Source organism: Thermobia domestica, chromosome 10, assembly GCF_964235325.1.
Source record: "Thermobia domestica chromosome 10, izTheDome1.hap1.1, whole genome shotgun sequence".
Taxonomy (NCBI): domain Eukaryota; kingdom Metazoa; phylum Arthropoda; class Insecta; order Zygentoma; family Lepismatidae; genus Thermobia; species Thermobia domestica.
This window is the reverse complement of record NC_137463.1, coordinates 226114467-226258645: the sequence shown is the minus strand read 5'-3', so window position 1 is coordinate 226258645 and position 144179 is coordinate 226114467. Positions and strand designations below refer to the sequence as shown.

The following is a 144179-nucleotide window of genomic DNA, read 5'->3' as shown; positions in this document are numbered from 1 at the left end:
GACCCCACACATCAGAGGTAAGAGCTCTACAACTGAATTACCGCGAACACTCCAACCACAAATTTGTCGTAATGAAAATATAATTATAAATAATAATTCACAAATCACATTTTGGTGCCAGTAGTACTTTAATTTAAAATCATTTATGAAACTTAATCACAATGGATCAATGAAGCCAAGTTATTATTTTTTAAATTTTCGTTCACAGGGTTTAGTGTTAAATTAGAAGTGAGTTTTTTGCAAAAACTAAATCAAGTAATCATAAACAGGTTTTAGTTTATATTCTCTCTCTGAATTCTTAGTTACAGCTTACTTAGAAAATTCAGATACATAAATTAAAACACTGAATCACTATATATAAAGGACTAGCATTCACAAGTTTATGAATGTTACTAAATTAAACATTTAAACGCGAAGATAAATAGGTTATATGAAATTTAAAGCGACGTATCATTTAGAATATATTTGTTCTTTTATTACTCTTGAGTGAGGAAAGGTAATAAAAGAGGAAAAGATTTACACGTCATTGGCTCATAGATACCAAAAAAGTGACTTTTCGACATGTGCCAGTCTATTCATCCCTTAGCCCTGATGCACACACACCAAAGGCCATACCGTTCAACGTATTTAACCAAATTTTAAACTTGAGAATTATATGTGAGGTTTTTCGAATTTTCTTCTTACCTTACAAATAAGGGTAGTTTACTTAAGGTAAAAATTAAAAAGATAATTTTCTCAAAAAGGGTTTCTAATAATTTTGCTTATATTTCATAAATCGATTTTTCAGAAACAAGCTTATCATCTAGTATAAGTCATTTCTCTGGAAAAAATCGAGAAGTAGTAGTTTATTCTCTTCATACATAATAAATAAATGTTTCATTAATAACCTGATAATAAAGTATAACTCATTAATCTTACAATGTACGAGATGTAGTTTATTCTTGAGGGTGAGTTGTTTCTTATGATTTTCTCAAAAACTAGTAAAGCCATTTTCTTAATATTTCACTACTAACTCAATAATATTGTGTAAATTATCCCTTATGAAAAAAAATCACAAGGGTTCGTTCACCCTAGGGTATGAGTTTCTTTTCAAACTACTTTCTCAAAAACGACTAAGACTATTTTGGTCATATTTCGTAAATAAATATTTTACTATTATTACTACAATGTTGCGTAAATCCTTCAATGAGAATATCCACAAAGAATAGTTTACTGTTGTGGGAGTTTTATGTTTTAAAATTTTGTCAAATAACACTAATGCGATTGTATTATTATTTTACAAACAAATATTTCATTAATAACCCTAACATATGAAATAAGTTTTTTCTTACCGAAATATTTGCAAAGGGTAATTAATTTTTGAGGATGAGTTTTCTTTCGTGAAGTTTTCCAAAAATGGCTTATAATTTTGTTCGTGTCAGTAGAAAATGTTTCATTAATAATTGGAACACAATATAATTTAGTTTAAGAAATTAGAGGGAGAATGTTTAGAGCGGTGCTCCATACATTTAATATTATTAGTATTAAATCCAGAGAAAATTTTCGCATTAAGCTCTCATCAGTTATAATTTTTCATTTCGAAATCCTGCGGTGTTCATGTGTTAAATTGTATCAAACCAAAATTTATTTTTGCCTCACAATTGTTATTGCAGATATATACAATCGCAAAAAGCATATGACGCATTACCTCACCAGGCATACGCAAGTAAACAGTTATGTTTGTATGTCATTTGCAAAATTATTTTACATGTTTCAGAGAATTTTTCTAGTAAAAATTTTTGCAATCGTTGGATCTGAAAATTTGTTACTAAGTATCTGCATCTACACATAAAGAGAGTAATTAGTTCACAAGAAAGAAAATAAAAGGACTTGGTGTGTTTAAATTAGGATGTGTATTATTAATTTCACAACTTTATAAAACCATAACTCAATTGAATCTATAATGTTTCTTTATCTTAACAGGAACATGTGGCAATTGCTAACAAGGAATATATTCTATCTTCAATTGATGAGCTGGATGCCAAGAGTTGACCTTATCAAATGCAAAAAGTGTGAAAAATTGCTACCATTTGAAAAAATGAATAAAGTCCAAATTCCTGACCTTCCTTACATAATGTGCACAGTGCTCGTAAATGGATCATTTAATGTATTTGAAGATAGCTGGAAGAAACGAAACGGATCTATGCAAATTGTTTATATAATTACCAACATTTCTGATCACAGTGGAAATGGTGAAAAGTTGCTTATTAATTCTATGAATCAAAACTGTACGACTTTTATATTTTCTACTAGAGATATATGCCATACCATTAATACCTTCTACAAAGCTGCAAAATCAACGATTCAAAAGAAAACAAGAACATTGATTTTTGTGTTACCCAAAAATGAATTGTCTCTGAATAATTATAGGAACTGCCAACGGAGTCGTTTCTTTCCTTTTACATACATATTACTATTACTTGGTAATCAAAACAGTCATATTAATACCAAGCTTAGGTTTGTAACACATACATTGACAAATAATTTAATGGCTCATGACTTTCAACAAGTTAATTTATCAACCTATGAAGATGCAAGAAAGAAAACTTTAAACTTGAGTGGCATGAACATAACATTATCTTTATATCCATATACTCCATGGACAATTGTTAACGAGAACTCGTACGATGGATTAGATTATAAGTTGCTTTTACATTTTGCCAAGAAATATAACTTTACTTGGAAAGTTAATGTCGTTAAAGAATGGGGACAAGCTTTCGACAATGAAACAACAGACACGTATTTAGGAACACTCAAATCCGCCAATTGTCATATAGGAATTCCGTCAGCATTCGTGACATATGATAGAATTAAACACTTTAGATATTCCTTCATATTAGGCGAATCTTCAGTTAGATTTCTAACTCCCATTCCAAAAAGAGTGAAACGTTTATGGTCAATATTTTTTCCGTTTAGAACTGGTCTTTGGATAGTATGCATTGGGCTTGTTATTTTGAATTCTTTGTTACTATATTCATTCTCACTATGTCGATATTGGCTATTCAAAACCCACTCCAGAGATCCATACCTTAAGTATTTTTATTCATTAATGTATTCGTTTGGCATAAGCCTTGGAATTCCTACTGTTAGCAGCGGTCAAACAGGACTAAAACAGTTAATAATTTGTATGTTTATGCTATCGTATCTCTTGATAACAGCTTATACATGTAACTTTGTATCATTTCTGACATCACCACTTTATGAGTCACCAATTGATACTTTAGTACAACTAGACGACTCTGGTCTGGAATGGGGCAGTAAATATTCGTTTTGGTTAAGTTCTTTACAAGAATCAGGAAATCCTGCACTGGGTTCAATTTACAAAAGACACGTTTCTACACAAAATGCTAACATATTGAGCAATAAAATAATAAAAGGAAAACTTGCAATACCCATCGAGTACTTACATTCAGGGTACTCAACTGGTACAGATTTTGTATCTAGCTTGGAGATGGAAAATCTGCATTTAATGCTTGAAAGTGCATTTAGTAATCGTTTTGCCACTATATTTAACATCAATTCACCACTTGTAGATATTTATAATATATACGTATTATCAGTTATAGAATCAGGTTTATACTATCATTGGTCTAGTCAATTTTTAAACAAATTGTTGTTAGGAAATCAGAATATGAGTAAAGATTCACCTCGACCACTAAAGTTAGAAGATATTTCTGGGTCTTTTATTTTACTATTAATAGGAATGTGTGCATCAGGAATAGTTTTTATTTTGGAAGTTATGTTAATAAAGAAATTTTACGTTTTTAGATAAATATAACACACAAACTATATTGTGAATTAAACATGATTACACATATTTAATAAAGTCTCAAGGATGAATCAGTGTGGGCCTTTACTCCTTCCCTGAGATTTCTGTTCTTTCTAAAGCAGTTATTGACATCTTTCAAATAACCATAGAATGGTATGTTACATAGTCAATTTGACCACTACATTAGATCACATTTTCAAATTTTTATGATGACACAATAATATTAGACTAATATGGGTTAGGTAATTTGTTAATTCTAATATGTTGAATGTGTTTTCGCTCCTACAGACAAAAAAGTTTGTAAATTGTGTTGACATTCTCTGTCAAAAGTTTATGCACTGAAAGGAATTACGTATTAGTTTTCTTATTAATCATATAATGTTGATTACAAAATCCGGTGTTCATTCAAAATATAAAGACTTAAATTTACTATCGTTCGGAAGTGTATCGCTTAAAGAATATAAAAAAAACTATACTTACAGAGAATTGGTAATACTAAAAAATCGGGCCTACAGTTATATACATGACATTGAAAATAAGTATTTTATCTTCATTTCAGTTGATATTACAACCATCTCTAGAAATTCTTCAACGTAACGTATTTTTATTCTAATACATACTATGTTAGAGACATTCATCGTTCAATGCGAAAAAAATCAAATCTTCAGGGTACAAATGTCATATATGTCCAATTTTTGTCAGGTATTTCGATAGCTTGATAGCTGCCACGATAGTTTGAAATGCTGGCATGCATAAAAAATCCAATAACAAGTTCAACTTAATTCCCAATGTTCACATATTTCAGTAACGATCCTGATTTTTGGGAATATTTTAAAATTTTGAAGCAGACTCCTGAAAAATTTAGACAACTGGAAATATGACATTTGTGCTCTCAAAACTCGAAACTTTGATTGAAGTAACGGGAACAATTTGTCCTCATGTTTCCTAGATTGCTTTAGAGAAGTCAATATAGCTGCATTGCTCGGGTTGAGTGTAGCATCCTTTTCAGCATTCAGATTGAATGAAACGTGCACCTACAGCTTAAAGCGCAATCGAACTACATGAGCTCTCGCCGGTAAACGAATCCGACTCTTCCGCGCCTAGGGATGCACGCGAGACGAGAGTGAAAATTTTATGCGAGACGCGAGACGAGACTAAACCATGCGAGACGAGACGCTAGACGAGACTCGTTTAAGTCTCGCACGAGAAGTCTCGCGAGACTTCTCGCAGTCTCGCAACATGTATGAATTACATGTAATTGTATATTTAGTGATTTTACATTTATTGAGTTTTCGAAGTTGAGCGTTAATGCCTCCAGGAGCAAAAAAGTGATTGGGGCAATATACATTTTATGAGATTTATTATTATTCAAGGTTGATTTTCAGAATCAAAGCCTTCTTTAGTTTCTAAACATCATTAAAAAAGAAAAGCTTTGTAAATTGGAAATTTATTACAGCATCGATTTAGGACGTTATTTTGTGACACAAACACATACACGCGGGCACGCACGAATACATGAACTTCTGTTTTTGGTCTGAAAAGCGAATAAGACTCCCTATTGCTTCGAAATGTGATGTTCCTGTTGTTTCTGTCTTTTTCACATTACTACTAGCGATTAATGTTGGGGATGGCGGGGAAATCCCCTCTCGTCAAAGTTTATCCCCGGCCCGGCTCGCAGAAATAACATGATATTTTTACATGGAATAAGAATTTTCTTTCTATATATTTGTCAAAAACATCCCTCTCTAGTTCGGAAGTTTAATTCCAACACTGGTTTGGTAGGATGGCCCTATAGGTTTGGTGGGAGATGGTAGGAATGGCCCTATATCTGTCAGTAATTTTATTTTCTAGATCTGGCAACACTATATAAGTTGAAAGCGAAATTTGATAAAATGCGAATTCTGGCAAGACTGCAGTTAGTTCAATTGTATGATCTGGAAATGAATCCAGAAAGCTTTTTTCATATCAAGTTTAGTTTGCTGGATATTTTGATTCTCACAATTGTTAACATATTGCGTTATTCACAAGTCCGTTGGCACAAGTAATGTTATTCCTTGGTGGTTGGTGTAAAGGGAGATAGGCGACAATAGATGGCAGCACTGTTCTCCTACACAAGTAACGTATTTTTATATTTTCTCTGCTGCTTCCACAAATTTAATGCTAGAGAGTTTAAACTTTCTGAAAAGAAAGTTCAAACCTATTCTAAGGAAACAATCCGTGTCAATTTTGGATATTGTGACGTTAGAGCATTCCACGGACTAGAAGCAGGCAAAGACAAGGTTGAAATCCGGTTAAATAAAGACGGAGAAATTTACATATACATTCTGAATCAAGGAGCCTAGCCTCTCTTGTGTCAGTTAATGTGCTAGCTAAGACCAAGTGTTGCAATACGCATTTGTGAGCAAAGCACGTATACAGCACTTAGAGGATTGACGGAAGTTTTCACTTTCGGAGGGCAAACTTGCTTTTTGAACTTCATTTCATCATCTTTTCTTTCACATTCATATTCATTTGGGCTTCGGCCCAAGGTTACCTTCTTACGATGGCGGAATCTGGCGTCACTGACGGGCAATCGATTCTCGGTAGACATATAGGATTACCAGCCTCAGTTCCTACGAACGCAAGCTCTTCGTTTGCTCAAGCTGCATCCGTTGGACCTTCGAGGCGCACTAGACATTTCTCATAGGGAAGTCAACCGGTCGCGAGTTCGTCTAGGGATAGACATCCATCCACTGAATCTACCCAGTCTGCCAAAAGATTCCGCGGTGGACCCCATACTACTAACACTCAACCAATTCACGTCGACAACGCAATGGACACGGGACCACCATGTTCAGAATCATCATCAGCTTTTCTCGGCAGAACTTCAGACCCGGTTTATAATTTTCTACTTACCGATTTTGACGCTAAATATACACATCCAAAGATGATCTTTCTGCAGATCATTAAATACGTCCCACGTGCTAATGTTGAGCAAATAGTTCACACTAGAAATGGCTATATCATAAAATCAAAAGACCCGAACTTTGGAACCTACTTGAGAAACAAGGCATCCTATGAAATCTTTGGGAAAAATGCCAAACTTGCTAAGAAAATGGATTCTAGGATCAAACAACCTCCACCTCCGAAGAAGATACCAATGCTGTCTGTGGTCATTCGTGGCGTCCTACCTGAATTTACCGATGAAGAAGTTCGTGAAGAACTTACTCAAGAGGGCATCAATGTTGACAAATGCATTCGTATCAAGAATAATTCAGGACCTACTTATATGGTTCGGGTATTATCCCAAAACCAACAAGCTATTGATCATTTATTAGCCTACGGTGCACCCATTTACAAAAAGATCCATAAGGTAGAACCGTCAAAGACTCCTGGACCAGTGCCTATTAGATGTGAGAAATGTCAAGTTTATAATTCTCATTTTACGAACTCGTGCCCTAATCAACCTAAATGTGGCTATTGCGGTGAACAACATAACACTAGATTGTGTAAAAACCAACAGCAACCTCCAAAATGTGCCACGTGCGGAGACTCACACCCCACTTACAGCTATCGCTGCAAGGCAAAACCTCAGGCAGAACCTACTCGTCCAGAGTTTACAGCACCCCTCCGAAGTTCTGACAAGCCAACGCCACCAGCGCAATCAATTTTACACCCTGTCAGTGTTGAGGATCTTCTCCGCTGTTTAACTATTGTGCTTCAAAACATACTGCCTTTTCAACGTGATCATATCCTTCGCACTATTAGTGACACAGCTAAATCACTCTTCAATATCAACCTCCATGCTACCTACTCCAGACAATATGCCCATATTCAAATCGCACTACTTGAAACAACCGTATAAAACCATGGTACTCGTATTTCTCATTATGGCAATTATGAATATTCTATTTCTTAATATTCGATCGTTTCTACAACATAAACTTCTACTGGAACAGCTACTGCTAGAGGAACACATTGATCTATTTGCATTAAATGAAACTGCACTCAAACCTACCACCACAGTACGTCTACCAGGTTATCAAATATATCGCCATGACTATTCAGGGCATGGTGCAAGAGCACAGGGTGGGGTCGCAGTTGGGTTTTCCCCTAAGGTATCGTTTCGCCAATATCATCCACAGATTTTCATCAATCATCCGGAGCATCTTCTTTTGTCAATTTATTACCCATCACTTGTTATCAATATCGCTACAATCTATATACGGCTGTGACACCCCATCCCATTTGATTTTCTTCATTACATAGCACATAACTTCCGAAATGTCATCATCATGGCCGATATGAACATTCATAGTCGAGGCGACCGAGAGAAACAACACTTCTTTGACTATGTAACTCAAAATTTGAATTTACATGTACATCGTTTACCTAGTCATTCACGACCAATTAGTCAAACAACACCCGATGTAGTGATAACATCTCTTAATCTAGTCAATGACTGTACTATACAAATTCTTGACACTATAGGCAGCGATCATGCACCAATTAAGCTATCGTTGACTAGGGGCCGTTGCCCACAGTCTAAAACCGAATACCGTACTGTCAAGCGATAAGTTCGAGCAACCTGGAGCACATATAGGCAGAATATTGACAGAGATATTACGGATATTGCTGCACCAAGTAGCGAACACGAATTATATAATACTCTCACTCATCTTACTGACACCTTAACAACAAACGGACGTGTAAGTATTCCTGAAGACAAAATAAGCGCGTACAAACCAAAATTGCCACCTCAATATCTTGCACTTGTAAAACGCTCACGTCAACACATTAGAGAATATCACCGAACTGGTAATGTGGAAGAGCTTCTTTATCACAGGCAATGGCAAAGAGCAGTTAGGAACTACCTTATTGCATACAAACGGAAGCACTGGATTAGTGCTTGCAACAAACTGCGAGACGAAGTACATCCAACCCGATACTGGAAGAAATTTCGCCAACTAACGGGTAAAAGTACAATAAATACGTATCCGCTTCAACTTAATGGTGTACCACTTCACACTGATATCGATAAGGCAAATGCTTTCGCTGACCAATTACAGACAGTCTTTACTCCATCCGAATCGCCTTGTCGTGATGAGCGGATTGATCTCTCCACCATCTGTTCTCTACAGCCTTCTACATCACATCACATTGATCACAATCATCCTCTTACAAGGCCTATTACACCGAATGAATTCCATGCAGCTCTTAGTAGAAAACGAAACACAGCACCAGGCATGGACGGAATTTCTTATAGGATGATAAAAGAATCACCGGTCTCGTTTATCATTTTGTTAATTTCCGTTTATAATTTCATCCTCTCAACTGGTTATTACCCGTTACAGTGGAAGGTTTCCAAAGTATGTATGTTCCATAAACCAAATAAGCCCATTCATGATGTCAGTTCATATCGGCCGATTCAGTTGACTTCCGTATTTAGTAAACTATTCGAAAAGATTCTAGTAAATAGACTTCATGCACATCTTAAGACATATGATCTATTACCAATACATCAAGCAGGTTTTCGACCTAACTTCTCTATCAGTGATCAACTGCTTCGTTTAACTACAGCCATCACAAATCAGTACAATAAAGGACTTCCATCCTGTCTAGTCCTCATGGACTTAGAAAAGGCATTCGATAAAGTGTGGCATTATGGCTTACTACGTAAACTACAGTCACTCCGCTTGCCCACTTGTTACCTTCGACTCATATACTCCTTTATAAGTAACCGTATCGCATATGTTTCAATAGGCAATGTACTATCAAGGCCCATTTTCCCACATACAGGTGTACCACAAGGTTCCGCCCTTAGTCCATTATTGTATATATTATACGCTTCCGACATGCCGAGCCCACCGCCTAATGTGTACATCTTTCAATACGCAGACGATACTGCCTTTTTATCGCTTGGGAAAACAATCCTTCAGGTCAGCAGAAACCTACAAATAACCTTAAACAACTTTCTTAATTGGTGCAGTAAATGGAAATTAACTGTTAACACTGCGAAAACACAAGCTCTTGTTTTCCTCCCTTCAAAACGACGCAGTAAAGTATACAGAAATCCTGGAAATCTTCGTGTGTCAGTAGATGGTCATTTCCTTAGACCAGCAGTTTCTGCAACATACTTAGGAGTGGTCTTTGTTTCGAAACTCTCTTGGAAACCTCACTTCCAAAAACTTGCGTTGCAAGCAAAGCGCAGATTAAATCTCCTCCGTCGTCTCACTGGCACAACTTGGGGGCTAAATGCAAAGTTACTACTCAATACATATAAAGCATTTTTACGGCGTAACATTGCCTGGTGCCATGCCTCACCTACGCTATACGAAAAGCTTGCAATTCTCGAACGCCATGTTATTCGCCTTGCATATCGTATTAAATTACCATATCCAAATTACCTCACGTATGAACACATTGATTTTCCCAACATCATTGATCATCTCTCTACTCTTAGGGCACGATATATACAGTCTCGAATCACTACTTCTCATCCCTTATATCTCGATACATTACGAGTTGATGCCCTTACCGACGCACCGTACAGATTTCTACACTCGCCACTCAACATTCTAACAACGATATATATTCAAACATCGAATCTGGACGCAGCTGAAAGAGATATCTTTGCCATTTACATGATTCACGAACATTTACCTCACATTCTACCATCTTAGCACTTGTTTTTCATTCATAATTAACATTGGGCATTCATCCTGTCTACATCAGTCTCGAGTCGCCCCGAGACAGAAGATATAACCCTCATGTGTTTAAACTAACTTACCCACTGTGATTGTGGCGTGAATGCACTTCATTTCATCTATTCATATCCACATTATATTTATTTACACTTTTAAATGTATTATTTTTCATATCCAGCACCTTAGTACCTTGAATGTATTTCCTGCACTTATGTTTTCTCAGTATTCTTATTCTTATTATTCTTATTATTATTCTTGTTATTATTATTATTATTATTATTATTATTGTTATTATAAACATTTTTTCTCATCAAGATTAATGTATTTATATTTTGTGTTAAATATTAATCTACTCATAGTCGCACTTAGACCAACTACAATAGATTAACTGCAATTAACTTGTCTTAACATCTGTGCCAAAGAGAGGGCGTAACCCTCTAATGGCTGGGAGTGCAACATCTCTTCCTCAAAATGGATGCTCAAAAATGATGAATAAAGATACAAATTTTATACCTCTACTCCCTCACCTTAAAAAAAAAAAATTACATATAGATATGGTAAAAGTATCCAGGTTTGGTTCAATGAGTTCAGAAAAACATATACGGAAACGTTATATTCTTTATATCCTAATTACATTGGCGACTTTTTTTCGGGGCAAAAATGTGCCCGCATGGCATACTGGAAAATATTGCTGGAGACCTCTAAGCTGGAAAACAATGTTGGATCCAATAACAATTTATTCTGGTTTTTCTGTAAATTATGATAATAATTTGACGAAAATTAATGGTCCAGCAATCAAATTCCAGCACAAATTTTCATTTAATTTGGAGCGGAGGGGACACAAGTTCGGATATCATGTTGAACTCCAGGTTCCATCTCCTTAGGATGTTATGAACATTCATCCCAGGAAAAGCGATGGCAAACCACCATGAATTCACCTTGCTAAGGGACTTTTAGGTCAAATACCTGCCTTCGGACAGAATATCACATCATCATTCATTAACAGCCATAGAATAACGCATTGCAAAATTTTGACCCAGAATATATGCGAGACTGCGAGAACATGCGAGAAATCTCGCGCGAGACGCGAGATGAGACTCAAAATTTTATGCGATACGCGAGACGAGACTTCACATTTGTGAGACGAGACCAACATTTGAGGCTGCGAGACGACACGAGACTTTTCCATTTCTCGTCTCGTCTCGCGTGCATCCCTATCCGCGCCAAAGACGTACAGGTTAACCATTTATCCACGAGGGAGCTCATGATGCCTTTATGTTTGTAGATTATTTGTCAAGAGGGAATCAAAAAGCACCTATGAGAGAGAGGCATTTACACTCGTGCAAAACGTAATAAAAGAGTTTGTATTGATAATTTTATAGATACACCTTCCAAAAGTGTTCTTACGCACAAAACTAATTGCAAACGTTTGTTACCACACGGATTGTTTCTATAAAGTTCTGCTCAAGATCAGGTGATTCTGAGTACATCCATTATTAACTAAGGATGTAGTAGATATTTATAAGAAAAATATACACAAGCAAATAACATAATCGAAATATTTTTTAAGTGGTTCATACTGGAAAAAATGTCTTTATAAATTTTCAACATGGTGTTGGTTTTATCCCTATTATTCCCTTGGATTTTACGGATGCCAACTCCAAACAACAGGATTGTTACTGTACGTGGAAGGAAGGCACATACCAAGCTCCATTACGGGTATGTTTTACGAGAGTTATTGTAGAAGAGACGAACAGATGGACAGACACACAAATACCAATTGATTCGATAGTAGAAACTGCGCTGGTGCTCACCTCAATTAAAATTTTCACTGTTTATGAGTTTCACATTTCTCTCTATAACCTTAATTTTTATTATAGAAATACCCTGCATGTAAAGGATTTAATATAGTGTGAAATGCTAAAAACTTCTAAAGTCGTGAAGAAAATACATATAAATAACAACAATGATTTTACTATTTTTTGTTAAAATCTATTACTTTAAATAATAAAATACATACACAGCACGAGTTAATATTTTATTGTAGTCATGTAAATTCGGAGGGCAAAGGGCTATGAAGAGAAAGTTGGTGCACTAATATGCATTAAATACTCATATTTACCTGAAATAGGCCTGAGATTATACAAGAAATTCGTCTGACAAGTAAAAGTTCTTAGTAGAGAGACATTCCCGTGACAAATACGACAATACTGCGTTTAATGGATCAAGTAAATCCTTTTCAATGCAGGTAATTATCAAGACGTCACTTGATATTGATATGAAGACACCCTAAATTTCATATTAGAAATTCAATATAGCCACCGTTCCCAAAACGACCTCTTTTTCAGGTCTCTTTCATACATTTTTATATATAAATTAACTTATATAAGCATTTACTATAATTTTCTTTTAGGTTGGTAGAGAGTTTTTAAAAAATCCAACGAATACAACATATACATATTTTTTAGTAAATATGGCCGCCATTTCTGAATATGGCATTTCCATGTTCTTTCAATTACACCTTTTTGCAACTAATTTAATATACATAAGGATTTGGTTATGTTTTCCTTTGTCATTGGTTAATCATCAATTAAACTTTTTAGCGTATCAAGACACACGGATCTCAGGATAACCAATGCTACCGCAATATCTTAATAAGGCTGCAACGGCAACTTCCTACTGCACTTATCGGTACATTTTGAAGAAGAAGAAGAAGAAGAAGAAAAAGAAGAAGAAGAAGAAAAAGAAGAAGAAAAAGAAGAAGAAAAAGAAGTAGAAGACAATCTGTATCAACTGCTTTTTACGATTTTAATTCTCTTTGATTCCCGTTCAATGTCAAGGTATTCTCGTACTTTTTTTTTTTTTTTTTTTTTTAGATCTTTGCTAAACGAAACTAGTAGTAAAATACCTTAGAAGAGACATATTTACTTATTGATTCAAGGGGGCACGGTGGCTCAGTGGTAGAGCATTTACCTCTGGTGCGTGGAGTCCCTGGTTCGATACCCTGTCAAGTAAGTTTGTTATGGACAACATGCTTTTGTCCGTGAGTTTCTCAGAGCACTCTCATTTCCTCCCACAATATCATTCCACCAATTATGCCATCATCATTCACTTGCCTTAATCATCCGTCTCCTTTACTTTAACAGGCATAATCATAAGACGTTAAACTGATAATTTTGGATTATTTATTTACCCAGCAATTCTTAAGAAAAAATAAATACAGGATGGCTCAAAAGTAGATATATATACTAGCATCGATAAAGTATGACATTTTAATTTATTAATATAATGAATTTATTTGCTTTGGTTTGTTCTTAACTTAAGGTAGGCCTATAAGTGAAAATAAATTAAGAACAAATAAGGAAGAACGTAAATCAATACCTGTATGGGTAACAATAAGTAAATGATATAAAATGTCATGACCGGATCAATACGGAACTGTATACCTACTTTTGGGCCACCCTGTATATCGATTTATTAATACAGAATGGTTCAGTTTACTAAACAAATGTGCATGTAAAGGTGTCTATACCAGATGAACACCAATTTCGCAATTTCAATGATGTATAAACTTCTAAATTACAGTATTTAAATAATAATGAAATTATTTCCTGAAAATAATCTAATTAATTCTCTTTGTTTCCACAGCAATGTTGTACGTTAGTAATGGCAATGTTTGCACTTTAAACATGGCAATTCAAGTCTTTTACAACCGTAAGATTTTGTCCTTTTTTCTTTCTTTTTTCTTTTTTTTTTTTACATTGACATGTAATGAACTCATGTAGCGTGTGCGAGATTTCTGAAAGTTCTGACCATGTGGACGAAAGAGTGGTTCTGAATAAATCCTATTCCAACTTCATTCATTACATCTGAATAAGGACTGTGAGACTGAAGAGAAGTGCTGTTTCGTTTGAAGAAATCGCAACAACGTCCACACACACTGTGGTTGCTTTTGGGTTAGCAACAAAAGAAGAGAAATACGTAAAACGATGAAGATAACTGATATTGTCATTACTGCGCAATTTTTATAGGAAGTTTATTCAGTGAAGGTTATTGATGGTAATTAAACAGGATACCCAATACTCAATCATAACTTCAATAACGCAATAATGAGAGGAACAGTAATCAGTATTTACGGATGTTTGGAAAATTCTATGATACATGACATTGAATCATCCGTACACGTGTATATGTATCATGCTTCGTATCCTGGGTGCGGCACTTGCTAAGAACCAATGAGAAAGCAAAAGGGGAATAGGTTTCCATATTTAGGGAACTGACGCAAAGTATGCTCTGATTATCACAAGATTTGGGTGTTTCCCTCGAGAATACTTAAAAAGGGCCTCAGGGCCCTTTTTAGTTTAATTTCCTGTAAATTTTAGTTTAATTTCCTTTTGTGACAACCGCTAAGAATTAGCGTGAGCAGTTCTCCAAATATGTGGGAAATAAAAGAGCAGGATGAAAATAGAGACCTGCACCATCGTCACAACACTTCAGAAGTAAACCGACAAAAGCACCTATTGTTTGCTAACGAGTATTGCCAAACGTCTAACTAATTTTGGGATACGGTTATATTCTGAAATGATTCGAAGTTTAATATATTTGCATCAGACAGCCTAAAACTCAATTGCAACCGCAACATAATATTTTTATAGTAAAATGCGATGAGAAATATATGATGGTTTGTTAGCACATGGCACAATCATATGAGAAATGTTGCTTTTATTGCAGGTACTAAGGCAGTCCAAATGAAATCTACCAATGATGGTTGCTGACAAAATTTAGTTTATAATAATAATAATAATAATAATAATAATAATAATAATAATAATAATAATAATAATAATAATAATAATAATAATAATAATAATAATAATAATAATAATAATTATTATTATTATTATTATTATTATTTAACCTAAGTTTGTACAATATTTAGGGAGTTGGAAACAGGTATTCATTTATGTGTTTAGCCGCGCAGGTTTTGTCGTAGCAGCCATTTTGTATAGGCACCTGAGTATATTTTGCACTTTCCAGAGGATTCCGTTAAGCACTGCAACTTTTTAAGGTTTTAAAGGGTAATGAGTTCAAACCAAAACCATGTGAAAGATAATAGAATGGACAACATTGTGTATTCTGTAGACATTGAGACGTACTTTAGAACGTCAAGAAAAAAATCTCTGAGCATTGAGATTGGAAACTTAAAAATGGGCATTTTGGAATGTACATTTTGAAACGAAATAAATGAGACTCACCTTCAATTTTTTGTCGACATAGAGACTAGATGATAAACAAAGTCCCAAGCTTGTTCCAGATCCGAGAACCATATATTTGATTTTTTGGAAATTTTTAAACATTGCAAATTTCCGAAAATCGTGTATTTTCACCATCAAATATCTCAGGAGGGACGCAAGTAAAAAATCTCAAATTTGCACAAAATAGACGATAGTTTTGCAGTAACATGTGCGTAAAATTGCATCACTGAGACTTGAGTAGTTTCTGAGTTATAAATTTTTCCTTCACTGGAACTTAATATCACGAAGCGTCATGAGGCGTGTAGCAAAAGTCAAAATAGCACGACAATAATGTTAAATGGGTAAAGTGTGCACAATTGATGAATCATATCTTGTACAAAAAACAAAATGCGTCTGTTATTTCTTTAATGTCTATAGCGCTGCTGTAAAGACATCTGTGAGCTAAACAGTTGAGTAATTTGTGTACAGAATTTGGCACTGATATTGAAAGTACGGCCTGTAGGAATTGTGAACTCTGTGGGTGTGAGTTTTCGGAGAACCTTAGTTATTGGCACCAACACCTTGTCATTCGTTGATAGTTTAAAAGAGGTTCTTGGGCCATGGAAATGAATAAAGTGAACAAAAAATCGTTATTTTTCTGACTGATGTCTTCAATGCTCCCAATCCACCATTTCTCGTCGTAAATACAATACGGTATCATTACGTGCAAACGACATGCTAGTTCTTGAAGTACTGAAGTACTGCAATCAGTTAATTCATCTAGTTGTGAGTATTCATAACATCTGATTTGTGTTTGCGTCAGAAGTACAAATCTATTATGTGATCTAGTATTGATACGCCTTTTACAACTAGCAAATCTCGAATTCATTGCTGTTTGATTGCACTTCTTCTGATGAAACATAAATAAATTGTATGCCTGAGATACTACCTACACAAAACCTGAACATCTGTTCAGCTGTTAAAATGGCGAATTTCACATAATTTCAACAACTTATAACTCAGAATCTACTAAAGACTCATAGATGCAATTTCACCCATGTTTTACTGCACAACCATCGTCTATTTTGTGGTGCAAATTTGGAGTTTTTCGCTTGCGTCCTTCCTGATATATTTGATGGTGAAAATACACGATTTTCGAAAATTCACATTTTTTAAAAATTTTCAAAACGGCCATTCACATTGCAAAACGGCCATTCTTAGGTTTCCAACCTCGTGTTCAGAGCTTTCTTATCGGCGTTCTAAAGTACGTCTCAACGTGCATAGAACACAAAATGTTGTCCATTCTATTATCTTTCATATGGTTTTAGATTGAACTCATTATCTTTGAAAGCTAGAAAGTTACAGCGTTTAACGGAACCCTCTGAAAAGTGCAAAATACGCACATGCGCCTATACAAAATGGCCGCTACAAACAAACCTGCGGGGCTAAAAATAAATTAATACCCGTTTTCAAATCCCTAAATGTGTTACAATCTCAGGTAAAAAATTTAAAAAAATAAATAAATTTTGTTAGGAACCTTTGACCTGGAAATTGGTCGATTTCATTTGGATTGCCCCTACTATGAATGCTCGTATTAAAGATGTGTTACGCTATCATCTATTAAGAAGCTTACTGAAGCGGGTCTATAGGGGTCTTTCATCCCCTACAAGACAATGATCTAAAGCACGTTGCCATAAAACCTAGGGGTAGTTATTGCATAATACTTCACGACAACTTCTAATTCCACCACAATGCCCAAGCGTAAATGTTATAAAGCATTTGTGGGACTATCTGCGCAAAAAGTTAAAGAAACACCGTCCTTCGATCAAGGAAGCTCTACAAAAACTTATTTTGGAAGAGTGGTCCAAAATTTCCAAAAAGGACTAAAACATTGATTTTGTCTTGAGACAATAATTCTTGCTAAAGATCTGCACACATGATATTGGAAAGATTATAATTGCTTTGCTACTTTATTGTAGAACTATTTGTTCTTTGTATTTTTGTATGAATACATTTTAGGTTGAAGAAACATCTCATTTAAGTTCGTAAAATACATTTCTCTCACTCTTACAAAACTTTTCAAGCGAAACGTATTAAATGACGTGTATTTTCAAATGAATGTAACACTGTTTGTTATTTTTCTTTTCTATTTACACCTACGTCAAAAACTATAAGTGTACAAATAATTATTTGAGACACTACATGCATATCTTATTACATTTCACAATGACAATTTTTCTCACAACTAGATTTACAAAAGATTAATCCATAACTTTTAACACTTTTATAGGTGTCTTCCTACTCTGTTCTTTAACGTTTTCGTTTCATGTGCAAATATAATATACATATCAAGATTTTCTTTGAAATATGACATCTCGCTTCAAGCTACAATGTAGAAAAGTTTATGTTACTAAAGTTCTTTCAAACGTATTACTTTGTTCTTTCCTTATTAAGAACACATTAGTGCGACTTATAAGATTACACTGACAGCTTATCTGTATCTTACTCTACACGATAATTTTTGAAAGAAAGCAACTTTTTGAATTCTGTATTTTGCAATAGATAGTTAGTTTATCTCAACCGAGTTCGTTAATAGAAATGTATCTTCAGACGTAAGGGTGACTTTAATAGTAGGTATCCATATCCCCTTTAAAATCTACAACACTTCCTAACTTTTTATGCAACCTGCACAATAGCAAGGAAAGTTGGTTGCATATAATGAAAAGACACAACTTTTCTTACTGCAAAATGTCCCATAAATGTAATCGCGTGATCTTTTTATAGCATTTCTAGCAGAGTTTATTGATCCTTAGTATCTCTGCCTTTGATTATCTCTCAGAATTCTGTGTAGTTCTCTACAGGTAACCGATGTAAGAACATTACTAAAAATTTGGCCACGAGATTAACTAAGGCTTAGCCTTAAAAGTTTCTATTAACCTCAGAGTGACAGTTTAGCCCGTTAAAAAAATCTTATAACACACCCATGATATAACTATGTGCGTATTTCTGCCTTTTACCTCTTTGTTGAAATTTAGTATATATTTTCAACACCAAAACTACATGACATGTGGACCTGTAGTGTAAGGTCGAGTCCTAACACCGTAAAGCTTTTAAACACCAAGATTTGCCATGAATCGATCCTAGGATTGCGTGCTTTAAAGGTGTGCTCGCTAGTCATTAAACCATACGGGAAATATCTTGCCAGTTATTGATTATAAACAAAGGAATCTTTAACTTACAAGGAACTGAGACGAAAATTAATATGTCAGCCAGTGAAGTGCATTTAAAATTTTGGGTAACGTCTTCATTTTACAAAATCATATGTGATATGAAGACGTGTGTACCATGTTTATATACATACACTAAGCAAAGCCCTAGGCATGGGTTTTCTTCCAACTGGAGTGAGGGACGCAAAGGGTGGGTCCTGGGGGTTAGGATCCCTCGAAATCCCGATTTTTCTATCCGGATTCCTCGAAATACCGAAAGTATCCTAGCACTGCTCTCAATAAATGCGGACGAAGCTAAAAAAATGGATGTACGGGAGTTAATAAAGGATTTTGCTGACAGGAAAGCAAGAAGGAAATCATTCAATTAATTCCTGCTTCTTTTTATGAAGACTGACATCATTATATGTATAAGAAAGTGGTTTCCATTTATGAATATTTATGCCTAGTAGTTGCATGCATTCAACCCATTATTCACGGATAGAGGGAAACATGGTTATTTATTATTATCTATCATTCCACATTAAAATGTTGTTAAGGCGGGTTACCCTTATTATTCTCTTGCGGGGGGGGGGGCATAAAACGTAGTTACGCCACGTGCTAAAAGGTTCAGAAATCCTAATATCTTCCTACTAATTCATAATCAATTTCACGGCGATATACTAATGGCATCTGCATTAGATTCGAAAGTCTGTTGTCTCGTATATGTGAATCGCTCCTTTTTAAACTTCTCACAGTATACATTCAATATGCAATGCAGAAAATTATTATAAAAGTTTTAGAGGGTGCCTTTAATTACAAACGTTTTGTTCATGTGTTCTTGTATTGTAGTCTCAAGATATTTCATAATTGTTTATTTTGTATTTCGTTGTTTGTCAGAATACATACATAGGACGTATACAGTTTACAAATGAGATTACTGAAGTGTGTTCAATTCCCATCGGGAATTGAATCTGGATCTTCTGAATCAAAATCATACACTAGTTACTAGAAAAGTCAGTACGGCAAGATATTCCATGAAATCAACCAAAGGACTGAAAACCCAGGATTATCTGAATCTTTGAACTCGTAATGAAGACATACAAAATGTTCAAACACACCAAAAATTTAATGCAATAAATCAAAATGAGCGAACGTAACTTTTCTCCTACAAGTTTATAATGAACCTTAAAAGAAATGATAATACGAACAAGTTGTGATGCATATGGAAATGAGCTTAAGTCGTAAGTGGGAAAGGGGATTCGCTATATATTAAAATCTTCAATCAAGTAATTTAGGAGAATATAAACAAAATAAATGAATTTTGGAATTTTTGCTTTGTATGTATGTTTTGTTACTGGTTAATTTAATTGGACTTCCGAAGAGAAATATCAAAAGAATCTAATGACCATGTCTGTAGCGACAATTCCCAGTCACGACCCCTCTTCAGTTTTATTAGAAGTAGGAAAAGGAAAAGCATGGAAGAAGAAGGTAGGAGAAAAGAAGGAAAAGGAGAAGAAGAAAATAAGAAAGGAAGAAGGAACTAGAGATGGAGGATTACTGAATAATGATGGGAATATGGTAAAGGAACTTGAGTGGTTTTGAAAGGATGAGTTATACCCGAATTTTATATTTGAGAATCAATTCTGAAGTGATCCCAAAGATACACATGTGCCCTCATACTACCCTGACCTGGATCCAGGCAACTGCACAATTGGGAGTTGCCCTGACAAAGCTCAGGTGATGAGAAATTTTAGTTTAGTCGTTTGTCTGTTACTTGCAACTGTTAAATAACCTTTATTCAGTATTTGAATATCCATGGTGGAGATCGCACACACATCTGAATTGGCCAAAGTTAACAAAATTCAAAGTGATTTACATATTTTCTACAAATAGAAATTTTCGAGGTTTCTGAAAAGACTGTCGTTATTAAAGCTCCGACAGTCCTGTTGTTGTTTTGGCTTTCCTTTCAGAGCCGATTTAGAATAATTTAGAGTTGGTTATCTTTCATGACCTCGGCCATGCATCAATACATATAGTATTACACACATATTATAAACACTATCGTCGTAAATCAATATTAAAGACTACCACTTAAAACTAAATTTGTCATTCATTCACACACACACACACAAACACACACACACACATACATACATGACAATGTATTGATATACGTGATTCAGTTTAAAAGAAACTATAATCTAACTAGTTGGTCGACATTTATTACATCTATTAAGAATTTAAAACATAAAGAAAATATTTATAACATGCAATTGAATACACATATAATTGTATCATTCCACATATTATATTGGATTACATCAATGTGAATTTGATCTTAGCAGAAAGATGAGAGAAAGACAAATAATAAAAAAAATTAAATATTGATAAAATAAAATGTACCGTCAAATGGGGTGAAATCGGACGGATTTGAGACATTTTCAATTGTGCTGGAACTACGTTACCTTATTTAGCTAATGTAAATAGTTATATCGTGGGGGATGTCTCTCAGGAATAGAATACAAGAATCAAAAGAATTTTTGATCAACTGTGCACATAGTTAAAAAACATTAAAATGTGTCCGATGTCACCCCACGTGGTGGGGTGATTTCGGACACTATAGTATTTCTGCTTATTAGTCCGAAGCTGTGTCGCTATGGTGTGAAATCGGACAGAAAATAATATTTAACAGCAAAAAGGATGGTTGTCAGACATATATTTGAATACTTTCATACTTTCCATTACACATTTTAAACTTTATTTAACAGTGAAATACCAGTATCCTAGATCAGGAAAAATACATATTGGTTTAAATCAATAGAACAAGTAAAAAGTATTTTACAATCATGTTTCGTTGGTCGATTAGTGCTTCAGATTAATATACACTTTCTTGGAAGTAAAACTTGCCCCTCACTTTACGTGGCTTAGCTAACACTTACGAGGAAGGTCCATAAACCGTGAGAGTTGAATTTTGATGAAAATTTGTGACAAGATTCAGTTTGAGTTGCTACGTAACGTAGTAATAGTCACTCGATGCGCAAATGCTTCGTTGAGCTGCTACACCGACGCCATCTTGAAATCCTGTAGGCAATGTCCAAGAATACCCTTTTAGCACAGAAATGAAAAAAGCTTTTGATATATCTGACTTCAGTATTGTAAACCAAGGTAAATCATCTATATGTGAGAGTACTTCCAGTGCATGACCGCCATCTTGAAAGGCGCCATATTGAATCGTCGTCAAATATGATAAATGGCAAGGGGGTCATGTGGGGTATCAAATAGAGCTGGAATTTCATCTTGAATTCATTTCCGTAACCAAAATTTAGATATCTGTTTTCACTTCAGAGTTGAAAGCTCTCTCGCTCACAGGAACATACAAAAACAGCAAGTAAAATTTGTGATATGAAATGCGGTCGTGCAAACACTTGCATGATTTTAACTAATGCAATAGTAGTTATTTGATCTACAATAGCCACTATACCAATCAGATCTTGAGACTAGTGAGAGATATCGTTAATTGAAATGCCTGTAGTGAAAAATGGAATAGCAGCACTGTAATAAATTATACCTATTTCAAAATCGCTATATATATATATATATATATATATATATATATATATATATATATATGTGTGTGTGTGTGTGTGTGAGAGAGAGAGAGAGAGTCTGTGTGTGTTGCGATTATGCATAGCATTTAAATGCTGTAATATAATTAGGTGGAACGGCACATATGGTTTTAAAGAAGGTATTAGAAAATTAATAGAAAAAATATTGGAAAAATAATATAAACTATTGCACATAAGCAAATATTAACCTACTAACCTTTTGCTCTTCAATTGTGATGATGGAGATCCGAAACGTAGTGATTAGCGCACAGCATCATGGAGCAGTGCAAACACTTAACAAATGCACTTTCGTCCCAATCTTCATGACCACAGACACTATTTTTTACTAGTCTTCAGAACATTTGTAAATGAACCAACTATTGCTCCTGTTACGTAATCACTTTTCTGCCATACATATGCAAGCATGTCCTTTAGGGCTGGCGCACAAAATTGATGATATACAACACAATGCATTTTCTTTATGAAAATTCTGCCATATAACTTGTACACCGAACAAGTGAACACCTGCTACAATCAGTTATTTATCACAGTTTTGATATGAAAACTAGCCTTGCCCTTATTGTAAGCAGGTGTTTTATCGTTAAAGGTGGAAAGATGCAGATATTTAATTATTTTATATTGAAGGGAAAAGGAAGAAAGAGGCTTGTTTTATGGATTTCAACTTGGAATTGAACCTTGTAATAATCTTTACTGCCACATATTCTTAGCAGTTGTGCATGCATTCTCTTATCACTAATAGCAGAACAGACACAAGAAAAGTGAATTCTATGTTTCCAGGTGTATCTTCTAAGAATTGGCTGTCAACTGATAATTTAAATCTCCTTCATTGTTCAATGTGTCAGCAATAAATCGATTGTATTTAGAGAAACTGTCAATAAATACATTAAAGTATTTTAACTTCGTAATATGCATGGTAAATTATAGGTCGTCAAATATGAGTATTGGAAAGGAACGCAATATTCTGCAACAATGATGGTCTTTGCGTAAGATTTCTAGATTGGAGAATAAAACTTAAAACACTATAATGGACCACGTAAAATTGCCTAAAAGATATTTTTGGTTTGATACAATTCAACGTCCCACACGCCTGCTACGCTAAAGGAGACGTGGACCTACTGATTATAGTGGAATCCGAACCATTTTGGTCGTTCAACTAATATGTACCAGTTTATGTAATTTTTCTAATATATATCCGAACAATCCCTTTGATATTCTCTGCTTGTCAGTGCTATTAGGACTGTTTAATCACAGTCTATTCCATCGCACTTTGAAATAGGTATAACTTGTAGCATGCTGATAGTCCATTTTTCACTACACAAATTTCAATTTAATTAACGATTTCTCTTACTAGTCTCAATATCTGATTGGTATAGTTGCTATTGTACTGCATTAACTACTGCATTAGTTAAAATCATGCAAGTGCTCGCACGACCGTCTTTCATGACACAAGTTTAAGTCGCACAGTTTTTATATGTTCCTGTGGGTAAGAGGGCTCTTAACTCTGAAGAGAAAACTGATATCTAAATTCTGGTTACGGAAATGAATTTAGGAGTAAATTCCAGTGCTACCTGATACCCCACATGACCCCCTTGCCATTTATCATATTTGACGGCGATTCAATATGGCGCCTTTCAATATGGCGGTCATGCACTGGAAGTACTCTCACATATAGATGATCTACCTTGGTTTACAACACTGAACTCAGATATATCCAAAGCATTTTCATTTCTGTGCTAAAAGGGTATTCTTGGATATTGCCTACAGGATTTCAAGATGGCGTCGGTGTAGCAGCTCAACGAAGCATTTGCGCATCGATTGACTATTACCACGTTACTTAGCAACTCGAACTGAATCTTGTCACAAATTTTCATCAAAATTCAACTCTCATGGTTTATGGACCTTCCTCGTTAGCTAGAATCTGTTCTTTGCCGACCTTATCTTCAGCGTCAACTGGTGGAAAAACGAATACCGATCGACTATTCAAATATGGACGAAGAAATTTCACCTCCACATCCTTTGCTCCCACATCTGTCACAACTCCAACATACTGTATTGCAAGTTGTTTCCCAGCCCGCGAGTAGTAATAATTCACCACAACAAAAGCTTCTACGTCCAACATGCCTTCCTTCTCTTCTGTAGTCACGTTACACACTTCACTTTCCATTTCTTCGTTTTCTTGGGGATCACTTGGTTCTACTTCCTCTCTCTCACTTGCCCGAATAGCACTTTTAAGTCACACAGGATCATAATTTCGTTTCGTCCGAAGTCACCCCAGGTCACTCCACTCCACTTCAAAACTGGCACTACGTTGCAAAATGAGGTATTACGGTTTGTATTATCAACATATATTTTTCGCAAGTAATTGAGTGTTGTTACTTTTCCCGATAGATCCCATACCGTTTAATAGTTTGGGCTCCATTAACATTGTTTTTCAGGATATATTTTTTCTTTCTTCACCACAATGGCATTCCAACCCATGTGTATAGGGTGGTAAATTACATTATTGCTCCGATATTTATGGCTAATATACGTGGCGTCATATATTGACCACGAACCGGAAACGCGACTTTCTAGCTTTAACAATAGCAGTTTAAACTAGAAAAACAACTAAGTAAGTTGTAATCGTCCGATTTCACCCCAGCGTCCGATTTCACCCCATTTGACGGTACATTTGAAAAAAAAATCTAGTTACATTCTATAACAGAGCTGTCCAAATGGCGGCCCGCGGGCCGCATGCGGCCAGCCAAACCATTTTCTGCAGCTCACAAAGCTCTCACGATTAACGATTGTTATTACTGATAATATTTTCATTTATATTTATTCATTCTTTTAATGTTTCCACTCTTCTTTCGAAACAAGGCATCCATTCAGCGCTGCTGTAGAATAAAAGGGCATCCACAGCAAAACTTGAGTTAGTAATGTAACTACAGGCATTGCTGAAAGGGACGATTACTTCAATAAACTAAACCAAACCAATAACTCTGATCTAGATTTGTAAAGCAGACCCTTTTTTCATCGAACTCTGCCCAGAAGAAAAATAATTTAGAACAGTTTCCAAGTTGCAATCGTCTGATATTAGATTTTGAAAAGGAAGCATTTGATTTTTCTGACTTTTGTAGAGACATCGAGAGTATCATGAATGAATTTAATGTAAGATTCTCAAATTCTGACAAACTGAAAAAACGACATTGCATTATTTACAAATCCAACATCGAAGAACAACCTCCAAACTTACAGCTCGAACTTTGTGACCTTCAGGCTGACCCATTCTTTCAGACAAGGATAGGGAAAGGAGTAGATTTTTCCAGGCTATTTTCTAACGAAAGCTTCCTTAAATTTTGGGAGTTTGGTCGGAAAATAGTGTAACTATTTGGTAGTACTTATTTGTGTGAAAGTGTATTTTCCATCTTGAAAATTTTGAAGAATCGCTTCAGAAGCTGCCTTGGAGATTCTTCTCTTTTATATCTTCTGCGGCTCGTAACAACAGAAATGGATGTAGATATCCCAGCCCTTGTAAACAGTTAATCATCCTCATTTGTCACGTTGGATAGGTATGTGCCTAATATTTCAAATACATTTTTATATTTTTCTTTTATATTATTATTATTATTATTATTATTATTATTATTATTATTATTATTATTATTATTATTATTATTATTATTATTATTATTATTATTATTATTATTAGCTGTGGCCCTCCACCTCACTAGTACAGACGGTTATGGCCCTCAGGCTCAATATAATTGGACACCACTGTTCTATAATATATCGTATGAAAGAAAAAAACAACTTAAGATAATGGTTAAATGAGTCCATAACTCATATGAAAGGAAAAGAAAAAAACTTAAAAGATGATAAAATACGAGTTCTATCTCGTACTTTCAGATGACCTGTTATGTCACACGTGTTCGTAAAGCACCCCTTTGATGTCCATGTACTTAATTTCACTTTATTTAGATGTACACACATGAGGTCATATTTATAAATCGTGAACAATACATATTCAGTGTGTAGACGTATTTGTTTATACATTTTTCCAATTTTCAGGATTAAGGAAACAAAGTTTGTCCACTAATTTCGCAGTGACTACGTCACTCGTCTTGTCATTTTCATTTATTATCTCGTTCATTTACTAGCTTTAAATCACTATCGCCTTATATCACATTAGGTGCACACATTTATAGTTATATTCGCACAATGTATAGAAAAACGAGAATATTCTAGGTTCAAAGAGATTTCTCTTTTGTATCAAGACCAGGATTACTGAGGTGGAACACTGTTCAGGTTTGAGGATTCGTATATGATGGATGAAATTGAAATGTAATTGCACAGGAGGATTTCAGGTTTATGAACTTGAGGGTAAAATTTGATGATAAATTAGGGTTACGATGACCTGCCTTGATTTCATGCTACATGCAATTAGTATAATAACAGACGATGTTGATATTTACATATGTTAATTAATCATATTACGAAGATGAAAGAGAATATCTAACATGCGGCGGTATACTTTATTTTCTCATTTTATATTCGTCAAATTTTTTGAAACTATGGCAACCTACAACCGGTCTGGGCAGGTACCAAGACCTTTACACATATTTAACTACGTAATTCAACATTATAAATTTTATTTCACTATCACATTTACTGTATATTCAACACATATTTATATCTCAACATACATACTCAATTATCATTTAATCTTTCAAATGAATGACCCGATTAATAAAACTCTAAGGTTGCAATACTTCACATAAGAAACATCCGACTATATAATAAAATTCGACCAATTAACCGCGCATAACGATAAACAATTCTTTCAAACAATTTTAAAGAGCAGACACGTAAACACAGAAATTATATATATATATATATATATATATATATATATATATATATATATATATATATATATATATATATATATATATATATATATATATATATATGTGACTCTAAAATGTTAGTAATACTTATGGGAAGAAACATTTACACAGCATTCACCTCTATGGTAATCAATGGAAACAAAAGTAGAAATTACGAATAGTACAACGGAGAATTTCAAATGGATAATGATAAAAGAGACAAAGCAAAAATTGAATCGTATATGAATAGCGTTGTAAAATTTCCGGAAATTTTGAACTGGCTGGTAAAAAAACGGTTTTTCCGGTTTCTTTCCGGAAAAATTGGAAAAATAACAAAAATCTTTGTATTAGGTTTGTTTTACTAGTAATGGAACAGTTTTTTTTCGAACGCGTGAAAAATGTAAATTGAGAAATTTCAATATTGTGAATATTTAAAAAAGAAGCATTCGAAAATAAAACTGTTGTAAATATTCTTGAAAATTAATAGTCTGCACTGATTAACTTTATGTGCATTTTAGTCGTTTAGGCCTACTCCTGGTTGTGCATTAATTACAGACATTTTATAATTGCATACACATCTACCATCATGAAGGGTTTCTGTTGCAATAAATAGGGCTCTTGAATGAAACTGAGTTCTTAAATGTGCTCTTTGATCTAGTGAAGTTTTGTTAATTTTAATCAAATTTCTTCTTAAAAGAAAGAGCAGTAGGCAAATTTCACTAATACTCATGCACTAACAAGAGAAGAGAGGGCGATTATATATCGAAGTGGAAGATGGTTCATATACCAATCGAAAGCACTAATGACATCTATTATGAAACTGTAATAAAAATTTTCCGAATACATATACAGTACGAGTTATATGAATATACAGGGTGTCCAGAAAGTCCGTTGCCACCCGTAGAAATCGCAAACGGTGAGAAAAAATGCAAAAACAGGAAAACACGTTTGTCATCATTTCAGAAGTACAACACAACAAAGTAAGAAGTGTTCTCCCAGGGTCCCCGGCTGGGTCCAACTCAAAAATTTTAAATGGTAAGGGGGTCAAGTAGCATATCGTTGGAAAGCTGTTGGAAAATGAAAGAAGACAGAACAAGTCTCGACTCTCTAAAATTTCCCTGTGCAAAATGGTGGCCATTCAAAATGTACATCCTCATTTCGGTTCTGCGAGCTCATTCGCTTTCCATTTTGCAATCGGCACTTGTCACTGTGAGACACTTGCACGTATTCGCTGTTCCTGGCACAAGAAAGTTTATGTTTGAATTTATACTTGATAATCCAGACAACGAGCATAGTACATTACTATAGTACATTATATATTAACTAGTCAGTTCCACACTTAAAGTTGTCAAAGTTATTTCTTTTCTTTTCTTTATTTCTTAATTTCTTTTATTTTATTATATATTTTTATTTATTTAGACATTAGTGGGCCCATTGAGCAGAATCTCACATTAGGGGCATTTCCTTTCTTTCAGTTGAGTATAATAATTAAAGTGAAAACAAACTAAAACCTGACTACAAACAGAAGAACTACACAGTGTTATCGTAGTGCGTCCAGACTTGTTCCATTTGCTTTCATATAATAACAGCTTTCAAACGATATGCTACATGATCCCCCTTGCCATTTGAAAATTTTTAAGGAGGACCCCGTCTGGGACCCTGTGGAGGATCTTGGACAAATATTTTTACTTTCAATCATTGTACTGTTGAAATGATGACACAGGTGTTCTCCTGTTTTGACATCTGTCTCACTGTTTCAGTTTTTTTAGAGGGGGAGGGGTGTGGACATAGACTTTACAATGACGTTTTTGCAAAAATCTTGACCGGCAGCCGTTTTTGCACAGGGTAATTTTAGAGAGTCGAGACTTAGTGCACGAACATTTATTATTTATATATACATAATAGTATGTATGAGTAAATAATATACCTTCTATAAATATGTGTGCCCAGTTGTAATTTTTGCCAGAAGTATTGTTTGTATATACAATAAATGTTCGTGCATTGACCATTATGTCAGAATTTAGTATGAGGGAGTGTGGTTTGTGAAAATGATGAATTATATTTTCACTTCCTGGCTCGACATTTAATAGTAATCGTACATACTAACTGCTCATCTGGTCTGACGATGCGAATAGTGGTCAGCTAGCAAATGATTCCGGTTAGTTTCCAAGTAATCACAGAACTGAATAGCCGTTTGCAAAATTGGTACAGTTTAAATATATGCGCTCAGCTTACATTTCCAATACTGCTCTGCAACTTTGAATAGTTTTTCACGTCGCCTTACTAAGCCGGGTTTGTTACTGTTCGCAGAGGTAACGAAGTGGATAAGAGTGAATAATATAGTAAATTTATTACAGTAAAATCTGGTTATTCCGAACCAAGGTGTCGATACTTCCCCCCTAAATTTTTCATTTTCCTTAGTTTTTTTTAACCCTTTCACAGAGGAAGTCGACTTTTGTCGACAGAACCAAATTTCCTTAACATGCGAATGTCGACGATAGTCGACGTGTTAAAATTTGTTTGTCCGTATCTTGGCTTTGTCGAGAGTACTCGCCAAAGTAGTACCGTTCATTTTTGTTTGTGTTCTATTGTTTTCGATAAACAATAGAAATCACACAGAAAACCTTTGGCGACTACAATCGACAAACCCAAGATACATACAAATTTTAACACGTCGACTATAATCGACATTCGCAGGTTAGGGATTTTTTTTCCGTCGCCTTACACAGTGAAAGGGTTAAACTAGGTAGTGATTGAAATTAAAAGACACCTCACGATGTACCGAATCTTGCGAATTGGGAATTATTAGTAAGATTTGGCAAATAACTTACTAGTACAAAATTTATTTTATTTATCATTTTTTTAAATTTTTGCAAATCCCTGTTAGATTTCTTTCTATTTGTTGACTTTATCCTAGTTTTTTCATACTTTACTCGTAACTCTTCTCAGTTTCTGAGGGGTCGGGCACTTTTTATTTAGAAATTCTAAATTAGAAACCACACTGACCTTCCGGTAGGGCCGGCGTCTTCAATGGCGTTGACCGGATACGATGGGTACCGGGATTTCCATAAAACCTTTGTCTTTATGAAAATCTCATTGTAGACACGGAATAGTCAAGCACGTGGAGATATTTACCTTAGGTTACATATTTAGTAGGCCACCTGTTTTTGGCATATAAAAGTATATTTGGCTGTGGATTGTCATATGTCTCAATTCGACCACTTATCTTTGTAGTATTTAGTGTACTACTGTATTTTCCTTTGGCGGGCCGCTTTTTATTTTTTCTTCTTTATCTATATCCCTATTCTCTTCTTCAAGAACTTTTAAAAATTTTACCCCCCCATTTTTGAACTTGACAAGTATCATCCATTTAACATATATAATTTGAACTTGAACTTCTGAGATGTTGCGAGACACGATTCGTGGATGTATTTGTTGATGTTGAATATCAAGGGACCATTTTCCATCACAACTGGACCCACCGCAATAGCGAGCGATATTTCAGTATTAGTGTTGTAAAGGCCTGGAGAAAACGGAAATTTTGGGTAAAAAAAACAGTTTTTTACCGTTTTTTCCCGAGCTTGGAAGAAAACGGAAAAATTGGGAAAAATTGAAATTTTCTAATATTTTACTACATTATGCTTTTAAAATGAAAACCATTTTAAATTTACTACTTTACAGTTAAGATCATTGAGTAGTTACGTTTCTTGTATTAGAATTGGAAAATTTTGTGGCAACAAATATATTTATACCACTCATTTAAAGTTAGCACCGTGATAGAATTGAGTTATTGCTATAAAAGATAGTAGAATATAATCCTAGTTAGATTAATTAATATATACGTAATTCAAAATATCTTAAGTAATCTTATAAAGTTAAAATTTTATGGCAGGGAAGTGTTAAAATAACAGGGCAGAATAATTTTAGTTAATACCGGTATGTTAAAATCAAATATATATTTTATGGAGGTACGATCTTTCTTGTGCTATGCAAAAATTCCTGAAATTTTGAACCCATTAGAAAAAATCTTTGCCAAAACCCGGAAAATATAATTAAAAACTATTTCTTTGCCTGATACTAATATTTTTTGCTGTTTTGTATACAACCTATTTCGCTACCACGAAAAATACTTAAGGCAACTGCTTTTAATTTTACTTTTTAGTTGTCTGGTTTCTTATAAAAATCCCTCTTTATTATTTGTAATTATATTTTTCGAACAACACAAAAAGAGTGCAAGCTATAATCATTAGTCTGGGCTACCAGGAATTTTGTGTACATTGGGTAGCGTGATAGCTGACTTCTGATATGAAACAGTGCAGTGCAATCACGCATTCTACTTTTTATGTACCTGTTGAAGTCACAATTATATATATATATATGCTTACAAATATATATGTTGAAGCTATGTGTATATATATGCTTAAAAATAATTCCAGAAAGCTTTGTTTCTAAAAGTTCAGGGGAGAAAATCGTGCCAAAGTGTTATCAAACATAAGTCGTCGGTGCCCTATATGAACATACGGCTATCCTGACTTACCTTCTAAACCGGTTGCTTGGCCATCTTCTTACTATTTCATGAATTCTATCAAAATTACTGGTATAGGCTGAGACCCAACACTTTGTTCAATGTCTGAAGAGTCAAAGGGTCTCCCTAAGTGTTAATTAGTTTTACTTTGACGAAAATAATGCATTTTAGTTATAATTGCTGTCATTATTAAGATAATAATAGTATATTTAAAGCAAGTACATCAATTAAACACAATAAAAGTAGTAACTAACCTCGTCTCTCTTTATTCATTTCATACAAACCAAAATGTAAATGATAAAATCGAGATACATATTACAAAGCAAAGTATAGTAGAATAGGTTGAAGTAAATGGAAAAGCGAGATGTGAGATTGTGACAAAACATATTACACTAATGGAGAATACTGTCCTACTTTGTTATGAATAGAAAAATCTAATGTATTCCATTAAGGTTTTAGTAACACGTAAATTGCTTTTTTTTTCAAACATCACGCCTTGTATGCGTACTGTCTAGTTCCATCACATTAACACATTAACACAGTAAAACCCAATGATGATATCTTGGGTACTAGGATTATTAGAGAATATTCGAAACAAACACTTTAGGTGAAAGAAATCTTACGATAAGCCTTATAAAGACAGTTTTAGAATAAAACTGAAATGACATCTTTTACGTTTACCTTCCACGGTCATGTCCTGTGGGCTAAACGAGACGGTGATGAATGAAATGGTGAAATGAAGAAAGTGGGGTAAACGGTAATGAAGTGAAATCCCATGCACACGATGTTTATTCACCATAAATCTTACTTGGCGAGAGGTGAGATTGAACCAGGGATACCATGCTCCAGAGGTGAACGCTCTACCGCTGAGACACTGCGGCCTGCAGTTTCAGATTAACCAGCCATTTATGATACGGAGCACGCAATATAGCTATGTCTTACACTTGTACAAACTACTTTAAGAATAAAACCTAAATACACTGCCTAGTGCACTTTGTCGCGGATCGATTCTAAGCAAGAATGTATGAGAATTTGAAAGCAATGCCGTAGCTCATATTTCCCTTTTATTGTAGGTTCAAGTCGCTTATACCCTCATTGCTAAAACACGAACAATAAATTAATAGAAACAAACAAGCAAACAAAACAAACCTAGAGAAGGATAATAAAAATGTTTAAAAATTTATCTATTTTAGGAAGTGAAAATATAATTCATCATTTTCACAAACCACACTCCCTCATACTAAATTCTGATATAATGGTTAGTGCATGAACATTTATATATATATATATATATATATATATATATATATATATATATATATATATATATATATATATATATACAAACAATACTTTGGCAAAATTACAATTGGGCACACATTTTTATAGAAGTTCTATTATTTACTCACACATACTATTATATATATATATATATATAATCACTATTATTATTCCTTTATTCACATTGTATAACGTAAATTCCTTTATATAACCCCTATTCCGTCGTTTTGCCCAAGACTGTTCAAAGCAGTCTCATTATATATATATTGAAACCAACTAGGCATTAAATAAACTATCGTCCATTGATCAATATGGGGGAATTCGTATGAACTAATACTAGATTATTTCAGTACAAACTCATGTATCTACACTCCACGACTTCATTCCATTTTTATATGCAATGAAAATTCAATATTAGTGACTATTCTCTTAACTAAACGCGATTATATTTTGTAAACGACAATAATGCGATCGCTCACAGAACGTAACGAAGAAAGATAATTTGAAACTGCAGTCTGACTACAGAATAGTGCTATATAGACAAATTTCGATGAAAAATAAACGCGAAGTTTAATTTTATCAATAATTCCATTACTGGAGTGTATAACGTATTGTGCTTTTCAGAGAAGCTAATTAATAATGTAATTCGTCTGCGTATCTATTCATATTGGCCAGAACTGCTATATATCCATCAATAATTACAAAGGAAGGGTAACTTTCGAGTTGACTAAATTCTTAAGTCTCGGAGGAGCAAAACGCTAGCGACAAATAGTTCTTCACCTAACGTGAGATGGCGCTGGTATTATGAAAACAAACTTTGCACTACTAAACACTCTTTGTACTCTATTATCGGTTAACTATAAGTGGTATACTATGGAATAACAGTACGGAATTACCATAAATTTGCATTGCAGACTAATTTACTTATTTGAACTGACCAAAAGATATGAATAATTACACAACAATACATTGTCCTTAAATAAATCATTTATTCATGCTCACACACACAACACAATAAATTCCACATATACATGCTATATCACACATGAACTAAGAAAGCACATACTAATACATATCACCATGCATACTAATCCATATTATTACACAACTCAACTATATGTACTCCGAACCAATCACTAATTTCACCACATCTACAATCGGCTCTGTGAACTGGAAAGGGGAAAAGAATAATCAGAGCCAAAGTAGCCCTTTCTATTAACTAAACCATTTTTTAAAGTTTTAAGGTCATTGTCAATGCCCCAGGAGGGACCTATAGAAAATATCAACGAAAAAGAAGGTTCCTTCCCTGAAGGGAAAAGAACCATCATGAATTATTCACTTAACTAATTTTCGTTGGAAGCTATGGTCAATTCAGGAATAAATGAGAGTCCCTATGCTAACTTACACTGACACAATGAAATTTAACTTAACTACAAGGAAGCCTACAAATACCGCCATGTTAAAAAAAAAAACACATAAACTACACACCAATACTATATATATATATATATAAGGACAGGCCCATCGTACCCTAACGGAAAATTTAGGAGGTGGAGAGGATATACCGAACGTCTAGACTTAGTTCAAAAGATCACTTAAAGCTACAAATTTGATGCACTGCACTGTGAATCCTGTCCATCACTTTCTATATTCACCAACATGGCGTCTTCTGAATCGAATTCCTTATTTTAGATTTTTTGACTGTTTTAAAATGATGTTTCAATACTTTCAGACTTTCAACTGCTTCCTAAATGCTTTATTTCTTATATAAAACTGATTTTTACCTTAATAACGCGTCTTTTTTATCCAAAGATCCAAAATTTCCAAAACCCGAGGTAGCGTGGTCTTACTGCAATCGTGTCCCAAGTAGAATAATATGATGGCGCGCCTTGATACTAAGGTGGAAAATATAGTTCCAATCAGCGCAAAGAATTTTGCAGGTGGAAATTACAAAGCGAATGATAAGTAGTAAAAACTGGATGAAACTGGATTTCGGGAGAATATGGGCATTTCAGAGGGATGAAGGGGGCCTAAATTATTCTGCCAAATATCAGATTGGTGGGCGATGTCAAAATTTTCTGTCCAGTTGCTGACCTGTGTTTTTGTGTCGCATTAAGATGTATAATTTCAATAATCATCCATTTGAAATCCCCATATACAGAGTTTATAATGAAATAATATACAGGGTGCGTCACGTAAAACCGGCCCGTCGTAATATTCTGGTATATTGTGTTTTTGGCAACACTTAAATAATCTACCTTCCTACCAAGAGATGGCGTGTCGAGGTCGGGTCGACTTACGTGACCTGCAGCAGTCACGTGCAACCGCAGCCAGTGAAACTTGTCGAAACCAGTTGAGAAAAAGCTCCCAGGAACAGACGACCATCTGTCTGCACACCTGAATTAAAGATGCAGGTGGAGGAGATAATGACAAGAAGTCCTCGAAAGTCAACCAGGAGATTGAGTCAACAGGTTCATGCGAGTGAGAGAAGTTGCAGACGTGTTTTAAGGGGACTGAAGTTAAAACCGTACTGGATAAGTGTTGTGCAAGAACTGAAGGATGTCACCAATAGCATTACAACACAAGAACTGACAAGGGTATATATGAATCTCCTCAATCATGCTCACATGTGTGTTGAAGTGGGCGGAGGACACTTTCAGCACCTGCTGTGAAGGTGAGTAGTCATATTCAATACATTACATTTCATTTTATGTGTTCACTTTACGGGCCGGTTTTACGTGCCGCACCCTGTATAAATAAAGAAATTATTCCCCGAAATATAATTCTTCGTAGATTATTCAGAAGCTCTCACATTAATTTTGGTTAGAGTAAAGAACAAATGAATTTAATACATAGACCGAAAATTATGTGTTGAAAAATTTACAGTACGCGGTATGTTCGGAGAGTATGGGTTCCCCCAAACAAAAATTTCATTACCTTGACTGTAATAGTATATTACAGTCTTTGCGATACTCACCGGGTGTGCAAGCAGAATTTTTTCTTGAGAAGGATCCAAAGTTTGTGGGCGTTCGATACTAGAAGGTACTAGACCTTTGTACTATTATACCGTCGTAATTCCACATCCGAAAAAACGAGAAGTTATCGTTAAGATCTGCCATCTGTATTCTCGAAAAAAAAATGATAGATTGCTTTCATAAAAAAGGAAGGAATACCGGTTAAACGTAAGGTCAAATCTTTAAGCTACATCAATCATTTCTATACTAAACAATTATAGTTTTATTATAATTGTTGAAATATGTGTCGAGTTACGAAGATTTGAATGGTGGAAGGTTTCAGGGTGCTTACGTTAGTTCAATTCCTTATAGTATTAATGTGTTTCTTACAGTTCTCATGCTTCTTTATTTTTCCAATCAAATGTCTTAAGTATACTACACTTTTCAGGTTCAGTAATTTTTCCTCTCAAAATACAGGAACGATATTTCCATATAATCTCTGATTCATAGAATTTAGATTTATCTCCCTCTAGCAACTTAGGAAGGAGTTTATCTCTCCATGGAAATGAGGCAAAAAAATTAATAATTTTGGGTTCAGTCTGGCACAATTTATCAACGACCACAACGATCTCTCGGTATACGAATTTGTGGAAGATATTGTTGTAATCAACGTGGCTAATTTCTGTTTCGTTGAATCCACTTAATAGGTTCATATCCATCAAGTAATGAATAACCTGAAGGGCGTTATATGAGATTTTTCATTGGAAGCATATTGCAGTTTCTCAAATGATGCAAACCTGATTTTTATTTGAATACTGATATTGTCAATGATTTCGAAGTACAGTCCTTGGCGATGGTCTTTCTATGATTCATTATCTAATTCCCATCTTTGTTTCTAAATTACCTCTTTGTCCTCTACAACTTCATCAACGAAAAACAATAATATTACAAAATTCTCCCTTACCATTTGCAGTTTGTTTGGAAACTCAGTAATTTTAATACTGCAGGACAAAATACATTTGTTGATTGGAGTATATTGAATAATACACTCGCCGATCAAATCATTCTGACCCTTCGCTACTTTTAGAAAAAGATTTTTCAGCTTATGTAAGAGTCACGGGGCACAACCGAACAGTTTGTGAAATGGAATTAAGGATCTTACTTGATCTGTATGTGTGGTACTTGTGCGTGAAGGCCAGCGATATGACAGAATTTAACAGGAGACAGATTGTAGTGAATAGGCGGCTGGGAAAGAGCATCTCGGAAGCAGAACGATTTTTCGGGTCTTCTCTAGTTGCTGTGCTTAGTTTCTTCCAAAACTGTTAAAACGTATGTAAAAACCGCACCAAAACACGAGACTTGGGACGGCCACATCTTTTCAGTGTCGAGATGGGGGAAACAGTGTAGGGTATATTTGGGCACAATTAACAGTGGACAAAGCACAAGTCTATTTCAGCATACAGTTTTACACTGTATACAATTCGATCTGCAACTGACGTCCCACACGTGCATTAGCAATGATAAAACGTTACACAGTCCGAAGAATTACGATACTACCTTTATCACATTGATGACCGTTTCAGATTCCATCGTATTGCAGGAAAACAGCTGTACAAAATGTGCATAGTAGGACGACGACAAACCAATGGTGGCTTCATTATGATTTGGAAAATTTTCACATGGTCATCCATGTGTCCGAGTGCGTGTGGAGGACACCAGGACGCCTCATGGTTATTGGCAGGTCATTGCTGATCATGCAATCATTTATGTCAACCATGTTTCAATCTGAGAATGACACCTTTCAGCAGGAGAAGGTGCTGGAGTAGTTCGAGGAGCACAGGGCTGAATTTTAATTGCTGCAATGGACTCAGAACTTATCTGATCTAAACTTAATTGATCATCTTTGGGATACCATTCAACTCTAGATCCAAGGGCAGATCGGAATTTACGGGATGTCCTTCGACGTCAAATCCCAGCTCATCACAAAATTTACAGAAATTAAGTGATTTGTGTGTGCAGATATGGTACACCATGTCTCCAGCGATCTACCGAGGCCTCACTTTCTGCTTGTGTGCCAAACTGCATTACTGTCATTTTGCGACCCATAATTAGAAACACCAGTTATTAGGTAGGTGGTCATAATGTTTTAAGTATGTATCTAAGAAGAGAAGCAAATTGCAAAACCTTCTCTGGTGAGTTGTGGGTGATAATATCAAGCTGGTCACTCGATTCATGGAGTATACTGTGTTCATTGGAACGAATGACAGAAGTGATTTCTTGTCTCAGATTCAATGCTATTCTAATAAGTTTTTGATATGTGAGAAGTTAAAGTATATTTTGCCGAGTAAGATGTGACTTCTATGTCCAGATTATTAAGTGAATTATAATTTTACCATCTCGACACTCGTTTGTTGTAAAAATATTTTCGAAATGTAGCAATTCTTGATGAATAAATAATGCCTTAGTAAAGTTATAATGATTATTTTATAAATATTATCCATAAATCACTCCACTTTCAAAAACTTAATTCATTTCGCACATTTTTGACGGTATATGTTTTGGATTCATATATTTCACATATTTCATTTTGCTGCGGGAATTTGAATTTATTTTTAAAAAACATGATATGTAACTGTAAAAGATAACTTTTATTACCAATTTGGTAGTTCTATGTTCAATGTTAATTGTACACTTATGTAAAAAAAATTTCGAGCTGTTAAAAATAAACATTAATGCATTAAAATAGATAAATTTTTAAACATTTTTATTCTTCTTCTCTATGTTTATTTTGTTTGCTTGTTTGTTTCTATTAATTTATTGTTCGTGTTTTAGCAATGAGGGTAACCTACAATAAAAGGGAAATATGAGGCATTGCTTTCAAATTTTCATACATTCTCGCTTAGAATCGATCCACGACAAAGTGCACTAGGAAGTGTATTTAGGTGTTATTCTTAAAGTAGTTTGTACAAGTGTAAGACATAGATATATTGCGTGTTCCGTATCATAAATGGCTGGTTAATCTGAAACTACAGGCCGCAGTGTCTCAGCGGTAGAGAGTTCGCCTCTGGAGCATGATATCCGTGGTTCAATCTCACCTCTCGCCAAGTAAGATTTATGGTGAATAAACATCGTGTGCATGGGATTTCAATTCATTACCGTTTAACCCAGTTTCTTCATTTCACCATTTCACTCATCACCGTCTCGTTTAGCCCACAGGACATGACCGTGGAAGGTAAACGTAAAAGATGTCATTTCATTTTTATTCTAAAACTGTCTTTATAAGGCTTATCGTAAGATTTCTTTCACCTAAAGTGTTTGTTTGGGATGTTCTCTAATAATCCTAGTACCCAAGATATCATCATTGGGTTTTTAATGTGTTACACTAATATATTGATGAAAGTAGAGAATACGCATACAAGGCGTGATGTTTGAAACAAAAGCAATTTACGTGTTGCTCGTACCTTAATGGAATACATTAGATTTGTTCTATTCATAACAAAGTTTGACATAATTTTCCATTAGTGTAATATGTTTTGTCACAATCTTACATCTTGCTTTTCCATTTACTTCGATTTTATCATTTACATTTTGGTTTGTATGGAACGAATAGGGGGTGTAAAGAGAGACGAGACTAGTTACTACTATTATTGTGTTTAAGTGATGTACTTGCTTTAAATGTACTATTATTATCTTAATAACCTCAGCAAGTACAGTATAACTAAAATGCATTATTTTCGTCAAACTAAAACTAATTTATGCTTAGAGAGACCCTTTGACTCTTGAGACATTAAACGAAGTGTTGGGTCTCAGCTTATACCGGTAATTTTGATATAAATTCATGAAATAATAAGAAGATGGTCAAGTAACCAATTTAGAAGGTAAGTCAAGATAGCCGTATGTTCATATAGGGCACCGACGATTTATGTTTGATAACACTTTGGCACGATTTTCCCCCCTGAAATTTTAGAAACAAAGCTTTCTGCAATTATTTTTAAGCATATATATATATGAGGGTTGGGGCAAAAGTCATGGCAACTATTTTTGTCTTGAAGATACCAGTCCGGTTGGAAAATGTGACATATACATAGGAAAGGACGAGGTGTTAACTACATGTGTGGACAATGAATAACACTAAAATACCGTAACACACTAATTTATTACGGTAGTATACAGGACAATATGGCCTTCACGCTGCAAAAGAATGACAACACAGTACGCATACAGTTGACAGGACAAACCTTTGCCTAAAGACTCTCCAAGTAGTCCCCTGCCACTTGCACCACACGCTGCCAACGATGTGGGAGGCGCTGAATACCGTCCGCCTCAACATTTGCCGCACCATGTGGGAATCGGATCACCTGTTCGCGCACAGCATTAGCAATGTCCTCGAGTGTTGCAAACCGCCTACCACGTAATGGTTCTTTAATCTTTCGAATGAGATCAAATTGACAGGGCGAAATGTCAGGAGAGTACGGTGGGTGCTCCAATTCTTCCCATCCCCAACGTCGCAGTGGCTGCCGTACACATTCTGCTTTATGTGGTTTTGCATTGTCGTGCAGAATTATTGCACTGTCCACAAGATCCGGACGTTTGTCCCGAACGCCACGTCGTACCTGTGGCACAGGAAGTCCCTGCAGTACTGTGTGGTCACTGTTCTGCCATGTGGAACAAAGTGGCAAACAATGACACCCCTGACGTCATACGCGACGATAACCAGCAATTTGACTGGGGAAGGATTCTGACGGAACTTCTGCCTCCTTGGTGATCCAGCCACTCCTCGGACTGACGTTTCAGTTCTGGTTCGTATGCCCTGGCCCAAAATTAATCGATGGCGATTATTCGTGACGAGAATTGATCGCAGTCCTGTCACCAGCGTGCAAAGTGGTCGGAGTATATTGCATAGCGCATCCACTTTTAAACTTCCGTCAGTGCATGCGCTAACCACCGCGATGCGATTTTGCATAGTTGCAGCTCATTACGCAATATTCTGTGGACAGTACATTTCTCGATGCCACTTGCCTCCTCTAACTCCAGGAGCGTCCACCGTCTGTCTTCATCCAGCAGCTGCTCCATGACGTCACGTCCCACGTCGGTCTGCACACTGACAGGTCGTCACGAACGTTGCTTATCACTGGTTGACACACGTCCTTGCCGAAACGTTCCTACTCACCGTGCTACTGTCCGGTATGGCAGGGCATTACTCCTAAGGGCTTCCACTAATTCACTGTGACATTCCATCGCATTTCTCCCTCGGAGAAGGGCTATTTTGATGTAAGCGCGCTGATCAACACCGGTTACTTCCATCTCGCACGACACTCACCAATTGACTGATTTCACAGCCCTCGTTGTGCTACTACCAGCTATCACAGAGCCATCTGTTGTGCTGCATACACACTATGTCTGCAGAACTTCCACACGACACATACCGTATTCGTTTGTGATCCGCTCACATATCAGCAAGAAAAAATAGTTGCCATGACTTATATATAATCTTAGCTAACACTGCTATTTTAAAGTGCAAAGGAAATGTACTTCATTAAAACAACTACGAATATATGCTGAAAGTCACCCATTCTACTTTTTTATGTACTGGTTGAAGTCACAATTAAATAAATGAATTTATATTATTAAAATTTTAATTTACAGAGCAAAATCATTATTTTTTATATAATCGCCCTGACGATCAACACATATCTGCTAACATGTGACCAATTTCAGACTGCTTCATTCTAACGGAATCTCAGTCTGACTTCCTGCCTCATTCAACCTTCAGAATAAAGCTGAAGTATTTAAGATTTGGAAAACGTGAACATCTGATGGTCCCAGATCTGGACTAGGTGTAGTAGAAGTTGTTGTACTGAATTTTCTGTGTTGTCGTCACATCAATGTGAGGGTGAACATAATCTTACTGAATGAAAGGCTATTTTATAAATGAACTTGCCGAATCCATGATTTCAGTTTTATGAGGGTTTCACAATAATAAGAGTTGATGGTATGATTGTACGTGTACGCAGGAACTCCATACTCATTATACTATACATGTGCCAACCAAAGACTGTCAATATGACTTTACTTATCAATGTGACCTTCTTAAACATTTTATGATGCCTATGATCATTTGTGGCGATACCATGTGGGTGCTCTTGTTTTCAAGTTTGAAATGGTGTAACCAAGTTTTGGAAGCTGCGATAACATTGTCCAAGAACTCATCACTTTCACGTTCATTTCAATAAAGTAACTTTTTGCAATTTTTCGTTCTGCACTGTTTCATATCAGAAGTCAGCTTTCACGCTACCCAATGTACACAAAATTTCTGGCAACCCAGACTAATCATTATCGCTTGCACTCGCTCCCGTAATAGGCCACACTTCATAAAAAAATCTGCTAGTGTGATATGTCGGTTCTCTCGGATTAGATGAACCAGACGTTTGTGATGTGGCTCATTTGATGCAGTGCGTGACCTCCCACTGCGAAGTTTGTCAACGAAGGCAAGGATCGCATCCATGAGTTTTTTTTTTGTACAAGCACGAACAGATAGTCTTACCGTACTGTTGTCTATACAGTCCTCTCCGCAAACAACCCTCACTTTCTGATGCACATCAATGCATGACATACCTTAAAAATATCTGAACTTTTGTTCCAGCGACTTAGAAAATTCCACGTTTAGAAAGGGAAAAAGGCGACACTCTCTACTGTACAAATTTCGGCTCTTCGTTGTGAAAGTGACAAATGGGAGGATTCACTCAATTTAGATTAGTCCAATTCGATAATTTAAACTCTTAATTAAAAATAAAAGAATAAATAACTCGACAATTCAGCTTCTCATGAGGATAGATAACAATTTCTATAATATTCAAATTTCCGATTCTTTATTCAGAAAAAAAGTTGGAAGTGAGACGTCTGATACATAAACTTTTAATTGCAATTAATCGAAAACGTGTTTCAGCCTTTTCAAAACTTTGGCTTCTAAAGGAAACAATTTCTAGTGTTAAAATTTTCGATTCTTTATTCAGAAAATGTTTAATGTGAGTATTCGCATAAATTAGAGATGTGAAATTCAATATTTATACAGATATTTATAACAATATGTGACAACGGGGCGTATCTCGTTTTTAAAATTAAAAGCGGGTAAAAAACTGATTTAAGTAAAATTTCATTACATGTCATTGAAAGTTCTTTTGAAGTTATATAACCGAAAAGGAAATCAATAAAATTTTAAAAGAACACAACAGAATTAATTATAAGAAAAATTTTAAATTTGTCTTCTGAAAAGATGCTAAACTAAGATGTATATAGCTAAAATAAAATAGTTGTAAATATGGTCTCCCCCTTGAACTTTAGATTTCTTTGAAATTCGACAGGATGGGATAAAACAATGGCGTTATGCACCTTTCTCATTGGAGCTTCAGTGTAACTAACTCTGTACGAAATAATTATTCATCTTGTTCCTCACACTAGTAACGCATAACCTGCATCACGGCATCATCACCACAAAAATTTTGTCTCGATATATTTCACCAATGCGGAGAACAGGTGGTAGTCAAATGGTGAAGTCTGGTGAATAGGGTAGGTGTGGTAACAATTCGAAGCGCTAATCGTGAACTACCTGAGGGGTGACACTCTATTGTGTTGGTAGGAGATTACACCATTTTCACTTTGACAGATGTGTTTTCTTCAATTTCGACCCGCAACTGCCGCGGAATATTGTAGTAATACTCCGTATTGATTGTTTAACCTTTCTTCATATGATCATCAAAAGCATTCAATATTGTTGCAGGATATGAATGGCATCACCTTCTCCGCTGAAGGCTCTACACGAAATTTCTTGCGTGGTGTGGTGTACCATGTTTTCAGTGACCAGACTATTTACAAAGTCGTTTGAGTCAACATGAATACGGATCAAGCAGATCTCCCGGTGTCCCTTCAGATCGACACTAAGATTGACGTCTATCATGGTGGAGTAATAAACTTCTTATTTCTAGGATTTTGTGGATAATGAAGTAAACACGCTTTGTTGTTTTTTCCATATACTCGGATATGGTTCTGATAGTCACAAGTGATCATTCAGAATAAAATTATCTACAATTCGTCGTCATACACATGAATAATGTTTATTAGGATGTTCATCCAATTCTAGTTCTCCCGCTGGTCTAGTGGAGTACTTCGTTCAAAGTGGTTGAACGTACGAGCGTGGGACAACAGAGCTCCGACTAACAATGTTCGAATCTCGGTTTACGAAAGTGTTACAGCTTTTCCAGACTTATTGTGTTTTGAAATCCTGTAATTAAGTTTCGAAAGTACTGTGATCTAGTTTTGAAACGAGTTATGCAGGATTTCGAAAAAAAAAAACAATCAAATTTGTACAGAACAACCTTCACCATTTATGTTCCTGGTTGTGTATACATTTTGGGAATATATTCTGAGATGTTCAGGCATTACAACTAAACAATTAGGAATATTGCATGTATATCTAATTCAAAAAGAGTGCATGATATAAACAAATTTTTGAACATACACCGGACAAACTTTGTTTTCCATTCTGATAATTTCACCAGTGAAGTCTATATTATGGACTCAAATGCATGTTACCCTGTAAGATTATGGAACTCCTTTTACAGTATTCAAATGACATAGTTTCCCAAGCTTTGAATGAGTATGGACACGCACTCAAAATTGAACATGAAGTCTCCTGATACTATTTGCCTACATGTATATACTGTACAATACCAACTGAGCATTTTACATGAAAATGAAAAATCTTATTCTCACTGGACTACTTCTTGATAATATCAAGTGTAGTGTCTCTTACGGAGGACAACTTCAAACTTGTTTCTGCAGTTCATTGCAACATCTTATAGGTGTGAGTACGAATAGCCCTGGCTCTACTTATGACCACGAATATTAAAAGAGCATGGATGACACACACCAAATTTATGACTAAAGTGTCAGCTTTCCGACTAAATTTATGACTTCTTTTTAAGGCTGGTGTGTCCGATCCTACATGATATCCTCAAGTTTTTATTTGCAAGGTAGTTCAATTTATCAGAATAAAGATAATATTATTTTGATACCTGAAGGAGGAAACTGTTTTTACAGATTATCAACCCTTCACTCTGCTCAATACAAATTGAGGCGGTATATGGAAAAAGGGCATATACGCAAAAATATCATTTCGAGAAAATCGCTATCCAAGTTTTCATTGTTCAATACTTAAATGCATAGTGCTTATTTCACTTGGTACCTATGATAAAAATAAACTTTGGAATTTAATGTATGGAATTATAGACATTTATACTTGCTGTGTTGAAAAAATATTTCAGAATGATGTAATCTAAAAAATACCTTATATGCCCTTTTTCCATAGATACAAATGTAATAACCAAATTACTTACATTATACAATGTTTATTACCAAATTTGCATACAATAAACATGGCATCAAATTGCAAATACTTCCAGAAGGTGAAGTCTAACGATCAAATATTTTTTCCAGCCACTCTTTGTCTTCGTCCTTCAGAAATCTGTATAGAGCTCTTACATCTTTGACTTTTAGGCGGTTGAGCTCTGGATACGGCATGCTTTCAAAGGCAAGATGTATACGGTCTCGCAGTGCCCTCTGATTCCAAAAAATGAATGGCTTATACACAGGGAGGTAATTTTCGGAACAAAGCAGAGAGCCAGATTGGTTCACCTTTATCATTACATATTCCATAATCGTAAATGTGTGGCGGTTGGAGAAAGGTTTGGATAGCAATAAATGGCTTAATCCGTTCTCCCATTCTTTCAATAGATCTCTATCCATTAGAACTTGAAACGGACTGGGATTGCGTCTGCAGCAGACCATCGCAGTAAGATATGATTCCGCTGTTCCTATGACTTCCTTTTTGCTGATGTGCTTCCTAATAAGTCCGAAATTGCGATCGCATTGTGAAAATTAGTGTCCACGTACTGGAAATACTTGTATTATTTCAAGATCATTGGACTTCGCAAACCTCGCTAAGAATTTGAGAATGGTAAGGTTCCGATTTTGACCTCCAGTTGCATTACAAAACAATACAATCGTCTTGACATTGGAGTATTCTTGAAGTTTCTTCACTAAACAGTCATATAAAAAGAAGCCACTGAATTAGCATTCTTCTTACCATCAGTTCCCATGAAACAATAACAGTACGATGTATCATCATTGAAAACATGCACATTGAAACAATAGAGCCACAGTAGTCGTTTGTAAAACTGTGTGTTCACGTTTAGGCGTGGAACAGGAAAATGTTGAGCATAATCAAATTCCATCACTAAATAAGACATATCCTGTTTTGCCTTCTGCACATAATGATTCCTTATTTCTTTTCGTCTTGCTGCCTTGCGTTTATGAAGTGCATATGATAATGCACATTCAGCACCGGGATTATCTTTCAACGTCAGTTCACATGCAGCACAGTAATCACAAGTGTCGGTTTTGGGTCTAACAAAGGCATATGAAAATTCAGTGGATAAGTAGCGGAAATATGTTTTGTAGTTCATTCGCAGATTAGTGCCAGATTTCTCTTTGTAATACTCGCGGAAAAGCTCATGAAGTTTCTTTATCGGTAGATTAGGATTCTCAAAGTATTTTAGATTAGTCTTATGCGAGCAATAATGACTGCAGTCACTGGATATAGTATTTAAATGTTCTGCCATTAGCTCCAACACATTGTTTTGCAGTTTGTGAGACCTATTCGTGTGAGACCCCCTTACTTCCCTGAAGTCTGCATTTGCCAGTAGTTTACTTTGAATAACACGCAGCCGCTTCACGGACACTAGTAACAATTTTAGTATGAACTGCTAACATACCGGCATTTTTCTTCCGTTACACAACGAATACAACCAAGTGTGCAAACGTTCCTTCTTGGGATTCACAGTCCTCTTTGCAGACGACGTTTTGCTTCGTTCCATACAGTTAGCTAAAAATGAGTCCTGGCATGATTTCTCCTGTTGATTGTAAAATCCTGCAAATATTTCGTTTTGTGTATCCACAGAAAACTGTTCCCAACATGATTTAAGACAACAGTTAGAACAGTACCTGAAATTTTTGCTGCTGATACGTTTCCCTCCAGCATTGACATACTCTTCGCCTCGAAGATGCTTACGCTTAATATCTTCTTTCTTCTTGTTTCTTCGCTGAATATATATTTTCTTACCCTTCTTTTTGCTTTCCGCAATACTAGAATCATTGCTGTTACTGGCGTTCACGTTTAGGTTTAAAATAAATTCACCACGAAACACAATGGACTGCAGTACGAATCTATTACCGCAAAAATACAGCTCTGCACACGACACAAAAACAGGAGTACCAACCTCAATTTTTTAAATATCTTGCTGAAAATTTCACCACATATTCTTGAAAGACTGGAGAATTTGATAAAATGTTGAGTTGAGTTGATTTTGAGTTTAACGTCCCGTTCAGCAGCGAGGCTATATGAGACGTGGACCTACTGATTAACGTGGAATCCGAACCACATGAGCTCCCGCCGGGAAGATTTGATAAAATGATCTCCGGAAAAAGGGCATATAGCAATATATGCCCTTTTTCCATATACCGCCTCAATTACAAATTCTTTGTTTCTATCTTTGCTCAACGTACCAAAATTGTCCAATTATACCTCAATCCAGCATAAATGGCGCTCTATGTTAAATGGAATAGACTCATTGCTCTTGAAACCCTATTAGGCATTCTTGCATATTTCGAAAGACTCTCTGTGTGCTTCTTAGTTTACGATTTTCATAGACAATTTGATTGTGTGTCACATGAGTATTTGTATAAAATCTTGCAAGTTTACCAATTTGCTTCCGAAATCACATCTGGGGTAGCCCGATATACACAGGAACACTTCGTAATTACAAATAAATGGTCCTTTTCTTCCATCTCTTTTAGTTTCTACGAGAAGAGCGTTAAAGATGTTCACTTCCAGGTCACCTGTTTTGTCTTGCTGACACTCATATCCTTTGTCAATTAACTGACATTGCCTTTATAGATGATCTAACAATTTCTTTCACGAATCCTTAACGACTCATGAATGCTCTAGAAGTAAACTTGTTTCCTACTGCAAGTGATCTTCACCTTAAGATGCGGAAAACAATGCTTCTTTCAGTAGATAATTTCCATACTTTGTTACCAAACCACTTTTTCCATTCATTTCCCCACACGACCAGCAAGACTATTCTTGGTGTTCATTTTACTGCTATGTTGGAGCCTGTTGCTACGAGCTTTGCGTTTGCGACTGGCAGATAGTTGCTTACTCTATCATATTCTTGCCTAAAAATTCATTACTTGTCAACTCTAACTTATATTTCACTGTCGAGAATTTCTTCTAACTTGCACGCCAAATTGATTAACTCTATGAATGACTCATTTGGAAAATGTGCTTTTTTCGTGTGAAAACATAAGCGTTATATCTTCCATGTGATCGAGGAGGTTTCAGTCATCTTAGTCTCTTATTCAAATGTCGAGCCATATGGCCAGGGCCAGGACAAAAATAGACGTTGCACTATCGACACAATAGATAGCTTAATGGCTTCTATGTTGGGTGCCTCACCTCATCTTTAGTCCAACAATAATAATTCATACTTACATTTTCCAAATGTGTGTTCTTCGAACATTTTACAGCTAACGCTAGCATGGTCAACAGTGCCTTTAGAGGACCCAACATTACTTTGGACCTTACAACACTGTATGCCGTTCAACTTAATCCAGCTCTTCAAAGTGTTATGAATACCAGATGATAATTGTCCTACTGTTTCGTAAATTAAGGTGAGAGCCACGGAGCTTTGATATGGGAAGTGAACTATTTGGTAGTTACTAACGTCTGGTTTGCTAAAATAGGTAACAATACATCTAACCTTTGTGTTTTTTTTGCTTGAACATTGATACTTTCGAGCATTTCTATACTTATTGTGTGGACAATCAGAATGTGTTAATCATCCATCTTCTTTAGACTAAACGGTATAACTGTGGAACGTTAAACTATTTTCTCATTAATGTTAATTTCATTTTTAAATGCAATTATAAGAAACACAACTCTACTCTCTTTTGTCACTAAAACTGCAATTTTCTTTGTATCTTGATGTGCACGTCTATGAGTGTCAAAACATTGCACTGAAAGATAATTGCAAGATCTATATGAGTAAAAACGCACGAGAACTACAAAAAAGAAGGATATATTTTCTTATAAAAGATTGAAAACAATTAATAGAGTATGCCTGTAAAATATTGTCGTGTAGAATATAAGAGGGACCACAGAAACCAAAGAGCATTTCGTTAAATCTTTTTGTATAGTCTTTGTTGAAAACCATTGTATTATTTTCAGTACTAGAAGACGAATAAACATGAAATTATATTTGAATCAGCCAAAACACGGTACATTAACAACTGTCATCGGCAGTTAAACACTTGAATATCGGACTCAAATAATTTAGAGGATATCGTTAATTCCATAAAATACTGTAAAGCTGATACTTTGGTTAATTCCGGGCATCAGGTTTGTCCGAGTCACTAGGTTTGGCTGAGTCACGGAGTCTGTTTGGGTGAGGCCGGGTTAAGAAGCGACACCGAGACTGGCGTGATGTGGATAAAAGTTGTGACCAAAGTGGCTAAAGTTGCACAAGAGATTCTTACCTTCTTACTCTGATCCATAACTGGCCTTCCCATTAATTTGTTCAGGGGAATATTTCATCCGTAGTTTAGTTGGTGTCAGCAGAAATGCATAGGACTAGAAGTTCTTTTAAGGTAAGTAGAATTTCAACTAAAAAAAAACGGAATAAGAGGCGGGAGTTTTTCAATCTGATTTTCAGATTGCATTGCTTGCCAGTCTTATTTTCAAGATACAGAATACACAAGTAATACATTCAAAAGTTTCAGGCACTCAAGATCATTAAAAAATTGCAGCCATGAATTAGAATGAAATAAAGTGAGACTTTCGTTTGATGTCCCTCGATTATGCCTCCGAGGCTAAATGATTTAAAATGAACTTTTCTCTTTCCGGGAATTGAACGTGGGACCACGCATACAAAAGTTACACGCTCTAAAATTTGCACTGATCATTTATATTTTGAATAACACTTGCAAAACACTTGGTTAATTTCTCGTTATAAACGAAACATTTAAGTGTCCCGTATTAAAATAGGAAAAACGGACAACGATTCAAACTGTACCTCTGGTCATATTATCCTTTTTAGATTCGACTACCGATTAAAAAGTCGAGATTATTGAATGTAATATAAGTACTGAGAGGTTGTGTTAGAGATTCTGGTTCTGATCGTAGAATAGACGGAGTGGCTGGATCATATTGCGGAACAGAGGGACAAAGAAAGGATCAGGTGAAAACTCAGGAGTCGAACACCACAGGCAGGACCAAGATTAAACTCTGGTTGAAGAATACGAGACACCTAGTTGTCTTCAAAGTTAAAGCAGTTTAATCAACACATTCACACTAGACAGTAAGGCTATGACTCTTTGCAGTTTGATATCACTACTCACACGTCAAACCATGAGACATCCACATTTAAACGGACGCACGTCCAGTCTAAATATTCACGTCCTTAGGAAAATCTAATTATTTTTACGAAAGTCAGAGTAAGATGTGTTTTCTAAATCGGAGAGACTTAGTTAAATTCATTCCGTTATTCTCGAGTAATTCTATACCCAAGCATTGGGAATGACAGGAAAACCTCAGACCCATATATCATGTATTCCACCAAAAAGAAATATTTGTTTACGAAAGTTATCGTGGAGTATGTTTTCTGATCGTTACAGAAAATCCGATTCTTATTCTTTTACTGAGTTTAACTGCATCGAGGAGAAATCATTGAAAACCTGAAAGGAAATGCGCACCACGTTGATCAATGTTATGAAAAGTATCATGGAACGCATAACTTTTTTTTTAAATAGGTAATTGACTCTTAAGTTCTTGACAGACTTCAATCGCATACAATGAGACATTTGGGAAGCTTAAAAGTAAATATGGGGAATATCCCATCTAAATTTCATCATTTGTTTGCAAGTTATAAAAAATAATTACCTTAGTATTATTTTACTATTTATTAACTACTACTTACTCTTATTTATTAACTTATCGTTGATCGTTTTCAACTAGAATCATTGGGATGACTGAGATACTGTAAGGAAAGTATATACTATGTTTTATAGAATTCAATTAACTTTAATAGTTGATAGCAGAAAGTGGTTTGATATATGTAAAACTTGCAACATGAGGTGAATTTTATTGTCTTTTACAACCTTACTTTAGATGGATTCTTGCAAGATGAAATAGCCTAATAAGTTTTAACTTGATATATATAGATAGAAAGAGGGATAAAGACGCAAATGTTGGCTAAATTAAAAGCTAGACTCTCGCTATCTTTATTTCTATTACGTCTATATTTTATTACGGATGTAAGCTTATTTCTATATTTTATTAATGTATGAAAAACCTAGAGCATCCTTAATTTTAATCTAGACTCATGTTCGTTGCTTTAAATTATTATCTTAGCAAAAGAAGTAAGACATATTAAACATGATGGAATTAGATCTAACGTTATAATACCGAATATTTTAGCTATTCATAGGATGGAAATCAAACAAGTATACTTGACGAAGGTTCGGACATGAATAGCCGAATTTAGGTAATAACGATACCCACTACGCCATATATTCACGTCCTTCATTCTTTTGATAAAGCAAAACAATATTATATTTTTATTCTGTGGAACTTGTCAAGCAACAGGTTTTCTGTTTCCTTGCTTGTTACATTATTTGTGTTATGTGTTGCTTAAGCTGCATTTTGTTGTTTTATCAAGTTTCTATCTTAAGAAGCTTTCGGAAGGTAATTTGAATGAATAAGCAAAGTGATTTTGTCATATTCTCCATTGCTATAAGAGGCAAAAGATACTATCCCATGGGGAAAAGTTTCATTTTTTTTAAATAACATGGACAGATAATACCACATAATTCAATAATTACAAAATGGAAATTAAATGAAAGTAGAAATAAACGAATGTGGTATCAGAATAGTATAATCACATGAAGTACATCTTAATCCATTCTTGATTTATTTCTAGAAGTTTACCTTCCTTTTCCATCATTAACGCTCTAATTAAGCAATTTTCCTTTCATCAATTTTTCTTCTATTAGAAGGAAACCAAAAATGAAAAAGGCACGAGATATATAACACCTCAACTCACGTCACTTTGTATAGAAAATAATTATTTACTGAATACTTCTTATATTCCTTTTGTTTATGTATTAGTAATGTATGTAATCTTTAAGTATGACGTTCTATGTCTATGAATAATGCTTAACATTGCATTATCTATCTTTTCCAGACAATGAAGGTGCCATTGAGAGAGATGGTAATATTCATTAGCATAATATGTGGAATTGGAAACGTTTCCATTACAAAATGGGCCATATTAATGGATTTGCAAAGTAGGAACATTTTGAATGAGATTTCCATTGTAGAATTCTACACAGAGAGTTGCACAGTGTTCATTGATGAAACAAATTATTTATTTGAAGAAGTAAATCTACTCTTAAGTGAAACACATCATACTTATTCAGCTAAGTATATAATTAACAATACTTACAGAGAAAACAGTGGTGACATTAAATTGTTAGTTGATGCAATAGACCACAATTGTAATACAATCATCATTTCAACAGATGACATTTGTGGAAGCATCACTAACATATATAAAGCTATGAGAACAACGGTTCAAAGGAAATGTATGACTATTGTAGTGGTATTAACAAAAGATAAACTCTCCTTACGGAACTATCTCAATTGTACTTTCATTCGATTCTTTCCTTACACATATCTATTAGTAATTGATGAGAATCAAAATAGAACGGTTAACCAATCAAAACGTTTAATGACACACACGCTTACAAACAATTTGATGCCTTTCGAATTGAAAGAAATTAATTTATCAAGTTACAAGATTAATAAATTTCCAAACCTAAATCATATTACTATGTCCTTGCCCTTGTATTTGTTAGAACCATGGACAATAGTAAAGGATAACTCTTATGAAGGTTTTGAATATCGAGTGCTATCGTATTTTGCTACAAAGCATAACTTCATGTGGGATGTTGACTTAGTAAATCTTTGGGGTATACCCACCGATAATTGCACAGCACCAAAGAACGTAAGGTATCATATTGCAATTCCAGCATTTTCAGTTACTTATAATAGTTGTTTATATTATGATTGTGCTATTTCACATAGTCAATTCAGTTTAAAATTTTTAACACCTGTTCCGAAAAGAAAACAAAACTTGTGGTCAATATTTGCTCCGTTCAAAAAGAATCTGTGGTTTGTATTTACTGCATTTATTATTTTTAATTCTTTTATTTTGTATTTGTTTTCTATGCTCCAGAAATTTCTGTTTGTAGTTCAAGCGAGAGACCATTATGTGGATTACACTTATGCTCTTTTGAACTCAATTAGAATAAACATAGGTTTCTCTGTTCCCAATTATGGTCATGCAGGTGTAAGACATATAACAGTATGGATGTTCGTGACATCTACTCTTGTAGTAACAGCTTACAACTGCAACCTTATATCATTTCTGACATTGCCGGTATATGAACCTCCAGTTGATACTTTAGAAGAACTAATTCATTCTGGCCTTCAATGGGGTAGTACTATTGAGTATTGGAAAGATTTATTTCAAGGAACGGGGAATATTCACCTTCAGAAGATAAGCAAAAATGAAATTTCATCTCATAATCAGAAACTTCTGACGAATTTAGCGGGAGACGGAAAAATCGCCATTCCAGTGGAAGTTTATTTTGTGTATTTTATATCTGGAGCAGAATTTCTAGAAAACAGTGCTCGCGAAAAACTGCGGTTAATGAAGAATGATGAATATACCTCCAACGTTGCATTTCTATTTCATAGAAATTCTCCACTAGTTGAAGTCTTCAATCCATATATTTTATCAATTTTTGAGTCAGGCATATTTCATAATTGGATTCATGAGTTCAGTGATAAACAAATTTATCCGTTAGATTTTAAAGACCATAATTCAATTCGTCCGTTGACACTGGAGGAAGTAGTTGGTTTCTTTGTTCTGTTAGGATTTGGACTGGCGTTTTCCATTATAATATTTTTAGTTGAATGGTTGATAAAATCCTTAATGTTATCCGCCAACACCAGCAGAAGATTACAATATTAATGTAGAAGGGTAAAAAAATCATGAGGAGAGAGAAAAAAATCTCATCATATCGAAATCATGAACAAAATTATATTTCTAAGTGCTACCAACATGATCAAATACCTTTTGTGTGTGTGTGTGTGTGTGTTTGATTTGTATCGTGGTTTTCACTGTTGAAGTGAAAAAGATTGGTATATTCATCTTAATAACATGTGAATAGTGTGTTATGATAGTGTGCGACTTACGAATAAGTACGACAAATAGATGTTCTTTTCCCATTTTGCGTAGAAAACAAGTGATGGTTTAAAGTGATAGATGATTTTAAAGTGATTTGATTTTACATTTGAAGAAGCAGACGACGTACTAGTATTTTAAATTACACTGCTCACTACATTGAAATATTCCATATTGAATCCAAATCAAAGTTTATAGACAGTATAATTGTGTGACACCTCTAAATGCCACTAAATTTTTAAATGAATTGTATTTAAAAATTGCGTTAGGCTACTTCTATTTAAATAAGCATTCTTATATACCGCTATTCCAGACGATGTATTTAAAGGAAAGAAAGTACGCACTTTATTTTCCTGTGAAAATGATAATAAAAGTATAAGATACTTTTTTTTTGGGGGGGGAAAGGTACCAGTTATAGTGAATGTGAATAGTTTGAACATGGTTGAACATTAAACAATTTGATTGAACATATACTGTTCTAAGTAGAAGGAACCGAAGAATGTAAGTTTCTGGATATCGAATTCAAATAGTGCATTAAAGTTGTATATTCGAATGGTAAAGAAAGTAAAAAGAGTAAAAAAATAATGTATATATTGTTTTCATTTCGCGCAAATGGTCGAAAGTTTGAAAAACAGGACCAAAGCCACCAATTATTGCTTTAAAGCTCGATTTTACATATTGCGTTTATCGACTTCTAATTTCATAAAATTACTTTATTCCATCTCTTGATAACGATAAAAGTTTTCTTGAAATTACAATGGTATATTTAGTGTTCGCGCATATGACTTAATATCAGCGAATTTAACTGAAGAATTGATGTTTAATAGTGTTAAAGTAGACACACTTATGTATTATAATTATATGCAAGGACACATTTTTACTCCTTTTTTTCAGAGTGGATTTATATATTGAAACTGAAGATGAAAATACTTGTATTAGCTTGCAAGCCTTCTCTCATTTCGAATTTTTTACTGCGAAAATGATTCAGATTTCATGAAGAAGGTGGCTGCAATTCGAGCTCCATCCAACCATTTAGAGCATTTGTTTCACCATCACCAGAGAAGGGTGTCATCTTGAGATAGGAATTCCGGTTGCATTTAGGCCATACCTTCTCCGCACACTTTTCCTTCACTTTAAGAACTTTAACACATTTCTCCACTATTAGGGTGTGACACAGAAGTTTCTAAATTCAAACTTAGGTAGAGTTTGATTTTCCGTAAATTTTTTCTGGTGTCAATCTTTTCACCAATGCAGGGGATTACATTTCGTCGTCAACCCAACGTAATCGCTGGTAGCAGAATGTATTGAGGAGGTATAAAGTTCTGAGATTTCCTTTCCGTCTGTTGATTCCTTGCTTTTAGTAGTTTACTGTGACTCACCTTCTGTATGTGTTGTCTCAAAACTAAGAACATGTTCTCAGGATGGGAGAAAAACGTGTTTCACCACTGCACTGATAGGTTCGGTCATTTCCGTTTGTTTTGATGTGTTTCTGGCCTTAGAATTTCTTTCAAACAAGTTCCACAAGTGAATTGAAGACATTAGGTACTTATAATTTGAAGACACATTCTGATCTCTTTATATTAACCATTTAAACCGAGATCCCGAGAGCGCACTCACCATTTAAATGCTTATATCCTATTCCAATCACGCATTCGTTAAATGCACACTATTGAACAGTTCGGCACTGAGCTTCCATCTCTTTGAAAGAAATTCTAGTCTTACTAACAGAACTGTTTTTGCAATACTGTCTGTAGGTTAGGGAAGTAGGGATTTACAAGCCAGCTTGAAGAATTAAGAGTTACCATTTAGTAAAAATAGCAGAAAGCGCGTGTTTAAGGTTTTGAAAACAACGTGGTACCTGATGGACAACAGTGCATCGATTAAAACAAGTTCTCTATAAACCTAAGAACATCTTGTTGGCCGAAAGAAGACATATGAGAATGGGGTTACACCAAGGTACTGAAAGCAAGTAATCAGCAGACGAAGAGGAAATATCTTAGAACACTTATGACTCCCCAATACATTCTGCTATTAAGGACTACATTGACTACGTAACTCTGCTTACGTCTGCATTTATAAAATAGGTGTGGAAAGATCGACCTTTCCACACCTATTAGGGATGGGAACGAGTCGAGTCGAGTCGAGATTTAAACCTGTCTCGACTCGAAAACATGTTTCTGTCTCGACTCGACGCGAATTCGAGACGAGACGTTTCGAAATTCCAGTCGAGACAAAATATACGCTAAACTATACGCACACATCACCCAGAACATTATGAGTACTTACATAATTGTCAGTATGTCCATCTTTGGCACGGATAACAACGGCGACGCGTCTTCGCATGGACGCAATGATCCTTGGTAGGGCGCTGGAGAGAGTTGGCACTACATATGCACACACAGCTTCATGCCCTATTGCGTTCATGGAAACGAAAACACAATAATTATAACTATGCTAAATTACTATAGACTTCCAATTACTCATTCAGATAATTTATGAAGTTCACTTTATAACAATATTTTTATACAAACTAGATAATCAATTATTATTATTATTATTATTATTATTATTATTATTATTATTATTATTATTATTATTATTATTATTATTATTATTATTATTATTATATTTGAAGTACAATCAAATATCACGACATTAATTATTAATTTTAATTAATTGAATTGAGCTGAAAATTAAATCTTGATCTCAAAAGATAAACTATTAAGTTTATGCGTCCTGTACCTTTCTAAAGTAATGAATGCTTGAATTGGTTTCAAGGCTGTTTCTGAGTGAGTACTTTCTTCAAAATAATATTAAACATTATAGAAAGATTTTCGAGTCATTCGAGTCGAGTCGACATTCTTACGAGCAGTGTCGACCCGAAAATTCGAATCGAGAAATACGTTTGTCTTGACTCGTCTCGAATTTTACACTATAGAGTTCATGCATTAAATATTATATCTCTGTAAGATTCATGTGGAAAATGTGGTCAGACGAAGAACCCCAGAAAAAAATAAAGCATGATTGTTGATACTTTGCCAGTTTAGTTCCTTTTTCGAATTTGTAACGGTGGCCCCGCGTAGCGTAACCGCTAACGCTCTCGCCTTCCGTGGGAGCGGTCCCGGGTTCGATTCCCGGTGGGGCCACTCGGTCGAAAAAGTGTAAAACGCTTTTTCAGGCCAGCCGCCCTGAATGAGGTTTTCCTGGGTTTTCCTCATTCACACCGGGGTGGTACCTAACTTATAAGTCCCAGGCCTCTTCCTTCCTTTCCCAATCCTTTCTTCCTTCCCTTTCCCCGGATTGTGTGCTCGCCGAGCGACGTCATCCCTCAAAAAATGTGAAGGTCTAAATGGCCTTATATGCCGAAAGCCCAGAAATCTAAAATCCTATCCTATCGAATTTGTAACGACAGCTTTAGTATGAGGCACTTCATGAATCATCGCTTCTTCTTCTTCTTCTTCTTCTTCTCCTTTTTTTGTCAAGACTGGATTTAGTAAGCTCATCAACAAACATTCATGTGGTTCGCAAAGATACTCATACTTAAATTAATGTTGCAAGTTTGGAAAAGTGTTTAAACTGGCAGAATATCAACAACCATGCATTGTTTGAGGGGCTCTTTATGTAACTTGCTACAATATTTTTCATATGCATCTTACAGGGATGAGCTTACATGAACTTATTGCTTGTATAATGTTTCACGCTTCAACTTCATATTCATACGATATACTGGGTTTTAGGAACACTTTTACCCTTTATGACTATTATCACTGACTATCACTGGCGAAAAAAGACCAATCTTTACGCACCTTCTCTTCTCTGTCACACCCAGAAAGCGGAAAGATGTGTCGAACTTGTTACAGAGTTTGCCGGAAAAGTGTGTGCAGAAAACAGAGACGGCTACATTAGATACACATTGCACTCTTTGACTCTTAGATGCAACCGGAAATCTGATTTGAAGATAACTCCCTCTTGACTGATAATGGTGAACAAATGTAATGTAGCATGCTATGGGATTGGGTAGAATGTGGACGGAGCTTGAATTGCAGGTAGCTTCGCGGCTTGATCTGGGTCATTTTAGGGAAAAAAAAATAATTTAGCAAATGGGAGAAGACCTGCAGCCTAATGTTTTCATCTCCAATTTGAATATAAAAATTCACCCTCTAAAGCAAAGAACTAAAAAGAAATGGGCCTGTATGTGTTTAGTACATAAGTACGCCTGTTTTCAACGCTATTAATTTAATTTTTCAGTAAAATTCACGAACTTTGGTCCATATACACGAATTCTAAATGTACCACAGAAATTTTAAAAATATTTTTCTCTATGATCCTCAAGCAGCTAAAATAAAATAATTGCATGGTATCAGGAACTGAAAACTTAATCACTATAATTCGAGATTTAAATAAATAATAGGTGGTTTTCATCGTATTATTCAAATTCTTGGCCTTGTGTGTGAACTGATAATAACATATAGGAATTTCTCATTATTTCCCCTTCATTATCATTCGAATACAACTTTTCCGCACTCTTAGAATTCGATATTCGAAAATTCGCTTTGAGGACATATCCTGAAACACCAAGACATTTCAATCAATACTATAATAATATAGGGTGGTTTGGTGGCTCAGTTGTAGATTACTTTCTAGTGCGCGGGATGCCTGCTTCAGTCGTAAACATTTGAACTTCATAAAATTGCATCTCATAGACGAACCTTATTCAAAATTGGAACTTGGATCCTAACATTGATAATAATTGTTATATTTAAGTAAAATGTATTTTCGATAGAACCTTTTATCTTAATTGAATATAAATAGTCAACGAAATGCTAAATTTACTAACCACGAAAATACAGTATGTTAGATGTATATACTGAAGTTTAAAAATAAACAAATTCTAAAGCAGAGTTGAATGTACCTCGGCTAATCATTATCTAAATTTTTAATCATTGTGTCAGTCAATATATAATAATTTTCTTAAAAATTGCAGAGGAATAATAGTTAAAAATGGTTACTGTAGGCACAAAGTGACAGTCCAATCATGTAATTTAACTCTAGGATAGTGTGTACTCCACTTTCGTCTACTACAAGAGATTTATAATACTATAATCAGCGCCGTAACTTAGATTTTTTCTGGGGGAGAAAGTAAAGCATTAATACGCGTATTAGGATCTCCTAGATAAGTTGTTTTTCTAATTCTTGGGCTCCCTCTTTCTGTTACTCTTTATGCGCCCCCGGACCCTATTGGCCCTTCCTTACGGCAAGGTTTGCGGGGCTGTTAGTTACGACCCTGGGCCCGTTCCATACATGAAAAATCAATTAAGGGGAGAATATGGACAAATCCCAAAGCCATACGAATAAATATTATTTCTAGGGCCCCTAATAGTAGACATTTTTCACTTAAATGAACCCACGATTCATTTTTGTTTTATTTACCTTTCTTGTGCTGTTTTGCTTATGCAATGTAGTGAACCTGGTTGGTGCTTTTATAATTTCATGTTCGTTTCGTATATGGGGTAAGAAGATTTTGTCTTAAAATGTTCCCCCGCACGAACGGCGGGGAGCTACTCTGGGGAGGGGCAGTCGTCCCCTGCCCCCACAAGTTACGGCCCTGACCAGGGCCGTGCCGTGGGGGGGGGGCGAGCGTGGCGACGGCCTCGTGCGCCGAAGTAAAGGGAGAAACAAGGAAAAGATAGGAAAAATTGCTTGGAATATATGTATGGGGGTGCCGTCGTATACTGTCGCCCCGGGCGCTGATTTTCCACGGCACGGCCCTGGCCCTGACTATAAGTAGTGTTCAATATAAAAGTGATCAACGAGTAAATTTCGTATTACCTTTTCTACAACTGTTCTAATTGTCACTGATCAGAACAAGTTAACTACCATTTCTCTCTTCCTTTAATGAGACTTCTAATTTAGTGTGAATATACGAATTGTCCTTATTAACGACTGCAAATAAAACAATTTCTAGCATAAGTTTGATTAGTGTTATAACATACCAATTACAAAGTATGAATGTTAGAACTAACAATACCGATTGTCTTTAATGCAACTTCAATATTTTTTTCTGTTGTTCGGTTAAGTTCATGGTAGCGTATTAGTAATTGTTTCTAATAAATTTCGTTTTGATTTATACCGTCCAGATAATCAGTTGTTGAATTTTATTATTATCTAATTTTATAATCTCTTACTCTTCGAAAATATTTTACTTTAACTCTCTATTTTGAACTAATAGATTCAAAAATTTAATTGCCATCATCTGCATCTTTCACCTAATATATTACTTTCCTGGTATGTCTGGTAATAGCAAATTGTCTTCGGAGGAGCGTGCAAATCAATGCATGACGTTTTGTTTCACAGCTTTAAAATCGAATCTAAGTATGGAAGTAGCAAAGATGGAGGCACTAATTTCGTGCGTCACTCCAAAGGCCGTTATCAAGTATGTTAGAGGATAACAGTGTGAACATATGCTTGGAACAGCGTGTGATGAAGTTTTTGGTGAAGCAAGGTATAAAAGCAGCTTAAATTTACAGGAGACACCAGTTACAATATGGTGATATTACACTTGAAGCGCAGTGTGACATGCCAAAGTTGTAAACGCATCAAAGATGGTCGTACATCTGTCAGTGACGAGTGTAATCGCCTTGGATCCCAAATAGCAGCAGCCATTCCTGGGAAATGTTAGTGCGATGAATAGCTTATCACTGACAAGGCTGCATAATCTGACGTGAAATTGGAAACACGACTATTTTTCCCCTATAAACACCAAATATAACTTTTTAATGACCATTTACTACTATTTATGACCTGTGGAATGCATACAGAGCTGCAAACAGCTACATACTGTTGATCGGAGCACAAGAGTTACAAAGTCTGTACTCAGTTGTGGAACCACTGTGACGAAAGGCCAGCATTTCCTGAATCGAATATTCACGGCCGTCATTTCTGAAGAGTCTTACCATTCAAATGCCTCATAGCATCTGAGTGTCTAAACACTGTTTTGCAACTAAAGGCTTCTGTGAAATTCAGCTGGTTTTATACTTTCTTTAACAACAATCTTCATCAATATACGCTGGACTGTGTATACGTCCACACAATTGCCCACCATCTTGAATAACGGTCTCTAGATTGGCTCGTAAAATGAGTGCCATCTATGAGGAACAGGATGCAGCTGGTAGTTTGTACTATTGTGGTGCCAAAATGTCTTGAGCCGTGGCAAAAATGCGAACTAAAGCTCACACCCTCACACACCAACGCGTTGAGCCAATAAGGGTTCAGCTCTTGCTTAGCGAGAGAAAGCGAGTGGAATTCCTTCAGCCGATAGCAGCGCTTGCAACGGAAGACTAGGGATCAAGTCAATATGGTATATTTATACATGCATTTCCTCGATTCAGTTTTAAATCCTGGGGTTCGATTTTAGATGAATGCCTCTCGAAATGTGTGCCAATGGATTTTAACAATATTTAATATTTTTAAATCCTTAAAAATATCAGATAATAAATGAAGATATGCTAAACTGAATCCATTCGTAAATGTATCTACGTATGCTAACGTAAACATTTGATATGTTGTGTTTTAGAATATTACAATACAAGTAACATAAGCTACCTTTGATAAGTTCAATATTAGCTGTAATATGTACTGTTTTTATGTAATATTATATATATATATATATAAACATCTATGTATATATGTATTTATTTATTTTTGTGTGTGTGTATATTGAAGAATTGCTCTGGAACGCCTGGAGCAATTTTAATCAAATTTTGTATACGTATTACTTCCAATCTGGAAAACACTACTGTAAGGAAAAGATCTCCAATGCGCAATTAAGGTAGTGTGAGATGGAGATTTATAGAAATGGTCGAAAACGAACGATCATCTCCAATACACCGATTTCGGGGTCCATGAGCTGGTTGGTAACAGTTCCGATGCCCTTCAAGTTCAAGTTCAACATCCAATTGGGGTAAGAATCCCTGGTATACTTAAGGGGGTAAAGGTAATTGAAATAAAAACTAATTGAAAACGGTCGATACTGGTGTCGAATACGTGGTTGTTGCGGTCGCTGAAATTAACAGTCACACTTCCAATGCCGTTAAATTACAAGTCTAGCCCTATGAGTTTAGGGTGGAGGGGGTGGGGTGAAAATTAAAATGTCAATAATGATTGAAATTTTGTGAAATTTTATAGTTTTCGGTGTCTGGAAAATGGCTGACCTTTTTGAAGATAGTATCCACTTCAAGCTGGATTTTTAATCATATCAATTTGATTGAAGGCATATTTTGAGGAGGTAGGATATTTGAATAATTATGCCAAAAGGGAAGTATCTTCTGTCTGGTTATCATTGCACTTTGATTGAAATAGATATCTTAAGGGGGAAGGGGATTCGAATATTATCCATAAACTTATTCTCCTTGTGCGAAGAATGGGCATTTCAGCTAGTCTTTTATATAGAACACATATTGTTATTTTTTAAAATTACGATTCTTAGTAAGATCTTTTATATTTGCTGGATGAGATACTAAGCAAACTCTTGATTGTTTTCCAAGGTTATTTATTGTTTTCCACTAAGGTTGATAATTAAAACCACTAAATGCTTTTTTTTATTCTGTGGAGTAAGTTAAACTTTTTCCACCTTACTTCCTTGTGGATAGTTCTTGCAAATAAAGGAAAAAGGGTAAGATAATGGTTACTAAATCCTGTTTATCATGAATTGATGTTGAAGGTTCAGATATACTACTTTTTTTTTAAACAAAAAAAAAAAAACTATTTATTTCTCAGGTGTAATTAATTTTTTTCTAATGCCCAGCTATGTGTATAGATGATATGTCAATTTACTAAATGTGAGGAAGATATGTAGCTACAGGGGTTGATAAAAATAAATGGCTGCTGTTAAATGTTGTGTCATTACAAACTGTTATCTAAATGTAAATAACTCTTATCTATATACAGAAATATTACCTAAAAATGTACATTTCTTTTCTATTATTTTGTATTACTTGTAATTACATGTCTTACAATAACTTGATTGTTGTTGCCGTGCTATTTTTATGAAAATTAATAAGAATATTAGGAAATAAATCGACCTTAATATCAGTAGACCTTTAAATAGCATTTAGTGCAAAACTGGCTTTGTAAAGAAATGAACTGGACTAACTTGCACTAAATGAAAATAATAGATTATGTTTGTTGCAAAGCCTTATCTGCATATAATACACCATAAATTACATCATACTCGTGAAAATCACATTTTAAACTCCTCCCTATGGCATACATTTGTAATATGATGTAATATGGAATTACTATAATTTTTTAGTCACTCTTGTGATCTTGCTATTCTTTCTCGTATTTGCTGAAAAAATGCTGTATGATTTATTGCCTTTCGAAATTAATGATCTAAATTCTCTTATGACCTACCAAACTTTTCCCTCGTATGGTATAACTGAATAACTCTGAGGAGTTAAAGTTTGTAGCCAGCTAAGCATAACTAAAAGTAAAGAATCAATAAGTGTCAAAAAAACCGGTTTTAATTTCTGTATTGCTATACTTATACCATTTACCGATTGCAATAAAATATTCATCATTATCATCTCTGTGTTATTATTTATACCTTGTGTGATATAACCACGTTCTAACTGTGTTCTGACCATATTTAGTACTATTATTCGTGACAGAAATTGGTAGGAATTGCGGTCAAAATGGGAGATGACTTCCCTTGATGTCCTCACTCTTGGACATATTTTCGGAAACACATTCCTCATCAGTTAGGAAGTAAGTATGAATTATGCTACCGACGCGTTTCCAAAAAATACCTACAATATCTGTCACACGTTTTGTTGAGATACTGCGATTTTCAAGGATAAGATAATTACTTTCATCCACGATTTCGAGGACAACCACTGTTTCTGGCGTTCCTGCACGTGGAACATCATCTGTTGAGAAATCACTACGTTTAAACTGTGTCACCCATTTTTCATCACTGCATAGGGCAGAGGAGAATCCCGTACTGTTTCACTGATTTCCTTATGATTTTGCTTTAGTGACATTCCTTAGTGAAACAAAAATTTGATGACATCTTTGATCACAATTTTCGCGAAATTCGCTGGTTAGGCACACATGATCACTTCAGGGACCTGAAAAACATAGTATCAATTTTGTTATTAATATGAAAATTTGTATTTGTACGAATTGTGATCACAAAATATGGCGAATAATTTTATTAGAAACAAAGTAGTAATAATTTTACATGGAATTTGATTTATTTTCCTTCAAAGTACTGTTTTTGACTAGCAATATACTTATCCCAACGTTGAATCCATGATTGGAAGGCGTCAGCTGCTTTGTCGTGGCCCTCTCAATGTTAGTAATGGTGTCAAAACTTATTCCTTTAAGCACGGGTTTAATTTCTGGGAAGAGCCAGAAGTTACCTAGTACTATATTTGAATTCTGCAGCGAATGTGGACAGACAAGAATATTTTTTCGTCCCCAAAACTCGCGAATCAAAAGCAAGATTTCGCACGGCGCGTTTTCGTGATGAAGAAGGAAGCTATTTGCCCATTTAATCGGCGGTTAAAATGCTTTTCACAGAACCATGCGAGATGTTTAGTTCTTCGGAAAGCTCTCGAATAGTCATTCGTATGTTTCAACAAACCATTTGTGCCACTTTTTGCACGTTTTCATCTGATTTTGACGTCGAAGGATGTCTCGACCGTTACTCGTTTTTAACCTACTCCTTACCGTTTTGAATCGCTTATACCACTTGTAAACAGTCTTTAATTCAATCAATTTGTCGCCATACACTGATTTTGACAATTTGTGAGTTTGGCATTTTTTTTTTAGCTTGATACAAAACATAATGTTGGCGCGCGAGATATACATTTAACACGTTCTCACTCTTCTGCCTGTGGCAGCCAACTAACATGTTACAACCCGTTGAAACTCGACACTGACGGTACCAAAGATTTAGGCTGCCGGGCTGACTAGTTGAAATGGATACGACATCGACAGATGGCACTGTGCAACTACATTCACCGTACAGTTTGATCATACCTCGTACATACAAAGATATGTTCTTTGAAAGTACAATTTCATCATTCTACTTGTACTTCTTCGGGGTCGGACTAATAATTTTAAGCAGCCCCTCGTACCACAATAGTGTTAACATAGTAAAATCCTTCGCATTGTGCTTATAGTAGAGTCATCATCTTTGAAAAATTGTGGATAAAGAGGTAATTTTCTTTTAAATTTCTCAAAAACTGTTAACTTTAGAAAAAATAACTGGGCCAATTTGAAAGAAGAGAAAATTTCCTACGAAGTTAAGTTTTTAAGTTCCTTTTCAAGACACTATTATCCACGAATGATGATCACTTTGCGGAAAATTATACCTAAAATTACATGAACAATTATAAATGTTATTGAAATGATGCAATAGTTTTAGGATTAATGCTCAGTATCGATGTGTAAGTGATATTTTTATTATGAAAGGTGAATTTTAAGATATTTCTTTTCTCTTGACGATCGGAGAAATGTTCTCCGCCCATCCTCCCGAACTCCCTCTACTATTACTAAGGGTTTCTGTTTCTTCGTTAAAGAAACGAAGATGTGAATGCTATTTATTTCGTTCTTCACAAAGTATTTGTACGAGTCTGTCGTTAATATCAGAGCTGAATCCAAAAATACCCAAAGAGATATGGCTTCCATTAGAATAAAAAAAAAAAAGTAACATATTTCGGAAATGTAATCAAAGTAACGTAGCATTGATGATCACAACAGAGCTAACATCGCAACGACACATTTCGTTTTCTCTACTTACTAAATAAAGTTCAGGCATGCTTCCTCGAAAATATCCTTAGGATGGCACTAGCTCTGTCTCCCTCAATAAAAAAATCCTGAATACGGCCATGGTTCATATAAAACAATCCCACTTCACTTCTCTTTCATGTAACAGTCGTTAACCGCGAGAAAATTAGATATTGGTTTGAGGTATGTTCGCAGTAAGATTAAGAAAGCGTTGTATTCACGTTTATACAAGTGAATAATCAAGCACTATCAGTTAAAATGGTAATACGAATTTAGTCGAAGTGAAGAGTTAATAAGCGCTTGATGTAAGTCATTGGTTAATACGGTATTCCTTATTGGTTAATAAGGATGAAACATTTTGGGATATGATATTAGTGATATACTACTACAACTGAAAAAGATAAACAGTTTAGAGATCCGTTTGGCATATTTAAAAGATACATTTGTTAGAACTATGGGATCAATCAAACACTCCAATTTTTGGACTATTTTCTAAGGAATTTTATTTTCTAAGAGTTCTAAGAGTACGAGGAGTATCGTAAAGTTTTAATTATCAGCAGGAGGTTATTAAGATATGATGATGAAATTTTGTTAGTGCTCTGTTTGGTCCTTATATGCATGGTGTTAAGAAAATTAGCTCCTAATGATTGTTATTTTTTATAATGTGTAACCAAAGTAACGAAAGTGCAAGATGGATAAGATTGAGGAAACTACTCTTCCACCTCGTGATTAACGACATTTGTGCAGTCAAAATGGCGACCATGCAACGGATTCTTCACTGAGTGTGAGGTTGGGAGAATAAGGCGGACGCTGCTACCTGGAAGCCATACGCCTTTCTTTTGTCGACAGCAACTTTAGATGCATGAGCTGCTGCATTGTCAAGCTATGAGAAGAATGTCTTTTAAGAGCATGCCGCGGCATTTCGTTTTCAGAGCTTCACCCAATTTATCCAGGGGATTGCTGTACTACTTCCAAGTGACGGTTTGTTCTTTTGCAAGATAATCTGTGAGGACTACTCCACAAGAATCCCAAAATACGGACAGAATGATCTTCCCCCTGACTTTTGCACTTTTGCCTTTTTGGGAGGAGGAATCGGCATGCTTCCACTGCATACTCTCGTTCTGGTTTTGGTCTCTGGATCATACTGATGTATCCACGTTTCACTCATGGTTACCAGATGCTCCAAAAAAAATCCTATTCTAACAGCGTCAACATCTGTTGGGAAAGGTCACACTACGAGCCTCAATCTTATTCAACTTGCACTTTGCTCACTTTTGGCACATCCTGCAAAAGATAACAATCATTACGAGCTAATTTCTTTAACATCATGCACATAAGAGCCAAACATAACACTAACAAAATTTCATCATCATATCTTTATAACTTCCTGGTGATAATTAAAACTTTACAATACCCCCTCCTATTTTTAAGAGTTGTTCTATTGTGAATTGAAAATCATTGCTCTCTTTAAGCTGCATATTTTATCAAGTGCTAATGATATCACATCACGGGACAATACGTTACATGTAATTTAGTCATGCACATCTCGTGTTTTCGTCCTTTCCGCTACTGAGCCCTAAATACCCGAGATATAGAATATTCCTTTCTACCAGAGTTTCTTTCTTTCTTACTGCAAACTTCCCTCAAGTTTTCTTCCGGTCAACTGTTGTTTCATGAAAGAGAAGTAAAGTGAAGTGAAATAGCTTCCTATGAATTATGACCATTCTCGGGACTTTTAGAAGGAGGCGGAGCCCGTTATATCGTAAGGATATTTTCGAGAAGTCCACACCTGACTCTATACACTAACTTAAATAAAGAATACTGTATATATAGTACCGATATTGATTAGGAAGTGATCATCAATGCTATGCCACTTTGATGGTATTTCTGAGTAATGTGATTATTCCTTTTTCTAATATTATTGTTTGAGTCGAGCCATAGCTCCTTGGGTCTCTTTTGAGTTCATTTTGAGTTTAACGTCCCTTTCAGCAGCGAGGCTATATCAGACAGGACCTACTGATGAACGTGGAATCCGAAAAACGTGAGCTCCCGCCGGGAATAGAAACCGGGTCTCCCACGTCAAAGGCGCGTACGCTAACCGCTTAGCCACGAAAGAGATCGTTTCTCTTTTGAGTATAGTCTAGCCCTGATATTAACGGTAGGATCGTACGAACATTTTAAAGAACTAAATAAATATCATTCGGTTTTCTTTTCGTTATTTTTCAGGTTCCTTACAAAAATGAAATCTGTCAGTTTAAGGTCCCATGATTATGCCCGATAGGCTAAGGGAGACCGATGCGTTAGACAAGTGAATGATGGTAAGAGAATTTGTGGAATGATAATGTGGGAGGAAAGGGGAGTATCCTGAGAAAATTCACGGACACAATGTTGTTCACCAGAAATTTACTTGGCCGGGGGATCAAACCAGGACCCCGCAAACCAGTGGTAAGCATTCTACTACTGAACCTCCGTGCCCTCTTTTTTGTTTTACAAAAATAATGAAACATACAATATAGCAATGATGGTATATATACTTCGAGTGATTGGGAGCAGTGACGACGCCAGCTTTAAGTTCTTAGGGGGGCAAAGGAGGGGCAGATACATTTTCGGAGGGGCAGCTATTTGCCATACCAAAAATGACATTTATTTCGTTTGACTTATTTTACATTACATTGTGTATTTCGTTGCTGTTTTCATATTAGATTTGTATGATTATAAATTAAACTTATTTCAAGTAAAATTTGTAACTAACAAATAAGCACCGTCTGCATATGAAATATTTTTCAATGAAACTTTTGAAGCCTAAACATAAATTGAATTACTTTCGCGTGTGCTACAAGTAACACATTCATCTAGTAACTATATGCTACGTCTCTCTCTTATTATCTATATCTATATCTATATCTATATATCTATATCTATATCTATCTATCTATCTATCTATATCTATCTATCTATATATATATATATATATATATATATATATATATATATATATATATATATATATATATATATATAGAGAGAGAGAGAGAGAGAGAGAGAGAGAGAATTTACGAGGAGCTGCTGAAAATGTCGTAGTCCAATCCAGAAGGAGTGTAGGTACTAGGTAGAAAAATGAAACCGTAGTTTAGAAAAACATATTCCCTGGGTTCCCAAAATATCTGTCAGGAGAATAAAAGAATGACGGCATTAAGAGAAGTCTTCTTCCAATTTGACCGTAATGCTGATCAATTTCGCTTACGAATAGTAGCCATAGATGAAATATGGTTGTACCACTATGATCCTGAATCGAAACAACAGTCAATGGAGTAGTAGCACTTATTTCTCCATCGCCCCAAGAAGTTCAAGACACAGAAGTAGGTAAGAAACTGTTTTCAACATTCTTCTGGGATAAGTATGGAGTGGTACTCATAGACTACCTCCGCAACGGTCAGATATATAATTCAGAATCTACATTAGTTACAAAACTGAAAGAAAAATTCAAAGTTCAACGCTGTGGAAAATGAAAAGAAAGGAATTCTGTTCCTTCAGGGGAATACACCTGTCCATCAAGCCTCTGCGAACACAACTGACATTGCATAATCTAGGATTTCAATGTCTAGATCATCATTAGTATTCCGCAGATTTAGCTCCGTCTAACTATTACGTGTACTTATTTCCAAAACTTAAATAACACGTGAAAGGACGCCATTTTAGATCTGATAGGGGTAGTGCTACGAACAGTGGCGCGAGGAAATCTTCAGATTTTTTAACTTTTCTGCAAAAACTGGAGCACTGTACAAGGTAGTATATTGAGTCTCGGGGGAAGTGTAGAAGAAGTAAAACTTCACCACTCCACGTGCACTCCTTCTGGGTTGGGCTACGAATTTTTCATCAGTTCCTAGTCAATATGGTAGACGTCACGTCAGTACTTTGAAACAAAATAAGTAAGGGAGCACTAGTATAAACTAATTACTAACTAAAGTTCAGCACTCTGACAATACGTTTTATTGGAAATCAATTTAATTCCATATATTTATTATTATCATTTGCAGGAAGGGAAAACACAACTCTTTTTATCCTCTTCAAAAAAGTAAGTCCTGGTAGTTGCAAACTAAGCTGTTATAAGCACATCCTCTGAATATTGAAAGCCGAAAATAATGTTTCAGAAAAAATAAGTATAGAACCTTCAAATAAAACAAAATATGAAACAAAACTTCAAACCTGGATAAATACAAACAAGTTACGTAACTGGTTTTACCTTTCTTTTGTTTCCAATCGAAGTTGATCCAATGAGAAGAAAACAAGTCGACCAAATCTACTACTGTTCGCTAGGCACAATAATTAAAAAATCATAACAAAGAAGTATAACTAAAATTTACCTCAAAAGGCGCTAAATTAGAAAACAGAAATATGAGTGCATACCCAGGCGTTCTAAGAAGAAAGCTTGAGGACTAATCTGCCATATAGTAAATGCATGGAAAGTAGACTACAGTTTGTCAATGAGATTGGTTATGATACTGATATAAAATACTACATGTAGAATGTTTAAAGATTGTAGGGGTCTGGGGGGCAGTCTAGGTTGCAGTCAGGGGGGCAGAAGTAACTACTAGGGGGGCGCTCGCCCCCCTTGCCCCCCCTCTGGCGTCGTCACTGATTGGGAGGGAGAGGAGAACATTTTCCCCGATCGCCAAGAAACAAGAAATTTCCTAAAATTAATCCTTTATAATAAAAACATCATTTGGAGAGGCATTATAGCTATTAACCCTAAACGGTTTTCAACATTCCGATAAAATTTACAATTTTCAAGTATTTTTAAAGTATAATTCTCCAGAAAGTGACCATTATTTGTGGATAATGGTGACTCTTAAGAAATCTGAAAACTCCATTAGATAGGAAATTTTCTATTCTTCCAAATTGGTCTAGATCATTTTCTTTCTAAAGTTAGCCGTTTTTGATAAATTAGCTAGAAACTCCAATGGATTTGTCTCTTCGTTCGTCATTTTTCAAGATGACGGCCTTAGTCCAACTTGGATCAGTGAGGATTTTTAATATGTTAATGAAGAAGACAATTACAAGTATTCAGTTAAGAAAAATACTTTTGATTATGTTTACAAGTACTACATGAACGAACTCTAATTCAACAGCACTATTAATGCAGTACGCTCTCTCAACAAAAAGACTTCCCAGATGAGCATTTATGATCAATACTTATTTCTTGTTGCATTTATCGTTCAAATACATTTTTCTATTTTGAAACAAGGGTTTAGGTAGGCTTTCCAGTTTCTGAAAGACAGAAGTAGAAACAAAAATTGAATCCTTATTGTCCAAACGTAATTTCAAAAGTTTTAGAAGATATTTTTGTTATAATCCACATCTGGTGACGGTGCTCTAAGGGTAGGAGGACACTGACATACTGTTGGTAGGTATGGAATGAGGCCATGGGGTTGTAAGGTTTTGAAATAATGGCACATACCCATATTAGTAGGTTGCTAGAGATATACCGCCTTATGCAGAGTCATTTTGACGTACGATTAGAGTCATACTAAAGACCTGACTACTGCAGAAACCTTATGTTAGTCGAACTCTTTAGTATGGAACTAATCACGCGTCAAAACGACTCTGCATAAGGCCCACTGTGTAAACAGTTAGTTGATGTAATAGATATAGATTAAGATGTATTGATTGCAATCCTAGTACGCTCTTTCATTTATGTGGAATCAAGACTGTATTTCGAAATACTACGATATCGGAAAAACAAGTATAATTTAAAGATAATATGATAATAAGTGGAATTAGTGAAATAGAGTTAAAGGATGTCGCGAAGATGAGCGGAAGAGATAAATATAATTAGAATCTAATACCGGAAAACATTTTAAAATATTATTTGAAATTTTGATCTGATAGGCATATTTTTATTTTTATACATACTGTTAAGAACAACAAAAATTAGGACTACTAAACATTTTCAACAGGTGCAGAGTTCTTTTAAAATCAATTTTAATGAAAGAGTTACGACATGGAACTAATAAGAACTGCATATTGAAATACCAGAAAAATTGAAAGCTAATGAGATACCTGAGCATGGTGTGATTGCACTAGTGCGACAATGTCCGGTTCAATCTTCGTGACGCACGTTATCAAGTCATTTTCAACTGATAAGCGAGTTCTTGTCTTTGTTTTAATTGCCTACCATGGTGGAAAAAACACTTTCACACAGGTACGATGTAGCAAATGGAATTATTACTTTTAAAAGAGTAGATACCAGATCAGGATATTCTTCTCTCCTCTTCAGTCAGAATTTCTCCAGGTCTTCGTTACAGAAAGCCAGTTGCAAGCGCTTGTCATTTTTAATCCATTCACTTTTAGGGAAGTTACTGTATACAGTATATATAAGAAATGAATTCTACTATTATAGAAATAGATATATGTCGTCAGTTCTCCGCAATAGATGTATTAAAAATCCCACACAAGCTTACCACAAACCAGAAATTATAAGAGGGTCACTAACAAGAGGAAGTGATAAAATAGGGGTCGTGATAGGAATTAGGTTGAGAATCATTGATATAGAAGGTTGTTCAATTGTGAATATACAAAGGGAAAACACATCAAGAAACTAATTAAGCATGATTTTAATACAGAGAAGAAAAACCTTCGTAAATATATTGAGACTTGTGTTGCTGATTTGAGAGACACAGTCGAAGCCGATTGGTAGGCCTATGTGAAACATAGTTCTAAGCTTAAGGTTTGACACTTCGTTAAGAAAAAACAAAACAAAAAATTAAGATTTATCTTCGAAAATTAGGTCTTGTAGGCAAATTATTGCCTCGATCTACAATTGTATTGTAGCAGAATGGTTTCAGTGTATTTACTAAATATTTGGGTTCTTTTGTTTATCCCCGATTCATTCTCCCTGTCAGAAATGATGATACTAAAAGTCGTCTGAGCTATTAAGTAAAATTATCGGATATTGTGACTTGGAACGAAGTTTGCAACCATTTGAGTGTTTGCAACCATTTCGAACCATCTCCCTTTTCTGGAAGTATGACCCCTGCACTTTACACACACACACACACACACACACACACACACACACACACACACACACACACACACACACACACACACACACACACACACAGAGAGAAAGAGAGAGAGAGAGAGAGAGAAAGAGAGAGAAACACTAGGTAAAATTTTACCTCCCAACTTGAAATAGAAAATTTTCCGGTTCCCGAAAGCTAATTGGAAAATAATAATTTGTTGTTAACTATTTTTCATCTACAGAAATTCAATTTTGTAGCTCAATGTGCAGTTAAATATAGTGGAAAATTTTCCACCGAAGATCATTATACATAATATCCAGAACTGTCCGACTTATGAAAAGTTTTTTTTCCACTTGTTTCTACATCGTGATGAAAATTTTCCGATCCATGAAAATTCCTTTTACTTATTTCTACAGAGCAATAAAGCTTTCCGATTCATAATAAGTTGTTTCAATTTTTGCTTCAAAATGAAAATTTTCCAACTCATAAAAAGTTCTTGAATTTTTCCATAGAAGACAGACAATTTTTCGATTCATGAAAAATTGTTTCACTTGTTCCTACATAGTAGAATACTGAAAATTGTCTGAGACATGAAAATTTTCAGATTCTTTAAACGATCTTTCACTTTTTAACATTTCTATACATGAATTCAATTAATTTTGTAATCATGAGGAATTGTTACTTGATTACTGATATTTTTAGAACGGAAAAATTTTCCGGAGAAATATAGCGGAAGATCTTCCGAAATGGAAAATTTTCCGCGGAAAATTTTCCACCTCTCATCACTATGCGTAACTATCGGAAATATAATAGTACTACTTTGTCCGTCCGTCTGTCTATCTGTTGACAAGTATCAGAGCAAAAACAGTACGAAATATCGATAAACTGTTTATTGAAATCGATTCAGCGTCCAAGGATAGGTTTCGTCTTCTACATTAACTATCTATTCGATATTAAAGTGATTCAAAAATTAATTTTTATTGGTTTGAATGTTTATCAGCTTAGAATTAAATGCTATTTTACAGCAAGAAAGAGTTATCTACAATCGACTCAGAGTCTCAAAAGAAGATATCATCACAACTTTCAACAGTTACTCAAACCGGAATCAGTTAAAATTGACTATTACTTACGGTTTCTATACTGCTTTTTATAGTATGAAAACGATAAAAAGCTATCCAAAAGCTGTTTCTTGTAGTTGATTGAGTGTTCTGAGAATACATTCCGTTTTCTCCCTTATACCTTTTTTTAAAAAGTGGTAGTGGTAGAAATAAACCACTCCTGTTTTAACGTATATCGTATACTACAAAAAATGGTACTAGAAACGGCCAAGTGGTTTACTACAATCGATTCAGCGTGTCAAGAGAATATATCACCACCACCCGCAAGAGAAAAACTGAAAAAAGATTGACATGTTCTAATACTCCCGGTTTCAATTTTCATTTCCAAGGAGGAAAATTGGTAAAAGATATCGTAAAGAAATTTTGCAATCCATGTAGTATCCGAAGAATATGTTTCATCTCATCCGTTAGACCTTTAGTCAAATTGGAAATGGCAGAAATTGACCATTTCAAGTTTCAACGTTGGTGGTCATACAACAAAAACGGTACGAGATGCGACAGTCCTTTATTATAATCGATTTAGAGTTTCAGGAAAACCGATTATCACTATCCACAAGACTCTACCGAATATGAAAGTGTTCCAAATTTACTAGTACTTTGGGTTTCATTATTGATCTTTACAAAGAGAAAACAATATGAGATATTGAGAAGAGATTTTGTTTAAAATGACGGATTCAGCGTCCCAAGAATAGATTTAATCTTCTGCATTCACCATCTGTTAAAACCGGAAGATAGAAATCTATTGTTTACGGTCTTAACATTGGTCGCTACAGAACAAAACCGGTAATAGATAACGAGAACCGGATATTTGGATTCGATCCAGGGTCTTCAGAAAAGATTCTCTTCCCTCACTCACTAAGTCCGGAAGTGGTATAGATTTATTTTTAATATTGAATTCGTATAGATTGGAAACTTAGCATGGTTTTATAACTGTGAAACGAAATTCATTTGTTAAAATTTTATAATTACGATAGGTTTGAAACACTTTCTACAATCTTATTTAAAACACAACGTTGTATAATTTTAATCATACAAACCATTAAATAACTAGGTAGAAAGTTGGATGCCCTTTCTTGCGACACTCATGTTCACCTTCATTTTCGTAACTTATGTACGCTTTCCTCCTTTGGAGTATTAGGAACTGGTTAAAGGGCATTGCCTAACCAACAAGACACATGCTTCATCAGAGTCCACTACAAACTATTTATTGACTGAATAAGAAATTAAAATATAACGCGGTGACTCAGTGGTAGAGCTTTCATCTCAGGTGCTTGGGGTTACTGTTTCGATCCCAGTTCGCGCCCTGTGGACTTTGTGTTGGACAAACATCGTGCTCGTGGATTTTCTCGGGGTTCTCCCGTTTCCTCCCACTTTCTTCATTCCACCATTTCACTCATTTCTCATTATCACCGTCTCCTTTAGCCTAACCGGCATAATCGTGGGACGTTAAACTTAAAGATTTCATTTCATAAAATATAACGTATAATGTAGTTTTTAATATAGAAAAATTACTTGAAATACAACTATTTCCGAAATAGATCTACGTCCCTTTCTTGTTTAAAGTTATCAATAATTCGTACGCAAATCAATATTATATTTGTGAAAAAGCATTTTATTTCTATTTGTGATAATACATTCTTCTCTGCTTTAGAACATAATAATGGCATTATTGTTTACCTTGTTGCGCTATAGATATTAAAATGAAACTTATGTCAAATGTTATAAACTATTTATGAATTGTCTTTCATATGCAATATTTTCTTCATCTAACCTTATTTAATATTACATGTTTATTTTCCGTTCTGCCTAGAATAGAGGAGAATAATTATTTGCAACAAATTGGATGTACTGAGCACGAATAGTATTATTGAAAACTTTCTGGTTGAATGTAGACGGTAAATCTGTCTTTAAAGTTAGTTTTGATTATTAATTTCTTACTATAGTCTAGGTTGATTTCCAAAACGAGCTACCATAGTCTTGAATAAAGTCTTCCTACACTTGAACTTTAATTTTCAATCTGGGACTGCTTTGGAATAATTTTAACCAAAACTGAAGTCAAAGTAATTTACGACCTACTTAGGTGAATCAGATCAATCACTCCGCTCTTGATAATACGGCTCGGAACATGGAAAATGGAAAAGAAACAGAAACCTACAACGAAATTTGATTGCATGGCATTTTAATGGGAAGCTCATTCTCTATTACTTTCATTGGTATTCTGGAATTATGTGCAAAATAATTGCTTGAAAGCAGTAAGATTTCAATACAAGAAAGTTCTAAATCAGCATGAAGGAAACAATCTTCCTTTTTAATACTGTTTATCAATGCTAGCCTCTTTCTGCTCGTTTAGTTTATTCTTCCAGCAAATATGTCATCATGTTTTTAGTACGAGTCTTCTTCTTAAGCCTTTATCCAAGACTCACAATAGAGAAAACTTTTTGTTCTTCTTGAGAATAAAAATTGTACTTGACTTTTTAGCCCATTGCGAGGATTACCTTTTTCTCACACAGTAAAGTAAGAGGAAACCTGAATATAGTACGCCACTGCCAGCCAAAGCAGCAGTTAATACAATGGTGGTGATCTGGTTCTCTGAAGCGAAGAAATTCCAACCAACATCATCACTTCCCAAAATCATGCCAACCTTGTCTTTGGACCAGAAAACTCATGATTCTTGTGAAATTCTTTGGAACCAGGACTCTTAATTGCAGCAGCTGTGTATTGCTATACACTAAATAAAAAGACACACAGAGAAATTCTACGCTCGGTAATTCTTGTGATCTATGACATTAATCATCAACACGCAGTTGTTCATGCTGTTCAGTCATTTCAAAGATTTTGATAAGAACTATTCAATCATGCCTCTTAAGCCCCGACATTGTCCCATGCATTTATTTTTTTATTCATCTAGAAAAGTGAATTGTATCGAAGCGTTTCTGTGACAGTAAAGTGGTCAGGATACCAGTTACGGACTGGGAGCACTATTCAGGAGGCAGATATTAACAGCGAGTGTAAATGAAAGCAGGCACCCCGATTTTAAAATGTGTGGAGGTCCACGGTGAATACGTCAAAAAATAATCGTTCTATGTACTATGTGTTTATCAATCACAATAATTTTCTTCTTCTATCATTTTATTATTTTATAAATATCAATTTTTTTCCGGCTTACGACATATATAGAGTTATTTTGGTAGGTATGTTACAGCATAACTCTAGTACGCCTGGAGCAAATTTATCCAAACTTGGTGCACATATTGCAGTCTGGAAAATAGTTTTGTCATGGTTCGTAGTAGAGAGTGGGAGAAGGATATATATATATAGAGATGATCGAAAAAGAGCGATATTAGTGTCGAATCCATAGTGTTTGGCTCAATGAGATGATTGGTGACAGTTCCGATGCCTTTTAACCCCAATTTGAACCCCAGATTTAGCGTAAGTCTTCGTTGCCCACTTAAAGGAAGTAGGAGGAGCGATATTCAAGAATGACCGAAAATGCCTGATATATATATATTTTTTTATCTAATTTGTAGCTTTTTGGGTCACTGAGATGAGTAGTAAATATCTGGATGCTGGTTAAATTCAAATTTAGCCCCTATTAATTTTCCAGAAGGGGGAGATTTTGAGATGAATTGAAAGTGACTTATTCTTACGCTTGTGCATTCGGTAGGAATGCTTTCGTCGTCGTTTTGAAGAAAGAAAGGAAACTATTATCGTTAACTTGGGAAATATAGCTCACTGGTAGAATTGAGAGGTAACTGAGAAGACGACGAGCGTTTTAGTTTATAGGGCATGTGGGTAGAAATAAATAAAAACAAATATTTAAAAAAAAAAGAGAGTCGAGAGTTTGTTTAGGAAGAAAGAAAAGGAAGGTTGTTTGGGCGTTTAGGACCTTGGATGTGTATTCCGTACCTCCGTTCCTGGTCGTCGACTGGTGGTCTCCATGTCTCGGCTTCTGTGTCGAATTGGCGAGGAACTTGGTATAGGTCTCTCCTGTCGTTGCTCACACTCGCTCCTCGTGAACTTTACCGCTCCTCGTGTACTTCACCGCTTCTCGAGTGCTACTCCCCTCTTCCGGGTCCTGGGACGTTTTTATATGAAACAAAGTAGGAAGATGGCCGACGAAATTACGGAAAAACATCCAAAGTACGCACGTGTAGGATTCAGGAAAGTGCAAGGTAAATGGAATTCTCGACTTATTTAATAATTTGTCAACAGTTACAGAACGCTTTGGTTACATCAGATTACATAAGTTACATAAATTTACCAAGAATGAAGAATGAGGAATCGTCTACTAAAGAGAATTTTGAAATGTTTGCTGACTGTCTTATTATTCCAAGTTGTGTCTGTCTCTCATCATCCACAGAAAATAAAGAAAGAAAAAAAAATAAAAAATAATATCGTTTTTAAATCTTGATTTGTTTATATACTGAATATTAATAATATGAGGGAAATCCAATATCTCTACATTCCCGCCACTAAATCTTACTGAACGACGAAAAGAGGAACGCTGTCGTTTCAGGTCCAATTACTTATTGAACGCACTGTATATCTTTATGTATGTTAAATACATATAAAAAAAATAATTAATCACACATCACTAAAAAAAAAACACTTAAATCACTAGCGTTAACAGATAATAAAATGTAGCACTAAACCAATCAATCAATCAATATTTGAAGAATAAACACACAAGAAAGTTAATTTGTCAATTTGAAAGCATCATCTTTCAATGTCTTGGATAGTTCCTGTCTTTTCTCCCATTTAAATAGTTGACGTAATCGTTAAGATACTGAAGCACATGGTCTTGTTTATAACATTGAACTTGAAACTGTAGAATGCTGAATCGGCAGAGTCTCAGCTGCAAGATAATCTACTCCAGCTTGGTCGTTGACCATATGCAAAGGACGTAGTGAAGTTGAAGTAGCTGCCACCAGATGGCAGATGTTATCGGCTTGGCTGGATAGATGACGCTGGGCGTGATGGGGTGTGGCTGTGAGCTTCTTGAAGATGTATAATTATAATATATTTATATTTGCAGTATTTATGTCCGTGACGTGTGATAAGGTGAGTTTTACGTGCATCAAAAAAATTAGTGTGAACAAAAAGTGAGAGAAAAAAACGTTCAGCAACATATCATTCCTTGCGTCGGTTGGTGGGCAAATCGTGAGGTTCAAATCTGAGCGTCGATATCTCTTGATGTCCATAAATCCTCTTCTTCATAGTGGTGTAATGCTGCATTGAGGTACGGAAAGGGGTTGTGGGGAGATAAATTTTTTTTATATAAAAAAAAAATATTAAAGGAAAAAAAGAATAGTGATTGAAGTTATCAGAAACATGTGACTCTGTATATGTGTATCTAGGATGAAGATTAAGAAAGGGTGTGTATCAGAAGGGGCAAAAAGTGAAATTATAGATGTTATAATATAAAGAAATAGGAATTGTAGCGAAAATATGGCAAAGGAACACAGTCTCTAAGCCGTGGGAAAATGTAAACATGAAAATTTTCAAGATGGCTGCCATGACGCTATGACGGAGGGATGGGAGTTTTCGCAAAGGCTCTCGGTATAGTAATGGCCGATGTTTGTTTACAAACAGAAGGATAAAAGCAAAACGAATGACAAGTTATAATGGCTGTTTTAAATTTGGGGGGGGGGGGCACAAGAGTTCAAAAACAAGGATAATGATATTGGGAAAGTAAGATTTGATTAAGATAACTATTATTAGGCTTTTGAAAGGCGATTTCAAAGTCAAGGTACCTAAACGTGAATCCAGTGGCGTCTCGGGGGGGTTGGTTTTACGAAATAGTGGAATTGTGGAGAAGATTTGAAAGTAAGGAAAATTAGAGTGAAATGCGGTAAGGTTATTGTCCGAAGACTTACTTCCGGTGAGAAACAGGGTTGGCAACTCAGGTAAGAATATCAAGGTATCGTAAAAAAAAAAAAAAAAAAAAAAAAAAATCAGGGAAGATAAATAAAGGAAGTGTCGTTATTTGAGGACTGTGAGGGTGATTTTTATGAAAGTCTGAGAATGATCGTAGTATTTCAGTAGAGGTGGGTAGGAGGCATCAGAAAAATTAGGAAAATAGAGAAACATAAAAAAAAGAAGAAAAAGAAAGAATTAGTATTAGTATAAGTACTTCACATTCATGATCTGACCAAATGCCCAAAATATCTAAACAATTTCCTATTAAAATCTTAAATACAATTTCCTTAATATCATATTCTAAAGGGGGCCGGGGGGCTCATTATTTCCAACATAAACCTAACCCATTTCCTGATTAGGTTGGGAATTTAAGGTAACTAGAGGTTGGATTGGGTTTTATCGCCCAATACTCGATTGTGTTAGTAAAATTATGTTGGAAATAAAAATTGTGGGGGGGGGGGGAAAGAAGGTCTCTAAATTCATAAAAATAGGTATGTCCGGTAATGATTCTCAATTTTATATGGTCGTGCGTATATACGTTCTAATATCTTCTTCTAGATGCTGTTTCACAAAATGCGTGAATTACTCGACGTCTCAGTTTCCGTATCCGCTTTTAAGAATACACTATATAGTTGGAAATGTACGAAGATTTTACGTTAGAATTCCTTAATTCCAAGACGGTAGAAGGTGGTACTATAATCTCTGTACCAAAACTTCCGTCATTAACTATCAATTCTTCCGGAGGAGGAGGTAAACTCAATTCTGACACTGAATGTGCATCCTCATTTCTGTTCGAAGTGGTGAACTTTTCTGGGGTCACTTCAGGTTCTTGATCTCTTTCTTCAATCCTCTCGTTACATTTATTCTCAAAACTCTTCATCTGCAGTGGCGTATCATCACCAATTTTTTTCATTAAACTTTTCATTACTCTATAGAGCAAAATTAGACTTACAATTGCAATAACGGTTTGCACAATGTCTAAAAAGTAGCTCAATTCTTGCAAAGAAAATTCCATAGACGCATTACATTTTCTACAAAACCATATAAAATTGAAAATCCCATGTTCTCTTAGCAAATAAATTAGTAGAAGAGTTATGATGATATTCCAAATAATAATAATTCCTGGTATAAAATATTCATGCTTATAGATAGGCATCTTAATGGGCGTCTGGTCAATTATCGTAAATGCTGATATATTCATATGTCGGATTGAAGAACTCCAAACATCGTTAAGTAAAGATGAAACATTAAAAAATTCATTCCCTTTATACGTAGATCGTAATAGCATCAGATCATTAGAGACTAGCTGGCTCGGAAAAAGATGTAAAAATACAGGTTCTGTAAGATCATTGTCGAGACACGGAAAATCCGATCTGACGAAAAGATTTCTCTCCACAATTAATTTAGTATTGCATGGTATTCGAATTTTAAGGGCTCCGTATAATCTGGCTTCTTCTGGAACTCGAATGGTAGACACATTTTCTCTAGTCTTCAAAGTTAGAAATTCTGGTGGGTGTATTAAAACAAACTCATGCGATCCAATGTCTATAATCTGTGTCTCTTTCGAATCATAGCACGTATGGTCACAGTTGTGTAATATTTCCCTGACTGTACTGGCAACGAAAGCTGCGTGAGCACAATTTATTAAACGAGAACGTGTCACAGTGTGTGTAGGTATCTTACATAACTTTGATTGGCTATAATGACAAGCAAGTAGGCTTGTTCCTGTTATTGGTATAAGATCTTTTTTATCTTGAACTACCATAACTAAAGGCTGGATATCAACGGTACAAGTTTGGTTGTATACAGCAAACGGAAGTGGCTGCACATCATATAACTCAAATGAAGGCTGTATTTCAACGATCGGAATTTTCATCTGTAGATAAATGTACGTGTCGGTGATTGAACAAGTCAAAACATTAATAGAATAATACATCTCCAATAACGACTTATCTATGGCTAACTTATATCCATTTTTCAAAATGATATTCTCAAATTCAGATAAATATGCGTGCAACACTTTATAAGGAATTATAACGGAACCTTGAGTAGATTCGTCCCGACCATCTACTCTGTCTGCGTGTTTAAAGAAGGCATACGACAATATCTCGCAATATGATTCGGTAATTTGCATTTGTAACAAATAATTTGGCCTCTATCCGGAGTCGAACCCTGACCTGGCGAAGAATTACTATTACTTGAGGACGCAAAATCACTGCTGGACTTTTTATTAGTATCAGCATTATTATTCTGACTTCTGTTGTTTTGATTACCGTTCCGTTTTCCTTGGTAATCCTGACCTACATTTTTCGGCTGATTAAACTGCTTTTTCCTATATTGAAAATCATCGCTTCTTTCACAATTTGTTGAAGGAGCTAAGGCTGAAATCTGCAGCGTCAACTTTGACAGTTGTTGCTGTATGTCAGTCAACGGGTCGATTACCGGTTGGTTCTGTTGAGTCTGCTGGTTTTGCAAGTATGCTGACTGTGTATTATATGGTTGAGCAGTAATCGAACTTTGAACCCTTACTTCAGCATTATTCTGAGTATTAGCATCTATGCTAGCCGGAGAAAATAAAGACGACTGCAAAACAGCAGAATTCTTTTTCAAGAATTTCTCTAATTCCTTACGCTTCAGTAACAATTTAGTCCTTTCCTCGATAATGAGATCGTTCAAAAGGTCACTCACCGTGTTATACTCCTTTCGTACTACAACTTTAAAGTAATCGGGTAAAAGTCCTTCCACAATAAATTGTAATTGTTTCTTTTCATCGGCAGTCGGGTCTGCGCGTAAAATCAAATCCTGCTTCGCATAAACGTACTCTAGAACGGATTCTGATTCATTCTGATCACGGGCTCGCATCTGAGCTTCAGATAATTGTGGCACCAAATTGTCCTTAAAAGCGTTTATAAAAGCTTGCTTGAACTGGTCGTAAGTCATTTGGGCAAATTCTGGCTTTCTTTCTATGCCAGCAAACCAGTTTTCAGCGGGGCCACGGAGTAGGCTCCCCAGCACCAATTTTCGTCTCATACCATCCCATGAATTAATGCTAGCGATGGTCTCATAGCGTCTGATGTACGTGTTTACATCGTCACCCAACCGGGCATAAAAAGGCTCTGGTTTCACAATCGTGCCGTGCATGGACGGAGGTGGATCGTTTCCTCCTGTTGCCATACTCCTAGAACTAGAACCACGAACAGTTACGTCTAAAGAATCAGGAGAAATATCCGAAAATGATTCCGAAAATTCTAGCTTCTTTTTAAGTTGCTCTAAATAATTACGTGTAAATTTAGTCGATTTAGGAGACGAACAGGCCGCGGGATCGAAATAGACAGTATCACTTAAGTTAAAAATATCCTCTAAAGGTATCAAAAATTCGTCCGCTAGTCTTCGCAACATATAACACAAGTAATAAAACTATTGGGCACAAGTCAAGACCTTAAATATGCTATACCTACACTAAAAACTAAATACAACACATAAAACATACACAAGAGGTATTGGGGCTCCACCACTCTCCGAAAAGGAGAGAAAAAGAAAGGTAATTATAGAATAGCATAAGAAAGATTGCTCAAAAATAAAAAAACAAAAGAGAAGAAAACTAGTTTCATAGAGGGTTGGTGGCGGGGAAGTTGGAGGTGATTCTAAAAAGCCTAAAAAATGAAGAGAAAACAGTTTAGAAGTTTGAAAGACAACTAGCATTGATCACCTTCTTACGCTGATGCGAGAAAAAAGATCAGCATCTCCATCATCTTACGCTTGTGCATTCGGTAGGAATGCTTTCGTCGTCGTTTTGAAGAAAGAAAGGAAACTATTATCGTTAACTTGGGAAATATAGCTCACTGGTAGAATTGAGAGGTAACTGAGAAGACGACGAGCGTTTTAGTTTATAGGGCATGTGGGTAGAAATAAATAAAAACAAATATTTAAAAAAAAAAGAGAGTCGAGAGTTTGTTTAGGAAGAAAGAAAAGGAAGGTTGTTTGGGCGTTTAGGACCTTGGATGTGTATTCCGTACCTCCGTTCCTGGTCGTCGACTGGTGGTCTCCATGTCTCGGCTTCTGTGTCGAATTGGCGAGGAACTTGGTATAGGTCTCTCCTGTCGTTGCTCACACTCGCTCCTCGTGAACTTTACCGCTCCTCGTGTACTTCACCGCTTCTCGAGTGCTACTCCCCTCTTCCGGGTCCTGGGACGTTTTTATATGAAACAAAGTAGGAAGATGGCCGACGAAATTACGGAAAAACATCCAAAGTACGCACGTGTAGGATTCAGGAAAGTGCAAGGTAAATGGAATTCTCGACTTATTTAATAATTTGTCAACAGTTACAGAACGCTTTGGTTACATCAGATTACATAAGTTACATAAATTTACCAAGAATGAAGAATGAGGAATCGTCTACTAAAGAGAATTTTGAAATGTTTGCTGACTGTCTTATTATTCCAAGTTGTGTCTGTCTCTCATCATCCACAGAAAATAAAGAAAGAAAAAAAAATAAAAAATAATATCATTTTTAAATCTTGATTTGTTTATATACTGAATATTAATAATATGAGGGAAATCCAATATCTCTACATTATATTCCTGTCGAATCTATTGTTTTCGGTATCCTTAAATTAATTAGTGACAATGTTGATAATATTTAAGTAGGAGATCAAATTCCTGTTGGGGTAAGAAGTCCCTAGCACTCCTAGGGGAGAGAAAGGAAAGAAAAAAATGAGTTTACACGACCGAGAGTAGTCTGGAATTCACAATTTTTCAGGGTCGCTGAAATGAATAGTGATACTCTGAATGCCGTTTGAATTCAAGTTCATTCCCATCGGCAGAGGATGAAGGACATGAAAAGTAAAAAGGCTAAAAGTACTGAGATTTTGGTTTAATTAGTTATTTTCGAGGTCGGGGAATCCTCTGAAATGACTTTTCGAACATAGTTAGTACCCACTTTCATTTGTTTTTAGACTTCCAAGCTATGCTACGCATAAGTATCGGAAATAATAGAACTGCTTTGTCCGTCCGTCCATCCATCGATCTGTCTATCTGTTGACAAGTATCACAGCGAAAACAGTACGAAATATCGATAAACTGTTTATTCTAATCGTTTCAGCGTCCAAGGATAGGGTTCGTCTCCTACATTAACTATCTATCCGATTTTAAAGTGATTCAAAAATAAATTTTTATTGATTTGAATAATTATCAGCTTAGAATTAAATGCTATTTTACAGCAAGAAAGAGTTATATACAATCGACTCAGAGTCTCAAGAGAACATATCATTACAACCTCCAACAGTTACTCAAACCGGAATCAGCTAAAATTGACTTTTAATTACGGTTTCTATACTGCTTTTCATAGTATGAAAACGATAAAAGCTATCCAGAAGCGGTTCCTTGTAGTTGATTGAGTGTTCTGAGAATACGTCCCGTTTTCCCCGTTATACTTTTTTAAAATAACGGTAGTGGTAGAAATAAAACACTTCTGTTTTAATGTATATCGTATACTACAAAAAATGATACTAGAAACGGCCAAGTGGTTTACTGCAATAGATTCAGCGTCTCAAGAGAACATACCACCACCCGTAAGAGAAAAACTGAAAAAGATTGACATGTACTAGAACTATCGGTTTCAATTTCATTTTCAAGGAGGAAAATTGGTAAAAGATATCGCAAAGAAATTTTGCAATCCATTTTGTGTCCGAAGAATATGTTTAATCTCATCCGTTAGATCTTTAGTCAAATTGGAAATGGCAGTAATTTACCATTTCAAGTTTCAACGTTGGTGGTCATACAACAAAAACGGCACGAGATGCGACAGTCCTTTATTATAATCGATTTAGAGTTTCAGGGAAACCGATTATCACTATTATCCACAAGACTCTACCGAATATGAAAGTGTTCCAAATTTACTAGTACTTTGGGTTTCATTATTGATCTTTACAAAAAGAAAACAATATGAGATATTGAGAAGAGATTTGTTTTTTAAATGACGGATTCAGCGTCCCAAGAATAGGTGTAATCTTCTGCATTCACTATCTGTTAAAACCGGAAGATAGAAATCTATTGTTTACGGTCTTAACATTGGTAGCTACAGAACAAAACCGGTAATAGATAACGAGAACCGGACATTTGGATTCGATCCAGGGTCTTCAGAAAAGATTCTCTTCTATCACTCACTAAAGACCGGATGTGTTATAGATTTATTATTAATACTGAATTCGTATAGTTTGGAAATTTACCATGGTATTATAACTGTGAAACGAAATTCATTTGTTAAAATTTTATGATCACGATAGGTTTAAAACACTTTCTACAATCTTATTTAAAACACAACGTAGTATAATTTTAATCATACAAACGATTAAATAGCTAAGTAGAATGTCTTTTGTTGCCAGACCCATGTCCACCTTCATTTTCGAAACTTCTATATGCTTTCCTCCTTTGGAGTACTAGGTACTGGTTAAGAGGCAGTACCTAGCCACAAGACACATAGTTCATCAGAGTCCGCTACAAACTATTTATTGACTGAATAAGAAATTAAAATATAACGTATAATGTAGTTTTAGTATAGAAAAATTACTTGAAATAGAACTATTTCCGAAATAGATCTATGTGCCTTTCTTGTTTAAAGTTATGAATAATTTGTACATATATCAATATTATATTGGTGAAAAAGCATTTTATTTCTATTTGTGGTAATACATTTTTCTCTGCTTCAGAACATAATAATGGTATTGATATTTACCTTGTGCGAATGAAGAAGATTGAACCTATTGTTCGAACGCTGAATCCATCTTTAAAGAAAATCCCTTCTCAATATCTCGTATCGTTTTCTCTTTGTAAAGATCAATAATGAAACCCAAAGTACTAGTAAAGTTGGAACACTTTCGTATTCTGTAGAGTCTTATGGATAGTGATAATATGTTTTCCTGAAGCGAAATATTGATAAACTATTGTAAACGATTCAGCTACCAAGGATAGGTTTCGTCTCCTACATTAACTATCTATTTGATTTTAAAGTGATTCAAAAATATTTTTTATTGGTTTGATTGATTACCACCTTAGAATTAAATGCTATTTTACAGCAACAAGGACTTACCTACTATCGACTCAGGGTCTTAAGAGAAGATATCATCACAACCTTTAACAGTCACTCAAACCGAAAGCAGTTAAAATTGAGTAGTAATTACGGTTTCTATACTGCTTGTCGAAGCATGAAAACGATAAAAGCTTTCCAGAAGCGGTTTGTTGTAGTTGATAATGTGTTTCGAGAATACGTTCCGTCTTCTCCGTTAATTTTTTTTTGAAATAGCGGTAGTGGTAGAAACAAACTACTCCTGTTTTAACGTATATCGTAGTACTACAAAAAATCGTACTAGAAACGTCCAAGTCGTTTCCTGCAATCTATTCAGCGTTTCAAGAGAGCATACCACCACAACCACCTGCAAGAGCAAAACTGAAAAGAATTTACATGTACTAGTACTTCCCCTTTCAATTCTCATTTCCAAGGAGGAAAATTGGTTTACAAAATCGAAAAACAATTTTTGCAATCCATTTTGTATCCGAAGAATATGTTTCTTCTCCTCAGCTAGCCCTTTAGTCAAATTGGAAATGGCAGTAATTGACCATTTCACATTTCAACGTTGATGGTCATTCAACAGAAAGGGTAACAGATGCGACAATCCTTTATTGCAATCGATTTAGAGTTTCAGAAAACATATTATCACCATCTAGGACTTGAAATTTTGAAAATTGCCAGGTTTAAAAATTTCATATAGTAGATAGGATCGTGATATATACTTCTCTAAGTCTACGTGGTCAATCTCTTTATTGTTTATGATTAAATTGTTGCGAAAAATTCTAATTTCGTTTTTTTTTTGTTTATTTATTTTCATTTATGAAGCTTTATTACAACACATAATTATATGGATGAAGACAGGGTTCATTAAAGTCTAAGACATGGGAAGATAGATACAGCACTTTTAAATTTTAGGTACGGAACATGAGACCACCTTCTATATTTGGGAATTGTGAAGGAAACTAAAAATTGGTAAATATTTTTTAGGACACAAAGATATATCTCTGTAAACTTAACTGATCCAGCTTGTTCCCTTTTGTGTTTAAACGATTGTCAAAGATAAAATGAATTTTAACATCCTGGCTAATTATTACAACATATGATTTAATAATTGAGTACCTGAGTAATTTCTTTCAAGATATGGGTACTTTGTTGTACATTTTTGAAGGGATAAATGGGACCACCACTTAAGTTGGGGAATAGTCAAAAAGTAAAAGTTGGTAAATGTTCTCTAGGGTGCATATACGTACTTCTATAAATTTTAATGAATCCTTTTTGCTCCCTTCAATGGGTAAAAAATTCTTAAAATGTAAATATTAAAATTTTCTCACCAACTTTTCGGTTTCTCTAATAATTTATCTTCTTGGATTAAGTTTTATTCTATTATGTGCTTAAACGGGTGAGTACAGGAGGCAGTTCTCTTTCATAAGGCTTGGGTAATTTGATTGACTCATCTAAAATTTGTGAAGGTGTACATAAGACTTCCATTTAAATTTCTGAATTTTCAGAATATGAAAGTTCGTAAATATTCTCTAAAACGCGAGTACGTACCTCAGTGAAATTGTTTCTCTTCTATCGATAAAAATGGCAGCAATAGATATATTTTATATTGTCGAGTGCTTGCCCATGGTTGGTTGATTCTTAATCTTCTTTGATGAACCTTTACTGTATTTTATGCTTATATGGATGAGTACAGGGGTACAGGAGGAAAATCCTCTTTCATATAGATTTGATACTTTGATATATTTCTCTTAAATTTTTGAAAAGGTATCTAGTATCTCCTATTAAATTAGAAAGTGTCAAAACATAAAATTTTGTAAATGTTCTCTAGAACGCAAATTCATATCTCTGTATTTTTTGTTTTACTTGTATCCTTCTAAGTCATGATATTGTCAAGTATATACGTAAGCAACACGGCACGAAATTTGAATTTTGGCTCCAAACTTGAATTAACGTGAAGAGGTATTCTGATTGTATTGATCCAAGATCCACTAAGAAGAGGTTGTTATCAGTTATAAGGAATTATGAGGACTATTCTCTTTCATAGGAGACTTTGACGTGAAAGACCCGGGCTGGACTCCCGGCAGCTCATGTGGTTCGGCTTCCACGTTAATCAGTAGATCCCGTCTCATATAACCTAGCTGCTGAAAGGGACGTTAAACTCCAATAAACTCAACACTCTTTCATAGGACATAGGTACATTGCTACTCTCATTTGCAATTTTGAGAGGGCTACACTGACTCACCACTTAGATTAGGGAATTGTAAAAAGATTGGTGAATGTTCCCTCGGACTCGAATATATACCATTATAAGTCTGATTAGTCCCACTTGTCTCCTTCCATGGGTAATAAATTACCAAATATTCAAAATTTTTGAGTCCTATGACCTATTATATCCTTGTTAATCATGCTGTACCATATTATATAGCTACTTGGTTTAACAGAGGATTTCATTCTCATTAACAGGACATGGATACATTGATACATTCTTCCTAAAATTCATAACAGATACATTGGACCACCCCTCAAATTTGGGAATTGTTGAAAACAAATATTGGTAGATGTTCTCTACGACTTGAAGATGTATCTCTATAAATTTATTTGGGTAAATCTTTATATAACTCGTAACAATTTGGGTGAATCAATTTGTAAACAAAGCGTTGATACATTTTTGTAACATGACCAATGCGCTCAAATGACCCATCATGTATTATGTTTTTAAAGGTAAACTTATAAATTTAGAACTTGAAACTTGATATGTAATCTTAAAACTAATTAGTATACAATAACAACAATTTGCACCAGGACTTATAGACGTAATTCATAGTCTAAGATTATTGGTAGAAAGATTAATTTGGTGAAAAATGATTAATTGATTTATGTTCTCACTGCGAACCTTGGAATTTGTAGCTATGACTTAGTCTAAGATCATAGATGTAGTTAAATAATTGAAAACGTTTTATTTCGTTAATCGAGTAGTTGAAAGCTGTGTCATTGGTAATCGAATAGTGATATTAGTGAAAATTTTAAAATTTAACAACCAAATTTGGTAAATATAAATCTGACATTTACAATTTTGACTAGAAACCTCATAGATAATTATTAGATCATATCATATATAGTAGTAATTTCAAACTTTGAACTTTAGAATTTGTAGTCACGATTGATAGACTAAGGTAATTAGTGATAAATGTTTCAGTTACAATTTAATTTGATTTATTAATTATTACTTTGAACCTTAACATTTGTGTACAAACGCAGTTTTTGTATAAGTCACAATTTACTTTACTCGATCCCGCCTCTAGAGCTTGGGAGTTCTGTCCGACACCACTACGCTACGAGGTTCTTCAGGTAATGTTTAAAAATTAAACCAATAGTTACGGAGGACATATCTGCCAAACATAATTTAATTTAATGCACCTCGAAGCCTAACTAATATTCCTGCACATCTACATAGAATTTAAAGAATCTCCTTTTCTTTGTAGTATGCATCTCCTCTTCTTTCCAGGATGCAGGACCAACATTTGAACCTCAGCCTTAACTTGAGGAACATTTTGAGACATTTTCCTCATCAAGGAAAGTTTATTTAACTGATTTCTGAGTTGATGAAGGAAATGATGCGTAATTCAATTAATGATCGTCTCTTCATACAAGTATCAATATCTGAACTAATGTTACATGAAATGCTTTCAACTATCATGAAGTAAGTAATCAGCGTAAGTTCGGTTTACGCGACCAAGGTGTGCACATCATTTGAATAGTGTCAGCTGCTTCGGTGTATACTCAAGAGGACAGATCTTTGGTTTGTTGATATTACGAAATTTGTTTAGATGAGAACTTGAACTGCTACCTTTTCAATGAGTCAGGTACTTGTCTTTCGGTATATAAAACCAATCTTAAGAAATGGTTGATTTACGAGTAAATACGATCAGAATTACTATGTTGGTACTAATCCCACGCCTATCAAAGTGCATTAATGAATCTCCTGACCAAGCAATTTATATAGAAATGAACATAAATCTGAAAATATTACATAGTAAAGTATTAAATAAGATTACTTATGAACAAATACTGCATGATTTTAAAGGTAAAGCGGTTTACACTGATGCAGATAGTGAATTTGTTTTGGACTTGTATTCTGTTAGCAATGCGTCGTAATTAGTTAAAGAACATATTTGCCCTAGTGAATTCGAGAATGTTAAAACTGTCAGAGTGCTTTCCAAGTACGGAGAAGTGCTAGCTATAGAAGACGAATACTATAATCCGGGATTCTTTTATAAAACTCGTACCGGCAGGAAACTGATTAGCAAGAATATTGAACATTCAATCTCTTCGTATGTGACAATCGCAAACTTGAGATTGTAAGTCACTTACACTGGAGAAATTAAGACTTGCAGTTTTTGAGATTTCCCCTGGCATTTTTCAGAAATGAGATAATATTTTTTTATACTACCCCTGATATTTCCACTGCTTTTCATGCCAGATGCTCAGTTCTAATAAATTTTCCGGAATTTCCTAGTTAAAATACCTTACGATATTGAGTTCATCTCGCCCGGCTCTTGCTGCCACATTAACTGACACTCTTACGCAAAATAATAGTACCTCATTTACGACAGCTGATACCTAGCCCTATTATATTACTGTTTCTCTTTATGGAACAGTGTATTTAAAAACACTATTCCAACTAGTGGTGCGATTTCTATCGATCTGATACTAGAGCATCCTACAGGATCCTACAGTCCAATTTCGACCAATGTCCTCAAAATAGTGACTAAGTCTCGGGTGTGAAATCACTATCTACTTACACAGGAATGGAAACTACAAAACTTCTTTCAATATGAACAGTGAACCATTTCCACCTTCTGATGCTAGTGCTTCCGTCAGCAATATAGCTGCTTCTATTGCAAGTAATAGTAGTCTGGGTGAAAATGTTCTATCTCACTATAAATTTAGTTCTATATTGATTTAATTGTGTACCAGAAGCCTGTTGATACTGATCAAGTAAACACTGAATATTTTGTATTTCCACAGGACTGTTAACAAAGTAATGGGTATCATCCATATAACTTTAAACAACACGTTAGAATTACATATAAGGACACCTAGCAAATGACATTGAGTAGCAAGTAGTTGTATAACTGTAGAGTTAAAGTTAAACTAAATAAAAGGTTGGACATACTATTACCGAAAAGTAAATATTCTTAAAGGGAGCTCTGATACTTACGCTACTATTGAGCTTTAATTTGGTTGTTTTCTAAAAGTAGACATCTCTAGTCATAGATATAAATTTATAGCAAAACCAAGGTGAGTTACCACTCCAAACAGATATTGATGCTTAATTATATCGAATACTTTTAAATTATCTGATGAAAAAGTAGCCACTGTATGATCGCGATTAGACTCATAATACTCTACAAAGCCTCGAATATTAGAAAGTGCTTCATAAATGTGATGGATCTAACCATGACAATATCCAAATTAGGTTAATAATTCTTCTATGTGTGTTTTCATACACAGAATGAGACAACAAGTTAATATCTGGAATGTGTGCAAAGTAATCTAATAGGACTGGAAGCACCAACATCATTGGTCATATTTCGGAGTTAACAGAGTAATGTCAGTAGGTAGAGAAAGTTCTAATATACAAGTTTCTCGATACTTGTTGGAAAGATCAGTGATAAAAATAACAAGAACATTACTGAAGATGACGCAAAATTCCACAAGCAGGGAGTGAACACCGTTCATTTTCACCGAAATCCAAAATATCATTATACTCAGCTGTTTTGAAATATCTGGAACTGTAGTGGTCAAACGGACAATAATTGGTGGTTGTGCTCATTAAAGCTTTCTCTCACGTTGAGAAGATCTACAACATATCACAGTTTTATTCATTTTCACCAAATCCAGAACATCGTTATACTCAGCTGTTTTTAAAAAGTGGCCTGTAGAGACCAAACGGTTAGAGACCAATTGGTAGTTGTGCCCACTAAGACTTTTTTTAAGTATCACAATATCTACGACATATCACGATTTGAGTCATCTTTCCCGAAATAAAAAATATCGGTATGCTACTTTCGTTATCATAATATCTACAACATACCACGTTTTCAAGAAATTCCACCGAAATCCAGAGTACCGTTATCTTCTGATGTTTTAAAAAAAGTGGCTCTCTAGTGGCCAAACGGTTAGTGATTGATAGTTGGGTCCATTGAGAGTTCTCAGGATCACAATATTTATAACATATCATGGTTTCAGTCATTTTCATCGAAATCCAGAATATCGGTATCTTCGGCGGTTTTCAAAAAAGTAGTCTTTAGTGGCCAAATGGTCAGTGATTGGTGATTTTGCCCATTAAGACTTCACAATATTTACAACACATCACGAATTGAGTCATTTTCCCCGAAATCTAAAATATAAGTATTTTCCGTTGTTTTTTTTTTTAAATGAACTAGCCCTGTAGTGTAGTAGTCAGTGATTGGTGGTTGTGTCTATTGAGACTTTTCTCAGGATCACAATATTTATAACATATCACTGTTTAAATCATTTTCACCGGAATCCAGAATACCACTCTCTTTCGCTGTTTTCAAAAATGTGACTCTTGTAACGCGATCTTCACCCATTATACGCGTATGTGATTTAATGGAGTTGTCGTTAGGTAGAACAAATGTACCCTTCGGGCACATCCACACTTATAACGTATAGCAGGCTCAAAAATTAAATTATTTAATGCATAAACAATGTTAATTAAGTATATAGTAATCCTAAACGTTCTAAATAACGTGAAAAATTATTAGAGCGAATGCAGCTACTACTCATAAATATACTTAATAGTATGATTAATCGGGAAAATAATATTCTTTGATCTAATCATCAAATTTATGACAAAATCAGTAAAGAAATACATATAACAACTGCCGACATAGAAGTCCATCCAAAGAGGCTACTTCAATAGACAAATATATCTTCAGCAATTAAGGACATAACATTAACTTACAAGAAAAATTACATATCATCTGTAAGATTTTTTTAAACAATTCTTAGTAAATTATATCAACTATTCTTTATAATTGATTAATAATTATCTCACCAATATTTTTAAGACAATATTCCTCCTTGTTATTTGAATACCATGGACATGGAACTTCACATAGAACATGTACTAACTCGATCAAATAGAACACCAAACTTCTTTAACTTTAAACGTAGCACCAAATAACCAAAACTTCTTTCACTATATACCGATCCTCAATCGTATTATTAGAATGTAATAATATCAAGTATTAAAATTTTAAATTTTTCAGAACTATGATTTCAATATACAAAATAACAACTGGTTAATTATTAATGGGTTTTACCCATTTCGAACAAAATTCGAAACTCAGGATAGCTCAGACTTCTACCTTTGGATTCAACAGCTAAAGTGCTGTTGCCTACAGACAGAAATTAAACGTAGGAAGATAGTTCGCACAAATTCCGCTGTTGGCGCTGTTATAATGTGAAGTTGATTTTACTTTTTTTAACTTTAAGTGAATACATCGTTACACTCTGTAGTGACCAAACTCAGTGATTGGTGGTTGTACCCATTATAGTGCAGTCAAAATATGGTTTGAGGTGAACACGTAGATTAAAGAGGTGGGACCTTTTGGAATTTATTCATGATCTCTTCAAATAAAATAAAATAAAAATACCCGCCTCCTCCTTCCATTGGCTACGTGCCTGCAAGTTACCAGACGTTCAGTGTACCTTAAAGTTTTATCTATTAGTGCTTGAAATATAAATATGGAAAAGTTAAAATGGTGATTTAAACATGGGATTAATTGTAAAAATTAAGGAAAATATACTTACCGGAATTATTTGAGATGAATTTTGTATCCGATTTAGAGCAAATACAAAATATAGTGTTTCCCTGTCTCATGATTTTCCCGCATATCCTGTTTCATGATTTTCAATATTTCACTATATGTACTAGCTTTTACAATTATGCTTAGATTTTTCTGCGTATCTATTAAACTTCTAAACTTAAAAGTATTGTTGTTATAAAAAGGAAGACAATATACACTGATCAGTTGAATTATAGAGACCTACCTAATAGCATGTAACAACATCTTTCGCTTTGATAACGGCTGCTACCCACCGCAGCATGGACTCCACGAGGAGTCTGAAGTGTTGTTGTGGAATCTAATTCTGCTGCAAAGCCTCCAACAGAGCTTGCAGGTTACTTGAAGGGGGGTCCACAACTGAAGGCGTCGTCCCATGGCGTTCCAGATGTGTTGGATCGGATTGAGGTCCGATGACCCTGTTCTCAGAGAAGTGTCGCCAGATCAGAGGAGTGCTCATGAAACCAGTTTGGTGTCATCCTAGAGCGGTGGATCAGCGCATTGTCCTGGTGTAAGATGAGGTCACAACCTCGGTGTATTGGCTGAAAAAGATTGCATGACATGATCGTCCAGAATATCGCGGTAGCGTTTACATGTGAGGGATTGTGTTACATGCGTTAGGGGACCCATTTCAGTCCACCTAAAATGCCCCACATGAGAATACCACCAGCACCGGCCTGTACAGTTTAATGCTGTCACGATGGATCCATTTCCTCTTACGGTTAGGGTAGCAACCTTACCGGTTCATCGACATGTACCAGTATGAAACTGACCAGGAAATGTTTTCCATATTTCCACAGTCCAGACGCAGTGTTCCTTTGCGCAGACTAGACGTTGTTTCCTATGTTGTGCTGCTACAAGGGATACTCGTGGGTCGATGGCTTCTGTACCCCATGGAGAACAGGTGGTTATGAACTGTTTGCCTGCTGAGACGGTGTTGTTGTCTTCCATTGAACGTCTCCACAAGTTGAAGCACTGTGGCCCATCTATCGGCTGTTAGGGTTGCGAGCCCCTCGGCGTTTACCCTTGTCGCTGGCACGCTCCTGACCGCGGCAGTTTGCCCATGTGGGTGCGGTTTTACCTGAAGCCAGGTACTCACAATACACCCTTGACACAGTTGCCTTTGAATATCCGAGTGCCGCAGCCATTTTCGAAATCGAGCCAGCCAGTCGCATGACTCATACGATTTGACTACGGTCAAATGCACTCAGGTCCTTCGTCTTGACCATCACACACTGTATTGACACGTATACCGAGAGAGAAAATACACGGCAGAAGTACCCTCGCGATACATTTCATTCAATACATTGGTGGAGCCTCTGCAGGGTGGTTTCTTCAACTGTCCTGCTGTCTCTAATTCAACTGCTGATCAGTGTATATGGCACCGTAAAATGCCTTGCGATGATAAATGAACTTAAGCAAAAGTTCTAATATACCAGTGTATTTTGAGACTTTTACGTTTTTCGATGGCGTTTTGCAGTTGAATGTCCACAGTTTTCGTTAATTTCCTTCTCATAGAAGTTAGTTTTGGTGACAGCTTCACCATCACTTACTTCATCTGCATCTTCAATTAAAGTAGTGCTATTACCACAGACTACTCTATCCACAAAACGATGTACAATCTAGCTCTCTTCTTTTGCACCCACAATTGTTTCTGCAGTTCGCATGGAAGTTTCATGCTATAAACTTTAACAAATCTTCTGGAGCAGGTTGTTCAAATGTTGTTACAGGAAGGAGGCAAACACCGTAAATTCTCCAAATCCATTCAGTTGGAATCATCACTTGATTTTTCACTGCTGAACTTCATACAACATATGGAAACTATGCTGATTTGCAGCAGCTGTTGTTGGAGATAGTACTGCTAAGTTGAAAGTATCACTAATGCGTTGTTTGGATACAATATTTTTGTATGTGCAGAATATTGTACAATTTTCTTCCTCTGTGCATCTATATAAAGCTAAGAACATTTTTTCTTCAGCAGCTACCACATCATCAGATGATGATGATGGGTTGTTGAATACATAGAGTTCTCAACGCAGTTCTTCATTTTTTCCCAGTATTTTTTACTTAACATTCTTCCCTTTACTGTATGGAGCAAAAGTTTTATCACAGCCAGTAAAGGCATGCAGAAATAAAATGAGGTTCACCATATTTCCCAATGCTCTCTGAAGTGTGGTACTGCTCTATATCTTACGTGGTGGCTTCAAGCCAAGAATAAAAGTGAAAGTATCAGCTGTTGCGAGTGCTACTATTAGAACCAAAATATCTGAATCTTTTCCCACTATTATGACGAGCCAGATTTTGCAAAATTTGTTACGATTAACACAACTAATGTGTCTGCATCTCCAGGTGATTGATATACAGTACAACCGGATTTCTCGTGATATTTCGTCAGAAGGGATATCAATTTGGATTTGTTCTTTGTGTTAGAAAGAAATTCCAATTGAGATAAACGAACAACATGGATGTTATCTTCAACGATTACGCGTACTCATGGTTTCTTTGCTCATGTCCAGTATCCTTTACGCTAGCCCCACCATCATAACCATCAAACACAATGCATTATTTACCATAGTGTTTTGTGATAAACGTCACATATTGCTCATATAATTGGCACAAAAAATATGGAAAACAAACAACTAGAGTTTTGGGAATGTTTTAGTATAATATGACATATTCTAACAAGTTTATTTTTTAAAAAAAATCTTTAAGTTTGATCGATTTTTGTCATTGTACTGAGCTATTTATTCAAAAAGGCGGAAACCCCGCAAATGGATTTTTTTGCGGGATAACAACATCAGTAAAACATATTTCAATAGATTTCATCTTTTTAAAACATTTATCTCAAACGTTAATTTCAATGGACCCACGGGCCTACATACAGAAATATAGTACGAAAGTCTACTTTCAGGATTCTTGCGCACCCCTGGAAACGCCACTGTTTACGAATTATTTATTAAACTTGCTGGACTTCCAAATCTCTTAATACCGGAAATTACAATGAGAAGCCCTCTCATATCACTAAATATCTTTTTCTTCATGTTAAATGACTCATTCATATGTTTCTATAGAAATTGCTCGCAGATTGATGACATTATAGTGATAATATATACATCTGTTTAAAGCTTATGAAATTTCAAACAACTTTTATTCGAGCACTTGTTGAGTTGATTTGATTTTGAGTTTAACGTGCCGTTCAGCAGCGAGGCCATATGAGACGTGGACCTACTGATTAACGTGGAATCCGAACCACATGGCAATGAAAAGAATATGTCCCTTAATACAGATCCAAATTTTTCACTTTATCCTAAAGTTGTGCAAAAATGGATACTCGGAGAAAAGTAATAACTTGTTACATTCCCTATAATATTAGAATTATAACAAAGAAAGAATAATCTCTCTACGTTAATTAGTTTAGAAGTTCTGAGGCATAAACTAGTTCATGTGAGAAATTCAAGATGGCAGACTATTTATTCAAAATGGCGAAAAACCCCAACTGGATATTTTGGATTTTCTGGAGGTTAATGAGGAAGAGATCACGAACAAATTCCAGAAGGTCTCATCTTTTTATTCCAAATGTCTAGGTTTGGCCCGTTTTTGATGTAATTTGACTGGACTATTAATACTTTTTCTCAGGATCACAATATCTACAACATATCAAGGTTTGAAGTAATTCTACCGAAATTCAGAACACCGTTACCTTCTGCTGTTTTCAAATGTGACCCTGTAGTGGCCAAACATTCAGTGATTGGTGGTTGTGGGTGTTGAGGTTTTTTCTCAGGATCACAATATCTACAACATATCATGTTCAGTAATTTTCAGAAAATCCAGAATATCGTAATCTTGGGCTTTCAAAAAATTGGTCCTGTAGTGGTCAAATGGTCAGAGATTAGTGGTTGTGTTTATTGAGATTTCTTCTCAGGGACACAATATCTACAACATATCACTGTTTCAAGCAATTCCACCGAAACCGAATTTCCATAAGGATTGTGCGGTGTACTTTCCAATTGCCTAGAAAACAAAAGAGACTTTTAATGGCACTTTTACTGTTTTACATTCGATTTGCCCTCGTAAAAGCCAGGAAGTAAGAAACAAAAACAATAACACGTTATTGTAATCTTAAGGGAATACACTTAATGGAAAAGTATTTGACAACATTAGTCCATTATCATATACGTTTAGGTACAAAACATTTTAGTTTTGCATTTAGTTCCATTACTTCAATCATGTTATAATTACTACTGCTGGGATGTTAGAATTTGCATTTTAGTCTAAAAGGAATGAGTAGCAAATAAAAGTCAGACTAGTACTCGTAGGAGTTCAGGTTGAAGTGATACACTTCGCTCAAATCTATGTTGTCTGAACGACTACTAGCTACAGTGTATATAACTGAAATATCTCAAATTCTTCAAATATACCTTAATTAAAACAAATTTAATTATACAGACTATTTTCTTCACACCTGGAACAATGTGTTGTTTTTCCAGTTTAAAGTTTTGTTAAATACTCATTACATGGTAAGAACAAGAACAGGAACTAAGTATCGCTTTGTTTTATGTAGGGACTAGATGCCTAATGCTTGATAATATTCAACGAACATTCTTTCTTTCTTTCTTTCTCTCTCTCTCTCTCTCTCTCTCTCTGTGTCTGTTTGCATGTTATTTGCGATTTTTTCATTGTTGGGCCCTCCATTCGATAAAGCACCAAAAACAATCTGAAAAGTGATGAAATTTTACGCATGACTCTTACTGTTTCCGAAATATTGGCCGAAAAATGTCCGATTCCCGGAGATTTAAGGAGCCATGTCTCGAAAACCATAAGTTATAGAGAGATGGTATTGGTGTTGATCAATACCTACGAGGATGGATAACATTTTGCTACCAGATAGTAACCGGTGGCCACTGGTTTGGCCAGTGACCATCAGTTAATATCGGTACCAAAATGTTTATCCACCTATTAGGTATTGATTAACACCAATATCTTCTCTCTATAACTTACTGTTTCGGAGATATTGGCCAAAAATAGTTCCGATTTCTGGAGATTTAAGGAGCCATATCTCGGAAACCGTAAGTCATAGAGATATGATATTTTGATAACTTTGCGAGAGACAGAAGGAGGTGAGAATAAACATATTTACTTTTACATGTAGGAACAATCACAGTTGTCATTCTCGCTCCGTCTCTCTATTCTTTTTAAGTTTTTTCTGGCAATGCTCTTGGAGCATTCTCAACTGGTTTTATATGATTTTAATTTTGGACGCATTTCTTAGCGGATGTTCTTCTTATCTTAGGCAACCTTTTAGTTCTGAAAGTGTTTTGTTGTTGATATAAATACTTAGTATGAGGAACTGATTTCATTACGTCATTAGTGTCAGGATTAAAAAGCAATACTTTTTAGCACTTAAATTAGATTTAAGTTTCTCAGGGGAGCTTTGGTTGCAGGAATATTGTCAAAAAAATATATATATATAGAAAGTAAGAAATAACTATTCTGATCACTTTTTCAATTTGTCAATTTATCAGTTAAACTTTGCGAGTTGTGGCCACAATATGGTTTAAACGTTTACATTCTTGATTTGATTATAATACGTGAAATGATTCCAATTGGTTGAAAGAGTTAACATCTTATAAACACAGAATGAACCTAAGATGTACAACAATTGTAGATAACATTTTCAGAAGTATGCTTAAAATCTGTTTTTTTTTCATTTATTCATTATCTTGCTTGTGCTGTTGGTTTGTTTGTTAGTTACATCTTACAAGATGAATTTCATGCACGTAAATATTAAATTTTTCTCTGAAATTTTGTTCGAATACACAAACACACAACTTGATGACAATAAAATATTATCAGATAGATATTTTTATTTTGCTTGTTGCTTTATGATAAAACTTGATACTATTTTATTTGTTCATTTGTTAGTTAATGCCAAATGTTCGAACTTAAACTTGATGGTATTCCATACTAACTAGAGTTCTGAATTTGTGCAGATAAATAAACCTAATGACTAGGCAACCAATTTTATGCTTTGTACAGCAGTATATTATGCTTTATTTTCCTTACATTATGCTTTATTATGCTTTTTCCTAAATTATGCCTTAATATGCTGTTCCTTGCATTATACTTCAGTTTTAGACATTTCTATTACATATTTGGTTTATGTTACTCGTTTGATTTACACAAGCGTTAAAAATATATATGAAACTATTTATTTTTCGATATGTAATAGAACTGTCGACAAACTTCTCGATGTGTAATGATATGCGTAACCCATAAACAAATCATATATTTCTGAATGCATTGATAATTATATAAAATTATATTAAATCAAACTAGTTATATATATATATATATATATATATATATATATATATATATATATAATTTCAAGAGATGAGTATTATATTTAAAATTAAACATATATGATGTGGTGGGTGTTGTCAGAACGTCTCTGTATTATATGTGCATGTTAAATAGAATTTCAGTAAAACGTGTAATGGAAGTATGTATAGCATGTGTCTTCTATTTGTTTGCAGATATTCGCAATACGAATGTTACTTCTCATTATTCTCATTAACACGAAACATTTGCATTGGCCGTTTAATTATTTCATTTATCTAATGCATGATAGTTTTGTAGAGTAAAATGCACTATTTCTTGTGTAATTTGAGTAAAGTGGCCTGTTCTACCATTTTGGGACGGAGAGTAAGAAACTAGGGACGAAGAGGGAAAGGAAGCTGTGGGTGTTCCTATATGTAAAAGTAAATACTTTTATTCCCATACTCTTTTGTGCTTTTTTCCTCTTTCCATATATATGCGATGTGTAATGGGTAAAGAAATGTGATGTAGAAACTGTTTAATATTATCTAAAAAAAGAACTATTAATAATGTAATTACAAGTTAAAATGGAACTGTTGACGTCTATTATTTAAATGACGTGATTCGCGAAAACAATGACTATTATTAAAATATACTGTATTGCTAGCTGAGTGTGGAAAAGCATTTTGCGTGGCCTAGGATTAGTTGACTAGGAGCTAACTCGGAGATTATAGCTTAGAGATACATATGACCACCTTCTCTAAATTTTGGCTCGTGTACATCTGTCAGAAATTTAAATTTTGGGAGAAGTACCTACGTTTACCTTTCCTAAATTGTGGTAATTGATAAAGTTGTTTATTGTAGTAGAATGGAACTGCCTCTGTAAGTTTAGTTGATAAATTTAGGAGCTTTTTATCATCATTGATGAAGCTTTGCTACCTTAAGAGGGTAAAAATATAAATATAACTAGCGTGTGGTACCAAGGAATGGGTTATTGACCTAGTTTAATTTTTGATATTTTAACCCCTTATGTTGTTATATGGTTGAATACAAGGGTAAAATTACTTTTATGGCACATTAATACATTGATGCTCCCTTTACAAATCTTGGGAGACTACATAGAACCACTCCTTAAATTTAAGAACTGTCATGCAATAAAATTTGGCAAAATATCACTAGGACAAAGTATTTATTTCTGTAGTATTTATCCCGTTTTATGGGTAAAAAGTTCTCAAAATATAAACCTAGGAAACTTGTTGTACAACGTGAATAGTATTGGTGTTGTTGTCATGTCTAATTCTACATTGACTGGTGGATTAGAATCACAAAATGATTCTGATTAGTAAAATATATATATGTATGTTGAAGCCTACTTTTTACTTTAGCTAAATTTTTAATACTATTTTCACGCTCTAAATGACTATACCCAAAATCCTACGAATCAGACAACCACCTAATTATCTTAGTGCAAATAAATAGAGAAAGAAATTACCTAATTAGAACTTTTGTTGAAGGCCACTTTTTCATCTCCAATATTTTGCAAGTAAATCACACATAATTACAATCGCTAAAATTTTATTAATTTAGATTGCATAGCGATTAGACTTTTATGATATACATAACCATAAAAGCTTATATCTAGTACATCTAAACCTATATCTACAAACTACATCTACTTCTATTTTGAAGTGGCTCCAAGCAAAGCTATTTACACCGTATTGTAATATATGTATCTTTCATCATTTGAGGAATTTAATGCTAGCTTATTAACACTTATGGTATAGGCTCCATGCTCTTAATTTCTAATTAGATTTAGATTTTTATATATATTTACATTTTTAAATAAACTTTCTTTATAATACTTGAACTGTAACTTTTGCTACCACACGGTTAATTATTCCCTTAGGCTTATTCTCTTGATTTTCTACTTAAAGGCATACATCTTCGATCTTGACAAATTCACTCATTAGCTTACCTTTATTTTCATCTTTCGTCTTTCATCTTACACTTTCTTATTAATGAGTGATATATTTATAATTTTCCTCATAATCACTGTATCAAAATGGTCAATCAATTCCATCATATTCTTATAGAAATGATTCGTTTTAATTTTGTTTGTAAAACTATCAGTGTCCACGTAACATAAATGCATATTGTCTCCGTATTAAGTTTTCATAACATTACAATGGAAGTCACACATTACTAATTTTGATAACTATAATACACTCATACCTACATATATCGTCTTATAAAATGTCAGTCTTTCTTTTTCATATATATTGCACATAAATCTTCACTATATATTTTTCTATAATCAACGTTTGGTTTTGCTATTAATTTCTTTACTTTTTCTGGATTACATTCTAAGCTAATATATGGTCTCTTTCTAATATTTTCCATTGTCTTTCGAAATACTGAGTTATTCATGAGCTTGAGAAAATCTATTTCGATTTTTTGTTTCTGTCCTCATACACATATTTATATCAATATGTTTCTTTAATCAGTCTGATTGTTTAAACTCTAGTGTTATATGCATTTTCTTTAACCTCATTTCGATGACATATATAGTTTTAAGTTTCTGTAGTGAATAACATATCTTCCTTTGTTATAAAATATTGTTAATAATTTTGATTGTTTTGATCCTGAGATGCACTTGGATTCTAAATCAACTTCGAAAATATAACTAGTTTCAGACTGATCTGGAACGTTCATTATATCTATATAAGGATTAATCCATTTAAAGTTTTCTCAAATCCTTTTTGACTCATAGCATAACCATATAGGTTATTCGCATCTAGATATGTTAAATATGTTGAACATTCATCTTTATTATATTTTTTTCATGTATTTGTTATTTGCTTTATCTTTCACTACATTGCGAAATTCCACCTCTTGTACCCTTTTCTATCATTCACATTTTATCATAATCAGTTAACACTTCTAATTTAATTTTAGTCATTTTTAACATTGAATCCCATGGCAGATAAGGAACTGTATAATAATACCAAGCCGGATCTAATCCATATGCCTTTAAAGAGACATCTCTAAAATTTTTAAATATATCTGCTAATTGAAGAACATCTGTTGTTATTATGTTTCGTATAATGCTCTACTAACTTTAGGTTAAATCCTTTACAGACTCTTACATGATGATTATGACGCTTAAAACCCATTTTTCTCCTGTTAATCTATTTGTAAATTTATCTAGAGATAATAGTATAGTTTTTTACAATTTTTCAAATGAATCAACATAATCGAATGGATAATCATCTTTAGTAACAACTACATCAGGCTTACCATTTGGAAAGAATTTCAATATTTCTCGAAATTGTTCTGATTTTAAATTACTAGTTAATTCTTCTCTTTGACATAAACCTAAATGAATCTATAAATCTTAAATTGATCCCATTATTTTTACTGATTTTTACATATTTCTCATATATGTTTTTCTTCATTATTTGCAAACAGTTTAATTTTATTCGTATCATAGGCTAGCTATTTAATAAACCAGTGGTGTTGTGAAGAAATACTGGATGAAAATTAGGATTTTTATAGTATAAATTACAATAAGTGTGAGCTGCTCCTCTAAACTTTCCAGTTAAATGATCATGATCTCTTATTTTCGTGCCCTTTTTATTTATCTTACATAGACATTTTCTCAAGTCATATTTCCATTTCTTCAGTTTATTTTCCACATCATCTCTATTTTTGAAGAAAATATTTTCTTCTCTAATATGGTTATTTGTTTGTCAACTGCTAGCAATAAACCTTTTAAACTTCCCTAACATATATGACAGTATCAGAGCTATTATAACTGTGTTTTTCATCTTCAGTTAGCTCATCCATTTCAACTTTTTCATCATACATTTTCTTGAAGATTTTGGCTTCTTTCTGTACCATTTCAATAAATACGTTTTGAAGCACATGGACTTATACAATTAACAGGACTTTTATAATCTCCATTTGAGTAGGAGAGACTGGGGATGGTTGGCGAACTTCTCATTCTTATTTTTTTATGAGCATATAGGACACTATATTGCAATCTAATGGACGTGTATGGACAGACCAAGATTTACTATGATAAATTCAATTTTTGTTCGTGTTTTGTCGTTTACGGTTTTCAAGAAATACATTTTTCTGTCTTTTAAAATGGGATACGCCAACCTGTCCCCAGTAAGGGGCTTGTTGTCTGGTATTGTGGGGCTAGTTGGCATTCTTTTTTTAAAATATAGCCTATGTCTCTCTCTCTCTCAATATATATATATATATATATATATATATATATATATATATATATATATATATATAAAATCAAAAACCGTAAGCAACAAAACACAAACAGAAATGGGATTTTTTAGTAATAAACGTGATTTTTCTAAATTCATTTTATATTGCAATGAAGTAAGCTATTTGTTTGAATTCAGAAATGGCTCTGTTCAGAACATTTAAAAGAATTAGCATTATGAAATATGGAAAATTCTTTCTTTCATTCTAGACATGGTCATGTTGGTTGACATGACAGATTATCAAACCACATCAGTTTTAAAGTATGTGATGTATTCTAAGTTTTCATATTATTTCAAAATATAATTAAAAAAAATGAACTATCAAGAAACGCAGTTTATTCCCTACTTTTCACAAACAAAGAGAAAGCAATAGCTAGGCCTGTTTTTGTAACATAAGAGCACATACAAAGTATGCTTGACACTGAAAATTGAACAACTGATAATTAGCCCTATTCGGAAAATTCAGAGTCACAGTTATGGCATGTGTAAAATGGCTAATGATCCGTGCAGTCTTCATGCGCCCATGCTCTGCAAGACACACACTGGGTATAATTCTCACCTGGACGGTTGTTGGTGTATGTATCCAAACTCACAATGTAGAAATCTTAATGTCACTCTTCACCAGATTCTTCTTTTACATGTTGTTAGTGGTGTCTATCTTTCATTCTTATGTTTCTTCTTCTTCCCAAAAATGTTATTCTTTGCTTCAGTGCAAGGAATAGTAGCTTTGGTTTGCTTTGACTTTGCTGCTCTCTCAGCAAGTGCATCCTTTACAAGCCTGTCGCTGAAGATAGCCAATGTTCTCTTTCTGGAATTACAACGAGATTGTTTCCTGGAGCCAGCATTCGAAAATGGACGAACCTTCCATGTTAATAACACTTACGTGCTTCTTATTCCCGGAAGTAGCCTAACGGTCCGAATTCAGCCAAAACAATAGGACTTGTGTCGGCAATAACACAAAATATATGTACCAAATTTCAACTAAATTGATTCAAGTTATCGTTAGCGAAATATCTATGGACACACACACACACACACACACACACAGACACACACTCACACACATACACATACACCCCCCCCCACACAGACGTCAATTCGGATTTTTCAAAGGCAGCAGAGTCCAAATCCCGTCTATCTGGATTTCGAAATTTTACAATAATACATTATGTGCATGTTATTCTATAACATGAAAGTAAAAGATTGATTAAACTGTAAACAATATAACAATCAAACAAACAACATAACAACAAAAGTAAAATAACATAAAATTCCACACGGGTTTGGTTGGCGCACTAGCCAACAAGTCCGAAATGCTATACTTCAACTAACCCCAAACACATGTTGTGCAAAAAGGTACTCAGCAATTGTTTAGCGGTTACGTTTTGTTGTTTGAATATTCGTAAAAACAATGTTCAGATCTAACTAACGCTATATTACTTACATCTGTACTAAAAGAAGTGACGATTCTGCGATGGTGTAATGTAGAACTGAAAAAAGTACTTCAGACTGGCGAAAATACTCTTTATCTAATAAACTCTCTTATCCGTAAGTTACAAATTCTGTATGAAGGTGACAGCAGCATCCACAGGTCGCTCTTTTATGATAGCTGCAATAGTGCATTATGGTAATTAATGGAGGAGTTATATGAAGTTGGCCAACCAACCCCTGCTGCCTACCAGCCCCCGTCTCTCCTACTTAATATAGTAACAGAAAGTCACTGCTTCATACTTTTGATATTTTATTGTTTTAGGACAATTACTATGCTCGAGTTGTAATGTACACAATAAACATTCAAAATCAGCATACGAACAAACTGGAACTCTCAAAGATCGATTATAATTTTGGAACTCAATTTGGTTATCATGATTTTGGAAGTTTTATTCTAGCAGATTCATGTTTCTCTGTTTCTCATTTGTAAGACTTCTTGTTAAACATCTATCACAAGAGTATAATTTTTCAGTGTGACTTGTAATTTGACTTGTTATTAATCTTGACAAATCCTTTATCCGACAAAAGAGACTATTTCTTTAACCTTTTACATATAATAAATAAACATGCTTTTCTTGCTTATTATTATTATTTTTTTTTTGTAATTTGAAGTGGATACATATTTAATTTCTTGTCATAGCAATACAAAATTAATGGGAATATTACTTCTTTTTTCAAACTTTACTAAATCTTTTAATTGTACAGAAAATTCAATACTATCACAATATTTCTTTACCAAGTCATTAACTATCTTTTTATATTAAGGATCTTTTTGTACTGGTTTTAAATAGCTTCCAATAGAGAACAAGAAACACCTATTTTCTTTAGTTTCAACATTAATTACTGCTTTCTTATTTTTAATTTGCTTTGGAAGATCAATATAAGAGGAAAGGTTTTAATGGTACATATTTGTTTAGTCTTATTTCTAGATATTTAATTTGGTGTAATGTCCATCCTGATCCTCTACCTTCAAACACTTCCATTTCTCTACGAAGGTTTTGTTTAGCATGAATTATATATTCATCTAAGTTAGTGGATTCTAATATTCTTATATTTGATGTTTTTAATTTGCGTTTTTGTATTTCCTTATCTTTAATATAGTGACAAATTAAAATAAGATTAACAGAATGAAATTTTAATTCTTCTCTTGTTTTGTTAATAACAACTCTCCCACTTGTATCTAAAAATTTTATTTGGTCTTTATATCCTTTTCAACTTTAAAATTTTGTAATCGTTTGTTCCATAATGTTTCTTCAATTTCTACTTTACTGGTATACGTGCTGGTTTTGATTATTCAAATATCTCTTTTTTAAATGGAAACAGTTTTAAAGCTTTTTTTGTTTAATCTTTTAGGTTTAGGTTTCTCGAAGATATATGCTTTTGCTTTAAAAAAGAGACCTTTCCCATTCATGTATTCACACAACTCACAAGACTGTTCTAGGTGTCCATTTCACAGGTGAATCGAGTTATTCTACCTTTGGAGCCCAATGATACGAGCTTTGTGTATGCAGTCGACAAATATTCGCCTGCTGTCTCTTATTTTTGCTAAAAAAATCACTGAAAATTTCTTAGCTCCAAGTTATGATTTAGTCTCTGAATTATTATACTATCAGAAAAACATGCTCACCAAATGGATTCAATCTATGAACGATTGAATCTATGAACAATGGTAAAAGGATAAAAGGATACATGTTTCGTGTGTTTTATTCTTCCATGGGATTGGAGACGTTTCATTCTTCTTAACGTCTTACATAAATATCTAGCCTTATATATGGCCACAGGCAGAACACTTAAAGACAGCGAAGTATTGACACCACGGGCAGGTCAGTAGCTTTAATGTTGTATGCCTCACCTTTGGCTCAACAGTAATTCTGTATGAGTACGCTTTAAAATGTGTATCCTTCATACATTTTATAGTTAACTCTAGCATGGTCAATAGTAACTTACGAGGATACACCAATATTTGGATCCCAAAACTACTGTATGCTGTTCTACTTAGATCGATTGTTCAATTTGTCACGCCCTGTGTCAGCAATGAATGCCAGACAGTAATTGGACTACTATATGGAAAATTAACAATGGATCCTATTTTATGTTGAGAATCATGGAGGTTTAGTATGCGAACTATTTAATAGTTGCTAACGTATGACTTGCTATAATAGATCCAGTACATTTGACTTTTGTTCAAACATTGACTCTCGAGTATCGCTATACTTCTTGTGTGAACACTCAGTAGATGTTAATTATCAGTGTCCTTTAGCTTAAATTGCATAACCATGGGATAGAAAACTAATTTTTCACAGTGTTTTCTTTAGTGATGTTCTAAAGTTCGTTGAGAAGTAAAAATATTACATCCTGTTATCAATATATTGTAATAATGCGCTAGTCTGTATAACAAGGAGATGTTTACAATTGATAACCTAGATGTCTCGTAGGTTAGCAAATTAAGAGAGGGAGTTCGCCGGAGAGGAACTCGAAAGTTAATTCTAATAATACGCACAGAATACAGGATCACTTGCTGAAAGACCAAGATTTAACAGGATATTTGCACTAAGAAGAACTAAAACTAGAAGGTGGGTAAAGGAATGCATGAATTTCTTAGTTGCATATGAATTTCGATTGTTTCTTCCCGACACAGGCTGGAAATCGGTAATCATGCCGTAGCTTGTATTATATAGTTTTCTATGTTTAAACTCCCAGCATTCAATAGGAACTTTCACCCTATGAGCATATTGTATTAGTAGTAGCACCATGGAAAAATAAATGAATAGCGTAATCAGACTTGATACCAGAGATTTATTAATTCTCAAGTTCAGTCTGGAGGATTCCATGGAATTGACTGCCAACACTTGCACGTCTGGTAACATTTTACAAATACTGTACCAACAAGAAGTAACTATAGCGGCGCCCTTGTTCAACAATTGAGGGTCACCGAAACACCGGAAATTAAATTGTATCTCAAATCCTGCAAATATCACGAATGTAACGAAATAATCTTATAGTCTCAGAATTACTAACATAGTGCGTCTTCAAAAATACAAACATAACTATCTTGAGATCAATTATAAACCCACGTACACTTAAAGTGTTCAGGTGAGCAACATTCATGTCCAATCACATCAAACAGAAGGCAACCTCTCACGGAGAAAAATGTTTGCACTGTTTAAACGTACGTGACACCAGTGTGTTGAGAGAGTGTTCCTGCAAAAAAAAAAAAAAAAAAAAAAAAAAAAAAAAAAAAAAATTCACTTCTTGGTTACAAACATTCGATTTCATAATATAAATAAAACACGAGAGTCATTTGGTGATCACTCGCGTACTTCTTTTATCTATTATCTTCTGGCTTCATGTGTGCATATACAGTCTGTTACAAAATAACTGCACCACCTGCTAAAATTTCAAGGTTTTAATTTCTTTTAGAAAATGTTTAATTAATTTTATCTCCAAAGGGGCTTAACGTATCATACACTTGTTAGCCATTGTATTTTGATGTGTTTTTGTTTATTACTACTCATGGATTATGTGTGATTTTTGCTCAACAGGTGGCAGTTCATTCACTAATCAAATGGCTGCCTCATGTGAATGCTGATTTGCTAATTGTTGTGAATGAAAATTTGTTCCACACGTGGCCTTTTGTGCTTCTGGGTTGTTGTTTATGGTCTGTATATGATACTTAGTGCATTGTGATTGTTCCTCAATAGTTAGTGTGATTACATACTAAACATGAGTAAAATACTTAACGACACATCCCCTCGTAAAAAAGGGAAGATACTGGCGTTGAACTATCGTGTCGAAACGTCAAATTGCAAAACAACTTGAACTGCATCATACAACGGTTGGTAGAGTTATTGAAAAGCAAACAATGTATAATAAGTCCTCTTTGAGAGACAAATGTGGCCAAGAGACAAAAACAAACCATCGTATAGACAGAAAAATGAATGCCATAGCTCTGACAAACAGAGCATCATCTTCACTATAAATTGCTCAAACTGTGTCCGATGGTACAGGTGTTAGTGTAAGCTACGTGACAGTTGTTAGATGGCTAAGGAACAAGGAGTTCGGGGGAAAACACCTAGAAACAAGCCGATATTTAACACAAATCACGTAAGAGCCAGGAAACACTTTCTTACCATGTACAAAGCGTGGGGTGTGGAAGAATGGGAACATGTGATTTTCTCCGATGAGAAAAAATTTAGGGTGCTTGGGAACGACAGTGGCGTCCGACTATGGATGAGAAGTGGGGAAAAACTTAACGACTGAATATCACCGACAGATAAGTTTGGTGAGAGTGTAATGATGTGGGGCTGTTTCACGTGGAAAGGTGTCGGAAGATTAGAAATTTGCAGCAGGTTAGTTAACGCACAGTATTACATTGACATTTTAAACTTTAAACTTCTATCAACAGCAAGGGATCATTTCTCATGCAAAAACTTAGATTACTTCATATTTCAAGATGATAATGCGCCGTGTCACAGAGCTGCTGTAGTTAAGAAGTGGTTTGCAGACATGCATTTCCAAAGGTTGTGGTGGTCACCTAACTCTCCAGACATGAATCCTATTGAAAATTTATGGTATATCATGTCTCGCAAGCTTTCAGGAAAGTGCTTTCAAACAAGAAAGGAGCTTATTAAAGCTGTGATGCAAGTGTGGTTCCCTGAGTTAGACGAATCCTTGTGCCAATCTCTCGTACACAGCATGCCAAGTAGCTTGGCAGCACTGAAAGCTGCACATCGGAAACATACATAGTACTGAATGAGGTATATATACAGTTATGGCTTTTATACACTTAACAGTACTGTTCAAAAAAACTCGCATCCATTTCTTGTTCATTAATGAGATGCTAACATGCGTTCATACAAAGTTAATGAAAACAAATATATTCGTACTTTTTGTAATAATGGCTATTTGTAGCATAGTATTATGTAATATATTGCATTTGAATCTTTTGTCTCTATATATCCAGTAGATAAAACACCAAACGATGTATGAGAAATAATTTGAAACCATTGCTATTAACATCTTTCATAATATATATAACGATTCGCAAAATGTATAAATTTTTCTTAGGTGGTGCAGTTATTTTGTAACAGACTGTATTTGTTCCAACGCCTTGCACTGAAAGTTAACTATAAAATGTATAGATTTTTGGTTTGATTTAGTTTAACGCCTCTCGGTTATGCCTGCTAGGTTAAAAGAGACGTGGGACTATTTATTATAGTGGAATCGGAACCACTTTGGTCGTAAAACTGTGCCCCCACCGGGAATCGAACCTGGGACCATGCGAACCGGTTAAGTGTGCTAGCCACTAGATAAAAGGGGGTAATAAGATGTATACAAGTATAAACACTTGAGAACTATGAAAAATATAAGATGTATGTTTCCCTTATAAAGAATTGCCAACATGTGATCGAGCACAACAGTAAAATCTTGTGTAAAATATAAGATATACCACTGACGTCAAACGGCATTTTGTTAAATCTTTTTGTATTGTCTTTGTCCAAAATCATTGTATTATATTCAGTACGAGAAGACGAATAAACATGAAATTATATTTGAAATAGTCAAGACATGGTACTTTAAGAACTGCTACACCGACAGTTAAACGCGTGAATATAGGAGCTCTAATAAAAGCAATAAAATGTTGTAAATCTGATATTTTGGTTACATCTGGGCCATCGGGTTTTTCTGGGTTGCTAGATTTGTGTCTTCGAGTCTGTTAGGATGAGACCGGGTCTGGGACGCGATTCCGAGCTGCAGGCGATAAAAGTCGTAATCAAAATAACCAAAGTTGCAGTGGGAATCCTTACCTCTTACTTTGATCTTTAACATCCGCCTTCATATTCATTATTCAGTGAAGTATTTCGGTCGTAATTTAATTGCTGTCAGCATGGATCCCTTGAACTAAGAGACCTTTTAAAGTGACCAGAATATTCACTTGCAAAAATGGGACGCATATAAATTAGTGGAGTGAGTTTATGTACCTCTGATTCCCAAACTGCATTACGTGGCACAATATTTTCAAGTTACAGAATACACAAGTAACGCATTCAAAAGTTTCAAGCACTCAAGAGTATTTGAAAGTACCAGCCATGACTTACAATTAAATAAAATGAAACTTTAGTTTAACATACGTCGCTTATGCCTTTCCGGATAAATGATTGTAAAATTTACTTGTTTCTCTTTCCGGGAATCAAACGTGGAACAACGTACACCAAAGTTGTACACGTTTGAATTTGCACTGATCATTTCTATTTTAAGCAACACTTAACACCCAAAAAGTAACACTTTGTTCATTATTGGTTAAAAACGAATCATTAAGCGGTACCATCTGAGAATAAGAAAAGGAGGGAGAACTATTGAAATGGAACGTCTAATTATTTGAGGTTCTTTACATTTGACTGCCGATTAAAAAAACTGAGACTATTGATCGAGCTTCAAATGCTGAAAGTTGTCTCTCATTGCTAGAAATTTTGGTGTTGATCCCAGAATTTTGAGGAAGTTTCTCGATCGTCACGCGGCGCAGGGAGACAAAGAAAGGACTGAGTGAATACTCGGGAGTGGAATGCCACAGACAGGCCCAAAATCAACATTTGGATGAAGAAGTACGGGATCATCCTTTGCGACACCGAACTACCTTTAATTAGGATTTTCAAAGCACTTGAATTAGGATCTTCACGAGACAGTAAAGGTATGGGTTATTGCAACTGGATTCCATTACTCACGTCAACCCATGAGACGTACACATTCCATCGGTCTTAGTTCAGATATACTATGAAAATCTAATTATTTTTGTAGCATGAAATACTTTTTAAATCGCAAAGAGAGAGTTAAATTCATTCCATTTTTCTCGACTGATTCTATATCCAAGGGTTAGGGTTGACTGAAAGTCTCAGATATGAGTACATATATTCTATATTCAACCAAACTAAATGAAAATATAAACAAAAAGTACTATGGAACACATTCCATTTTTCACTCTTAATTCACTCTTAATTTCTTGGCGGACCTTGAAAGCACACAGTGTGCCATATGGCAAGCCTAAAAGTAAATATACGTCATAATACACCAAACTGGAATCAGTTTTATGAAAGTTAAAAAAGTTAAAAGTTATTATCTTAGTAATATATTGTTTTTAAAACGAAACTTCGAAATTTAGAGGAATGTAAACCTTTTTAATTATCTAATGCTTGACCGGCATCAACTGAAACTGTAGGGGTAATTGGAATAAACTAAACGTTGTATGCATTAAGATTCATGGAATTCAATTAATTTTACCGTAGTTGCTACCAGAAAATGGTTTTTTATATATACAAAAACTTATGAGACGGGTGGGCTTTATTTCCTTTTATAGCCTTATTCTTGATGGATCTTCGCAATTTCAAACAATAAGAGTTTTCTTGAAAGGTTTAAGGAAGGTATATACGAAGATTCATTGAAACAATGAGTTTTACGAGTGTTATGGTGAAACACATAGAAGAACGTACAAACACACAAAATGCTGGTTAAATTAAGCGGTAGAAACTCGCTACCTTCACTTCAGTCACGTAAGATCCTAGATCTAGGACAACCTTACCTTTGGTACAGAAATGACGTTAGTTGCCATATATTATCCTACCAAAAAAGGGAAGAAAAGTCAAACAGGATGAAACCAGATCTAACATTGTAATGTTAAATATTTCAACTCTTACTTCAACGGAAATCAAACGAAACTGCACTTGATGAAGGTTTGAACGTGAACCAGCCGAATGTTAGGTAGTAACTCTACTCACTATGCAAACATTCAAGTCTTACATCCCTTTAAACATTCAAGTGATTTTTGTATTTCTATTAAGTGGAGCTTTTAGCTTTTCTGTTTCTTTGCTTGTTACACTATTTGCGTTATGTGTTGCGTAGACTGCATATTGCCTTATTTTACCAAGTTGTAAAAGTATAGAAGTTTCAACAAGGTCATTTAAATGATTAAGTGAACTGAGTTTGTCATAAGACTCCTTCTTTGGTACAAGATTCAAATGATATTATTCCGTGAAAAAACGCATTTATTATTGTGACAGAAATACAGCATAATTTAATTATTCTAGGATACTATAATCACATGCTTAATGACAAAATGCGACGTCGTGCCTTAATTCATTCTTTAATGATTTATTGAAGTTTATCTATTTTCCCTCCATTAACGCTCTAATAATTAAGCACTTTTTCTGTCATCAATCTTTTTCCTTGATGAAAACAAATGAAGCCTTTCCATTGAAATGGATATAACACGTCAACTCATATCACTTTGTGTTTTAATCCTTGTGTACTACCTTGGGGTTCTCTTGGTACCATAGATACCAGATATATTTAATGTAGTATATCTTAAATGAACGTGAGTATCTAAAAGTTTGTTCTTGCATTTTCTCACCAGTGTATGTTTAGTATATTGAACACAAAGTATCGTTTGCTGTTGTGTAGAAAATTATTGTTTACCACTGGGACCGTAAAAGAACAAAAAGGTATTACTCATGCAAGTGATCAATTATTTCTTTTTCTTCTTTCCTAACGAGCAAAATTAGCAGTTTACATAATGTCCAATTACATAATGCTAGAAATTACTAATATACAAGTATTGTTCCCCAAAATTACTTCAGTATTGATATAAAAATTAAGGTGGGTGTGTAGTAACAAAAACGATTTCTGGCATTACTTTACGTAATTGATGATCTTGTGTCTTTCTTCCTCAGATTACAGTTTGAAACAATAGATATTTATGAACCTGCCTATATATTTTTACAGCTTCTGAATAACATAGTTGCTAGTTTCAGAGCTAAATTTCGTTACTTCCAGCAACAGCACTAACAAGATGTCATTACTTGATTATTCTGGTTTGTAGTTATCGTGTGATGTCATCAAATATCTCTGCTATTTTGGATGACGGCAGTATCAGTGAAGTCAGAGGTGACAGTCCAATTTTGAGTGCGACGCATATATATATATATATATATATATATATATATGGAAATGTATCTGTATAAAATTTCTATGGGGAACACTAATAATTATTTATTCTTATTTGAGGTCTCAAAGGGACCCAACGGTATCTCCTGTGGTATAATTTCCACGGTAATACACAAGGGTTAAAAATAATATGTTCAGTACTCCTTATATTCATTTTGTTTATCTATTATCTATAAGTTTAATCTTTAAGTATAACGTTCTATGCCTGTAAATAAAGCTGTACATTGCATTATATATCTTTTGCAGACAATGAGGGTGCCATTGAGAGAGATCGTAATAGTCATTAGCATAATATGTGGAAATGAAAACGTTTCCATGACAAGATGGATCACATTAATGGATTTGCAAAGCAGAAACATTTTGAATAAGATTTCCGTTGTAGAATTGTGTACAGAGAGTTGCACAGTGCTCATTGATGACAAAAATCATTTATTTGAAGAAGTTGATCTACTCTTAAGTGCAACGCATCATACTTATTCAACTAAGTATATAATAAACAATATTTCCAGAGGAAACAATAAATTGTTAGTTGATTCAATAGATCACAATTGTAGTACAATCATCATTTCAACAGATGACATTTGCGGAAGCATCATTAACATATATAAAGCTACCAGAACAACGGTTCAAAGGAAAAGTATGACTATTGTAGTGGTATCAAGAAGAGATAAACTAACATTACAGAACTATCTCAACTGTAAATTGATTAGTTTCTTTCCTCACACATATCTATTAGTAATGGATGACAAACAATACACAACGGTCAACAGATCAAAATGTTTGATGACTCACACGCTTACAAATAATTTAATGCCCTTACAATTGAAAGAAATTAATTCATCAAGTTATAAGATGAATAAGCTTTCAAACCTAAATAATATTACAATATCCTTGCCCTTGTATTTATTACAGCCATGGACAACAGTAAAGGATAATTCTTATGATGGTTTTGAATATCGAGTGCTATCGTATTTTGCTACAAAGCATAACTTCACATGGAAGGTTGACTTGGTAAACATTTGGGGTACACCTACCGATAATTGCACAACACCAACTTTATTTGGCGCAATAAAAAACATAAAATATCATATGGCAATTCCAGCATTTTCAGTTACTTATAAGAATTGTTTATATTATGATTGTGCTATTTCGCACGGCCAATCCGCTTATAAATTTTTAATACCTGTTCCGAAAAGGAAACAAAACTTGTGGTCAATATATGCACCGTTCGAAAAGAATCTATGGTTCCTATTTATTGCATTTATTATTTTTAATTCTTGTATTGTATATTTGTTTTCTGTTCTTCAGAAATTTCTGTTTATAGTTCAACAGAGAGACCCTTATGTGGATTACACGTATGCTCTTTTGAACTCAATTAGAATAAACATTGGTTTCTCTGTTCCCAATTATGGTCATGCAAGTGTAAGACATATAACAGTTTGGATGTTCGTGACATCCACTCTTGTAGTAACAGCTTACAACTGCAACCTTGTGTCATTTCTGACATTGCCTTTATATAAATCTCCAATTGATACATTAGAGGAACTAATTCATTCTGGTCTTCAGTGGGGTAGCACTATTGAGTATTGGAAAGTTACATTTAAAGAGACAAGTAATAAGCTTCTTCAGAAGATAAGCGAAAATGAAATTTTATCTCATGATAAGAAGATAGTGACAAATTTAGCGAGAGATGGAAAGATCGCCATTCCAGTAGAAGTCTATTTTGTGAACTTCATATCTGGAGCAGAATTTCTAGAGGAAAGTGTTCGTGAAAAACTTCAGTTAATGAAGAATGACGAATATACCTTCAGCTTTGCATTTCTCTTTCACAAAAATTCCCCATTAATTCAAGTGTTTAATCCATATATTTTATCAATTTTTGAGTCAGACATATTTCGTTATTTTATTCACGAGTTTAGTGATAAACAAAGTGATACTTTTAATTTTAAAGATAATAATTCAATTCGCCCTCTAAAACTGGAAGAAGTAGCTGGTTTGTTTGTTTTCTTAGGATCTGGACTTGCATTATCCATTATAATATTTTTATTTGAATGGTTGATAAAATTCATAATATGATCTGCAAACACCAGCAGAAGATTATAATAGGATCACCGAAGTGTGGAAGGGTCACCATGAAACAGAAAAAATCTGTTATATAACGAAATCGTTAACAAGATTATACTTTTTAAGTGCTACTAACATGATCTAAGCAGAACCTGTAGTACAAGTAATGTTTTTCTAGTCTTTCATTTGTATCTGAATTTTCCCCTTTAAAATGAGCAAGACCTTAATAATATGTACATAGTTAGTAGTGAGAAGTGCGTGATTTACTAGTATGTATGATATATCACTTTCCGGATCCGGGGTTTTTAGGCTATTTTTTAGATTTTCAGTCAAGCAGCTACTGCATAGTCACTATTTATCCTAGGATCATGGTTCATTCTCATCATTCTCACCTCATTCTCTTCAGAATTGACCTGGCTTTCAAATGGTACCACTTCCATGCTCATACCATATACTAGGAGCGGGAAAAATGATGTCAAAGGGAAAATTTCGGAGGGATTTTTTTCTCGCACTTTGGGCCTCTCTGGAGCGGGTCTGTGTGAACGTAGCCATCTAAAGAAAACCTGATAAATAGCACTTGGTATACTGAATGTGTGTGCCAAATTTCAAGTTTCTATCTTGAATACCAAGGGCGGGAGAAATTTTATCAGGAATTCCCACCATGCCCCAAATTACCGTAAAATACCATGATCACAGGTAAAAAAAATCCTGAGACATCCCTAATTACCCTAGGGTCATGTTTCGCCCATCATTTTCTTCAGAATAGAACTGCCTTTCAGACGGTATGACTCACGTGTCTACATCATGTATCTAAGGCGGGAAAATGAGGAAAAACGGGATTTTTGGGTCTAAATAACCTTTTTTTCAACTTTTACCATCCTGGACCCCCCTGTTTTAACGCAGCGATGTGAAAAAAAATCTGGTAAATACTACTCGGTGGGCTAAATGCTTATGCACAATTCGAATTTTCCAGGTGCAAAAGTAAGCCCGCCAAAAAAAAAAATATTCCGACAATGTCCCATATTCCCATATACAGAGGGAAATTTTTAAACATTCCCTGAGACATCCCTAATTACCCTAGGGTCATGTTTCGGCCATCATTCTCTTCATAATAGAACTGCTTTCCAGGTGGTACCATTCACTTGCCCCATCATGTATCTAAGGCAGGAAAATGCTGTGAAAGGGATATTTTGGTAAAAATTTCCCCTTTTCAACGTTTAGCCCCTCTGTACCCCCCTGTTTTAACGCAGAAATCTGAAAAAATCTGGTAAATACTACTCGGTGGACTGAATGTTTGTGCACAATTTCAATCTTCTAGGTGCAAAAATAAGCCCGCAAAAAATAATACCGAAAATGTTTAAAATTCCCCTATACAGAAGTATATTTTGATAAAAATTTCATGACACTTTCCTAATTATCCTAGGGCCATTTGTCGCACATCATTCTCTTCAGAATACAACTGCCTTTCAGATGGTATGACTCACGTGTTTCCGTCATGTATCTAAGGCGGGAAAATGAGGAAAAACGGGATTTTTTGGGTAAAAATATCCCTTTTTTCAACTTTTAGCCCCTCTGGTGCCCCCCTGTTTTAACGCAGAAATCTGAAAAGAAATCTGGTAAATACTACTCGGTGGACTGAATGTTTGTGCAAAATTTCAATCTTCTACGTGCAAAAATAAGCCCGCCAAAAATACTTTACATAAACCCCCCCCAAAAATATTACGCGAATATATATATTTTAGAATTATGACGTCATCAGCTAGACGCAGAAAGGTGTGAAACCATACGTAATGTCTTCTACAATGCCTCTGTACTTGAAAAACAAACAAACAAACAAACAAACAAAAAAAAAAACGGACGAAAAAGCTCAAATAGGAGAGTTATAACGCAATGTACTATGAAACACCCCGTATGGTACAGATTGTACCATGGGATCCCCAAAGGGATATAGATGCTTTTTTTCCATTTTTCGTAGAAAGTAACTAATGGTTAAAAGTGACAGACAATTGTAATGTGATTTATTTTTATATTTAAGGAAGCAAACGATCTACTGTATTTCAACCCTGGATTGGTATACATGTGAGAGCGGCACTTATTTGCGGAAAAACTCGACCATTTCTCATATATCACTTATACCTGGCTTGTGAAATTATTTCTAGGTGTATTTCGTACTTTCTGTAGTCAAGAGATGTAGCTAATTGTGGTGGAGCAACTTAGCCAGTTGAAGCTCAAGCACTGTTAAAAAATAGCATGTCGTGAATGTGAGCATGGCACTCACACGTATACCAAAGGCGATAATATTTTTTCAAGACTCGCAGTTTGTTATTCTTTTTGCACTTGTGTAATTTTGCACTTTCGTGTGATATGAGTAATCAAAAGGAAATCCTAGCATGGTTAAATGGAGTCAGTGAAGTATAATGAGCCGTTTGAATGGGGTTAAGTACCGTGCTTAAACTACATTCAATTGTTCCTGAGTGAGTAATTATTCTGTTTTGTTCTATGTAGCAACAAGAAGTTTGTTAGCATTATACAGTATTTTTGTTTACTGCGTTTAACAACAAATGTGATTAATTCCTGATACAGACGAAACCATTTGGTTAGTACGACGCAAGTAATATTTTCTACAGCATTAAAACTAAGTTGTGTTTGTAACATCTAAAAATTATGTCTTTAAAAATGAACTTGGGTATTTAATGACGAATACAATTATTTGGTTTTACCGAAAAAGAATAAAATAAAGTTGGACTAAAGTACGTTATGTTGACTAATTCTTAGTGAGTGAGTATGAGCTGCTAAGTTAATATAAAAATATTTGAAAATTTAGGTGGCTTTCTGAGATCCTAAACACTATTTTGGTAGCATCATTTCTTATAATTAAAACTTTATCAAAGAAAGTGATATTGTTAAAATACATTTTTCTTGCATTAGTAATGGTTCTCAAATCTTTAAGTAAATACCAGGGTTGACAGAAGCTAACAACAATACGACAAACAAAAGAATGACAGATGTGAGCATGGCGATCACACATACCAATAGTGTGACATGAGATTCGGATACCAATCCATGTTAAATAACACTGCCTACTATATTGAAATATTCCATATTGAATACAGACCAAAATTTATTGACATTATAATTGTGTGACACCTCTAAATACCACTGAATTTTAAGATATATTCAATTTAAAAATTGTTTGGATAGTTCCATTTAAATTAACATTCTTATATGATGTTATACCACATAATACAAATAAAAAACTCTTCTGTTTTCCTGTGAAAATAATAATAAATGAAAAACATAGTTGTTTGGGGAAAAGTAGAAGATGTAGTAAGTTTGAATGTTTTGAACGTGATTTAACATTAATGACTTTGCTTAAACGTGCACTACACTAAGTTGAAAAAGTCGAAAAAAGCGAATTTCTGGATATCGAATTCTAATAGTGTATGTGTTCGAATGCTAATGAGAGGTAAAATAGTGAAAAATTCCTATATTATATCTTTAGTTCGCTTAAAGGGCGGAAAGTTTTTTAAAATACGAAGAAAATCACCAATTGTTTGTTTAACATTCAATTTTAAAGATGGTGTTGGACGATTTTTAATTCCATAAAATTACCTTATTTTAGTTGCTTGAAAATGATAAAAGTTTTCTTTAAATAACAACGATACATTTCGTGTTCGAGCATATGATCTACAATTAGTGAATTTAACTGAAAAAAAAAATTATTAATATCATTAAAACATACGCACTTTTGTATTAATAGTACATACAAGGTCGTTTTTTAGTGCTTGTTTTACAGAGTGAATTGGTATGTTGAATTGGTTTTACAGAGTGAATTGGTATATATATGTGCATGCTTTGTTTCCATACTTGTTTATGCTATTTGTTACAATATTTTTCATGTGTATCTTACAAAAATGCAATGTTTAATGCTTGAACTTCATATCGACACGATATACTGGCTTTTAAGTACACTTTTACTTTCTATGAATATCATGTACGAGAAACAAGTTTTGTTCTCTTCGTAAGATCAGGGTAATTTAAAGAAAAGCAATTTTGCGAAATAGACGAAGACATGTAGGCCATTACCTTTATCCCTAGTCTGAATACAAATTCACTCCTGTAAGCAGCAAAGGAGCAAAATAAAAGCTTTTCTGTACTTTGAATAAAATTTACGTAAATTTTAATACTATTAAAGAAATAAATCTCTCCCACTTAAATTCACTAACTTTGAACCATATGTACATAATCTAAGGGTATCGGTGCAATTAAAAAACATTTTTTTTATCATTATGAGGCAGCTAAAATAAATAAATTTCATGTTATTAGAAGCCGAAAAACTTAAACTTTAAAAATCTGAGCGTTAATTGGTCATTTTAGTCATATTTTTTCAAGTTTAATCTCTGTGCGCTAACCAAAGATAATATATTGGAAATTGTACTATTTTCCCTTTCATTAGCATCCGTATACAACTTTTTCGCTCTCTTAGAATTCGATATTCAAAAATTTGCCATTCTTCGCTCACAGTGATACATGCTTTCCTTGGGGCTCCTCCCTTTCCTTCACACCATTATCATTCATCTCATCATCTCAGTCTCCATAAGCCTTGTGTATAATCTTGAGCATTAAACTAATACATTAATAAAAAACATGAGAGACTTTCCCCCATAGTAAATGCTAAAAGAATCCTACTACAAACCACGCAACTTCACACCACTAGAATACTTAATTTTAGACATCATGATACATAGTAGTGCCAGATATTATTAAAAAATGCTTCCAAATTTGTCAAATATCCCTTACACTCCAAACATATCCGTACGCTTAATGTAAAGGAAAAAAAAGGGACATGTTTTCGACAGTGATTTCAGGAGGTAACCTGTGGAGAATTCTCCCGGAGTCATTTCCCTTTGTACCCAATGTGGATTACCAGTATTTTCGCAGTATTCCCTGAGTTCTTAAAATCATGTGGATGTGGATGGGAATATTCTCTACCAATATGCAACGAAGAATAGGACACAAGTATGTTTGTAGAGGAAGAGAAGGACACAGACAAAGACAGAAGCTGAGGTGGTGTTTAGTATTTACGAAGTGTATAATACTGCGCCAGGTCAACCAGTTTGACCTGGTCGCACTGTTTTCTTAAAATCCTGTTATACATTGCCAAATATTTCTAAGAAAATGTGTTCCATACAAACTCGTTGCCAAAGCTGGCAAATATATTTTTGAGCACTAAATGAAATTAGCCTGAAATATGAGAAGAATATGCTTTTATAACGATTAAGGTTCAAATATAAGCAGGTTGAAATGTGAATTTATGATTAACAAAAATTATATTTCTGTGTTCACAAAAGTCAGAAATAACTTTATATTTAATTAGATGTAAAAAGTTGACAGAACAAAAATATGATATATAGAAATCAGATGTTTACTAATCACTCACAAAAGCTAACGCTTATTTCATCGAACTTATTTTACAAGCACAGGAATTTTATTTGTCCTACGTAAAAATGAATGTGAAATGCATTGGAGTTCACCTACTTTTATTACGCTCGGATAATTAGCAGAGTATTATCTTTGTACGAATCGTAATAATTAAATATAAATTTTTGAACTTCATAAAATTGTGTCTCATTGGCAAACTATATTAAAAATTGGATTTAGGATTCTAACATTAATATAACTATTTTATTTAATTAATGTTCTTCATGTGCATTCAAGTTTGTTCCAGTGGAATAAATTTAAATCTAATGTCAATGTAATATACCAATCAGTATGGAATATACTAAATATTAGGGATGGCCAATTCCGGAATTTTTACTTTCCGGAATCCGGAAAGTAAAATCGGAAAATTCCGGAATTCGGAAAAATTCCGGAATTCGGAAAAATTCCGGATTTCGGAAAAAATCCTGAATTCAGAAAAATTCCGGATTTCGGAAAAAATCCGGAATTTGGAAAAATTCCGGATTTCGGAAAAAAATCCGGAATTCGGAAAAATTCCGGAATTCGGAAAAAATCCGGAATTCGGAAAAAAATCCGTATTCGGAAAAATACCGGAATTCGGAAAAAATCGGATTTCGGAAAAAATCCGGAATTCAGAAAAATTCCGGAAATCGGAAAAATTATTTTTTCTTTTTGTAATCCTAAGAATTTTGTTCAAATGCAAACGAACAAATTTCCTTTTTGTAATCCTAAGAATGTATGATGCAAGTTAAGCTGAAACTTACATCCTAAAGTATACACTACTCAATCTTCCCATGGTTAATGAGATGTAGTCCAAAAGTACGATGTACTCCTAATATTTACTTTTCGTTTTACTGTGATATTGTCCAGATGTAAGACATATCACACTGAGATAAACAACTTGACATAATGAAGATGTTATCATACGTAGTTTTCCAGAAAATCGTGAGAAACGATTTTTTATGAAGTTAAAATATGCGTCGCTTGTTGTCAGTGTGATGCAATTGATAACTTTTATGCTGGAATAGTCTTATTATTATTATTATTATTATTATTATTATTATTATTATTATTATTATTATTATTATTATTATCATTAATCGTTTATGTACTGTAAAAGAAAAATATGAACCGTTAAGTAGTAGATTTTATCTGTTGTTTTTTGATATCTTCTAACAGTAATAACAAATTGCTTGTAAATACGCAATGATTATCAAGGACAATGGCATATTAATGTAAGGACTACTCTGCAGACTAGCAATAAACAATAAACAATAACATAAACAATAGTCCCAAAAAAAAAGTAACTAACTTGGGCACGTCAGAATATTCGCGAGAATATAGGGACGCATTGAGACTAGCAAAAAACGTGGTGTTATTATTACTCAAAGGGCCGTACGATGGAGGCTTTAACGTTAATGTTAATGGCACCAATGAACACTTACTTGCTCTAACGGTTAACCTCATTTTTGAGATGATTCTTAGAAGTGGGCGTGTTGGCATGCAGTTGGAGTACTAACGATTTGCGTCACTATCGAACACTAACGTAGCACTAGCGACGTTTAAAGTCGAAATTGGAGTCTGACATAAGTGGCTTGTCAACTTCACGGACATTATTTTTTCCTTGAATGCGAGAATTTTGCGCCCTACCACAAAAATAGGAAAAAATGTGCTCGCAATATATTTGCACTGGAATGTTTGCGCCCTACCCCAAAAAGAGGGGAAAATGCGCCGGCTATATATTTGCACTGGGATGTTAGCGCCCTACAATTCAACTTATTATTGTATTGTGTAAAGTAACTTCCACTCGCACTTGAACTAGGCTTGCCTCTCATCGTCTCAGTGAGTTACTCCATCCGTTATAATATTCCGAACAAATGAAAAAAATACAATTTTAGTTCACTAAAGGGCAATCCATACAAATACAATTTTTCATTATACTACAAAATTTACAATAAACGTATAAATGACTGATATATAATTATTTATTAATATAATCAAAGAGTATAATTTAATCTACAAAAGGCTGTTTGGCTCTACCCAGATATCTCTGTTCACAATCCTTGAGAGTTGTTTGGCTTTTCAGGACACAAAATATAGAAAAGAAAATGTAAAGTGAATGTAAAATCAGTTCAGTAATATTATCAAGAAAACTATGTACAATGTGTTTACTTGCTGGAATTACACTTCAAACACACAATTGCGTTCAGTCGTTCTTTCAGGAAAAATGTTCCGGGGGGCACATTTAGTATTCCGGAGGGGGGTCACTGCTGGTACTATTCTATTTATTATTATATTATAGACGTATTATTTTGGTCTCCTCCGAGGGGGCACTCTGAGAGCTCTGGGGAGGCCAGTGTTCCCCCAAAATCATCTCTGGACTGCGTTGATCCGTTGTGTTCTTTTGGCTTATATTGAAGTTTATTCTCCCCTTATATAGCCACAATGAAAATAAATCACAAGTGGGGGGAGGATTGTTTATGCTGTAATGTCAGCCCCTCCGAGGAAATGCGTAAGCTCCAATAGGTTCTTTTATTTCGCAGGGCTCAAACTTCCCGGTGGAGGTACATCGCAGGCGCAATTTTCCCTGTTCTTGAGGTAGGGCGCAAATTTCCCAGGCGCAAAATTCTCGACACCGTTCGAATGACCTCGGAAAACGATATCTTTTTCAATACTTTTTTTATATTCTTTTACTCGAGATTTCTTCATAGCTTCTTATTAAAATACTTACTAATATATCCTCATTTTATTGTTCTAACCAATCAATATGGGTATGTTGTCAGTAAAATATTTAGATTGATCGACCCTCTGGTGTGTAACCACAGTATTTCATATCATGCCCCCATTAGAAATCTTGGCTAAACGAACCAATATATGTTGCCAATAAAATAGTTTAGAATGATTGAGCCGCTGGTAAATAACCACAGTATTTCGTGACAGACCCCCCCCCCTTCCTATTACCATATTCTAGCTACGTGCCTGACTCAGCTAATTCTCTACATTCTTTACCAAGCACACATTTTCTAAAGCGGAAAATGCTCTCTAAATACCTAAGCTCATTATTTTCAGCAGATGCACAAACTGGGTAACATTCTATCTACATGAATGTTATATATGTCGATTACTGGAAACCGCTTCTCGCTATCTATTACCATATTTACTATATAATGATTAACGTTAAAACCGGAAATGGTTGATTTGTACCGCTTCCGGTTTGAATATTACATTCATCAGGGAACTCGATTCTTAACTATTGACTCTGTACATCATGGCCAAAATTGATTGGTAATCCATCAGATAGTTCTTGAGACTGTTTGTTTCACTGACGGACAGAATGAATATATGGCTATAGAGTTTTGATAAACTAAATTTGTTAATGAGTGATGATGGAACAAATATAAGAAAGGGAACCAAGAGTACCACCGGGAAAATTTTCGAACACAAAATTAGCCATCGAAAACCCACATGTCCTGGGTTAGAATACCATAGATGAAAACTCTACCACTGAGTCATCAATCACCCGCTTATTAGTTTTGTTAACTATTATATTAATATAAATTAATGAATGCCTGCTTATGTTAATTATTGAACAATTACATTGTATACTTCGTAAAGTCAAAAATTATAAATTTGTATTTACTGTACATACAGTGAGCGCAGAAAGTGTTCGTACACCTATGCTATTGAAACGAGAATGCCTGCGAAAAAGAAACAGAAAATTTAAGAAGTGTAATAACACACACAATATGAATAATGAAAACTAAGCTTTATGAATATATCAATAAAGAACCACAAAGACAAGTTTAATGGTCTGAAAGTAAATAAATTCCGTGGAAAATATATAGAGTAGACGCAAAAAGTGATCGTACACCTGACGTACGAATACGAAACAAAGATACCACAACTGGGGTTCACTAGTATTCACCTGAGTATACACCTCTGTATAGCATGACGAGTAACAGAATGAGTTTAGTTGTGAATAGGAGTGAAAAAACTGCACGGTGGGCTGTCGAAATGGGAAGCAACCGAACAGAAACAAATGAGGAGACAAGAAAAGTAATTATTAAAGTGCATAAGAAGGGTAAGTCTTTGAGAAAGATAGCAAACCTCAGGGGCAGATCCAGAGGGGGGCGATCGGGGCCATCGCCCCCCCCCCACATGAGGAAACTTTCTTATTTTATATATAAATAAACCCATCCATAACAAGTTTGGAGCTCTTAAAAGTAGCAGTATTACTGCCGACCGCCCCTTCCCCAGAAGTCCGTCCTGGATCCGCCCCTGTATAGAGTAGCCACAATCGAGTATTTTCCGCTGTATGTTTGGAGTCGTTGTCTTGCTGAACAATAAATTGTTTTCAAGAACCATCTTCTGAGCACTAGTATGGAGATATTCCTTTAATATGTTAATATACACTTTGTGGATCATCACTCCATCGATAAGGTGGAGACGACCCACTCCTGAGGCACTCATACAACCCCAGACGAGCACGGACCCTCCTCCGTGTCTTACTTTAGAGACGAGATTTTGAGGATTCATCTCTGTATTCACCTTGCGCCATACCATACGCCTCCCATTGGACTCGATAAAATTAAATTTATTTTCGTCCGAAAATATGACCCTATTCCAGAAAGAAGCCTGATCCCTTATCTTTATACTCTTTTTCAAACTTTAGTCTCTTTATACGATTTGTCTTGTTCACCCAGAACATTTTCCTGGCTATCCGACCATGATACCCTGCAAATATTCCGCACTGTACTGGCTGATACTTTAACACCGCGTGTTTCCAGATCCGTTGCCAATTGCACAGCACTACTTTTTGGAACCTTTTTTCTTTCCCTAATAATGTAACGTTTAACTTGTTCACTCAACACTCTTGGTCTTCCAGTTCTTTTTTTTTTTTATTTTTTTTATTATTTTTTTTTTATGGTTTCGCACAGTGATAGAAACATTATACATCGCAATTATTGTTTGTACTGTTGAACAAGGCCTGTCTGCAAGGTTTGCCAGGGGCGGATCCAGGACGGACTTCTGGGGGGGGGGGCGGTCGGCGGTAATACTGCTACTTTTAAGAGCTCCAAACTTGTTATGGATGGGTTTATTTATATATAAAATAAGAGTTTCCTCTTGTGGGGGGGGGGGCGATCGCCCCCCTCTGGACCCGCCCCTGACTCTATAATACCTTGAAACAGCTTCGCACACCTCCCCAATCCCCAGACATGAACCCCATAGAACATCTATGATCTGTTCTGGAGACAAGAATTAGAAGGCACAGCTTGTCTACTAAAGAAGGCCTAAGAAAAGCTATTCAAGAAGAATGGGACATAATCAGTCCCGAAGCTACAGAACTACAAACTACTACAGGTGAAATCAATGCCACGAAGACTACAGACAATCATTAACGCACAGGGTAATCCCACAAAATATTAAATAACGTAATATACTTTATAAGCATTAATTCAAGCATAAGTGTACGGTGACTTTTTGCGTTTACAAAAAAGGAATTCTCTCTTTTCTTCTGAACAAAACAGTGATTGTGTTTGTTTGGCCTTTCTCTTGTATATAGAAATAAAATGTATGAATGTGTAGTCTTAATTCTGGTTATATATATATTTTCCACCTCCTGTTCTCATGCTAGCTGTTTTCAATATAAAGTAGGCACGGTGTACGAACACTTTCTGCGCTCACTGTAGGTATGTTGACAATAAGCGAATGTTATTAGAATATTTGTTGAGATTTATTTTCCTTCACTGCCTTTCGCCTGATTAAAAAGTAGTTTGCAGTGCTTTGGAGCAGCTGCAGGTGGGAACGCGATAATGCTTGAGACATACCGGCGACTTTTTTGTGTGTGAAAATAAGATCTTTCTCATAAAGTAGTAAATAACTGCAGTAGCAATTGTCTACGTAAATGATAATGACATATCCAACTACAAGAAATTAATACAGTATATATAGCCTATTCATTATTGTGTTTCTCTTTTAACAACTACTAGCTAAGGATGGCCAATTCCAGAATTTTTACTTTCCGGAATCCGGAAAGTAAAATGGGAAAAATTCCGGATCTCGGAAAAATTCCGGATTTTTTCTGAATTCCGGAATTTTTCTGAATTCCGGAATTTTTCCAAAATCCGGAATTTTTCCGAATTCCGGAATTTTTCTAAATTCCGGATTTTTTCCGAATGTCGGAATTTTTCCGAAATCCGGAATTTTTCCGAAATCCGGAATTTTTCTGAATTCCGGAATTTTTCCGAATGTCGGAATTTTTCCGAAATCCGGAATTTTTCTGAATTCCGGAATTTTTCCGAATTCCGGAAAGTAAATTTTCCGATTCCGGAAAACAAAATTTCCGGAATCCGGATTCCGGAAAATTTTGGCCATCCCTACTAAATATATATATATGATTGATCAATTTAAGAATGCTAATACATCTTGAAATTGTTAGAAACGTTAAGCTGGAGAGGAACAAAGATGCGGTCTACCATTACGTAAGGGACACGGGACATTTAGTTAATTGGAATGAAGTAAAAATTCTAGGCCAAGAAGAAAGAAGCATAGTTAGGAAATGGAAGGAAGGGAAGGTTTATAGAAAAGTAGGGTAACAAAGCAATGAACTGGTACTCAGGACTGATCATCGACCAACAGTGGAATAGATTGTTCAAAAAGCTTAAAGTATAAGATTTCAATACACTTATCTATTATGGTTGTTGTATATATATTGATTGTCTTACATGTGTTTATGTATTTATTAGTCAATATTAGTTATCTATCTATCTATCTGTCTCTATATGTGTGTCTATATATATGTATATGTACATACTGTATGTGTGTGTCGTCTTTTTAAGTGTATGCGTAATTGTATATATATATATATCATCATAGGTATTCTGTCTTTATTGGCAGGTCACATGCCGCAGCTGAGAAGCTTCCATCATGCTGAGCTGAGAAGCTGAGAAGAATATATATATATATATATTTATGTGTGTGTGTGTGTGTAATTTACAACAGATAGAAAGCCCCAACAGATAGGAAAATACAAATCAGAATGCTTGAAGGGGATTGGCTGCTGCCAGGAACCAATCAGAAGCAGATGTCTCAGCTCTTGTTTGTATATAAGACTGCACATTTCTCAGGTATCTCATAGTGTCTGATGAAGCCAAAATGTTAGTTGGCGAACCTGTAACACGTATGTAGTTTTTTCTATGAATATATTGTTTTGCTCAGCAAATATTTTGTTTGTGTTTAAGTATATACAAAGCAAAGACCATTTACTGTTCCGAAATCTGAGGGCACACAAAGATTCAAAACAGATTTCCACTGTTTACCTGGGTAGAAGAGATGAAGTCTGTACTGACTTGTGAAGCCGCTGTGACAAAGAAGGGGATTATTTCCTGGATTACACAATCACGGCTGTAATTTTGAAGAGCTTGCAGCATTCAAATGCCATACTGTGGATCAATTTCTAATCACTATTTGCGACTAAAGGGTTCAGTAAATTTCAAACTGGTTTTGTGTTCTCCTTCAATGAAATCTTCATCAATATACGCTGGTCCGTGCACACGTTCACACTCTTACCCATCATCTTGAATAATGGTCTCTGGACTGACACGCGAAATGAGTACTGTCTATGAGGAACAGGATACATAGTAGTTTCTACTGCACGAACTTCTTCAATTCAATTTAAATAACGAAATTCGATTTTAAATTTGTAAATCAAAAGTCCCGGATATATTTGTACGCCTTTCGCAACATGTGTCAACGCTAAACTGAATGCATTCGTCAGTGTATCTACACATGCGAAACTTCAACATTCAGTATATTATGTTTTAAAATATAACAATACAAAGTAACATACACTCCTTTCAATTAGTTCAATATTCAGCTGTAAAAATGGCTTCTCATGTAATCATTATTTTTATGCAAAATACAAATAAAATATTATTTGTTCAATATTGTTCTTTAGTAAATCTTTTACAGTTCCTGGATCAGATATAAAGCGAACACTTAATCACTTCTCAAAGCCATTCATTGTTTACTTCTAATGATGTTTAGGCATTCTGTCTAAGAACTGTATAGTGTCAGTTTTTTAACGTTACAGAGTAAGCAAGGTCTCCTCCATGGATTATGAATTTTATTTAGCTTTGGTAACATTGTCAGGATAGGCAAGGACCTGTCTAATTGAGACGAGCGGACGAACGGGCGAACAATTGCATCACCTAGCAAATTGCGCACGACAGCGAATTTAGGAACTTCAGCTACTGGTCGTTCAATTCAATCCAGCTTCCTGCGACATCTAGCGGTTTTTCGATAAAACAGACCGACGCAGCATATGGAAGGTGATTCAATCCATTCTAAATGATCAAGCATGTGCCACTCGACCATCTCCAAAAAATCAATTTTTTTCATGAATATTTATCCTATATCAGGGTACTTCAAAACCACTATTCATTATTTTTTACATCCCATGGCAACGCAACGGCTCCCGCCATTTTGTGTTTTTTCGATTTTAGGCGTTTACGTTATTTTCAATATCACAGCATGCATTTGTCCTACCAAACTGAAAATTTCTGGACGTATCCAACTCGTGCAGAGCTAACACTTTGATCTCTTAACATTTTCCTAAAACAATTTGAAGGGGGTGAAATCAGGGTCTGCAGTAACAACATTTTTGGACATTGAAAGCATGTTTGGGAAAAGGAAGCAACTGACGTAGAGGTCTGAATTTGTGTGTGCATGTAATCCGGGAACATAAGTTAATACACAAAAAATTACAGATCTATAGCTGCTTCCAAAAACCTGGAAAAAAATACGTAAATTTTGGGAATTATGCCAATTTAGCATTTTTCACTGTCCAATATCTCCACTGTACCCAGTTTAAAAAATTTGAAATTTTGGGACTAGTTAGCCCTTTAGTGTACCATAACACACAACAAAGTGTGTTTTGTGTTTATGAGCAGAAGAGTGTCAAAGTATTAAGTGATGACATCATACTCTAGGAGGTGTATTGTTCATAAAATCTTTTTTGGATATTGGAAACATGTTTGGGAAGAGGAAACAACTGACGTAGATGTCTGAATTTGTGTGTGCATGTAGTCCGGGAACATAAGTTAATACACAAAATTCACAGACCCGTAGCTGCTTCCAAAGAGCTGAAAACAAATCGTAAAATTGGAGAATTATGCCAGTTTAGCATTTTTCACTGTCCAATATCTCCACTGGACCTGGATAAAAAATCTGAAATTTTGGGAATAGTTAGTCCTTTAGTATACCATAACACACAACAAAGTGTGTTTTGTGTTTATGAGCAGAAGGGGGTCAAAGTATTAAGTGATGACATCATACTCTAGGAGGTGTATTGTTCATAAAATCTTTTTTGGACATTGGAAACATGTTTGGGAAGAGGAAACAACTGACGTAGATGTCTGAATTTGTGTGTGCATGTAGTCCGGGAACATAAGTTAATACACAAAATTCACAGACCCGTAGCTGCTTCCAAAGAGCTGAAAACAAATCGTAAAATTGGAGAATTATGCCAATTTAGCATTTTTCACTGTCCAATATCTCCACTGGACCTGGATAAAAAATCTGAAATTTTGGGAATAGTTAGTCCTTTAGTATACCATAACACACAACAAAGTGTGTTTTGTGCTTATGAGCAGAAGGGGGTCAAAGTATTAAGTAATGTCGTTTACATTCCGCAGTCAGTGTTTACAGTGAGTAAGTGTTTACTGACTTGAGAATGTAAACCAAACCAAAAGACAACAGTCTCCTGCATGAGTTGACAGTTAAAACAAGATTAAACATGATTGGGTATCATTGATATAGAAAGCAGGAGCAAGAAGTACTTACGGACTTTTTTGTCAAGTGTGCATTTTGACTCGCCTTCTGCTGATAGCGGCATTCTTCACCATTGCTGCTGTGGGTGTTATAAGACGAGCTTGAGAGCCTTGACTGGACTAACCATTCGTCCTACTTTATTTTACTTCACAACAAATTTCCAGTAGATTTCATGAACAATACGGCTAGAGTATGACGTCATTACTTAATACTTTGACACTCTTCTGCTCAAAAACACTCAACGCGCTTTGTTGTGTGTTATGGTTTACTAAAGGACTAACTATTCCCGAAATTTCAGATTTTTAAATCTAGGCCCATTGGAGATATTGGACAGTGAAAAATGCTAAATCGACATAATTCAATAACTTTACGATTTTTTTTCAGGCCTTTGGGAGCAGCTGTAGATGTGTAATTTTTTGTGTATTAACTTATGTTCCCGGACTACATGCACACACAAATTCAGACATCTACGTCAGTGGTTTCTTCTTCCCAAACATATTTGCAATGTAAAAAATGTTGCTACGGCAGACCCTGATTTCACCCACTTCATGTGGTTTTAGGAAACAATGTTAAGAGATCGAAGTGTTAGGTCTGCACGAGTTGGATACGTTGAACAATTTTCAATTTGGTAGGACAAATACATGCTGAAATATTTAAAACAACGTAAATGCCTAAAATCGAAAAAACGCAAAATGGCGGGAGCAATTGCGTCGCCATGGGATGTAAAAAATAATGAATTGTGGTTTTGAAGTACCCTGATATGGGGTAAACATTCATAAAAAAATTAGATTTTTTTAAAAAAGGTCGAGTGGCAATTTTTCTTTTTTCTCGATTACTTTGCATGGATTGACCCAGGTTTACATGCCGATTTTTCATTGAAATCTTCAGCTTTGTTTAAGTGGACGCTTCTCCAGTTGTTGGTCTAACTCCTCAATTACGAATATCTATAAATATTGTATTATCAGTTAGGTAACGTGCGAGAGATAGGTAATTGCATCCATTTATTTATACATTCTACATGGAACATTTATTTATAAGTTTAGTAACATTACAAGGAGAGACAAATGCTTGTCTATGCATGTATATGGTATCCCATTAAGAATTCAACTTTTGAAATGCCCATAACTTCTGTTCTAGTAAGTTGGCAGCACTGAACGTTAAACGATTTTCATTTGTTGTTTTAATGGTTAGTAGTCACGGACCACCGCATGATCGTCTTCTGTTTTGTTTACAGGCAGGAATGAAGCGCTTCACGTCGGAACACTGTGTTGTTATAATGAACACAAATCTGATGAATGTTGTGCAGAGGCTATTTGCAAACTTCGTGGGAATGTTTGGTCAACGTAATGCAGCGAATAAGTCGGCAGTGATGAGACTGATTCCTAAGTTCGAGAGAACCGGTTTGGCTGTTGACATTAAACCCTTGTGGTGTTCTCCTGTTAGTCATTCTGCGGAAAACATTGCCACTGAGTAATAATCTTGCTGTAAATCCGATCCTGAAAACAGATGACGATTATGCGTTATTCGTCGGTTCGTGACTACCAAGCACAAAGATAACCGATGGAAATCATGTAACGTTCAGTGTTGCAAACTTATTAGAAGAGAAAGGGCGGGTCTTTTAAAAGTTGTGCTCTTTATGGGACACCTTTATATATATCTAAATTATCTAAGTCAATTTTTGTCCATACACTATCCATACAACAGAATACAACAGAGATGTTTCATGACAGTGTAGGAACGAAAACAACTTGTAGTGAAGTGTTATTTGTGTGAGCTAAAATTACGAATTTTAAAGTAATACACTATGAGATAAGAAAAGTGTAACTAAATGAAAGATTTTCCTGAGCGTATGTCCCTCTGCAATACCAAGACTCATGAGGATCTGTTTTTCTGTTAGAGACCTATCTAATCCAATTAAAGATCTAACTTAAGGTCACACACCCAGAAATAAATAGGCAACAAACCACTAATCTACTACGAACATGCGAGTCAAAGGAACGTTTGACTGGTTCGGAAGAACATAATGATATATCACATTCTCTAACTTTCGAGTAAACTGGGAAAGAAGGTTTAACATTCGCAAGCAATTCAATACAATGACACAAACCAAAGAAGCCTTTACTGCCATCTGTAGGTACATTTCCGAAATTAAACTGCCTACACACTGTTCTGTGCTTCGATCCCAACCTATTCCATCTAATAACTCAATTGTACTGGACGTGGCGCTTACCATTATCTTCGTCCGAGCCGCACAAATATTTTCCGTCAGTTATATCAGATACGAATATGTGAGAAAGTATCTTTGTATGAAGAAGCAAATCGATAGATAATTAACTTCCTTATATTTTTGTCCAATAACTTTGCCCATAATTGTTATGAAAGAAATAGATAACAAAAATAGATATCATTCATGCTAACACGACATAAGTGGTCGGTAAAATTACCCCCTGAGGACAATGTGAATATTGATGTCTTTTAACAATTTGTTCTACACACATATATAGCAAACATCCGGTGTATAATCAACTTGGATGGGAAACCAGTAATTTCTTTTATCGTACACAACTATCATGATTGGATGCTAATTTTATTGCAGGAAAGAGCATTACTTTAGCTCCCATGGTATTAGATTTTCAGAATATTCCGCAAAGCGAAGGAACAAACTTTTCATTGAAACACAAGTGATAGTAGATCTATCATAATGTGCCCTAATCCTTGATGTTATTCAAGACCAACACTTCATAGAATATAGTTGTAATTAATTAATTTTAATTGGAACCCCTTCTATAGAGTTGTTTGATATGTTATTACATCAGATGTCAATTGATCTTCTTTGGATAAAATTGAAGGTAAGTACGTATGCAGAGGTTATTGAGCGTAGTTAAAATAACACATTGTAGAAACATTTCGTGCTTTTAATAGGTACTTCTACCTCTAACGTACCATCAACATTATGTTATTAATCTTTTGTTTCTCATCCATGAAAGAAACGAAGGGCTTTTCTTCTCTCTTATGGACTAAGTTAAAAAAAAAAGTCCTCATTGTGACCAGCTGAGCACGAAGTATGCTAGTTTCAGTGTCAGATGACTGAAAATATCAGCACTGGCTTCCTCTGCCTAATATAGAATAAACCAGATGACAAGTATGCATAAGCTACGTGTGTAGTAGGGATGGATGAGTCCCAGGTCATACAGGTCACTTGAGTTACAACTTTTACTCACTTATCCGGGTATGGGCATAGCTTATAAGACCCGGTCTGAACTGATGACCAGTTTGCAGCTGAAGTATTAACTCTACAGCATTAACGCTGAGTAGCAAGTTCACTACTCGAGCTAGACTCTTCAAGTGTTTGATTCCTTCTTTGATATTTTTAAATACAATTTTATGTTTTATTTGTTTTCCCATTTTGAAAACCAAATGTAGTGGTTTTGAATTCGTTCTATACAAAAAAAAAGCACTGTTTCGGCTTAGCAACACCTCTTATATTCTACACAACAAATTTTACATGCCCGCTTGATTTGCTTTTGATTATTTCTAAAAAAAAATTACGTGTAACCTCTCAGTTATTCTTATGCATTTATACTCTGATATATCTTGTAGTTTTCTTTCAGTGCACTACTTTGAGAGACACAGACACACCACAAAGGAAGAAATGAGATATTTAAATGTGATTATTGTGTTTCTTAATTTTACATTAGCAGCTGATTACATGCTTTTTAATGTGTTGAAGGTATTTTATAGTTTCCACTTCTGTATGGGCCACTGCGAATCAGGTGTATCTCCGGAGTGACAGAATCTGACTGTTTGCGGGTCACAAAATTTGTAATCTCTTCATCACTGGTGTGTATATTTACATTACGAATGAACATGTGAATAGTTGCTGAATAAAACCATGGAATATAACCTTTATATTATAGACGCTTAATACTAACCATGAGTAAAGCTGACTAAAAAATTAAACACATGAAAAGCGCTGGTTACGCTAGTTCGATTCCATGGCTGGATAGCCAAACTTGCGGCGTCACCTTTTCCAATAATTAGAATTTTTGGCTATGGGAACCAAACCTGAAAAGCGCTACCTTGCGTCTTATATTACCTTGAATTTGTATCCGTAGCTGACATTAAGGAAACGAAGGAAAAGAAAAGAAAAAAAAAACATTGGGTCGCCGTTATTCCTTCTTACACTATAATTTATAGACCAGTAAACACAACGCTACTTACTCCAGATTCTTGTACACTACTTGCGTTGTCAATGCTAAGGAAAATACGAGGAAAGAAGAAAAAAAAATCGTTTAAAATAACATCATATATCTTGCATCTCTGTTTATTTAACTTTCCTTGTAATAAACGTATAACAAAAGACTCTCATTGACATTTATGATCGTGGATAGCTAGATTCAGGAAAAAAAAATCTTTGTATTCCGTTTAAGTTTCTCAAACCCTTTAACGCCAACACAACTCAAAGGTAAATAACGATATAAATTAAGCCACACTGTACTAACAGTAAGAGAGTTGTTTACATTTCTAGACAATAGCACAAAGTCCTTGGTAGGCTACTTCGCCAAAGGGAATTTACCAATTACATTACCACTCATAACCATCTCCTTGCAGAGAGAGAGACCTACGGCTGCGTCGATTAACCTTCCCCCTTTTAGTACATAACTTCTCCACTTCGCCCGCATCCAACTGCTAAGAGGATATTCCCTCGACATTTACTATTAGCAGCGGCGGTAATAACATTAAACTCTGTAGCACATTATGGGGAACACAAAACCAGCCAATGAAATTAGACTCGACTTCTGACACTCCCGCATTGAAGTACGAGTGGTATCGTACACCCACCGTCTTAACGTGCCTCACTGATTTAGTGAGCGACATCACAATCAAATGTAACTCGAGAATGCAAACTTGGGGTGCGGCGACTTAATGCTTAGATTGTAAATTATATAGATATACTTATGTATATAGTTATTGATGAACAATACGGAATGCCCGCTGCTAGACAGACGTAAACTAGCCATCGCTAATCAACCCTTAATTTATCAAATAGAATACCTGAGAGAATAGAAAATACGGAATACCTGTTGCTAACATACATGTGCTAGATGGCAGCGAGTAATATATTATACATTTAGACAACTCTAAGAGATGATTTTATTCAGAGCAAGAGAGAAACGGCTTTGATATCAGACTACCCCGCTGGCGTATGATTCAACTTACTGGATAGAGACTCACTCTCGTTTACTCGGACATGTTACGGACAAAACTCATTTCGGACAATATTATGGACATTATAAACTGACTCGGATAACACACACACACACACATATATATATATATATATATATATATCAAGAAAACTGAGAATTATTGAACGTATATTATCGTTTGTTCATAAGTAATCTGCAGTAAGATAATGAACACACGAAGACATTAATATGACGTTAGACGTTATATTTTAAATGATTTTTGGACAACTATAAACGGTGGACAATTTCTTCCGCAACTTCCCGGATGATACCAGTTTCTTCACAAGACGGAATAAAAGAAATAGACATATTTACCTAGTAGACAGTTACCAAAGCTCACCCGACCGTGGTTTCACTTTACGGATAGGGACACTGAGGAAACACTGTGAAACAGCACTCCAGGGTGGCGACCGGCCCTGACGACTCCTCCAACATCTCACCATGTGTACAGCCATAACCTCGGCGTGGATTGATCACACGACCTCCTTGGTTAACAGCAAAGCATACGTTCCACTGCTATCTCCTCCAGGTAGACAAACAATCACTGCAAAGCTGCTGCAATGTTCATCCTCACAACAGCGACCACAGTTAGACACATTAAATTCTGGAGAGGCAGGCTGAGCTGGCAACAAGTAATATAGGACGAAGTCCCTTGCCAAGAAAACGTAGTAAGGGTGGACGGAAATTTACAACGTCAAGAGAAGGAAGCCATACATCAATCGAGTTCGGTCTCGGAGACAGCACAAAAAGGATTTCTGAACCTCAGCTTTCATCACATTAGCAGTTAGGAAATATCTAACCAATCCCAGCCATTTTCCAAAACGCACAGGTCGAATATTTGAGTAAGTTCTCTTGTGATTCTTGTTTATACCCGCTGGCCTAGCATAACGTTCGACTAAACAGCTTCTTTAAATATTTATATCAAAGAACGGCCACTCACTGCATAATTTACTGTGAATTAATATCCGAAAATATGGACAATCGTGCTTTTCACCTCACCACGGCCATGTTCGCAGTTCGTAGTACAAAGAAAAGGTGAACCAGAGGGGGCTCTTCGCAGCCCTCTCACTTCCGGATTGGTCATTCCATACTACGCATCAGAGCGTAGAATGGAAATAACAGATTTTATAATAAAACAAATATAACTAAAGGAGAATAAAAATTATATAAACGGGCATTTATATATGCAGATTTATAATAATCCTTCCGTTTTACATGAAACACAAAAATTTAAATTATTTCAAACGATCCGAGCTACTCTCAAAAGCCGCTCAACGCAAACCATAGACGTACAAAGGAAAGTAGCATACTACATCTACATACACTAGTCCAATTGTCGACCATCTTGAATCCTTCATGAGAGTCGAGAATTGAGAAAATAAAAAAGAAATAATATTAGCTGAGAGCTGATTGAACATTTCCGCAAATATTCTCTTTGAGAAAATGTAACGCTCAAAGAGGAACGTTACATCCACCCAGAGGACAAGAAAAAAAATGTCCTCTCTCTCTTCTCTTTTTTTTACCCTATATATTATTAGTTAGAAGTTATTTATATGGATAATTTCGAAGAAGTTCATCTCTTCGTTCTTTGGAACAGTTGAATTTCTTCAAATTATGAAAATTCTGCGTTCCCACACTTTCCATAGTGAGGGTATGCAAAATCACTGAGTTTTTCAGAACCCTTCTAGCCAAGAAAGGCCCCGAGAAACATTTCATATATTTAGCAAATTCTCCTTTAACTGAAGAGGAAAGATGGTGAAGTTTAACCATTACTAGGTCTCCTTCTTCTAACTTAACCTCCCTTCCTGTTCGTTTTAAAGATTTCTTAGTTTTATTATTAACTTTAGGATACAATGTAATATGACGATCTTGGGTAGGTGTCTTCTCTAGAACACCAGGCCAAGGAAAATTCTTTTTGAATGCTTCAATAGCAGAATAAGATAAAAACAGCTCTGCAGGCGTACAATCAATACTACTACATAATGAATAATTTAGGAGTTCCTGACATCGCTTCAGTACAGTACTCCACTTAGAATGGTTACTATGACACTCTAAACGAATAATTCGGTTGAGTTCTTTATGGCTCCTTTCTGCCAAACCATTCGAAGACGGGGAATAACTAGACGTTAATACGGATTTCATATTATGCTCCTTACAATAGTCCTGCCAGAGGCGCGAAATAAACTGTGAACCTTTATCCGAGACAATGGCATTAGGATAAGGGAACAAATAAAAATAATTCTTTTCCAACACTGAAATTATACCTTTAACATGAGCAGTCTTTAAAGGAAAGAAACAAACAAACCTAGAATAAACATCAATAATAGATAAAATATAATAATAACCATTACTAACTGGGAGCCTCCCAACGAGATCTACCGCTAGGCGGTCGTGAGGTCGACTAGCTTCTATATGAATTTCTTCTTTAAGTATTATCTGATTGGCGAACTTTGTCTCAGCACAATCAAGACAATCTCTAATATACTGTCGAATTGACAGTCTTTGTTTCTTCCAATAAAATAAAGAACGACATAAAGACATACATTTCCTAGCTCCAAAATGACCACGTGAATGGACTATTCCAATTATTTCTTTTATTAACTCTTGAGGAATAACCAAAAGCCATTGGTTCGAATTCCTATGCTTGAAATATAACAAACCTTGATAACAAGTGACATGTTCCGAGGAACTATCCAATAAAGACCTTAACTTAATACAGAAGTCGTCATACTTCTGCTTTTCCCTGACTTTCTCCAGGTTAAAAAGAGACGAATCTTGAACAGACAAGAAATTGACATAATACTCTTCTAACTTCGAAGGCACTTCCGGTGGATTTCTACTCAATGTATCCGCGACAAAATTCAGACTCCCAGGACAATGCTCGAAGACAAGGTCAAACCTTTGTAATTTAAGAAGCATACGAGTCGTCCTAGTATCTAAGTTCTTCATAGAAAAAGAATGAGTGACTGCAGCATTATCCGTATGGATATACGCAGTTCTTCCAAGAATATATTGTGAAAAACGTTCACACAAAAATAAAACAGAGAGCAATTCCAACTGAAAAGAGGACAATGAAAGTTCGTGAGGTTTAACTCTACGACTAGCGTAGGCGATGACGTTTGGATGATCAGACCCATCAGGGTACTGTGCCAGAAAACCAGCCAAATTCTCAGAACAAGCATCCAAAACTTCAGGAGTGAGTTTGTACTTAACATCTTTCTTAATAAGATCGTACAACGGAGAAGTAAGAGTCGAATAATTGGGAATGAACCGCTGTCGCCATCCCAATAACCCTAGAAATTGACGCATCTTTTTCCTGGTTTTCGGGATGGGATAGCAACGAATTGGCTCATTATGACGTGGGTCGACTTTAACAGTCTGACCACTAATGATATGTCCCAAGAACTTCACTTCCGTCAGAAGGAAACGACACTTCCGGAAATTCAGGGAAAAATTCCCACGTTCAAAAATTTCGAACACACGCTCCAGATGGGCGAAGTGCTCGTCTAGAGAAATGCTAGATATTAAAATATCGTCCAGAAACAAAGTGACAAAATCTTTAGTACTTTGATCGAAGTAACTATGCATGACGCTCTGGAAAATAGCGGGCGCACTCTTGATTCCTTGAGGTAAGACCATCATTACGTATTGTCGCCCTTTATAAACAAAACTCGTACAGGGGTATGACGAAGGATGGAGACCTACGCCATAGTATCCTGACGAACAGTCAAACTTCGAAAAGTATTGCGCTTTCGCTACACGGTTCAATATATCACCTATTGGTTCCACCTGAGCCTTAGGAGCTCGGACACGATGGTTCAGTAGGCGAAAATCAATTACAGGTCTAACAGCACCAGACGCCTTGCGAACACAATGCATGGGGTTCCGGTACGGTGAGGTCTGTTCACGGGCTATGCCTAATTCAATCCATTTTTGTAATTCTGCCTCAAATTCCATTTCCATGGATTTTGGCACAGAATAACACGGTCCTACGACAGGTTCTTCGTCAGTTAATTCTATCTTGTACAAGGGCGTTCGTATCCTACGAGGATACTCGCAGAAAATATTACGATATCGGAGTAACAAATTATATAAACGTTGCTTAGCGTTAGTATCTAAATCTTCTCGAGATGAGATATAATTCTGAATTTCAGTATCTGAAAGGTTAGATTCAGGAACTATATGCACATCTGACACAGAAAAGGTAACTGGATTTTCTACTGAAGGAGGAACCTCTAAAATGTTGACATCAGAACACAAAAGTTCAGAAGGAAGCGATTCCTACTCATCGGACGGCCATTTAGTCCTCCCGATCTCAACCTTGTTTGAAGACAAAGCCACCATAAGAATACTAGGTTGATTAGTCGGAATTACGACATGACTACCAGCATTATCACGCAATCGGATTTCTTTTCTCTCCCTGTCGATAACAGCTTTAAATTTGTCTAAAAATGGACAACCCAAAATAAGATCTGTTCGAAGATATTTTATAACAAACAACGGAATATCAAATAAATGACCCTGAATATTTAAACTAAATATCTGGACACCTTGAACCGAAAACTTCTCTGTACCAGCAAAGGCACCTAACGACAAACCAGTATATGGTCGCAATTTAGCAGATGAAAATTTTAATTTTAACTGCTTCCAAATATTCCAGTCCAAAAGGCATAAATCTGATCCACAGTCAATAGTACAAGTTAATTGGACTCCGCCAATGTTTCCTTTGACAACGGGGGAAGAAGAAAAATAATAGTCGGGCTTTTCTTTTTCTTCATCCTCCTCAACTACAAAGTTTACGTTAAATGATATGACATTATTACTCTCGTTATTATTTACATCTCTAGATAATGACTCCACCAAGACATTATAAGGTTTGACATTAGTTTCTGAATCATTATCTACGGGGACCGGAGAAATACAGCAGTCGTTTCCCCCCGTGTTCGGAAAAGACTGCAACCTTAGTTTTCCGAAGTAGATGAAGGTTGATCTTCCCTTGGATTGGAAGATGCTTCATCTCGTCTCCTATCATTATTTTGATATCTTCCGTTACGTCCTCGATTTCTTCCACGATAACG

General features: G+C 35.0%; 1 protein-coding gene and 1 long non-coding RNA gene across 2 annotated transcripts; both read left to right on the top strand.

Annotated features, from left to right (window-relative positions):
* The first annotated feature begins 53191 nt into the window (after positions 1 to 53191).
* Positions 53192 to 54397, top strand: LOC145661818 (uncharacterized). Its single transcript, XM_081727154.1, has one exon. It carries the CDS (start codon positions 53192 to 53194, stop codon positions 54395 to 54397), a length of 1206 nt encoding a protein of 401 aa, XP_081583280.1.
* A 25066-nt stretch (positions 54398 to 79463) lies between these two features.
* On the top strand, positions 79464 to 131243 carry LOC145663020 (uncharacterized). The gene is made up of 2 exons (XR_014127132.1): positions 79464 to 79607; positions 130919 to 131243. It is a non-coding gene; the product is annotated as an uncharacterized LOC145663020 (long non-coding RNA).
* Positions 131244 to 144179: the final 12936 nt, after the last annotated feature.

Excerpts from the sequence above, each read along its gene's own strand:
- LOC145661818 (XM_081727154.1), top strand. The coding sequence starts at position 53,192 with ATGTCCTTGCCCTTGTATTTGTTAGAACCATGGACAATAGTAAAGGAT.